This window comes from Poeciliopsis prolifica, unplaced genomic scaffold (assembly GCF_027474105.1).
Source record: "Poeciliopsis prolifica strain line A6 unplaced genomic scaffold, Auburn_PproV2 SCAFFOLD001, whole genome shotgun sequence".
NCBI classification, from domain to species: domain Eukaryota; kingdom Metazoa; phylum Chordata; class Actinopteri; order Cyprinodontiformes; family Poeciliidae; genus Poeciliopsis; species Poeciliopsis prolifica.
The window spans coordinates 12,999,407-13,119,413 of NW_026562376.1; the positions used below are offsets into that span (position 1 = coordinate 12,999,407).

General features: G+C 38.7%; 5 protein-coding genes, 1 long non-coding RNA gene and 3 other non-coding genes across 15 annotated transcripts; 5 read left to right on the forward strand and 4 right to left on the reverse strand.

The window, feature by feature from the left end:
• Positions 1 to 2,922: 2,922 nt before the first annotated feature.
• On the reverse strand, positions 2,923 to 42,042 carry banp (BTG3 associated nuclear protein). The gene is made up of 13 exons (XM_055037994.1): positions 41,952 to 42,042; positions 39,521 to 39,599; positions 39,261 to 39,370; positions 38,952 to 39,151; positions 38,763 to 38,852; positions 37,113 to 37,285; positions 35,195 to 35,434; positions 30,700 to 30,858; positions 29,352 to 29,473; positions 27,848 to 27,919; positions 25,898 to 25,942; positions 10,279 to 10,419; positions 2,923 to 4,355 (listed from the first exon to the last, which is right to left on the reverse strand). The coding sequence occupies exons 2-13, from the start codon at positions 39,588 to 39,590 to the stop codon at positions 4,239 to 4,241; spliced, it is 1,539 nt and encodes a 512-aa protein (XP_054893969.1). The 5' UTR covers positions 39,591 to 39,599; positions 41,952 to 42,042; the 3' UTR covers positions 2,923 to 4,238.
• On the forward strand, positions 42,025 to 56,430 carry fbxo31 (F-box protein 31). Of its 3 annotated transcripts, none has more exons than XM_055037979.1 (11): positions 42,025 to 42,113; positions 47,057 to 47,472; positions 50,331 to 50,402; positions 50,745 to 50,831; positions 52,200 to 52,276; positions 52,440 to 52,607; positions 52,742 to 52,816; positions 53,308 to 53,417; positions 53,504 to 53,657; positions 53,869 to 54,233; positions 54,729 to 56,430. In XM_055037979.1, exons 2-11 carry the CDS (start codon positions 47,136 to 47,138, stop codon positions 54,949 to 54,951), a joined length of 1,668 nt encoding a protein of 555 aa, XP_054893954.1. In that variant the 5' UTR covers positions 42,025 to 42,113; positions 47,057 to 47,135; the 3' UTR covers positions 54,952 to 56,430. The 3 variants fall into 3 exon arrangements, with proteins under 3 accessions (XP_054893954.1, XP_054893942.1, XP_054893945.1); XM_055037967.1 differs by lacking the exon at positions 42,025 to 42,113 and adding an exon at positions 43,045 to 43,110; XM_055037970.1 differs by lacking the exons at positions 42,025 to 42,113; positions 50,745 to 50,831 and having other exon boundaries at positions 46,891 to 47,472.
• On the forward strand, positions 43,059 to 43,131 carry trnar-acg (transfer RNA arginine (anticodon ACG)). Its single transcript has one exon. It is a non-coding gene; the product is annotated as a tRNA-Arg (tRNA).
• A 3,298-nt stretch (positions 56,431 to 59,728) lies between the features above and the next one.
• On the reverse strand, positions 59,729 to 76,205 carry ces2b (carboxylesterase 2b). The gene is made up of 25 exons (XM_055037966.1): positions 76,035 to 76,205; positions 68,157 to 68,349; positions 67,933 to 68,074; positions 67,544 to 67,677; positions 67,292 to 67,445; positions 67,108 to 67,212; positions 66,258 to 66,356; positions 66,009 to 66,152; positions 65,827 to 65,904; positions 65,594 to 65,741; positions 65,324 to 65,473; positions 64,446 to 64,518; positions 64,192 to 64,373; positions 63,885 to 64,077; positions 63,661 to 63,802; positions 62,714 to 62,847; positions 62,490 to 62,643; positions 62,301 to 62,405; positions 62,121 to 62,219; positions 61,883 to 62,026; positions 61,714 to 61,791; positions 61,011 to 61,158; positions 60,767 to 60,916; positions 60,603 to 60,675; positions 59,729 to 60,528 (listed from the first exon to the last, which is right to left on the reverse strand). Exons 1-25 carry the CDS (start codon positions 76,099 to 76,101, stop codon positions 60,342 to 60,344), a joined length of 3,276 nt encoding a protein of 1,091 aa, XP_054893941.1. The 5' UTR covers positions 76,102 to 76,205; the 3' UTR covers positions 59,729 to 60,341.
• A 2,737-nt stretch (positions 76,206 to 78,942) lies between these two features.
• On the reverse strand, positions 78,943 to 79,015 carry trnar-acg (transfer RNA arginine (anticodon ACG)). The gene has a single exon. It is a non-coding gene; the product is annotated as a tRNA-Arg (tRNA).
• A 1,250-nt stretch (positions 79,016 to 80,265) lies between these two features.
• Positions 80,266 to 91,869, forward strand: fanci (FA complementation group I). The gene is made up of 37 exons (XM_055031168.1): positions 80,266 to 80,573; positions 80,675 to 80,747; positions 80,868 to 80,998; positions 81,379 to 81,532; positions 81,609 to 81,666; positions 81,763 to 81,804; positions 81,936 to 82,059; positions 82,151 to 82,236; positions 82,327 to 82,459; positions 82,557 to 82,634; positions 82,725 to 82,861; positions 82,954 to 83,134; positions 83,641 to 83,728; positions 83,951 to 84,081; positions 84,158 to 84,228; positions 84,321 to 84,435; positions 84,517 to 84,639; positions 84,800 to 84,868; positions 85,575 to 85,676; positions 85,757 to 85,951; positions 86,173 to 86,294; positions 86,734 to 86,895; positions 87,100 to 87,279; positions 87,403 to 87,569; positions 87,648 to 87,715; positions 87,809 to 87,925; positions 88,004 to 88,055; positions 88,131 to 88,258; positions 89,413 to 89,478; positions 89,583 to 89,679; positions 89,767 to 89,951; positions 90,043 to 90,099; positions 90,168 to 90,227; positions 90,318 to 90,386; positions 90,763 to 90,858; positions 90,967 to 91,068; positions 91,188 to 91,869. The coding sequence occupies exons 1-37, from the start codon at positions 80,481 to 80,483 to the stop codon at positions 91,248 to 91,250; spliced, it is 3,975 nt and encodes a 1,324-aa protein (XP_054887143.1). The 5' UTR covers positions 80,266 to 80,480; the 3' UTR covers positions 91,251 to 91,869.
• On the reverse strand, positions 90,860 to 101,535 carry polg (polymerase (DNA directed), gamma). 5 transcript variants are annotated; one of them, XM_055031187.1, is made up of 24 exons: positions 101,451 to 101,535; positions 101,186 to 101,294; positions 100,090 to 100,687; positions 99,546 to 99,741; positions 99,287 to 99,454; positions 99,034 to 99,180; positions 98,881 to 98,960; positions 97,985 to 98,167; positions 97,275 to 97,417; positions 97,052 to 97,175; positions 96,735 to 96,956; positions 96,030 to 96,141; positions 95,778 to 95,858; positions 95,555 to 95,671; positions 95,303 to 95,463; positions 95,161 to 95,214; positions 94,972 to 95,089; positions 94,414 to 94,549; positions 94,052 to 94,298; positions 93,850 to 93,972; positions 93,583 to 93,751; positions 92,211 to 92,419; positions 91,969 to 92,129; positions 90,860 to 91,379 (listed from the first exon to the last, which is right to left on the reverse strand). In XM_055031187.1, exons 3-24 carry the CDS (start codon positions 100,659 to 100,661, stop codon positions 91,315 to 91,317), a joined length of 3,588 nt encoding a protein of 1,195 aa, XP_054887162.1. In that variant the 5' UTR covers positions 100,662 to 100,687; positions 101,186 to 101,294; positions 101,451 to 101,535; the 3' UTR covers positions 90,860 to 91,314. The 5 variants fall into 5 exon arrangements, with proteins under 5 accessions (XP_054887162.1, XP_054887188.1, XP_054887180.1 ...); XM_055031213.1 differs by having other exon boundaries at positions 95,805 to 95,858; positions 101,379 to 101,513; XM_055031205.1 differs by having other exon boundaries at positions 95,555 to 95,668; positions 101,379 to 101,513.
• A 222-nt stretch (positions 101,536 to 101,757) lies between these two features.
• Positions 101,758 to 101,830, forward strand: trnar-ucg (transfer RNA arginine (anticodon UCG)). Its single transcript has one exon. It is a non-coding gene; the product is annotated as a tRNA-Arg (tRNA).
• Positions 101,831 to 105,272: 3,442 nt separating this feature from the next.
• Positions 105,273 to 116,278, forward strand: LOC129365829 (uncharacterized). Its single transcript, XR_008606558.1, has 4 exons — positions 105,273 to 105,443; positions 106,646 to 106,914; positions 109,656 to 109,886; positions 115,548 to 116,278. It is a non-coding gene; the product is annotated as an uncharacterized LOC129365829 (long non-coding RNA).
• Positions 116,279 to 120,007: the final 3,729 nt, after the last annotated feature.

The following is a 120,007-nucleotide window of genomic DNA, read 5'->3' on the forward strand; positions in this document are numbered from 1 at the left end:
AGCGTGCCTCACGTGCGCGTCCGCCCAGAAAGCCCCGTGTCCGTCATAATTCACGGTCACTAATGAGTGCAAGAACATCCCCGTGAGTTCGTCTGAATGCGGATCATTCATGGCAGGATGTGGATTACATTTAGATGGGAAAACATCACATAAAGAATAGAAATACACTGACTCAAATAGCGAAGTATCCAATGTGTCCAATTGTAGTGCTCTAGAGCCTGCAGGTTTGGACCTGAATCAAATGAATGTCTCATTGTCTCTTCTGACAGGGGTATAAATAATTTTTTGCTTAAATAGGTGTAGTCACTGGGCCAGTCTGCTCTCAATCTTTCATGCAATGCCATCTTGACACATCCTTCATAATCATCTTGACCCCTCTGACTTGTACTATATTTTTCTGGCTTAGTACAGCTTCGATATTTCAAATCACTGTGTGGAGCCTGACGAAAACAAAAAATATCGGTATCTAACTCAGTTTTGTATGTGCACCTCTTTTTGTCCATTTCTTCACCCAGTAGTGCTGTTATTTCACATAGTTGTTTGTTATCCCAACAGTTATTCCAACTCTCCTTTGCTTCGTTGAAGCCACATTGATTCATCATCTCTTGTTTCCAGAACTCAGCTGCCTGCATTTTTACATCCATCCATAAACAACTGAACTGACTCCCTCTCTCGCACTGAAGTCTCTCAGCGGTTCCAAAGCCCTCTGTGATGTTGTTCCTTCAAATATGCTCCAACTGGGAATGCATTTAGAAACTGGCATTGAGCTATCAGGTGCTGCCTGCTAAAGATGGCTATGTCCCATGCTCACTCAAGATCCAGTTAGACCGATTTTCAATTGTATAGCCAGTTCTATGAACATTGCCAGAGCAGCTGCTGTGAGGTCGAGCTAGTATTATCAGAAGGCAGATAGCGATGTATAAAGGTACTAAAAAGAAAAGAATGTGCAGCTACAACATATGATTGGAAGAAAAACACACATGGGCTTAACCTGTCACCAATGACTACCATAAAACAGAAAGCCCTTTTCTGTTTTATGGTGTGGGGGCCGAGGAGGTGAGAATGATTTAATGAAGCATAAAAATGATAAATGAGAACTGCTTGAATCAGCTTGGAAGATAAAATTATTAGATTGAAACGACATTTGTGCAATTTTTTTTTCTCTGCGTTAAGTATCTTTGAACATATCTTGTTTTGATTTACCAAAGATATGGATATTCAGATTTTTTTAATCATCTTTTAATGTGCTAGATTTTAGAGGGAACTTTTGACCTACTGAGGTGTAAAGAACAAACTATTTGGTTTCTCATGTCCACCACTGTATTTTATGCACAAGATATTATGCAAACAGTGTGACTTGAATAATGTGAACTAGATGAGAGCTATAATTAACCCGTCCTTCTTGATTTTTGGGACATTAGCAGATATATTTTGTGTTGTCAAGTAGTTAGATTCTTCTATATTCTATATGTCTATACCAATGTCTATATGAGTTTGTAGATGAAGAGAAACTAACCTTATTTTTTCTTTTACCCATGTGCCCTTAAGGTCTCTGTAGCCGTTTTTATTGTTTGAGGTGATTTTTCTTCCTTTTAATTATCTAAAAATATAAAAAATGATTTCTATGCATTTTTGTGTCAGACAAACTTAGTTTGTTTATTGTGCATCTGACAGTAGTATCTCCCTTTTCTCTTTTACAGCGAAAATGTTGGCAATTGCCTTGCTGATAACGAGGGTCCTCAGTCTGGACACTTGGAGAATAACGATGCCACAGTTCTTTGTGTTGTGGTTTATTCAGGTGCAGTTTCTCTTGTATTATAGTTCTTATATAGAAATCTGAATTATCGACAGGTCAAAGGTTTATGGAACCCTGGTCTACAAATGGGTCAAAAAACTCTGTTAAGCTCCATCCTTTCTCTCTGCTCACCTATCCTGAATATGTTTAGGATTTTCGGTCGGTCTGTTTTGGGCCCTCAAGACTCAATCCCACAATTTCTTGACTGTTTCTCCAAAGTCAAGTCATGCAGCTGACTTCCATTGATTCACATGTTTCAGCTGAAAGATTGCTTTAAAATTTACTTGAAGGTATCCGTTTTTCTTTTTTGTTTAAATCCAACATTCTGTGTGTTTTGTTTTTGTAACCGGACTGTAATGGATTTAGCAGTGGTCCTGGGGAGGGTGGTCTGCACAAGAAAAAAAAAAAAAAACACTACTTTTTCTGACTTTAACAAAAAATTGCATTTAGATGTATTTTTTCTTAGTCGAGTCAATATGGTCACTCACGTCTGCATGTCCTCTGGTACCTCATCTGATGCCATTAAAAGCTTGAGCAAGACTAGACATGCAGATGAAGTCACGTATAAAGGAGCAGTGTGCATGTTGCATGAGGAAGGAAAGGATAATCTGCCTAGTCTCGCTCCATCACTCTGCTCCCTCTCCTCCAAAATACTTCATCTTTCCATCCATCACTCATTCTTGTTTTCTGCAGGTTCTCTTAGAGGCAGCCAAGCAGAGGGCCTTTTACCATAGTAACCAGTCGTGCTCCTGGACTCGGCCAAGGGTTGTAAAATTGAAGAGTCGTGTCTCTTCCTTTCCAAGAACAAGATTTAATGGAGGGCTTTCTGGCAAGGCTACAACATTTCAACTCAGCTGCGGCAAGGCATAGACCCCATGGACCATCCTATGAAATATTAGCCTGGCTTTGCATACAATTTTAAAAGGGGAGTAAATGGACTTTAACAGCACTTCCAAAGGGGGAAAGAGAAGTGAAAACACGAGTTCAGAGGGAGTGGAAAAAAAACAAAGTAGATGCAGTGAAGAAAGCTTTTAAAGGGAGTGAGAGACAACGACACCAGACTCAAAGGAAACAAAAGAAAGCAGCCAAGACCAAAGATGTTGTTTTATCAAGTTCATTTTGTCGCCTGGTTGACATCCTCAATCCAAAATACACCATGACATCACATCGAGCAGGGGAAACATGCTCACAGCAACACAGTCTTGAAGTGTCTGTCTTATTTCTGCTCTTTCTGACTGTGTGTATATATACATCATTAGGAAAATTTCTCTCAAATACAACACATCCTCTTACATTCATACAAAACTGTAGCAGAAATGCATTCCAAGGAATGTAATCATAGTTCATAAACAATAACAAGAGAAGCATTAATTACACTCTGAACAAAACCTATGCTGAGCTTATTTTGCTGCGTTCCTTTTTGTCAGGACTGTTAAAAGTACAGTCGCCTATTCTTATGGTAACTGAATACAAAATGATTCATATATACTTCAAAAACAGGATAAATTAGCTCAACATGTAACCTCAACAACCTCAAACCGAAATGATCAACTCAGGGAGACTTCAATTGTCTTTCCACAGCGGATGTAATAGAACTTTGAAGGCAAATTGGTGGCAATTCCAATTTGCCTTCAGACCCCCCCCAAAAAAATAAAAGCACTTTTTTTTTGGTGGCCACAAACATGTTTTATTCGCAAAAGTGGATCTGTCATACAGACAAAACTGAGACAAATAAACAACTTTAGGGTTTCCATGGATGTCAACAAGCTTTATGTTCTGTCTATCCCATTACTGTCTCTTCTATTTATGGTTTTCTCTAAAATTAAAGCTTCTCAAATTTCACATGGTGTAACAATTACATAAATAAAAGAAGGAAAACAAAAATCTAAGACTGTGGTGATATGAAAACAAACCAGACAAAGCCAAGAAAGGTTCAGCTCACAGCTGGGAGACATAGCATGGACTGAATTGTTGTCAAGGACAAGCAATTTCACACAAACAAGAGTAGCTGTCCTTACCTACATCCACCTCTGTATTGGCATATTCTGGGGCAAGTAAGGATAAGCAAAGCCAAATATTAATTATATCCGATTTTTCCAAAGCTGATGAAATAACAGCATAATGAACCCCCTCCATGTCCTGACAGTAGTCCAGTCCTTCTGGTTATAAAAGTGCAACAATGAACACAGTTGATCTGGGAGTGTAACGACTTCTTCAAAATATCATCTCATTGTACACCACTTGGTGTAAAAAATAAAACTAAAATAAAAAAATAATAATACAGCAGTTTGCAAAGAAAAAAAGAAGAAATAATTCTCTCTCTGTGTTTTATCAGTGACCTGAAGAAACTTTCTAGCTTGATTGCTTGTCACACTTTTCCACAGAGACACACTGGGCCATGCTGCATGGCAGAGTTCAGGTCTGCGATGTATCAAATGAGATCTCAGGTGGCCACAGAGCTGACGATCTGGACAACCTCGCCATTGTCTCCATGGATGGCACCCTGGATGGCTTCTTTCACCTCCATCTCAGCCTGCAAAGCCGGTGCCAGTTCAGCAGCCTGTGAAACAGAAGGGGAAAAACAGAAAGAGGAAGTGTTGTTGATGAGGAAAACATTGAGATGCTGCAGTTAAAACATTATTTATGTAGCATACTGTTCTGAATCAAAGCTGATTCAAAATAAAGGCCAAGATCACAGTTAATCCAAAAAAAAAAAAAAAGCTCTATTGACCTTGAGGCTCAGGAACACCTTAGAAAACATTTGTCAGCATACAAGGTTTGTTGTGTATGCTGTGTTTCATGTTACACAAAAATGTAACATGAAAATGATTTAAGACAACATCGAAGCAATACATGTATGTTATTATGTGGAGAAACTTGCAGCATTTTCTGGAAATGATCTCATCTCAGATGAACACAAAGAATGTTGGTGTGGTAAACACATGTTCTGTTGTCAAACGAGACCATGTGTCAGATTTTATTTAGTGAAAAAAAAAGTTTTTAAAGAGTTTTTACGTGCCAATGATGGGAAAAAAACTTTTTGTTGGCACAAAAATACAAAACACAGCTCTAGTAAAAAATTAGGGATGGATTTTTATAATAAAGGTTTAAAAGCAAAGCAACACTCTCAGTCAAATGTAAGATGTCCTCCTAAGATCCGAGGCATAATAAAAATGAGAAGATTGGCTCAACACAACTGCAGATGAACAACAACAGAAACACGGCGTTGCCAGAGCTATTCGATCATCTGCCTTCATACACATAACTTGGGTGACATCCTGTTTCTAATCCACAGAGTTCAGTTCAATGTCAGGCCCACCCAATGCAAATATAACAGTTTCAACTCATCTGGAAAGGCAGTTTCAATGTTTATGAGAAGTTGTGGCCATTCTTCTTCAGGGTTGAAGTATTAGCAGTAGCTTCCACTATTTTACATTACCACAAACAGCCAAATGTGAAATATTTAATAGGGAGAAAATGTTTTGACTGACATCCCATCACTGTAACATGGAGAACTGATTAGGCTCCTGAGAGCAACCCATTCCACACTTTCATTTTTCCCATAGGACCCATTTTCAATATCTGCAGTAAAATTAAATCATAGATAGAAATCAAATCAGATGAAGTACAGAAAAGGAAAAAGTTATTTAAAAGGAAAAAGTTTATTTCAAGAATGAACAAGAAGGCTGAACATAATATAGAGACTTTGCTCTGGTTTGATCATTTAAAGCTTTCAGCATCTTGTAGAAAATGCTGGATTTGTTAACTTTTTGTAAATTTTATATTTAAGGTGAACATCAATGTTCTCAGGAATGCACACAAAGGTTAACATTGGAAAACACCGTATATTCATAATCACATGCTGATTATGAACATAAGAAGTTCTTTACAGTTTGAAATGAGAACTATATTCATTCTGTTCTTCCTTAAGATTAACATTGAAGTTGAAAATATTACTCTGAAATATTTATTTTTCAGAGAAATTTCAGAATTTTTTTCATAAATTAATATTGTTTGGTGAAAAAAACAGAGCACTGGAACTCTGATTAGTGCGTCTATTTCGGACGGAGCAATGTCTGGTAATCTTGAACTTATTTTTTAAATCAAGGTTCATGACTCAGTCCTAGATGATGACCATGGAGAGTGACTCACTCCTTCCTTGAACTAATGCCAAACGTTTCCTCAAAGACACCTGCAGCATAAAATCCTTCCTCTAGCCCAGCATGTTGTCGCTACACAACAGCTACAACTCGAATCCAGCTGCACCAAAGCAAAACACAAAGTACTATGACTCAGGACCCCAAAAGTTAATATTTGAACAACATATGTTGTCCTTATAATTGAAATTATGATTATTGTGTCTGTACTACTATGTATGCTTACAACACACTCAACAGGTGTAAAGTGTTTTGTGTGATATGTTTATTACCGAAAGCAATTTAATATAAAGTGCCTTCATATATTTGCATCTACAGTGACTGGTTATAAATTGAGTGATGTGAATGTGCTTGGCTGGTGTCAACCCCAGAAAACAAATAAGTGTTTCTAATTAGAAAGAGGGGTCTATGTTTCAGGGTTTCAAAACCTTCTTAAAGTTCTCATTTTTCCCGCAGTCAAGCTGATAATAAACCATGAGGCAGAAACTAGCCAGACAAAATCCCTAGATTGCAGAAAAGGTCTTTGAACTGCACAAAATATCTCTCCGGTAAGCTCCTTTCTCATCTGTGTAATGGAAACAATTAAATAAAAAGAAAGGAAAATGCAGAGACAAACACATCAGAGTGAGTAATTTTTCAGTGAGTTGTATAAGTGCAACCACATGTCTGGAAACTGATGTGAGCCTGTCTCTTGATTTAACAGTACTCTAAACAGTGTGCTAAGGAACAATGCTAACCTTTCTCTGAACTTTAACCCACAATGAGGATACCGTAAGATCCCAAAACCGAGCTGTGAGAAAAACATGCCTGGTACCAGGTAGGCAGATCCATCTATCGTTAAAATCATTAAAACATTCGGCTGACTCATTTACTATTTGTTTATTAAGTCCGTCCAAAGATTAAATCATCTTACCCAAATGGGTGGATTTTGATAAGAACTGTTATGGCTCTGGCTCTGATTTCAGCGAGGTTACATTTTGTTTGGTCAGTGAACAATTTACAATCAAGTGTTGAACATTAGCAGACACATGGCTTTACTGAGCCCCATTTGTATTGAAACACACTGATGAATGATCAGTCCATTTCAATTCAGATCTGCACCCAGTCCCACATAAGAAAAATTAATTTATTTCGATGCAAACAAGCTGCTTGATTTGAGAATGTGCCAAACTTCATGAAACAGAGATGGTGGAACACAATACATAGTCTGTGATCACTCCACAGAGACTTGCAAAAGCATTCACACCTTTCATCTTAGTACAACCGCAAACATTTGTGAATTTAATTAGGATTTTGTGTGATAGACCAACAAAACATAGTATAGAATTGTGAAGTGGAAGAAAACAGATTTTCTTTTTTCACAAATGGAAATCTGAAAAGCATGCCGTTCTTTTCCTCTCAGCCCCTTTGAGTCATTTCTTTGCAATTACAGCTGTATGTCATTTGGAGTTTTTGCTAGCTTTACCAGCCACAGACTGAAGTCTTTGTCCCCTCTTCTTCACAAAGAAGCTCAAACTCAGTCAAATTTCATGGATAGCATCTGTGGAGATTTTTTTTTCATTTTTTTTTTTTTAGATTTGCCAAAAATTCTTAAGTAGATTTAGCTCTGGACTTTGACTGGGCTGTTCCAACACATGAACTTTCTTTGATCTGAACTATTCTATTGTAGCTCTGGCTGTACTGTTGAGGTTGTTGTCCTGGTCAAAAGTGAGTTTCTGCCCGAATATGCATTATTATATAGCTAAAGCTGCAGGGTTTTTTTGGGGAGTGTCCTGCATTTAGCTCCAACAATCTTTCAAATCTGACCAGTGCCCCTGTCTTTACACAATGTTGCTTCCAACACTATGTTTTATCACAGGAATGGTGTGTTCAGTGAGATTGGGAGTGTCATCCATTTGCAAAATAAAGCCCCTTACCAAAAAAGTTTAATTTTGGTCTCATTTGATCAAACCATCTTCTTCCATGTTTGCTGCCCCCTGTGGGGCTTACAGCACACAGCTAGAAAACCTTTTTAATTTGGCTTTCAATGACAATGACCACCTTCCTAACACACCTATATAGAGGCCAGCTTTGCACAGCTAATAATTATTTCATTCAAAAAGTTTCCAAACTGAGCTGTGGCCTTCTCCACTTCCTCCAGATCTTCCAATGAGCTCTTGGTCATTGTCCGATTGGTTTGCCAAGCCTGTCAGTATAATACTTATCAGTACTTTTGGTACTTATCAGTACCAAAAAGATTAGCCATATTTACCCTAAGAGTAATTTTTACAATTCGTTCTTGATTGCTGAGTGTAATCGAAGAGTCGACCACAACTAATGTGTGTTCACGGTCCCCCCGGATTCCCATATGAATGCCCAAAATAGACAGGAATAGGTCGTAATGAGGCGCTCACAACTGGGGGAGAAACCGAACCGCATATTAACTGGTTAGAGTGCGACTTGCCAGTGGAGAAGTGCCTGACAACAAGGCTCTGAGACATTCATAGAATAACTAAATTTACACTGTGGTTTAAAGTGCATTACACACTGGTGGATTTTATTTCTTAATTAGGTGGCTTCTTAAGGCAATCCTTTCTTCCCACATTTATTATGTGGCAGTCACTTAAAGGCATCTAAATAATAGGTAAATAAAAACAAAAATTAAAATAGTGCTATTTCTTCTAATTCACAGTAGTGCACCATATTGTGTTGGTTAATCATATAAAAATCTAATAAAAGTAAATTGAAGTTTGTGGTTGCAATGTGACAAAATGGGAAAGGGCCAAAGGAACCTAAATATTTTTAATGAGAAGACACTTAAAGCATATCAGCAATCTACTCCGAAAGACACAATCAATTCAGCTGTCTCGCACTCACAAAATCATGGAACCCATTACCTAGCCAACTATGGACAACAGAAGGACAACAAAAGGGGCTCATATGAATTGGGCGAGGTCCGACATGGGAAATTCCTAATTTGCAAGCATGGCTGGACAACACATTTGGAGTCTGTATTTCTTAAAAGAAGGTAAATATTATCTGGGTATGCAGGGAGATTCTTATCAGTACCAAAAAGGCCTTTTCAGACAGTCATAAATCATCTACAGTTTTCCTTTTGCTTATGTATTGACAAAGCAACAAACAGTTCATTCATTGAAGAACTTGAAGGAAACCATCTGAGCTTACATTTAAAGGGAAAGACACCGCAGCAAGAAGAAAAATGAAATGCAATCCATGGTATATTTAGGGGAGAAAAAGAAGAAAGAACAATGGGATTTGTGCTGTTGCTTTAAATCTCTTGCAGAGTTTGGATGACCACTTCAAAGGCTAGCCCCCATGCGCCTGAACACCATCCTGATCCAAAATGTGGTTCTTGCTTAATCATTTCAATCATAGGGGGATTTGGGACATTTTACTAATTACTACCCTTTTCGTTGTATCACACCATGAGACTCAGTACTTCTTTAAATTTAATTACTGGTTGTCCAACAGTCTGGAAAAACTACATCAGATGGTGAAATTGCCAACTCTAAACTCTCATGCATCAACAACCTTCAAGGTGCGATTCCTGTAGCTGCTTATGTAGTAACAATCTAACAGTTGGGAAGAGCTTTAGAGCTTTCTACTCAACTAAAGCTGTGAAGGTTATGCAGAATGCGTGTGCCTAGCGTAGTGACACTTGCAATGACAACTTTTCTGAGTCTTCATTTGTCAGTCGCTTTGTTAACAATTGCTTTGTGTCAGCATTTTATTGCAACAACCAAAACTAGATAAGGTTTTTGTGATCCACTGTGCTATTGTGGTCTTGGTCTGGGTTAGAAAAGCAACCCTGATATGCAAATTATGCATCCATTTGAATTGGGATTTGGTGAAGTCCCCAACAGAGAGCTGTATTTAACCTTTTCTTTTATGTCTCTAGATTACTTACGTGAACATGATATTTAATTTTAATTTAATTTTTTTTAAAATGAGGAACGCACAAAGGTCTTACCAGCTTTGAAAAGTTTTGATATGTTTAAAGGATGCAAGCTGGACTGGTACCATTTTAGTGCTTTAGGTCCAGTGACTTTTCCACACCCATTAGGGGTACAGTGACATATCATACTACAAGAGCTAATGATATTTAAACCCTGCAATATTTCTGCCTGTCATTGTAACTCTGTCTCACAACTGCTATCAACTTACTGGCAGTATGTAACTTTGTCTGGAGAAGTAAGTTTAGGCTATGAATGAGCCTCAGATATTACAGTATGTACCTAAAGGTTTACAAACTGCAATGCTTCCCTACAATAAACAAGTTGTGAACATGAATGTAAGAGTTGAAAAGAGCTTGATTTGTTGTTTTACCTGCACAGCCGCTGCGTGATCTGAAACAGGAGCGAGCTGCACGTATTGCACTTGGATGTCAGCTGGGAGGGCGGACCCCTCTACTGCTGTGGCTCCTCCATCGGCTGAAGCAACGGCTATCAACTGAGCTCCACGCAGTACCTAGAGCGTTTATCAAGAGAGACATAAGGATCAATTACAGTTCACCAGACAGGCCCTTTTGTTTCAGCAACAGAAGTCGGTTTATGCTAATACATAGCAACTGCAAATGTAAGCTGGGTACTAGTGGCATAGTTTCTAGAATCAACTATCAGTGTGACGTGATGAAACCTCCCAGTCAAAGATTGCAATGAAGACACATTAGAGAAAGAAGATTTTAGAAACACTGTGCACAGAGATGCATAAAGAACACTCAATAATTTCATTTGCTGGAATAACAATGCATTTGGGGTGTGGATATGTGTATGGGGGGGAGGGCAAATAACCCAAAATAACCGTGTTAAAAGATGCTGCTGATCAGAGTCAAGACTTGCTGCTTGCTCTTAAAAACAGATTTGCATGGTATGTCTGATTGTCGAAGGATCTACCCGAGGTATGCTGTCACTGTTTTAGTCAGACTTTATTTGTGCACCATACATTTGTTCTGTAATCTGCAGTATTTTACTGCATTTGTAGATTATCGTGTGTGCAGTGAGGAACTTGGAGAAAATGCATTGGTTGCATTTTTCTACAAACATTTCCCTGTAAAGGCATATTTATTTAGATTTAACCATAAAGTAGAAAATACTCTGACTGCCTTCAATTATGCTTTTTAAAGATGAATCTGAATCAGCCTATGCATCACCAGTTTAAAGCTTGAAAATTGCCACAAATGGATCAAATTGCCTTCTAATTCACAGTAGTGAAAATTGCCACAAATGGATCAAATCATAAAAAAAAAAAAAATCATAACCATTATGTTTGCAATATATCCAGCAACAGAAAACACTCCATTTTACCAAATTTGTGATGTAGGACAATCCTTTAAAGAAACCTATCAAACCTTCCATTGGAAATAATATAACTGTAGATTTTTATGCCAGCAAGTAGATCAAATGTGACTGTAATGGTTCATAAAATAGCATTTCCATGACCGCTAAGTTTTTGAGACTGAGATTGTTTCTACATGGCAGAAATCTGCTTTGGTCTGCATCCCATTCTGACTGCTGTCATCTGTAGTGGTCTGAATGTCTTTGTCTTTATCCACACTGAGGTCACTGAAAGAGCTATAAAATGGAAGTGAGAAAATAGCAATTCATAAACACTCTGCAAAATCCTTATTCAAAATATCCTAACCAAGTAAGAGAATATGTAGTTTGTTCCGAAGAAGAATTGCAGCAGCAGACTGATATCATTAAAATGCACTAAAATAAAAGTCACATTATATAACATAAAAATCTAAAACAGCAACACCGTCTACCCATACCTTAAATTAGACTTGGTAGAACAAAACCATCAATGTATGACTTCTAAAATATAAAAATGCATAAAAACAATAAGACTGATGCAATTATATCCATTTTGCCCCATTTTCCTCATTCATAGACACCAGATTTTAAGTTTAACTTTATAATCAAGATTGCAGAGGAGAAATGTATTTAATTTAACTAAGGTTTGTATGCTTTAAAAATGCATGCTATTTTAACTCAAATGTGAACATAATGATTAACATGTATTTAGAAAAGAAGAACTCAAGTGACTGCAAGAAGGTCTTTATCTCCCCTTGTGTAGAAAACCAGATGCCAGCATCAAAGTTGTATAGTTTTGGTGTAATAATTAGAGAACAGTGGTGTGTAGCACCGTCTCTTCAAGGCATTTTAGCATCTCTCTGTGTCCTGCAGCCATTCTTGGCCAGGATTCATTCGCAAGAGATTTTTAATCTCAATGGAATTTTCTTGGTGAAATAAAGATTAAGTAAAAATACAATAAAACATTTCTTTCCAGCTCTTTTCTAAGGCAGAATATAACAGTTTATAAGAGTTGCATCGAGATCAGCATGGTACTGCTATGTTAATTTAAAACAGATAAGTTATACGTGACAACAGACAGACATATTAACATGCAATCATGCTGTCAACGCAACACACAGAAAGACAGATAGAGAGAAAACTCCAGTCAGCTTAGCCCTGGTGCACTTTAATTAGCTCAGGGACTGAGAAAACACTGTTAGGCTCTATTGCGGTCCGGAGCCTCGCAACAATAATAGGGATACTTTCTGTTTGAAGTGAAATCTTCTTGCCTGAGCTAAATAAATCGTCTCATTTGTATTCTTTTAATTTTTAATTTCATGGCCTTAAGTTAAATGCAAGTCATCTTTAAAAAATCCCAAGTCTCAAGTTTTTTTGTGCATTTCGCTATGTGGGGTCTCTTGTTTGCAGGACTAACCTCAGACATGCTCAGCAGACTACAAAAAAGTTAAAGATGAATAAGCAAGCCCACAGAAAAACGGCAAACTTCAATTGCACATTATGTTTGTTGCCCTAATCTCTGAGTCCCACACTGTTTCACTGCCCTCTTGTCCGACTGCTGCTTTGAAGTTCTGAGTTGATGACTGGCCTCAAAGGCTCTGTTCGAGTCCACCAAGTTGACACTTTGCCAGGGTTGCCTCACATTTTGCTGCCTCATCACCAACCCCAGTCAGCCTGATGGAAGCCATTAACGTTAGCAGCCCATCTGACTCACTGGATCACACCACAAGGACACTTAAAAGAACAAACTGGTTTGGATGCGACTGGGTTAGGTTCTGAACGAAGCCAACGGCAATTACATCTGGGTAAAATGAATCGCAGTTTGGTGACCTATAAATCTGAACTATTTGAACCACTACACTGGTGGGTTGGTGTAAACAGTAATCTAACATTTAAGAAATAATTTCACATGTTGAGAAATACTCGCATTTGCTTTCTTTCCAAGAGTTAGAGGAGAGTATCAATCCCTCTTATGTCTGCCAACAGCCGTTTTGCTTTGCATTAGCAGAAACAGCTGCGAGCAGACAGTCTCCATTTGCCTCCATGCTTCGACTGTTTTCAACTCAGAAAATATGTATAACTTGTAAAAAGAGATTAATAGTTTTAACAAATTTTCCGGCAATTAAATAAAATCTACTTCAAAAAAATGTGGCTGCAATTATTAAACAGCATTGTGCAAAACCAGCACAAACAGAGCTCAGTTTGAGTAGTCACTGGAAGGGTGAGAAACCAGCTGCTCAAACGTTTGCCATGGCAGACATCCACAGAGAAGCATCGTTAGCTCCGCTCTGTCACACTGTTACATTAGGCAACAAAAGCAGCTTGTGCCAAGTTCTCATCTCTTTGCAATCCCTCTGTAGGAGTGTTTTTCTGCAGTCCAAATGGTATATCTAAGAGTACAATTACTGGAGTTTGGGGAGGAGGGATGGGTTAAGAGAGGAGGGGATGCGGTTGAGATTCGAGACTGTAAACACTTGTCTCACTCAATTAGAGTCTCATCCTCCTTTTGAGAGCAGTTTGCATTCTCAGCTGTGAGGAGCAACACACAGAGGTTCAATGAAGCATTTACAGAATTGGAACAGCGTGTGAGATCTGCAGAGGGATTGCACGGGAACTTTTCGGCTTCACTTCCTGTCCCAGAAACTTTCTCTAAGAGAACAAGCAGTCTCTACTGTTTGGCATTAAAGTCAGACCAAGATGAAAACAACACAAAGACAGACACAAACTATCTGTGATTAAATACTTTTTGGCCTTTTGAATTAAAAATTTCATTACTTTGACTATATGATTAAATTGAAGCTCATATAAAAAGAGATAATTAGGCGATTCGGTGAGAGCTAATGATAATTGCTTCTTGCTGCTAATAGGATATAATTATCATTTAGCTCGTTAGCACTCATGCGACAACAGAAATAATTACAATGTTGCATCAAAAAGAAAAGGTCTAATGAGGCCACAGTGATCTTGCTTGTAGATGAGGTTTCATTAACAACAAAATGATTAATGGTGAAAGAAATGCACTGAACAACAAGGTAACAAATGATATGAGTAGCCTCTCTTTCAGCATGAAAGTTACTTGAGACTGCAAAAGTAGAGAAGCGACTGAACTTACTCAATTCGGTATCAAGCCTGATAACGTCTTTCCTTGACTTGGTGTCAGGCTGAGGTCAGTGAGATCTGGATGCTGTGGTCTTTTGTTGGTGGAGTTTGGGGTGTGGCAAATTTTATTCTCATCTAAGTTTAAGTTACAGGTCAAGAAATAGTTTAAAGACTTAAATTCTGCATGGTGCCTTGCTCATGTAATTGACTTTAACTGATAGATAACAAAAAGCAAGACATAATTCTGAAGAAACAGGAAAACATTGAATGGTTTTCAAAATGTTTAACAACTGAAAAATTGTGGTGACTTGTGATCAGATCATTTATTTTGACATCTTTGGTGATGAGCTCCAAGTCTATGAGCTTTGAAAGCCTACCTGTCATCACTCTAAGCATTAGCTATTTTATTGGATTCTGTATCAGATTTAAGTTTAAATTCTGACTGGACCACCATCACAGGAAGCATGCTGACATCATTAGAAGATTACTTTAACCTAAATCGGCTCTGCCAGAGCATCTTGGAAATCCTGTCCATTTGCTTAACATTTTATTAAGGCTTTCATTGTGACTTAATACCTTAGACCTCAGGCAGTGGATTCAGTTTGTGAAAATAAATAGATCTGTCAGCAGATTTTAAATGCTTTACTGCTGCCCTTCCCAATTAGAGATCAGTCGATTGGTAATCATTGTTCTGCGAGGCTTACAAGCAGATCACATTAGCTGGAGTAAATGGAAAATAAACCGCAGCAACGGAGAAAAGAGCTCTGAAAAATCAGCATTTAAAATTCTCTGGAGGCATTGTCAGTAGACATAAAGAGGGAGAAAAAGAAACTTTTAGTTATGCTGTAATGCTTTTAATAAGTCCCACAGAAAAGTAGTTAAATACAGCAATACTAATCCCAGGGCAAAAACAAACAAAAATCAAAGGGAGAGATAACCAGCATGACTCAATGTGGCTGTCTTTAAGGCTTAAAGTACAATCGTCTTCTTTCACTTGATGTAACCATCGTAACCATAAATAAGAGCTTTTAGAGGACTAAATCATTAGTAAGACTTAATACTCCTTTAAACTCAGCTGTTCAACAACTAAATCCCCTCCTTTTAATTGAGCACGTGTGAATCTGTGGGGGCTTATCCCTTTGTTTAATGTGTTCTGAAGCCTGACTCCATACAGATAGGGGGGAAAAAAATACTCTCAGAGGTCAAACCACACAAATGTGGTTCCTATCACTTCCAGAAAAATACCAGCTCTTCTTTTAGATCTTTGAAATACTAAACCAAAACAGGGAAGAAAAAAAAACATTTGGCGTTTGTGGTGCTTGAAACTTCCTCCCCATTTAGCAGCAGTCAACAACATCTGCAAAGCCTGGGCAGATGTTAAAGCAGGAACACCAGCTCTGGCTGGGTAGGCTATGTCTAACTGGAAGGGAAAGACAGACTAAGGCTTGGCTGAAACTTGGTTGTGAAAACACACATTTATACCACCAATCGTCCAACAGCTTGTTTTGTGTGGGCTTGGAAAATAAAAGAATGCCTTAAACATATCTCACTGCAATCGTTAAATTTCTTGGTTGATTGTTTTTCTTATTTTGTCTCTTAGGCTGGGGGCTTTATATGACTGTAGCTGGGCCTCAGCAGAATGATTGAATGGAAAACGATAAGCTCGGTGATAGCAACCAAAACCTATATAAATTAAAATGCAAGCAGATCTCAACAAATGAGAATATCATCTAAAATTTAATAATTTAATTCAATTTTAAGTGAACATTTATGTTTTATAGGTGATGCACACTATTTCAGTATTTACAGAATGCTGTATCCATGGACAATAATAAAAAGTTTAGTGGAAAGAAAAATTAACACCGGGTGTGAATTAATTTAAGGCAATGGTTATCCATAATAACAGAGATAGATGCTTGCCATGTAAAACACTGCGGGCATGGGCTTGCTCGACCAGCAAGTGCTTCACTGGTGCAGCAAGAGCACCTCAACACAGCTGTCCCTGGTTTGATTCCGGGCCTTTGGCCATTTGCTGCATGTCCTCTCCTTTTCTTTCTGGCATTCTTCCTGTCAAGATGCTAATTAATAAAGGCCAATGAAACATTAAAAAAAAAAAATTTTAAATCCTGTTGAATTTTACTTTTTGTATTAAATTACTAAAATAAATTACAAAGATGCAACTGTATAAAACCAGTAAAAGTTCTTGAAGCTTTTTTTAGAGGGCGAAAAGACACGAAGAACATGTTTTTTTTACACTTATCTGCAGATAAAACATGGTGGGCACATGGGCCAACACATAAAATGGCCATCACCATGTGATTCTGTAGAATGCTTGTTTTATATGAACTTGTGACCTAAAAACTTCCCAACTTTATCTCAAACAAGACTGTTTCTTCACCACAGCTCAACACCTGCAACCAATCAAACCCTCCCTTGTATCCTTTGGTTTGCAACTCCCACCAACAAACGGGGAGTCACATTAAGGACTGACTCTGGGAGATTTTTTATGACCAAACTAGTTTGAACCAATTCCTGATCCAGAGCAGGAATACCAAAGGAGTCTGATGGCAATAACAAAAGGCCACAGAGAGGGGTCGAGATGACAGAAAAACAAAAAAACACAAAGTGCCATGAAGACTTTCTCTGTTCTCAAGCTCAAATAAAACCCTTTTGTGCCTGATTGGCGAAGGCATTTTTACAATGCCTGTAAATTTTGTGATTTAGGATGTTGACTTTATCATGTTATCATGTTTCCAATTATCCTGTTTTATTTTGTGGAGCCAGAGACGATGATATACACAGGTTGTAAAATTTAACCAACAAAAAAAACACCCCTCGTAACAAGTCACTTTATCTCATGTTGATTCAGAAACTGCAAATGAGTCTTGATGGAGAGAGAAGTTTCTTAAATCAAATATGCCTTTACTGACACCAGTAAACTTGAAACAATTTTCTCATGTTTTTCATTCTTTATCACTTTAAACACCCATAAATACAAGTAAAGTGATATGTAGTCAGAAGACGTTCAATGACCTTTGACCGACCTACATGTAAAGTTAACAGGTTGCTCTCGATAATGACCCCAAACGTACTCAACGCCAAGAATCCAACTGTTCCAGCTCTGATTTCAGATTTGCTGTGGTCTGTCATTATCATTATTAGGTAGCTCATTATTAGGTAGATTTGAATTTATCAGTACACCACATCTCTCAGGAAAATTTAGTTTGACTGCTGGCAAAACACTTTTAAACTTTATCAAAAGAATACTTGGGGTTAACTCCCCATTGACATTTATCTTGCTCTCTGAGAAAGATTTCTTAAACAGCCACAATAATAAAACCCAAAGGTTGTGAATATTATATGCTGCTTAGTTATTCTCTTTATTTGTTTTTGGGAAGATAATTTTTTTCAAAACAAAAGTGTAATTCCAACGCTGGCTTTGGTTCGTTCCCAAGTCTGTTTCGATATTTGCAAAATTCACTGATAAAGATGTTTGTAGTGACTTGATGTGAACCTGGAGGCATAAACTCAGTGACCACATTAGCATAGGGAAAAGCGGAAATGCAATAAACAGACCTGAAGCAACTTTATGTTGCTATTATGTCAATGTTGACAAAAATCTCTGTGGAATCTCTCTGAATCAATGCTAAGTCAATGCAACAGAGAATTGGGGCTCTGTTTGCAAAAGTGGAGCCAAATGAGTAATAGCAAGGTGTACCTAATAAAACTAATTGTGAAAGAACAAGTTAAATTATATGGGCACTAAATGCACTAAAACTAAGAAATCCAACTATTTGATTCAAACCTGTCAGCTCTGGTGTGGATGCTGACTCAAAGTAAAATCCATCTAAAACATCTGCTCCATCTTACTCGGAGCAAAACCTTTCTTTGCTTTGCTCGAAAGACAGACAAAAACACAAGTGGGGGTACCCTCCTCTGCACAACTCTGAAATGCTGACTCAACCATATGCATCAACGTTCACGTTTAGAGCTTAAAGGAATCCCTCCAATCTTTTGCCCTCTATCTCCAGGGCCTAATGCCACCAGGACACAAAGCAGACCACAACTCCTTTGAAACAAAATCCGCCACTTGATCCCTAAATCCTCAAGTGTTTATGTACATCCCACTAATACGACAGATTGGTCATAAAACATCTTGTTTGCATCATCTCGTCTCAGTGTTATTCTCCCAGAGCTCTGTGAATCACAGGCATCATAACAACCACTTCCACACCAGAAACAACACTCTGAAGGGGAAAAAAAAGGGGACAAGTGAGCAACCCAGGCCACATGCCAGCAGTATGACTCCAGCACATATCACACCACACCATGTTTCTGCAAGGTTAAGCCTACACATTTCTCATCTGCTTTTTGTTTGGAAAGAACAAATCAGAACAAAGTGTAACTTCCATGCCAGACCCTTCTCAGTGGAGCTGTCTTTTCTGGCAAACAAGAGCATCCCCATTTGTGTTACAAAATGGTTTGGGAAGAGTTGGGGTCAGACACAATAAAAAGTTATATCTTTTTACAACCATTTTGTCACTTCATTCTCACGCATTTGGTCTTTCATAATAATTTGTTCCTTTAATATCCTCTCATAATCTCTTAACAAAACACTTTTTCTTTTCTTCCGGGTGCTGCTGTGCTTACAAGATCTGGCAGCAAGGCTGGATGGACCAGTGCCGAGCTGGATTCTCTTCTGTGACCCAGTTCCCATACTGACCATGAAGAACATCAATTGGGATGGGGCAACAGATGCGGGGAAACATGTGCTGACCGAAGAAAATGGCAGCAGTTCAACTATGGTGAGGAAGAGAACTGGTGGGACAGTGTCCAGACTTTAGAGAAACATGTCTAAAACCCATAACGGACGGCTGTCAAATCAGTCACTTGTAAATGATGCGAGTTGATGACAAGATCAGTGAAATTAGAAAAGCCTTTTAGGGCTCTCTTGAGATGTGCTGAATTTTCCCAGATAGCCATGGTAAAGGGTAATGATATCTGGTGGTGGAACTTCTCCAACACTGCTGGCTTAATCAACGTGGGATTTGATGCCTTTCTGAAAGTTTGATTAGATATGTTTAGCTATTTCCTGCTCTCATAAATTAGATTCAGAAGGTCTTTAATGTACATATTTTCTCATCAGTTCTTGAAATCCCAAACTATTGCACAACAGTAGCATTGAAAACTAACAACCAGTCCATTAGTGAGGTCATTTCTTCATACATTCAGTAGCTCTGACCTTATCCTGGACACTATTTTTGAAGTACAGTTTTTATTGTAAAATGTTAATTTATAGACTGTTGGGGATTTTATTGCTCTTAATTTAGAAAGTATTTGCTTTAATTATATGATGTGTCCACAAGATCCCTGAACTCCAACAAGGACAAATACAAGAGGTTTATAGATTGACAAAACACACTTAGCAAATAGAATAGACGGCCGTAGCATGAAAAACAAAGAATATAAAATTGAAGCAAGGTGCAGCATCCTCCATCTTTCAAAAAGCCCAAAAAACTTTAATACCCAGAGTTCCTGCCAAAGTTGGTCAACTTGCAAATAAAGTAACTTTGGAACTTTGGGTATTAAGTCTGACAGCTCCAGAGCTCATTCAAAGCACTGAAACCACCTCATCTGGCTTTGTGGCAACATGATTATGCACAAGTAATTCTTGGATTTAAGGCATGAAAGTTCATTTCGAGTTTGCCAGATGACAAAACAAGAAAAACTGCTCTCTGGTTTGACATAGATAAAAAATAAAAAAAATCTACAAGTCTAAAAGATCTTAACCTTGCTCACATCGTCTCCAACACACAGTAGTGCTGTGCCATTTCAACAGCAAGTCAATGAAACCAATATGCTTTAAAGATAAAGCTAGCTTTAAGATAAAAACATCCTTAAGGTCATAGGCATTTTTAGACTCAGTTCACCTTTCATTTAAACAGTTGCCTAAAGTTGCCAAGATAATGCTGACGTAAATGCCAAGAAAATGCTAATTTTGTTGGACAGAGTAATTGAAGAGATTCCATCTGGAACGCCTGTTAACTGAACCCAAACACATGGATTATAGAGCTGTGCTTTTGCCAGTACCACTTTTTTTCCCATTTTCAATACTTTTAACTTGGTATTTGAATTCCAACATAAAAACTAGAATGCTAGTCGACATGCTGTATAAGAACAAAAGAAACTAAGTGAACAGACATTACATTGGGGTCAGTTTGTTTGAGTAAGTGAACCAGCAGAGGGCATAATCTCAATTTCCATATACTAATATTACATCCTGTAACACGACTCGGTATTGCTGCGAGTATTCTCTATCAGCTATTGTCAATTTCTAGCCATTTTTAGGACATGACATGCAAACCAGACGTCTCATCTTTCTTCTCTCTCCCCTAATGTTTTTTTTTTTTTCCATTGTTTCACTTCAGCCACTCCTCCTAATCAGTCTTCTTTCATCTTCCAATCTTCCCATTTGGTCTGAATCAACAGGGTAAGATCACAGCGCAGACAGAAGAGCTCCAGATACTTACGAACGGGGGAGAACAGTAAAAGAGTAGTTATTTTATAGTTTCATGAGTCTGCCTTCTCTTTTCCTCAGACAGATTTTATTATGTAAACTAGGTCATTTGGTTCTTTGTAGACCAGTTTTGCTTTGACCTTCAGCTGGCAGAGTTGCTCTACGTTTGGGTTGTGTCTGTTTTCATCTGTGCAAATCACCTTAAACTAAACTACAAAACTTTAATTTGTACCCAGGCAGAGGGCCAAGAACACACAGCTTATGTTATGCTTATTTAATGTGCTCAGTCAAATGGTTTCATTTTGACTGAGCATAAATGTGTCCACATAATGGACACATTTGTCCACTGTGTGTACCATGGACAAATTGTACAGGCAAAGGTCAGTCTGCAGCCCTTTAAGCGTTTTAGTTTAGCCTCTCTTATCAAGACCAAATAAACTGTTACTCTTTTCACAAAGCTGGACCTTTTACCCTACTCTCTAGGGTCTAAATATATTTATTTATTTTCATAGGGAAAATGTGCTTCAGATTGCCAATTTGAAAGATATTGTGGAAGGCAAATTCCGTGTTTTTCTTATTTTTTTCCTCAATGTGTTGCAAGATTTGTCTAAACATTTTAATAAAAAAGAAAAGGCAGGACAATGAGGACTATATTTTCTTATTTATTTATGGGCTTTGTGATCGTCTACTAGCAAAAAAAAAGTAATGGTACAGGACAATGCAGCGTTAGCCATGCCCAAACGTCTTTAAATTAATGATTATCAAGGATAGAATAACAAAACAACACAAAACTACATTTTTAAAAATAAGAATTAAGTGGACTTGTTGAAATAGCATCATGCCGAGTGTATATTTAGCTGACAAAGCTATGGGTCACTGAATGAAACAGATGGGACATTAAAAGAAGAACTATCTGCAAAATCTTCAACTTCACCTCAAATGAACAGCTAGATTATTTAAACTTGGATAGAATTGGATGTTCCAACAGGACAATGACTCTAACACTCGTCAAAACCAGATTTTGTAAGGTATAAAGTTGGCCAATATTAAACTTTTGAAATGATCCTGACATGAACCAATTTAAAATGTGTGGCTTATGTGAAAAAGCCAAGTCAGTGCCGGGAAAACCTATTTAAATATTTCAGTGAACTGCGCCATTAGTAATAATAACAGCGGTCAAACACTTTGCCAGAATTGAAAACTTGCTGAAGGACATTAATTCAAATATGGTGATCGGGAGTAGATTATAGAAATCTGAATGCAAATCATAAAAGCATTAACGTAAATGCCAATAAACTTGCAAAGTATCTACTACAATTTATTATCAGCATTGTGACATGGCAACAGCTTCGAGGCAAACTAACACAAACTATTAGTAAAACAAACAAATTAGGATATTGTGACTGATTTTGCAAGGACATAAGTATTTAAACAAGCATTTGCCTGCACCTATCCCCAGTGGAGATAAAAGGATTAAACTGACAGGAGTCATTATTAAATTGCTCTCCTCATTCTGAAGCTCCTAAAGCCAGGGTTGGAGCCATCTTTGTCCTTTAAAACATAACACCTAAATTTGACATGATATAATTAGTTTGGAGACTGTGGCCAAATACAAGTCACATAAACTATGCAGAAATTATCTTGATCTGACAGATTAATGTTTGCCAATGTGTATTTTAATACTTGATGCCAGTGGGATAACAACTGAGGATTATCTTTTCAGAGGTCTTTGCAACTTGCAAGACCTCTGAACGAGCCTATTGTTCAAAACCCCATCTGTGGAAAGCTGTTAAAACACCAAGCCTCCAAATACGGCAACAAACAATTTTTTAATAGGTAACAAATCTGAAAGCAGTCAACATCCAACTTGTGGACGAAACTATTTGTTGGTTAATATAACCTGGAGTTATTAGAAGTGTCAGGTGGACTTTAAAAGACAGGTGTAACCACAGCTACACCACAGGAACTGTTTAACAAGAGGAATAGTCTCAGAGGAAGAAAAAAACAAGATTTGGGGTCTGATGAACTGCATAGGCAAAGTTACACTAACACAGACTCAGCAGTATTCGACCTTATTACCAAAACAGGGTTATTACAACAGGGTTAGGGTAGGGTTAGGGTTAGGGTAATTTGTAAACACACAAATTAAAACATTCAAGGAGGAATAAATCAGAATCATGTCCAATGTTTTTGCTTTGTAGAAGATTTTGATGAGCTTTGTTCCAAAACACACAACCGTTATCCTGATCAGGGAAAATATTTTATAATTTTGCAGCTTGCAAAAGATTTGCTCAGTGTCTTATCTGCTTGACTAAACTTTAAAGCTACTATCATGCTTGCTTAGGCCCAGTCTCCTGTGCATGTCATGATGATCTTTCTGTGTGTAATTAGATTTACAGTTTGTCCTTAGATTTGCCTGCCCTCTGGTCCATGAGAATATGAGAGCAGAGAGGCTGCAATTGTTCTACTCGATCGTTGAAAGAATGGAACGCTCTGATTAGGTTTGCAGTCGAATGGGTATGCAGCCAAAACAAACACATATCATGAAAAACAAAAATGAGAGCATTTTATTGAAGAGAGCTCCCAGAAACTGTCTTGGGAGTTTTGTGTTTGTGTCGTGTTAGGTTTTTTGCATGCCTTTAGAGAGCAAAATCCTACTCACTGGGGCCAATTTACATACTAAATGCCTTAACTTGTAAATGCAAGTAGTCATGGCATCATTGCACGGTATATCTGACTGATATGATGCAAATCTTTTAATGGGCAGTTCATGAACTCTTTTGAGAATTTGGAAATGTGCATCAGGATGTTAAATCAAATCTGACTTCAAAACTTGGTCAGGATCCTAAAGAGATGAAGAGAGAGAAAGACAGAGAGACACAGGAATGCTACCATCAGGCTCAGCGAGCGGGTCATTCGAGGACATCAGCATGCATGTGTGATTGAGTGTGTGAGAGAGGGGGAGCTACAGGATGTGCGGTGACTACCTCAATCAATTGAAAACACACGCGGAGCTAAACAGCCAGTAAAGAATACAAACAACACAAAATCCCTCATATAAAGCAGATGCATTCACACATCACAAATGTGTGCAGAGCTTATAGCATCTTGAATCTATAAGGAAAGATAATCACAGAGATCCTAAAAGGCCAATAAAATGTGGGAATTTTTGGGCAAAAGTGTGCGTTTGTGGGTGGTTTGTTGCTCCTCTCATGCAGAAAGCTTTTATATAGGGAAGTGACCACTAACTGAATCCATGAATTGAGAGAATCTAGTAATTAAAACAGGCAATCTTACTTTGATACCTTTATAAAAATACAGTGCTCATGCAGAAGTCATTCGTCATTTAAGAGAGAAAAGATGGTATCCAGCTGTTACATAAAACACCTGCTGTGGCAAAATAACCCAAAGCAGCGCAGCCAGCAGACGACCAGCGTGAGAAAAGACTTCCTCCCCTAAAGCTCTGTCTCTAGACAAACAGGACCAGATCATGAATGAGAAATTATAGCTGTCTTCAAGCATCCATATGTGACCGGCGATGGCTGAGCGCAGGCCAAGTCAGTTCTGAATGACACAAACTTGGACTGTAAAAGGGGGAACAGTGAAACTGCCCTATGTACAAAAAAAAAAAAAAAAACAGAATGGTAAAAACAAAACAAAAGACTGAGGGAGACACAAACACACTGCCAACCGTGTAGGTCATTTGAATCTAACTGGTAAATTTATATTATGTCGGACTGAGTAGTTATGAGTGGTGGGAAACAAATTACAGACTGGTCATGTTAATTGGCACCCCTGGTTAAGTTGTGGAAAAAGCTTTAAAATAAATTAATGTTTACTGCTGCAGCAAAACGCACTGAAAAATGTAGGAAAATCGTCATTTTCTTTGAAGCATGTTTAGTTAACTAGAAAAAAAAAACAACAGAAAAAATGCACTCAGGAAGAACTGTTTTTTACAAAATCACTAGTGGCACAATTGTTGCTGCCAATATTTTGTATAACCCTCTTTTGCCAACAGCACAGGACGTCAATTTCCCCTATAAACATTTCACAAGGTTGGAGCACAAACAGAGAGCGATATATTCTAAGGCTTTTCGGTCTGGCAATTGAGACGTTATAAGAGGGTTGATTTTGTGACGGTGACCCATTTCTGCATTGATGTGGTCATATTCGATTTGGATCAATATCCTGTTATAGACCCAATGACCATGCATTTTTAATTTTCTGAAAGAGACCGCAGGATTTTTACTCAAAATAGAACATCTTAAAACCCTTTAATTACCAATACTTCATGAGGCTAAGCACTCAAACGAGCTTGCATAAGGTTTAATATACTAGCTGTGGGACTAAAGGCCCACAGCATCATAAATATACCACCACTCCTAACAATGGGCTTGAATTGCTTTTTCCCATATTTAACCTTTGCTTCAAATTAAATCCAGTAGTAGTGTTGGTCAGACTCAGAGCTGATGTCTCAACTGTGCTTGGCAAACTACAGAAAACTTTTTTTATGATATTCCACCCTTTTATGGAGAATAGATGAGACAAAAAATAGCCATCTTTGGTGCAGTTCTTTAGCTGTGATCTTTTACTGGATCAATGCCCAGGCCAGCGACCACTGCGTAAAAAAAATTGTCTCTGGGTCACATCATGGACCCAGAGACCCATGACTTTCTGAGAAAGTCATGAATTCATTAAGTAGAAATTCTTGGGAAAATAAATCAACAGCAAATTTTGGAGGCATTGTTCGGTGTGCCGCTACTAAAATTGTTTAGAATGAGTGTTTCTCTGTGGACTGAACTAACTGAATGAATATTCCTTTTGACTTCAACCAGTGTATAAGTTACTATTCCAGCAAATATGCAACTTCTTTAGCATATTCATCATCTTGAGCAGTTTTAAGTTTAACATTTATTGAGCAAGTAAATGGTGGATGAAAGGATTTCTTTAGAGCAAAAGTAAAACAAGAAAGAAATGATGGAATAATTAGTCTTTCATGACTGGTGTTTACTCTTACCTGTCCATCCTGGCCGACGTGCACCTGATGAATCTGGAGGTTTCCCTAAAATGAATAAATGAAGCATCAAATAGTGAGTCAAGTCATTAAACACTGCCAAATCTTTGATGTCCTATGAACTAGATGTAAAAAGCTAATGGTGACGGCTGAAAAGTGTCAAACCAGTTTGTTTTTGCCAACTCCTACATAATAAGACAGCTCTGTCTTGCACACCGAGAAGTTGGCCTTGTTTACACAGATCATAATGAGAAGGGAATGAAATGCCCTTGTATTGATGTCAGCCTCTATATTATTTCTGGCTACATCAAGGCTTCTGTAAACAAAAATAATCTGCCAATGACACTGTAACCATTGTAAAACCTCTGAACGCCCACAATCACATTAACAAAAACATATGAGAGGAAAACATCCAAGGCTCAGCTGTTTTTTTTTTTCGTTTTGCTAATTGTATTCATGTACACATGCAACTCTGTCTGAGCTTCCATATGACCAGAGTTGTACAGTCTCAGAGGCAGTTCATTTCCTTTTCAAGCATGCTCAAACCAATGTCTTTGATGAAAGGGGCCCGTTCCGAATGAAAACATATTCTGTGAGTGGCAGCTGGCAGAAGTGGGATTTTGTTGCTAAGCTTTGAACTCCGAAAAAACAAATAATATCTTGAAATAGGAAGAAGGCAGGACGGAAAAAAAAAGCTGGGCTCAGCCACAAAGCACAGGAAAAGCTTTAGAGGTTTTCTGCCTCCAATTTATTGTCTCCCTCACTCAGTTTTGCATTTCTCACAGAAGGTCCTTTAGCACTATTACTGAGCAGGAAATAAGAAAAACACTTGGTTGAAGTGTCAATTGCTTTTGCACAAATGTCAAGCTGTCACCCATGTACAACATGTATCATGTTGAGTATTTTGATTACATGTATGTGTGTGTATACTGAGTGGCGCCATGAAACAAATCTTTCTCCCACAGCCTTGTAAAAATCATTAAGAATGATGCTGATGCAGGAATTTTTCTCCAGCAGTTTGTGTGGTTTGGGGGTAAAATATGATTTTAACTGGCAAACTATGTGTGCATGCTGTGATGTCTGATGGGGGTACAATGAGTCACAAGAGCACTAGACAGAAACAAAACTCCGCAGAAGCTGCTACAAACTAAAAACAAAAAAAAATCAGACCTCAAGGTAACAACTTGAGCTGTGCACTTCAAACTCATTGAACTTTTCACTTTTTACCACATCACAGACAGGCTTCCATGATCTTACACTGCAAAAATACAATCTTACCAAGTATTTTTTGGTCAAGTTTCTAGTGAAAATATTTTCATGCAGTTGAAATAAGAAAACTAAATTGCAAGTAACTTTTCAGCAGGATATACAAGCTTGTTTTAAGGCAATAATTCCTTGATATTTATTTTAAAAAAAAGTTTTTTTTATCACTTTTTTGATACAATTGACAGTGTAACAATTGACAGTGTATCCAAAAAGTGATGAGTATACCCCTCACAGTTAAGTAAATCTTTTCATAGGACAACACTGACAACACATAGCTCTTTAAATAGCCATTAATGTTTAACCCCACTATATCTATAACTGAAGCACAATATCTGTGGGAAAATAATTTCTCCAAAGTTCTTGAGGGGTTTAATGTTTATCTTCCACAAAAAGAAAAAATTTCTGAAATAAAAGATATGATAGTCAAAAACAGAAAAGTCGGTTGGATATTGTCAGTTCCATGAAAAACTCTCAACAATTTGCCTTCTAAAAAATGGCAGCTGTAGATATCATTAACTTTATTTCCAACCAGCGTCTCAAACAATAATGAGGTGTAACAGATATGAGATGGTTAAAAAAAAAAAAAAAAACAGTGATGAGGTGCTTGTATCATTTAACAGACAAAACGAGTTTGGAAAATTGGACCAATGTTTGACTTCAGTCAGACGAGCACTGATTAAAACTTGCCTCACTGTCCTGTGTGATCTGCACCTCTTCGCCTTGTGGCACCTGGGCGATGTGCAGCTGTCCCTGTGGAATCTGAGACACAAGAGGAAAGGGACACAAGTTTTTGTATAAAATGCATGATTTTGTGACAAAGTGTGGTTTCAAAACCAGTAAACACTGGCTTTTAACTAATTCAATGACTTTGTGATGCAAGTTCAAATAAATGAGAATAATCAGAATGTGTGACGTGTCAAACAAACAACATCTTAAAATTCAGACGTTCATATAAAAATGTCAAATCTGATTCCAGGTATCTGAGCAAGGTCCCGATAAAGAAATTTTTACATGATTGTTACTGGGACATCATTTAAAAAGAACCTGCCTGACATGTAGGCTAAAATATATAAAAAAAGATCACACAATATGCCTATATAAAGAAATTGAAGAAGATCACAATAAAATCACTACACCATTTGTAAGGCTTTAGGACTCTAAAAAACATCAAGCAGTGGTGAACCTTCCCAGGAGTGGCTGGGCACATCAATTAGTCGTCCAGGAGGTGACGAATAACATCTCAAGCTCTGCAGGTCTTACTTAGCTCAGTTAAGGTCAAATTTTAAGATCCACCAATAAAAAAAAGAGAGTGGAAAATTCCAAGGCTTATGTTGTAAAACTAATACTGCATTTGTAAACAAGATCATCAAACAATCGAATCTGGTGGTGGTGGTAGTATGACGGTCTGGGGCTGATTTGATGCTTTATTACCATGACTTGATGGAGATAACCACAAACTCTGCTCTCTACGAGAAAACACTGAGGAAGAATCTACAGCCATCAGTTTATAACCTTAAATATTAATTATATTCCATACTGGCACAAAATGCAGCATTGGTCTAGAATAGTAGCATCTGTTTAATTTCAACATACAACTGTTTTACCAGATTGTCATTTCATTTAATTTACAAATAGTTTCTGAAGCATGATTTTGCTCAGTCATTTGAAGTTTTAGATGTCTTTGATTGCTTCTTTACTTCTTACAGGAAGAAAACAAATCCAGAGTTATGCTTTGTGAGAAAACTGCTCATAAGTTTTCTCATAAGGTGTTTAATCTCACATCTATTGTTGTAGCTCAAGGGATGTTTTAAATCGAAAACTTTAAATGATTTCAGGACACTGGGAATTTTGTTTAACAGCCCACCCATATGTCGCAGTGGGCCTCAATGTGACCTTTGGCCACGACGTGTTAATGGCCGATCCATCACTCAGCATCCGTTAAGTCTTTTATTAATTTATAGGTTGGTCAATATTTCCCCAGTGTCACTGTAGTGGGTGGTATAAACTATCCCAGTCAGGCTCTGTGGGATTCCTAAATGAAAGTGAAACCCAGGATGTGGGAGATAAAAAAGCGAATGGAAAGCCAAATTTTAGAAACTAATATGTAGGGATACAGAAGGAGGTCTTGTAATTAAGAAAATGCTTTCCGAAAGATTTACAGAAACAGAAAAATGGAACATTTGATACGCACCACCTGGACCTGTCCATCTTCACCAATACGATGGAACTGGACCTGCTGATTGGCCAGTGTGTAATGCAGGGTCTGCTGGGTGGCGGTCTCTATTTGAGCAGCTTCATCTGAGATGCCTTCCTCTGCACAAAACAACAAAAAGAAGAATCAGTGTGGAACTTCAGAGCACAAAGTTCAGTAACCCAGGACAATTATATCGACTCAAATATGAAGTATCTGTAGCCGGAAGGCGTCATAAAATTACAAAATTCCAAAGCTCTCTGGTTGCTGACAATTCAAGATTTAAACATAATGTTTGTGGTCTAGCAACAACATTCTCAGGTTAGTGATGCACTGATAAATACGTTGGTTTTCACTTGATCAGCAAGTCAGACACTGAATATGTGGATTTTTTTTTCATACCACCTTTATGAATCAAAACTAAGAACTTTTAAACTTTTCAGTCAACAAACATCAACCTCCTGCATAATCCTTACATTTGAATTTAACAAAAAAATCTGACAAAGGTCACGAACACATTCCTTGGATAACTTTCTGCTAGATTAAAAATTAAAAATCACTACGTCTATCAAAGGACTTCAACATTGGCCAAATAAAGCCTGCAAGTTATCCCGAAAAAAAAATATTTAAGCAATAAAAAGTCTATTTAAAGAAAAAAATAAATGATCACTGCTTCTAAGTGAAGCTGGACTACCTTTCTGTTATAGAGTCATTTGTTTTATTTTCCATACACATCACTACATAATACAGACATTTTGAAGATTAACACTCCCTCTTATCGTTCATTATTACAGATGTGTGGTGAATTACATATCAAAAAATGTTTCTCAGTACTTTAGCTGATAAGGGATGGGAGCCCAGATGGCTAATAAAAAAGCTAAAGAGCTTGTTTCACACAAATGAAAATCCTCTTTTTCAGTTCATTAGGATGGAATTTGAATCCAAACTGAATGATTGATTGGTCCCTGTGTGTGTGCTACATGTTGACGGATGCTTCAACTGAACTAGCATTTGTGTTGAACACACTAGGGTGTGCATGGCTTGAAAAGGCAGGGCCTGACAATCCGCCCCTATGGTAGTATGGGCTCACAGGATATTAGGCTTTCCTCTGCAGGCCTGCTTTTCTCTGGTCAGAGGTGAGAGGTGATAACTCACAAAAAGTGGGAAATACAGAATGCTTTGTGTATGGACTCTAAACAGCTGCAGCGCTACACTAGACAGCTACCCATTGGTTCCGGTTGCATAAATGCGTTGATATATAGTTGATAAAATAAGATGTATACATTATGTATAAAACCAAAAACTATAAAATATACAGTTATACAGCCACTTGAGATCTATATTTTACCTGCCACTGTACTGCGTGGAGTGCGTTTGGAAAAGCTCTTCACTGCCAGGCTCTGGCCCCGCTGTTTGCGTCTCCAGGCGGTACGACACTTGGAATCGATGCTTTGCTTGATCCTGTACCAGTCTGATTCAGAGATGCCAAATTTGTGGAACAAGTGGCCTGAGAAGACATGGAAACATTACATGTTGCAAGTGTATATTGGTCATCTCACTAATGAGTAATTTTTTAATAATAAAGCATGAGGTTTATACCTTTAAATGCCTGCACCAAGTTTACATACACTCACCACATAGCATAATTCTCATTTCAGATTTTGGAATTGAAATTTATTTTATTTTATTGGAACTATTATTTTTACAATGTGGAAAAATTATAAAAATAAATAACTTCACATTGTTTTGAAATGCAAAATGATTGTGGAATTTCATTAATCCACATGGAGGCTCAAATATATTTATATTTCCTGAATACAATTTGTGGAAAGTCCCTGTCCAAGTTCTATGTTAACAGAACCCTTTTGTAGCCATAAACAAGTTTCTAGAATAACCCTAGGAGAATATTTCTTTTTTTGGTGAAATTTGTGGAGTTCATTTGTAATTGGTTCTTTCATTACATGTCATTTTTAATGTACACGTGCAGTTGGGTAAAAAATGCCATGTATGATAGCTGTCATTTAATTCATGTGGATCTGACGTAAAACTCAAAGTAGGATTTGACGTATCGATCCTCGTAGATGAACAATCAATACTTTCTGAGGAAAAAAAATTGATAAATATTGTAGACTTGATAAAATTACACAGCCCTAATGTATATGTATATATACAAAACAGCCAGCAGAAAACTTTTAAATTAAATGTCTTGGTAAAAGAAATGCCGAAATAATCTTAAAATCTGCATTTTTGAATAATGCAGAATGCAAAAAATAAATGTGACTCAACATCAATTTTTAACCACCACAAAATCTACAGGTTAAACATAATTTAGTTTAAGTATATAATCAGCACATTAGCGTTTAAAAAGTGAATGTAATCACTGTCTGAGTCCAGTTTCCGATTCCACACCTTTTGGCAAGTTAACACAAGCCTAACTGTGACTTTTCCATCTCCCTGCATGGAGATATGTACAGGTGTATTCACTAGATGACTGGAGCCACATTATAAACTGTTAAGAGGGCGAGGGCCAACTGACAGCTCATTTCTATTTGGGTTAGCAACACAGTTACAACCTTTGCTACTTGGGGATAGAAAATAAGACAGTGGGGTTATCTGATGCTACTGGTATGACACTATACTGCAGTCCTTCTGCACCTGATGGGTCTTGCACAGGCAAGTCAAGCAGGTGCTCTTTCATTCTTATTTTATCTTTTTTTTCCTCCCCTTCAAGGCATAATGAGTCAATCAAGAGTGAACTAGCCCTGCTCTTGCCTTTGCATACTTCGGTGTCACACCAAATCCGCATGTAACTGCACATATGAAGTGCAAAGGTACAAAGGCAATATAGGGACGAAAGAAGAAAAACGTCTTTGTGAACAACGCAAATGGAAAACGAAGAAACTCTGGAGGATAAAAAGCAACAATTGTGTAAAGCAAGATTTTTTTTTTAACGCCATTTTTAAAATTACACATTTAAATGTTGCACATGGGTCCTCACAAGAAACACAAATGTGTGAAAAAGGAACATTTAGAGCTATAAAGAGAAGTTCAATGCGTATCCCCAACTTGACCTCTGCACAGCTGGTCAGCTGGCCAGAAGTGGGTGTGAAAAACAGATCTTTATCTATAGCAAATGGTGAGTAAAGAGGTGTATGGAGGTCTGGGAGTAGGAGACATGGAACAATGTCCAACTGAAGTGAGATGTACTTTAGATACACGACGTGGAAAATAAGCACTGAACATGTTGATGTTTTTCTCAGTAAATATATCTCTAATGAGGCTATAAACATCAAACATGCATCAGCTGTAAATAAGAACCCAACAATTCCAGACATCCAAAGAAATAAAAACAGATTAAATTACAAGTAATGAAGTAGAATGACAGAGAATAAGCACTGAACACATCCAAAATGTATTCAATACTCAGTGGAAAAGCCTTATTTGGTAGCAAAACCTCAAGACGTCTCTCTTATGGAGAAACTAATGGAATACTCAGCTGGTAATGATCCATTCTTCCTCACAAACTGTTAAATGTTTAAAGGCCCCTGGGCCTCTTCTATGCTCTCTAATCTTCAGTTCTTTTAATAGATTTTCAGTTGTGTTCATGTATGGTAGCTAACTCAATTATTCTAGCAGGTATTCTGAAATCAACTAACATCTTCAGATGTTACCTGAATAGGATGAATTTTCCTATTCATCCCTCTTTCAGTTATACCTCTAAACATGATATGTGGAATGACAAAGAGCTCAGTTTTGTAGAACTGTGGCAGTCAGTTAGCAATGCTGACTGCCTCTATTTTGTTTATATACCAGAGTATCTTCCCCCCGTACTGTGTTGCTTTGTTCAAATGTGCAGCAAACACTGAATAAGCTTCAACATACTTTTTCTTTATAAGTGGGGTCCTCTGCAGTGAATTTTAAAATGAATCTATTGTGATTCAGTGCATTACCAGACTTCATTAGAGAAAAACTCCAGGTCTTCCAAAGCTCTTTCCAAGTGCACTTTTGATATTGAACAAGTTTGTCATTAATGTTTCGATACTTCTGTCAGAAACCATCCCAGGAGCACTGAGTCATAGCTGCATTGAGGTGAAATGATATTCTTCCCACTTCATGATTATTGCTCCAACATTTCTCACTGGAATTTTCAAAAGTGTAGAAATACATCTGAAACCATCAGCATGCTCTTCAACAATCAATATTAAGATTTTGAGAGAGCTCATTGATGCTTCTTGTGTGATGCCTTGGTAATAAGAAGCCTTTAAAAAGGCTTCTTATTAAAGGCTAATGGCCTCAACTACAGCTAGTTGAGGCCATTAGTAAGACCTCAACTAGCTGTACTAACTTCATATGTCAGACAGCAGGATTGTTTTCTAAAAACTTCCCCCGCCTTCATACCTATTTCTCTTCATGCGTTCAATACTTACTTAGTATCATTCTAATTTAATTCATGCAACTTAATTTATTGACCTATTTGTTTGGATTTCTTTGGCTGTGTCGATTACTTGGTTTGGAATCAACATATGGTTTGAGTATTATGTCAATAGCCTCATTAAAAATATATCTACATGATGTGTTCAATACTTACTTTCTGGCTTTATTATGTCATGAAGAAATATTTCATTAAACTATTTAAAAGAGGTATGAACTGTTAGAACATGTTACAGTTGATGACACTGCTGTTATGACGGCTTTATGAGGCTTATAAATACAAAAGTCTATTTCTAAAAGAGTCACTTAAAGATAAATCTGTCAACCACTGAAGGCCCAACTCTTCTCAAAGATCTACTGAATTGAGAGTGACTCCATTAACATCTTTCAACCCGACATGTGCATGTCATTTAGAGTTTGGTATGTACTAAAATGTGGTGCACATTAATGCGTGTATGGGATGATGAATGCATGTTGTTGTAAGCCACCATGGGAATACAGACTGTGGTTTGTTTCAAAGATCCATTCAACTCTACCCTGTAACGGAACAAGGATGAAATGTGGGAAGGTCTCATAGAGTTAATTTATTTCTACAAGGAGCCATGATTTCAAAGTAGATTTTACAACCTTTACTTCTATTTTACAGAACTAATGTAGTAATCATAAAACAGGAGGTAGTCTGGGCCATTTTAGAGGGTTATATTTTCTCTTTAACCACCACAGATACACATCAGAATCACCTACAAATTCAGTGGCCTTTTATATGAAAATTCTCAAAAGGTTTCCTCTACTCAAACTAATTAAGTGTTTTGGACTACTTTTCACAATACACTCTGAAAAGATGGTGAAGAATTAGATGATGCAATGACTCTTAATAAAGGAGGAGGACTCCATTTTTATTATTCACCTTAAACTCACCTCAGCATCCAGATGGTTGGAAACTGCACACTCTGCATTAGGAGGTTTGCAAGTTCCTTTTTTTTCAGTTTTCGTTATTACTGTGTTAGATGGTACATGTTGAATAGGAAGTGTATAAACCAGCCTTACAAATACATATTTAGTTTTTCATTATGTGAGACTAATATGTGAGACTAAACTATAATTGTCTCTAAAGAACATAAAAAATGCTGTGGCACAGACTGCTGTGCTGGAAACCTATTACTACAATCTTAGATGTTCAGATGTTCTGTTTAGCCAACACAAATTGCTAAGATTGTGCAGCTCAGATGCACCTTCCAGACATTTTCCAAGTGGTCCTTTTAGGATGCCTAACACTTCTGGAATCTCATATATGCAAATTAAAGTATTGTGAACTATTTCTCAGAGCCTGCTGTACCTTTTGCTTGACATAAAGTGAAGTTAAGTGATGTAGTTCCTTGTCAATCATAAACCATCAACGTTTCATGACTTACATCGGATGCCATAGATCATGAGAGGATCTAGTTGCTTCTTTCCATGTTTTCCTTGCCCAGAGAGATTTGACATTGCCTGGACCTCCCGGTGGAATAGGTAGTCCAGCAGTGTCAGAGCCATTTTCTCTGCCGTGCGGCAGTTTGTGCTGATATAAAGCATGTCAGAAGGAGAAATTGGACAGCGAACCCGCATCTCTGAGTTGTTTTCATCTCCCAACCAAGTACCTTCTGGATAATCTTCTAAAAAAGTAAGAGAAGAAAAATAAAAAGGAATCAAGAAAAAAGAAAAGGAAAGGGACTTCTTGAAGCACAAGCCTCAATATTCTGCTGCAATAAATCCATGCGAGATGTGAAGCACTTAGGAAAACCTGTCTAAATCTCTATAAAATAAATTTAAAAGCTTAATTTACACTACCGTTCAAAAGTTTGGGGTCACATTGAAATGTCGCTAAAAGCACTGTACTTTTCAATGAAAATAACTCTAAACTTTAAAGAAATACACTCTATACATTGCTAATGTGGTAAATGACTATTCTAGCTAAAAATGTCTGGTTTTTGGTGCAATATCTACATAGGTGTATAGAGGCCCATTTCCAGCAACTATCACTCCAGTGTTCTAATGGTACAATGTGATCGCTCATTGGCTCAGAAGGCTAATTGATGTTTAGAAAACCCTTGTGCAACCATGTGCACACATCTGAAAACAGTTTAGCTCCTCACAAAAGCTATAGTACTGAATGGGGTGACCCCAAACTTTTGAACGGTAGTGTATATGTTCCACTATAGGCTTTAATTCGCATGTTGACAAATATTACAAAAGGTATGCCCTGTCAACATAAGATTATGTAATACAACAGCACCCCCATGTGGTTGTATAAAATAACTGATTCAATTCTGAATTTGTAAGTTATGTGGTGTGATAGTTCTGTACTGCTTACCACTTTTACACCATATCACACAAATGTTACCAATGCCATCTATGTATCAAAGAGCTGAAATAAAATAAACTAAAAAGGTTGATTTCCCTTTCTTCAAAAATTACCCAAAAATCATTAATAAACTAAATATAATCAAGGTTTTATTTTTGCTTTGTTAATGTAAAATGAAGCTGCAATCTCTAAGCTGAAGCCAAGCCACTTAAGCTTAAGCATCAACATGCTAAGACAACAACATGAATATGGAAACCAGTTAAAATAGTCACGTTATCCCTTTCAAAAAAAAACACTGAAAAAAAAGATCTACAGAGGTTGTTTTGGGGAAATTCAGTGATTGTAGTAGTTTTTGCTAATGGGTTTCACTGCTAAAAGAAAATAGATGATGTAAAGATGCAGGCCAACATAAACTACCAAAACCTGGAAGGAACGACAATAATACCATGCAGAAAAATTTAAAACAACATTCTTATGTTTTATTTATATTTCAAGCCTCTATGCATTTTAAGTCTGTCTTAATCATGGAAGTCTAGCAAGGGGCAGAGGTTTCAAATTAGCTATTGCTACAAGCCTGTTTAGTGTTTTTGCCCTTGTTTAAAAAACTAATTTAACAAAAAGTTGAGATCATTTAAAAGAGCTTTTTTTCAGCACAGTAATATTTTAGAGTTAAATGTTGTGATTCTTTGAATGCAAAAAGAAAGAAAGAAAAAAAATCACAGACGTTTGTAATCATACATCTAATTTAAAAATTTTACTGACAATGATAATCATTTGTTTTCTTTGTGTTACTGATTATCCTAATCAAGACTTATCAAACTTTCTGTGCCTAAGCACAATCCCGCCTTCAACATTATCAATCCACTCATTCAAATCCATTTACAATCTTAACTCTGGACTTGAAAAATAAAAGCAGCAAATAAAACAAAACATTAAATATAAAGGGTGAGGGCAGATTGAGATTTATGCTTTAACAGACTAGGTCTTACCTTCTGCATTGAGTGTGATAAGTGTGATATTTTGACCATTTTGTGCACCACCTGACTGACCACTGTTAGAAACAGAGTCACTGGCCTCTGAGCCGCTTTCTTGTTCCTCCTGACTCTCTTCAGCACCCGGCACTTTAACCAGAATGGTATTCTGTCGCCTCCTGGCCACTGTGCTGCAAAACCAAAATAAGGCATTTGACATGCTGATGCATCCCAGTTGTAACAGGCCAAATATACTGGGCAAGAGGATGACTTGTAAAAACTAGGAATGCACCGATTGCAATTTTCTAGCTGATCACTGATTACCAATCCTTACAAAGCCTGATCTACCGATTCAGATTTTGCCCAACACCATTTTTTTTTGTCTGAAATGTTGTTAAATATAGCAAGAAAGTCTATCAGTTGGCAACAGCGGGGTGACTATTGTTAACTGAAAACTTGCAGACATGACCTGGAGGGCCTGTCTGTCAGTCAAACCTCTCTCACTCCACAGCAATAAAGGGCAGTGGTTAATTTTTAGACCTTTACTCAAGTATATAAGATGGGGGGCAAGATCAAAGTCACATGTAAGTATCAGAAAGTCACCAATCTCCCAAGACTAAGGAAATTGCTGCCAATTAATCAGGGCACCTCTAGTGAAAAACATTTTTGAAGTTTTTTTGAAGGTGGAAACAACCAAATTTAACACTTAACTCAAAATTCATTGTGAACTCTCTCTAATCCAGAGTTAAGTCTATACATATTGTCTAAAGTATATACAATCTCACTAATATTTGTAGTGAGGTTGTAGCCAGTCTTACACTTCTAGAATATCCATTGATGGATATTAATCTCCCTTCTTTGCAAAATTGGTAAAGTCTATATAACACATTGGTTTTCTGGGACAGACTTGGCTTTAAGCAAAGTCAGGAAATTTCAACTAGACTTTAAAGGTCAGTCCAAACATATAAAGTTCATTCCTCCAGTTTTTATGTTTGTTTAGAATAATTGTTCTGTAGAAAAACCCAATTGTGTTGCTGTCGATTTGAGGTAACAGTTGGTTAAATGTTCGTGGGTTTGAAAGCTTTAACTTGACCTTTACGAACATGGTTCTCATCACGACAACAAATACCTCAGTTCTTGTCTCATCTGATCATAAACCTTTTCTCCCTTAGACATTTGATTAGTGGATCTGAGCAGTTGGTTAACTCAGTCAAGCCCAAAGGTGTCAAATTTGAAGCAGGGGGCAACCCATGTTGAGTCATTGAATGTGGACAGCACTTCCCAGTTTACAGTCAAATTCAATAAAATAGCAAATTTTAAAAACAACAAATGCTGACTAAAATGTACAATTTTATCAAAGAGAAATAATAAAGCATGCAGAATAAAGCTGTGATAAAAATAATAAATTAACTTTTAGTCCCTGAAGGGAGACAGAGTGAACTATATTTTATCAGCACAGGGATGATCGGCTTCATTCTAATCAATTTTTTTCAACAAAGATTTAACAGTTGGAGAAAATTTCCAAACTGGTACCAGTACAACAAATATCACTGAACAAAGAGGAGGGGAGTAAAAAAACAGAATACTGACAATTCATACTCGATCAGATGATGTTCCCCAAACATCCATCTATATAAATATAGATCAATATAAACGCAAATTGCTTACTTGCTGAGCAGATTTTCAAGCGGAGTGTCTTCCTGGTTTAATCCCTTTGTGTGTTCTCTGCTAACAATCACATTTGTTTGGGGGACAACGCTGAAAAGGAAGATTGAAACAGACATGTAAAAAACAAATTTACAAGATCAAAGCACAAAAATGAAAAAATAAATAAATAAAAAACACTGGGGAGTTTACCATCGAACTTTGTTCCAAGTTTGAGTGGCACCCTGAGGAGAACCAGCAACCATAGGAACTTGTACAGGACTCTTTGCACAGGGAGCCATGCTGTCAAGTTTGCGGACAAGGACTTTGCACGTTGCGTCCAAGGACTGTAGCTTTGATTCAATTCCTTCTAGGCGCTGACTAATCGACTCAGTGAATGAAACCAGAACATTCTGGGGATAGAAATGGTGAAGAAATTCATACATTTAATCAATCCAACAGGAAAATTAATAAAAAGTCTAGATGATTTAACCATGTAAATAATTTATAATTTATTAGTACCTTAATAAAAGATAGTTCTTGATTACTGTTGTTGTTGTCCTGACTGCTGCTTAGTTTCCTCTTTTTCTTCTGTGGCCTTTCTTCACCGTCTTCATTACTATCCAGCAAATCTGCAATAGATCAAATACAGAGAAATTGCCTAAACATTTCAGCGAGTTCCAAAAACCTAGTTTCATCACATTCAAAAGAGAGAAGAAAGCGCTGAGTAAGTCACCGATCAATAATTACAGAAGAGATATGTCTCTACACAGTGTCCTTACCACTACGGCCATCCTGGTTAAACTCCTCCACTGTTATTTGTACTATTTCATCCAGCACTTGTCCAGACATTGTTCACAGCTGAAATAAGACAATGAGAAAATATTTACCATTAGTATGTTGTTGCACACTTTGTAACTTTAAGACAAACGTGGCTTTACGTTTAGGCTTTAACTGGATCTCCATTTCAGAGACCTTCAGCCATTTCCAACCCCATGTTATGTCAGCCATTTTCTCACACTGACAACCATCCTCTGATCACACCTGAACCTCTCTAAAAACACTACCTTACAAAAGTATTAAAATCTTTTAATATTTCATTACTTTATAATGACAAACTTCCATATATTTTGGGGGGATTTGTGTAATGGATAAAGAGGAGCATAACTGTGAATGAATAAAGATCTGAAAAGCGTGCCAAGCACTGGTATTCAGTTTTTTACTTTAATACTCCCAAATACAGTCTAATTGCCTCCAGAAGTAATAATGTTAGTAAATAGATTTTGAGTTTATTCTAGAAATAATAATAAAAATGACAATGAAGCTATTCTCTAAAGAAACAATCACACACCATACTTTTCAGAATTTTATTTACAAACTTTAACAAACTATGAATTATTTCATGCTCTACTTTGTGGAGATTTATCAAAGAAATTCTATAAAAATACACTAAAGTTTTTGACTGCGTCAAGGCAAGACTTAAGTGGTATGAGGAGCAATGAAGTTGTAATTAAGTCTTTTGAAAGCACTTAAAACATATTGACAATGTTTGGGGCAGCGTGTGGAGTAATTGTGGAGTGGACACCACGTGTGACAATTGTTGGTCAGTAATAGACGATTGTTATTTCAAAAAAGTTTTTTAAATAAGAATGCTATATCAGATATAAACTCTGGAATAAATTTAAAAAGTAATTTATATGAATAGTAAAAATTAAACATGAATTTGTTTGATTTACTCATGTGAATGAACCAGATAAAAAGAGAACATATCATGATACACACATTCAACATATCTGCATAACATACATGCGTATATGATGTATTTCAAAGCAGTTTTCAGTTGTTTCAGAAAAATTCTGGCTTTGTTTAACACATGCGCCTGAACAATTCAACACAGATCTTTTGCATTAAACAAAAATCTAAGTCATAATTGATTTAAAAAAAAAATTTAAATCACATAACAAGGCTGTGTTGCCGTGTCTGTGTGCATAGAGTGGTTCAACTATGAACCACGCTATAAAGCAACGATAGATGGTTACAGCTTGTGGTTTGCAGATATTTGGAAATATTTTATAAGCAGTAAAACCATGAGTCAAATGACAAACATTTCTTCAAGGTGTTGAGTCAGAACTTGACAAAATGACAGTGGTCATGATGCTGTGGTTGATGAGTGGCTTGATACCTATGAATGGAATGCAGCACATCCTGCAGTAAAAAAATTATAAAATATTGAGTCCCTGATAAATTATGTTCCTGGATCCATATCTAACTTGCAGTTAGCTATATCAGTCAGTTCTGAAAACTACAGAAAAGGCCCAAGCTGCAGCTTTTTCGTTTTAAAAAATACATATAACGGATGGGGTGGGAAATGTTTATTGAACTAAATAATAAAACGTACATCACATAATATAAACATTGGTCATAAAAAGTCCAAGTATATCAAACTACATATGAAAACTTTACAGAAAACCCCTGCAAGAAAAAAAAATCACCACTAACATTATTTATGCATGAAAAAAAAATTCTTAATTGTGGAGTAATAAAAGGTATTAAGTATATTGTAAAGGTATGATTTTTCTTGCTATCATGTTTAAATGACAACAAAATTAACACATATGAGCACATTGACATCAATAACCGTGCTGGACTTTTCGTGCTAGACTTATTGGGTTATTTTTGCCAACAGTCCGGACTGGATCAGCCTTGCATTGTATAATCAACAAATTCAGCTCTTACTATCAGTAAATAGAATCAGGTCTTTTGACAAACCCTTATTTTAAAATAGATCTCCACAGTTAAGATTTGGGGCTAACAGAGTGTGCGGGTACTCTACAACCAACACGAGTATGGGCGGAAAATAAACATGCACTACTCGTGCATTGCTAATGTTGTAACGATGGTAAATTTGCCAATGTTTCAATAAATGCATTCCCGATCAAAGCCAAAACTAGACCCGGAGCTAGCGGCTAATGTTAGCAAGAGCGCCACAATCCTATTTGTGAGCCGCCTTGCTAACAGCAAAGCTAAGGAATGAAACCAAACGCTATTAAGGCTAGCTTAGTAGTTAGGATGCTATGGGGCCTAAAGGCCGCTGGACTGTAACGCAAGAATCACATAAAGTTAAAAACAGCAAACAAATGACATTTTAACTCTGCATCTTCGACCCTAGCTCTCACACAGCGACATGCACCGTGTAAGATTGGGTTATATTACCGTGTGAATGACGAATTCTCGTGTTGTTTGTAGAGATTCCGATAACGGCGTCGTTCCTCGCGAGAGATGGGAGCCTGCACCTCAACCTGGCTGCTGCTTCACTCTGCTCAGTAATCTGCAGGGGCCGCACTAAACATTCACAGCCGCTCGATCGAGAGGAAGGTTAGCGACCATCTAATTGTGGAGACTATTTAATGCTGTTTAGAATGTTGATCGATTAATAATGTCAACAAATATCAACTGCATGCCTTTGTTTTATTTATGTCACCACATAAGATGTTTGCTTAAAGTGTTCTTCATGCTTTTCAAAAATCGTTCTATAATTCCGGGTGGTTGTGTTTAGTTTTTTTTCACCCTACTGAACGTTCTCCACCCCCTAATGCTAAGGGTTGTAAAAGTTGTACTATTTAGCAATATATGACCTAAATTTTCTTAAATAAGAAAATAAAAGCTTAGATAATTTACTTAGCTATGTGGTGGCAGTCGTTCTGAACGAGGAAAAATATTTAGTATATTTTTCAATACTCTGCTTATAGTACACTGTAACGAAATCTTATTTGATTTTGACCAGCAGGCGGTCATGAAGTTCTGATCAGGGGTCATTTTCTGACCCTTGCCTCATGACATTTATGGGCATGATATAACAGCTCTCAGATACAATAGAACTAAATAAAATTGAGAATGGAGCTTTTTAACGACCACTATCGTCATTAATTAAATTTGTTACCGACAACGCAGTTCGTTAGCACGCGATGACTTAGTTTAGTGGGAATGAAATTTTTTGTTTGATAACTAGAAATTCAAGTAGAAATGAACAAAATGGCAATGCGTGAGTATGAAATGGACGAATTTGCAAATGCACAAATTTACCATGTGCTGCTAGAACAAGCACTGTCTGGGGAAAACGAAATTACAGCTGACTTTAAACGTCGGTGTGTTTGACCCAGAACTTACAATATTAAGATGAATTAAGAATACCCATTGTATTTACAAGTGTCGGTTCGTTGAACTTTCGCCGATAATGTAAGGAAATAATTTCTGATATAGAGAATCTGTGTGGACACGTCATCTTTCGAAGTGAATAGTTGTTGATAATTCGTTCGTTCCGGGCCAGTGGCGCAATGGATAACGCGTCTGACTACGGATCAGAAGATTCTAGGTTCGACTCCTGGCTGGCTCGAGTGTTTTGTTTTTTGTTTTTTTTTCAGTGTTAGGTTTTGTACATTACGTTTGGCAGCCTTCACAGACGAAAATCAGATTCATTTCAAGACAGGAAGAATAAGACCTAGTAGGTCCTACATTCACCATTAACAACTTTTAAACTATTTTTAGAATTAGTTTTATTTATAATGTCCTTTATATATCATATATCAATTGAAATCTCAAAGGGCACATTCACTCACTAATGATGGCAAAATACGGGATTGTATCTTGCTTGTATTTAGCTACAGCAGCCCTCGGGCAGTCTGACTGTCAATTAATAGTAGCAAAAAAAGGTGCTTGCATTTAAATAAGGTGTTTGTTATTGTCCTGAAAAAACAAATCTGTGGATAAAGTATGAATGTTTACTGTTGACAGGGCTGGATTTTATGAAAGGGGTTTTTAAGGCAGTAGCCCAGGGCCGCAAGATTTGGGGGCCTCAACAGTTTAGGATGTTTTTGTAATGAACATATTATTAATACACCTTACATAAAACTCATTAAAACATATTACCCGTTTTATTATAGTTCCTTCCTGTTAAAGAATTAACAATTTCCTATGGCCATAATCAAGTGATATTTGTTATATATATATATATTATTACATTAGCGCAAAACAGATAAACTGAATTAAATTGTTTCCTCCTGTTTCTATTTAAGAAATTTATCTGGAGGTTTTTAATGATAAACTTTGTGGTTGTTGTTTGTTTTTCCAGCTTCAGTTTCTGTCTAAAGCAAACTGGGCAAAGATCAAAGTATCTCCTCATTGTCCCATTCCCCCTTGGTGTTCCCACAAGTAAAAGAGAAAATAAGCTGCAATTTAAAGCCCTGCAAAGTGAAAGGTTGAACTTAGTTTCAGTTTCTCAGACGTTTCCAGATGAGGTAAAGATGTTCAGCTCCTTTTCATCATCTGGCTGAAGATAAAAACTCACTCAGATGTTTCTGCTCTGCTTTAAAGGTGCAGTGCCTGACTCCACAGAGACGTGTCTCTTTCAGTAATAGTGTTTTATTTCTCTCTCAGCAGAGGGAGGTGACCTTTTCTTAACAGGCAGCTTCTTATTCCACATTTCTGCGAATTAAACACTAATTGAGCAGAGTGCCGGCATGGCTCAGATCAGACAGGAGGTTCTGGGAGAGCTGCTCAGTCTTCCGAGGCCGACCAAATCCATTCGGCTGTGACGCAACAGCTGAGGCCTCAGAGCACGACTGCCAATCAGCTGCCAGTATTCAGCGTTTCTCTGGCTCTTAAATTGTGGCCAAACCAAATCTGGGGAAACATTTACATTCTGGACTGCAGGAGAAAACCAGAGTACCAAACCAAGGCATCACCACTCTAAAGGCTTCTAGAGGGATTTGAACCCACAACTTTCTCTGCGTAACCACCTGCTCTATCCTCTAAATCTTCCCAACAGTTTCTATTTTCACTAAGACCAGAGAAAGTCTCTCAGATCGCCGTTTTCTGTCTTGTCTGTCCCCACCTCACCCACTATGATCTACATCCTGTGATTGATGAACAAAGCAGTAGGGACTCTCTTCTGAAACCATAAATTGAACACATTTCATTGTTAAAACCATGAGCTCGTTAGCGGCAATAATTAATAATTGGAGACTGTATGATTTATAGAAGACATTTCTGTCCCAACCTGCTTCTGAAAGCTGAGAGAACAAAATTACAATAGTGTCAAACATTAGTACAGCAAAAGTTTGTTAGTGAATCATTTTAAAGGTATTAACAAAAGTTTCTAGAGGTCCCAGGTCAACCAGCTCCTCCACATTTACAAATATTTATTGAGTAAGCTGAGGAGAACTTCTACTTAGATCCAAAAACACACACTGTTCTGACCTCCTGTCAATACACACAGATACGTTACACATTTACTCATTAGATTTATGCAGACGGGCTCAGTGTGTTTTTAGTCCTGAAGCTGCAGAGGCGAAATCAGAGACGGAAACAAGATGATCCAGGAGGATTCCTGAAGGATAACAAGATGGGAGGGCGATGACAACAGGACGGGTGCAGGTTTCAGGTCTAACCCTTTAATGTCTCAAAATGAGACAACAACTTTTCAAAAACTCACACATGTAAACATCACTCAAATAACAGCAAAATATTTGCAGTATTTCTTGAGTTAGACTGCTAAGAAGGTTCCAAGAGTCATCTGGGAACTCTTCCAGGGTTTTCTCCAAAACACCTGCAGAGCCTGGAGGTAGCACTGCTGGGGTCACCCATCAGAGCCCACTGTGGGTTTGGGTTAAAATATGTCAAGTCAGAGGTGCACCAACATGCATCTTAATTCAAAAATAACAGTGTGTGCAGCTGAGGAACCACAGCCAATCAGAACGCCAGACCAGGAGTAGCTTTTATGAAGAGAAAATAACTGAGAAAACAAAAAGTTTGCAGTTGAAATAAATATTGCAGTAGAAAAAGAAATTGGGAAAAAGTGATCGATTTGTTGTGACCTTAACCTACTGTACAGCAGTATTACTTAAGAGATAGATCAGGATAGCCTGAACTATTTTAAGTCTTTTCTTAATCAACACCATAACCATGATAACACTATAATGCAAGAACAATAAAGATCAATAAATACTAAATTCTAACAAACACTGAAACTGGAAGACATTTTAGATATCTAATATAAACAATGAAATGAAATGAATTACAAAGTCTCCAAACAAAACTGTTCTTCAAAAATGAAAAGGGTTAGTTGAGACCCAAAACCAAATACCATCCAGTTTTTGGCCAAATGAGAAAAAAGATTAACTCAAGGGGGATATAAGGCTTTTTCCGTCAGTGGTTGGGAAGGTGATGCAGGGCTTTTCTGACTGTCGATGAAGGGTGAAATCAGAGGTGAAAACAAGATGATTCAAGAGGATTCTTGAAGGACGACAGGATGGAGGTCATACCCTTTCGAAAATTTATGCTGGTAAATATTGCTTAAATGCCTGCAACATTTCTTGAGGAAGACTGAAAGTTTCAAGTCAAAACAGAGAACTGAATCAGGAAGCGTCTTCCTTATGTGCTCGCCCAGGAACACTTCCAGGGTTTCCCCCAGAAAACCTGCTGAGTTCAATTGTAGGGTCACTGAGGTCATCCAACAGAGGATCCTGACAGACAAGAGGACAGAAAGACAACAGGACGGGTGCAGGTTTAAGGTTAAACCCTTTAAGAACTCAGAATGAAATCATCACTTTTCAAAAATTCATACTTTTAAATATCATTTAAATAACAGCAAAATACCTGCAATACTTCTTGAGGAAGACTGCTGAGCCCCGTGGAAGGTTCATTAAGGTCATCCATCAGTGGGGGGTCGATAAAGGCCTTTTGTGAATACTTTTGACACCTCTGGAAAGAATAATTCAACACGTTTGCACTAGTGTACTGAATCTTTGTGATTTTGTAGTTTGTTTGTTTTTTCCGTGGTTTGTTGAGTTATTGCTCTTTTCTTGTTCTTTGGGGTTATTGTATTTAGGCAGATTTTTTTTAAAAAAATTTTACCTCTAATTCACACTTTTTAACTTCCACAACCGTCATGAAGAAATGAGCTATTCATATACGTGATATGTACGTATTTATCCCTTCTGAAGTTTTTACCGGCTAATGTTTCTAACATGAAATTCTAACAAAATACATTCAAGTTTGTGGTTGGATAGAGGAAATGTCTAAAAAGGTTTTTATGGATATGAATACTTCTGGAAGGCGCTGGGAATAGTTTGTTTTGAAGAGTCAACGTGACTATCATATGACAAAATGCCTTGCCATAGCTCGATCCTCAAGCGAGCAGTGTGACGTCAGCTCATGTCTCTCCCTATGCTCGCGAGGACTAAAGAACATGACTGCAGTTTGATGTGTTGTAGTGATGTAATTTTAGCCGTTTGTTGACTACGGATGGCTGTTTGTGCCAGGCTTTGCGGAGTCGGACAGTCCCGAAGGTGCCGGAGACGACAGAGGAACGACCAGCAGGACCAAGGGAGCGATTCTGACATGGACGAGGAAGAAGAGGAGAGGATCGTAGGCCAGCGGAGAAGCGACGCAGGTAGCCGTGGAGGCCCCGGGCGCGTCGCCGCCGCCGCCGCCTCGGCCGCAGCCATTGCAGAGCCAAGTGACGCTTGTGAATATGGAAGCGGTCATAACACCAACAGAGGAGCCTCAAACACTGGACCTCCACACCCAGAGTCATTAATGGAATTACCTCCGGAGCTCTTAGTGGAAATATTCTCTCTGCTTCCTGGAACAGTGTTACCAAATGTCGCACTCGTATGCAAAAAATTCAGACAAATTCTCAACACGGAAACCATATGGAGAAGACGGTGCGCGGAAGGTAATGACGATGATGATGATCAGACCTGAAAACTACCAACACAGTCCACTGAAACATTCACTGACTGAATAATTTCTTTATGAATCCTGTCAGCTACAGCTTGCCACAAAAATATGCTGCCATGGGAAAAAAACCCCCAGAGAATATCAAGTAGAGTACAGTGACAACATTATTATCTAACTGCCATAATAGCCTGCTGCTTTACTGGCACCTGCCAGCTATTCTCTGCAGTTGATAAGACTTAGCTGATGCGGGCCTGATCCTTTTTAGCATACACGTAATAACTTAAGACTGTTTGCTTAGGAACCACATGCCACAGACACCAACAATAAACACGTTGGGAAGCTGTTGATGTAATGTTAATCGGTGGTGCGTGAACAATTTGTGGGAAAGATACTGACTTTAAAATCTATATGTGTATTTTAAGTAATACAGATTAAGAGTTAAGTGCTTTTCTTATCAAATTAAACTCAGTAAAGTCACCCAAATTAAATGTGCTGATTTCCAGTTTGCTGAATCTCAGTGTTGTGAAAAACAAGTGGCGCTCAAACTTAACTGATCAACTTTTCAGTAATTTTTCATTTTCATAATAAAATGACACAAAACTGAAATCACCGGGTTAGAGCAACACCGCTCTTTCGATGCAATTTCAATATGTTTCACACCCTAATTTTTACAAAAAGAAAAACAATCACCATAATCTTATTTTATATTTGCTTTTTGCATAAGTAAACATGTTGCACAACACATTTTATGTGCACAGTAGAAGCAGTGCCTTCTACAGCTACAGTCCCAGTTTGTTCATTCACTTTCCCTTCTAAAAGCACTTTCTTCCACCAACATTTCACTCTGTTAGTTTGACTCCATTCTTGTGTAAGCCTTGAGTGTGTTGCACAAACACAGATGAGCAAGAACATCTAAAAGGAACATGCATTTACATTGTTATGAGCTCTGACAAGGATAATTTTTGGAAAACATACTTTGCTTTGATAATCTTCATCCTACCACTTATGGAGAGAGACATTACGAAATGACTGCAGAATTGGTTTTTGCAAGACAGTGGTATGTTTTAAATATTTTAAATAAAATATTAAGTAAAGAAAGAAATGTCCATATTTAACTTTTTGCTAATCTGTTTTAACCACAAAAATGACCTGTATTTAATTTAACATTTTAGATTCTAAAAGGAAAATCTAATTATTTCAGATTTTCCTGTGGTAGGTTCTGATGAGAGCATCCAATTATCAAAACATGCACAGACCCATCCCTCATGTTGTTATGAAAGTCTTTATCAAAAGACTTTCTATTCATTCTTCAGCCTTGTTTAACTTTAGAGATGCATGATTAGTCTTTTTGCCAGGGGACTATGCCAGGAAATTACTAAAAATAAAATCAAACTTTACTTGCAATGCAGTGGGGGGTATTAAAGCACCAGCACTTAGAGGCAAGCTGCCCAAAGCATAGCAGAAATATTATTCCACAACAAGCAGGATTAATCTTCTCTCAGGATTGGAGAGTAGCAATCAAGTTAAAAGAAACCTAGTGGTGCACCGATTGCAGTTTTCTAGCTGATTGCTGATTACAAGTCTTTAAAAAGCCTGACTTGTTGATTCCTATGTGGTTGTTGCTGTTTTGTTTTGTCTGAAATGTTGCCAAGAATAGCAAGAAAGTCACTGAGTTGGCAACAGCGAAGAGACTATTGTTGACTGCAAATTGGCATACGTGACATCAAAACTCTCTCACAGCAGAAAGAAAGAGGACAGTGGTTGATTTTTAGACATTTTCCTAGGTAGATGAGATCACTGAGTAAGATTGGCTTCACAGGTAAGTATTGACGGATCACTAATCTCCCAAAATTAAGGACAGTGAGGCCAATTTATCGGTGCACCACTAGTGAAATCAATTTAAAAAGTTACACTGTTTTTTATGTTTGTTTTGTCATGTCTAAAATGTTGAAGTATGCAGTTACATTTTTGAACACTGGCAGCTTTTTGTCTGGTAATGGTAATAGTCCATTTTAGCCTACTTTAGTCTGCAGGAACTTTACCTTTAGTTGCATCTCTTAAAAATTCCAAAGTTTGACATGCCTCAATGGAGTACCTTTTGAGTTTTAAACACTTTTTAGGGTCAAACAAATTGGTCAAAACTGGAATTTGCACATCAAACTTTAAAGAAAACCAGAAAGCAGTATGATGAGAGGTAGATTAATATTATGTAAATAGCTATGTCTTGGTTGGCTTCCTTAATTTTTTTTCTTCTTCAGGTGAAGGATAAAATCCTGAAGATTATATGGCACCTGTAGTGGCAAAAGAGAAAAATACCCCCACTTTTGCCTTTTTACTATCATGGAAAAACTAAACAATAATATGTAAAGCAATTGAAGCTGAACTTCCTATGATAATAGTTCATTTGTTGTTTACTGAACTGCCTGTTTGCTGCTTTATTATTAAAGCTGCAGAATATAACTTTTACAAAGAAATGTCTTCCATATTTGTTTAAACTGTCACCATGTCAGCTACGAAAAAATCAAGCAAATTTACCTCCTTCCACTGCTACTGTTGTGGTCTGCAAAAATGCACCACTGCTGGTCAAAAACAACCATTTAGAGCCAGGAAGAATCATGCTGTACACGCCACTCAGTGAGCTTATGGCAAAGAAATGACTCATTTTATAGTTGGGACATAATTTGGACTTTATTTAGACTTCTTAGGAAAACTATTCAAAACACAAATTATATGCAGATCTGTAAACGCAGCTCTTGAAATTCAGACTGTGTGTTAATGTCCATGTTTTATGTTAATTTTGACAAAAAGTTTACTTTGTGTAGCACTAAATGTAATACACTGTTTTTGTTTCAGAGTTTGGCATGAGGGAAGACCTGCGAAAGATGGAAGTGACTGGAGTATCTAGCCAAGATCTCTACGTTAAACGTCAGTTTCACAGTTTTCTCATTGAAACTTACTGAAGTACTAAATCCATCACTATTTTATGTCTTCTCGGGCATCTCTTTCCTTCTCCTTATGTACAGTAACTGTTCAGACAGAATCAAAGGAGGAAGCCTTACTTTTTCATAAACTCCTGTTTTTCTCCATCAGTCTGTTCCTCATTTGTGCACTGGTAGAAATTCTAAGTATATTTGCCTTTTTTTTTTTTCCTTTAACGTCAACTGTTTGCTCCTAAAATGAGCTGTTTTCCCTCAGTAGTCTAATTCTGGACTGAACCCGCTTTGGTTCTGTTGCTGTTCTACACATACCTGTGTTGTGCCTGTGCAGGTGTCATCCCACGGGTGAAGTCTGGGCGCTTTATGAAGCTCCTACCTGACTACGAGCACATGGACTATAAAGACGTGTACACACACTGTATGTGGGCTGTTGCATCATGACGGATTGTGTGTTTGGGTCTTCGTAATGACACGACTTTGAAGCAAAGCAATTGAAGCTGTACTTCCTATGATAATAGTTCATTTGTTGTTTACTGAACTGCCTGTTTGCTGCAAAAAGAGAAGGCAGCTAAGTTGGTGTGCCACATGTGCTGTTTTGAAACTCAACTGTCTGGAACATAGAGTTCTGCTCTGAAGCTTGCTCATTGATTTGGGGCTCTTAATGATTTATTTCCAAAAAAATTTCTATGTTGCAATGCAACACACAAAAAAAATTCAATTAAAACTAAAGCGTGCATGAAGTGGGATTTATTTAGGTTTTTCTCTAATCCACACATGGCCAAATTTATGTATGCATGCAGGCTCCAATATATGTACACCCTCAATTATCTGGTTTAAAAATCCCTTAACAAGTTGCAGATGGACTTCACACCTTTTGCAGCCATCAACAAGCTTCTGGCATAATTGCTTAATGTTTAACCGTTCTTTTTGCCAGCCTTAGTGGAACTGGCACACACCTGGCTTTCCAGTCTCCTTCTGTTTATTCCAAATCCAGTTTCGATATGTTTTTGGAATATTTCTCCTGTTGGTACACCTAATTGTGTCCAAGTTCCAACCACCTGATTTGAACTGACTAACAGAAAATGGATTATAATGACTTGGTCTCGGTTCCTTTTCTTGACTTGGTTCATTTAGTCCAGGAAAAGAGCCTGCCAGTATCTTGAAACTGCTGAAACATTAGTTTCACTGACCAGGGTGAAGCAATGTTCACATCAACTCGGAGTAAATGGGTGATTATAAAAAAAACAGAAAGTTGTAATTATGAGTTTTAAAATCATAATTACATGTTTTAAAGTAATAAGTATGAGAATAAAAACTGTAATTGTGAGTTTAAATGTCATGATTTCAAATTTTACGGTCAAAATTTGAGAATAAAAAAGTCAGTCGTGGATTTTAAAGTTACAGTTTGGAGATCAAAAGTGGGTATTGAAAGTTTTAAAGGTTGTTTTTCAAACTGTCCACTCAGTACACTTAGAACTAGTAATTATGACTTTTATTCTTGTAAGTATGACATTTTCATGTGAAAATGGGCTTCCATAACAGTCTATGCAAATGCATCTTCAAAATCCCAAAGTGAATGTGATTTTGACCATGAAAAGTGAACATAAATGTCTCTGGCAATAAATTGACCATAACTTGTTTTAATTCTTATTGAGCAACATGATGCAGTGAGTGGTTTTAACTTCACTTTTATCACCTTTAACCATACAACATTAACTCTCAGGTGATTATGAGTGCAGCCCTGCTGAAACTGATTGCAGTGCTCTGTTGTTCTTTTCTTTTCCAGTGCTTCACCCATATAGGCACATTCTAGGGATTTGGCAGCCTGACATCGGACCTTATGGTGGATTACTCAATGTCGTCGTAAGTATTTCTGTTACTGTTTGACTCTGATTACAGTTGTTTTTTTTTTAAAGATATGTTTGCATGAAGATAAATTGACAATTTGAGACTTTATTAGCTTTCAGTGTTCTGGCAAAACTATTTGTTTGATTAGGGTGATTAAATAAAGTCATATTTCACCTAGGTGGATGGGTTATTCATTATTGGCTGGATGTATCTGCCTCCTCATGATCCCCGGGTGGAAGATCCAATGAGAAGGCGCCCGCTTTTCCGCATTCACTTGCTGGAAAGCAAAAAAGCCACCGTGGAGTGTATGTATGGACATAAAGGTCCCCACAAGGGAGACATACAGGTGAAAAAGCCCTTGAAATAAGCTCTATTGAATATGCAGGATATTGTACTTATAAGCAAAATTCTCCTTATTTGAAGATAGATGCTTAAACAAGTCGATCATTTATTAATAGATTCCATATTCTGTTATTTTAGACAGTAAAGAAAGATGAATTTTCCACAAAATGTAACCAGACCGATCATCACCGCATGCCAGGAGGCAGACAGGAGGTACGACTCTAACTGGTTCTACGACATCCTTTTAATGATTTGTTTTATATTCTGAGCTACTGTGCCCTGAGAAACATATTTCCACATTTATTAAGCTTTTTCACATATCACACATATTGTGAATTACGATCCACAAACTTTAATGCATTTTGATTTTATGTGACATACCTCGAAGGACAGCTTTAAGAGATTTTGCTGCTCTGGATTTTATGCAGGGATTTTCCAATAAAGACAATTGGATAGAAATGCATGCCACTCTGCAGATTTTTCCTGAAAGGATTTTTAATACTTTGAACCATTATTCTTTCAAATTCCACTTATGTGCTCAATTCTGTTAATCTATCACTTAAAAATCCCAACAAAAACATGGTAGTGTGACTGCACTCTGACAAAATGTGGTAACTTTCACATGTTATTAAAAGTTCTTTTTCTGTACTCTGTTGAATCTTATGAAAGTCAGAGTTCTCTATGTTCTTTATGTGTTCATGCAGGAATTTAGGACTTGGTTGGAGGAAGAATGGGGTCGCACACTGGAAGAGATCTTCCATGAACACATGCAGGAGCTCATTCTGATGAAGTTCATTTACACAAGTCAATATGAGTATGGTGATTTTTCTTGCACACATTTATTCTGTCTCTATGAGGCTTCAGTAGCAACTTGGTGGCTTTTGTCTTTTTTTTTTCCAGCAACTGCTTGACATACAGGCGGATCTACCTGCCTCCTTTGATGCCTTCAGATCTGCTGCGGCCAGGCTTATTCAAAGGCACATATGGAAGTCATGGCTTGGAGATTGTCATGCTAAGTTTTCATGGGATGTCTGCAAGAGCCACTAAACTCACTGTAGGTTTGTCCATAATCACTGTCAGAGGAATAGAAAAAGCAAATCTTTGGAAATAAATAAAAAAGTTCTTGTAAATATACCTCAGCTATGCTTTCTTATGAATATGCTTTAAAAATCAGGATTTTTTAAATCATTGTGTATCTGGAAATTGCCTTTTAGTGGAACCAATGCTCTTAATTACAAATAAAATTGTTCTCTTTCTTCTTTCAGGGAGACCCAAACGTTCCTGCAGGGCAACTCACACTGGATGTTGACCTGAGTCAGCCTGTGGACCTCCCAGAATTGGATCAACAGCGCAACATAGATGTGCTGTCACGGATTATATTGGGAATACATGAGAAAGTGCAAAGGGAGGTGGAAAAGCCAGCCAGCGACACCTCTGCTTGTGTCGGACATGCAGAGGAGGAAGCAGATGATGCTGCTACTGAAGCAACGGAGGTCAACCATGGTGCCTGTGCAGATGCATGCCAGACTGGCCCCAGCGCTAGTAGCTCTTCTCCTGAGCCTCAGCCCTTTGTTTTGCCTTTAGGGGTCATGGCTCGCAATGAGGTGTACCCTCGCACCTGCAGGAAATGGTGAGAACTCAAATAATAAACCCAAAATCCGCATTCTTAGTCCTCATCCTTACTTCTCTAATGGATAGGATATTCCAGAAAGTTTTATGGAATAGTGGGAGGAGTAAGGAATATTTTACAGCTGCACATTTGGATGTGAATAGTGGAATGGGAGGGTGGGAGCTGCATGAGGATGATTGACAGCGCTAAGACCCTCCTCCTTGCTCTGATTGGTTGTTTCTGACGAAACCAGACAGCAGGATCATAGAAGGCAGAAGAGCATGATTTTTTTTTTCTTTTTCACAAATTAGCTGTCCAGTACTATACGGTCACGACATAATGATAATACGTAAATATAGATAAATAACTAAACATTTTCTTATAAAAATTGCATACTGGTCCTTTAGTTATTTTGATTAGTTTCTTTGTTTGGCTAAAATGCACAGCTTATTATAACTGTAAACCAGCGACAATCTCTATCCATCAGAATGTTGATGAGTTCTGTTTGTGTTTCAGCTTCTATGGAACAGGTCTGATTGCTGGACACGGCTTCACGAGTCCAGAGCGCACGCCGGGGCTCTTCGTGCTCTTTGACGAAGACCGTTTTGGTTTCATCTGGCTGGAGTTGAAATCTTTCAGCCTGTACAGTCGGCTGACGGACCACCTGCCCCACGCCCACGCACCGAGCATGGAGCGCTTTGAGGCTATGCTGCGCAACATGCAGTCTTGGACATCCTGATGAATCGAGCTTTTAGCAAAATAACCCTTACACATGAATCACCTCCGTTGAGAACGTTAACGTCCCAATATCATTTACCCTAACTCTTAATGGTTGAAATTGGGCTTTACTGTGCTACTCTACCTGCTTGTGTCTGACCCTGACCTAACCCACTTATATTTCCCATATGCACTCTGAAGGGCCTCTCATGTCACTGTTTATCACCTCAGCCTGGTATGACCTTAATCTAATTCTAGTGCAGCATGATAACGGGTCACATAAAATGTTATTTATTCCCTGCAGACAAAGGAGAGCAATGATGCCACTTATATCACCCGTTGAGGATCAAACTGTATGTGCCTGTGATTCAAGAACCATGTCTGTACCCGATAGTGCTTGAAGCAGATAAAGGTGTTCAGTGTATTCCGTTATATCACAGTATTATACCAGCTTCAGTGCCGAACATGTTCCACGTGCATGCTGCGTTTATTTAGATCTAAACAGCACTGCATCCATAACCACTATCTAAACATGTTTGGTTTGTGTAAAGCAGCATGTTTTTGTTTTTGTTTTTTTTCCAGTAGGTAAATTAAGAAATTACATCTCAGGTGCTTCTCTTGATTTCAAGTACAAAAACAGAACATACAGTTACATTAAGTTTGTTCAGGAGAAAAATGCAAGGAATTATTTGAAAATTGGCAAACGTTCTCTATCTTCCATTTGATCAAACCTACATTAGCTAACTTTTATTGATTAATTGGTGACTGAATCATTTTCATAGGCGACACAACACTTAATGTGACCCCACCAAACATATTAGTCTATTATAAAAGCTGGAAAAAATATATTGTGATGCAATAGGTAATCTATACAGTAGTTTAAATTGAAGTATCCAAATGTTGTTTTTGCTTCTGTAAAAATGTCTCCATCTTTAAAATGTGTGTTTTCATGGCTGACAGTGTTTTGCCTGGCTTTATTAGCTGCAAACCTTTTACCGCCAATTCCCTCTATAATGATTTCTAACTCGCTGATCAGACCAACGGCTCAAAGTGCAACTCGAAGCTCAAAGTAACTCTCTGTGTCTCATTACGGCCATGTGATGGTGATGCCCAGTAGCTTTCCTACTCCAAGTGCACTTTTCTGGGCAGGTCAGTAAATCATGAAGACCAGCGGCCAGCACTTTTTTTTCCTTTTTTTTTTTTTTTTTTTTTTAAACCAGACTGCAGTTTTGCTAACATCTGCAAAACAGGTGTCTGCTGAAGCATACTTGATATGTCACATTTTTTTCACTTCATGTCAACTTTTTATTGAAATTCTTTGATCTGTAAACCCAGCTATATGAGTGATTTGCCTTTGGAAAGTGTTGCTTTGTAATAATACCATATGCTTGGTTTCATTGGAAGTTTTAGGTTTGACCTTTTGAACTGCTCACAGACTTCAGGGAGCTTTTCAGCTTAAGCACTCAGTAATAAAAATAAAAATGTAAATCTGTTTCTCATATCTTTTGTCTGTGTAAGTGTCCTTCGCGTTTCCATAGTGGTGTTTGCTAAAAAGTTGTAGTGCTGCGAAAAATATTTGCCTCCCTACAGATTTTTTTTCACACCTGGATATTTCAGATCAACCAAAATGTTCATAAGACAACCCGAATACATCCAAAATTCTGTTTCCAAATGATGATTTCCCTCAGGGCAACAAGCAGTCTGGACCAAACTGGCCCTGTGAGAATAGAAATCCCTGCAGCCCCTTAAGCAAAATATAAATTAACTTAGACTATTCAAAAAGGTTTGTAAGTTACAAATTACTTGGAACAGAACCCGACAACATAAAGAATGCAAAAAGTAAAAATAATTGCAAAATCAGAGTATGCCAAGCTGTAAGGAAATTCAAGAGAATTCCCAGGAGGGAATTGTCTACCAGAATTACTCGAAAAATATCATGGCCAAGATAAGGACATTGTAAAAACATTTTAAGAAGTACATACAAACTCCAGTTTTAAATGACGACTTAATTTATGAAGTGAAAACCTACTCAAGCCAACCACTCATCCTTAAATCTCAGTTTCACCAGCCCCACCCAAATCCAGATTGTGAAATAGTTCTTCTGAAAAACAGATAGCTAGAAGTTCAGAGGGCTACAAAACCTAGGTAATATTTTAACTAAAAAAAAAAAAAAAAAAAGCCAGATTAAGGTCTGGTGAGAGATAATGTAAACAAAGGTGAAGACATTCTTGGGATAATGGTCTGTAAATTCAATTATTTGGACACACCAGAACAGAGAATATGGTTAGCATAAACCAAACCCAAAGTAATCTTAGTGAATGATGGAGGTGGAAGTGTCATGGTCGGTGAATGCTGTGCTGCAGGATGGCCTGTCCAGCTCACATTCACAGAATCCACTCTGACGTGTATCAGAGAGTCATTGAGTACGACCTGTCCATACGACAGATAAAATAAGTATTGAATACATAAAGGAAATTATGTACTTCAACTTTGAGCAAATCAATCTCAGCTGGTTCGATATTACTGATGGCCATTATGGCGTACGCTGCTTGACAGAATATGGGACTAGAAAACTTATGCAGCTGAGTATTTTGACTGAAAAACCAGCTGATGAAATGAGTGTGGATTGAAAAGATACATAAACACACATTTTTAAGACAACATTTCTTACAGGGAGCTTGGCATCAGGAGCTTTATTTGCAGAGCTGTAAATGTTGAGGTACAGACAGTCTTCTGAAAGCTCTGAGACTTCTCATATCAGCAAACCGAGTTTATTGGCAACATCCATACTTTGAACGCACCTGCAAAACAGATATTTTTTGTGAGCAAATGCTAAAAAGAACCTCCAGGTATAAACTTCCTCAAGCCGGAGCTAATGTGTCCTGCATGTTGGGTTGTTTGGTGGCGTCCCCCAGTCCTTGCCATCCCTCTGCAGGCTGAGGTGCGGCCAGTCTCAGGGTGGGGCCGAGGGGAGGCTTGGCAAAGGGGACGCCCAGGAAAGCATGGACGCCTGTCTCCTTCCCCTTCACGCTCACATACTGACCTTTCAGTCTGCCAAGCCTGGTTTGGACCTCTGGTCCTGTCAGGATTTTATGAACCAATCAGGACATTACAGCATTTCATTCCAAAGTTAAATAGCAAAATAAAAAAATCAATTGTTCTCACTGCTAATGTTGCTTTGTCATATTCAGACAATAACAACAAACAGTTCATTAAATTTCACTTCAGTTTATTTACACAACACCAAATCACAACAAATATCTCAAGACAATTTACTCAATCTTTTCAATTAAATCATAAATTACATTTTCAAAAGTTTCTATCTAAGGGAATCCAGTAAATTACATTCTATCCTTGACTTTTCAGCAATTACTAACTAGTATCAATATGGAGACTGAGGAGAGGAAAAACTCCTGTTTGACAGAACGAGACGTCCAGGAAACCCTGGCTGAGTACATATCATCCACCATGATTGTTTGGGGGTTATTGGAAATTAAATCAGCATTCTTAATATGTGAAATGAGGGAATATCTATGAGGTTTAACACCTCATCAACAGAATTACTCAGAAAACTGAAACAAATAGAGGAACAATTTCAGGCAATTGTTGTTAGTATGGGGCTCTTCTTGATCTGACAGCGTTCCATCTCCTGAACCTTTTACATGTCTTAAGCTCCTAAATGGTCAAACAAGAAATTATTCCTTGTGGTTTCCAGATCCAAATGAAAAAGCAGCAACAATCATGTATTTGGACAATAACCCAAACCTCTAGAGCCTAGGACAACCCATGAGGGCTGTTCACAAAATCAGTAATTTCATGGAGCTCTTAAATCCCCATTTCTCTTCAGTTTGCATTTGACTGTAGTGAAAATTTATAACTTTATTCTGTTACTGGGCTGCCGTTGTCTTTAAAGTATTTTATAGTTTCATCACTGTTTTTTTTTTTTGCTCTTTCTCGTCTATTTTGTTTGCCCTAAAAGGACTTCGGTGCAAGTATTGTTATCAAGTATGAAAATAAAAGTATAGAAATGAGAACACAATATTTACTTTTGAATTTCTGGGTGGCTTATTTCCTCAGAAGAACAGACTAAAGATATTCAGGATAGGCCATAGTTTCAAAGCTCTGAAATAAAACTTTTACAAACTGCAGCAGGATATATTTTTTTCTAACTCTATTTTCTATTGATTCTGTTCATTGGCTCCGTTATACTTTGAACTTTGGCTGCTGCACAGACAGAAAGAGCAAAACAAGGTATTACAACATTACAGTGTGTATTATAGGTTTAAATCTCAATGAAATTATTGAGACAAACCAATCAATTCAAGTGTGTATCTTGGAAATCTGCTCTGTGCAGCTCAGGTTAAACAATCTTTGTATTGAATATCTGCTCAACTGCAGATATTCAGTTGAGCAGTGCATGAAGTGTCCATGTAGGACATATCTCTGAACTTATACTTTTTAAAAACTAGAACTGAAATTATATACTGAAGCAACATAAGAATGGTCTGACTATGCCTCACTGTTATCCACCAACTCTTACGACACAAAGGTTGTAAATAAAGAGCGAGAATGGACAATGTCCAAAAACTCTATTTTCAGACATTTACTACTTGCCAATGTCCAAAAATAGATCAAGTAAAATCGATAGAGCATTCTTTCCTACTTCCACTTGAAGAGTGAAACATTTCATTAAAAGTAAGTTTAACATATTTGACACAAGCAGATCAACAGCTTGTGCATGACTTACCTTGCAAATCTGCAGTAATGCCAAGAAAAACAACAAACAGAAGACAGCCAACTTGTTTTATGTAGGTCCAGACGTAAAATCTGACAGTAGTGAAGGCAGTAGCAAAGTAACAAGAACTGCTGCTGCCTCCTACTGTCCTGGAGAGCTGTTTCTGGAGTACTTTATTACTGCTAGTTTATGCAAAAATTAACCATCTTTATTCAAAATTTCTGTACCACACTGGACTCTTCTATTTATTTATTTTTTCTATTATTGTAATTTTTGCATACTCATTTCTAACATTTGTATTTGTCATATATATCACAAAAGAAATCTCACATTTTTTTTTTTTTTAATTTCAGATTTAAGAAGAACAGAAATGCATTTTTCCCCACTTATTCACTCTCCTTGGAAGAGACTCTTTATTATGTCATTTACTCCCTCTTTCAACAAAGAAATGCTTTGATATAGATTTTGAATATTGTTTCCTAACTATCTTGCAGATCCTCTGAAGTAATGTATGTAAAAAGAAAATTTCTTACTCAAACATTGGCAAGGCTAACAGGTGTTCAAAGATGTCAACAATGTCTTCCAACATAAGACTACTTTCTTTCTTCATATCAAAAATAAGCTATTTAAATTTAACAACAGGAGGGGGTTAGAGGCAACTTCCATATCATGATGTACTACAGCTCGCTGTGCTGCACGTTCTCCTGAAACTTCTTGATCTTCTCTGGCAGAGTTTGGGTCACAAAGATGAACCGGTCCTTCTTGAGGGACTGACCAGACACCTGCTCTTTCAAATCGAGAGACATGTACCTTTCCTCCGCTCCATACTTGGGCCACTTGACAAGGCCATCGCCATTAGGTAACCTACAAGCAAACAAGGTTTTACACATTGTATTATCTGTGTGTACTTTGTATTTTGAATAATCAGTCATTCTTACCCTGTGCGAGCGAAGTTGCCCCAGTAGTTCATCATGATTCTGCTAAACTTTTCCTCCTCTTTGGGACATGCATCTAAATTAATTAGTAAACGTTGGTAATTAGAGTCATTAGGTAAAAATGCACAAATATATTAAATATCTGGGGGTAAGTTTGATGCACTTACCAGCTAATTTTACATGGGTAGTTGTGAAACAAAATCCCAGCACCGTTAAGATTTCATCCGAATGGTCACATTTAACAAAGCTCGGCCTTATTTTCTGCAGAATTGTGGAAGCGTGGTGATACTCATACAAGAACACATCGGCGCCTGCATCTGGTAGTGGTACATGCAAGTGTCAATGTTTGGGAAATACAACAATAGAAGATAATCTGTGAACAGATTCTAACAGCCTCGCATGAATAAATACCTCTGTGAGCATTTGCCGTTTTAATGGCTGGAATAGTAAAAAAGAAATCTCCGAGCAGCTCCGTATATCCGTCTCTGTTTCGGATGCGGTCTTCACCAGATCCGGTGTATTCCTTAACAATCAAGTCTCTGATGACGGCCTGCTCAGGCTGAAAGGAAAACAATTTATTAAAAAAAGCTGATTGTGCGAAGAAAAAAAAATGCCAAAGTATTCACATCCCTAATATTTCTTTATGTTATAAAACAACAAATTGTATGCATGTTTCATTGTCATTTACATGATCACCTCCCACAAAGCAGTACATAATTGGAGAAGGAAAACAGTGCATGGAATGTGTACCAATCTAGAGTCTAAATTACCAGCTTTGCTAATTTAAAACCCAAATTCCAACATGGCAATTTGTTTTGATCTAAACCTGGTCATTGTTCTCCTTGCACCTCTGCCACAATTTCAAGTCATCGGCGGCTTCTAACAAGATATCTTCTAGAAATATCATGAATTTAGCTCAATCGATCTGAACAGCTTCTCTGAACAGCTTCCTCACAATATGATTCTGCTACTACCAGAATCATATTGTGTCTGGCTATGTCTCAGCTATGTCAGGTCACTGAAGAGCATTAAAACTCATTAAAATAGATTTTTTTTTTAATGAAGGGGCTTAAGTATATTTGCAAGTTACCACAACAGACAACAAGAATCTTACAAGGGGGTAAAAGACAAACAGGGTGTTTCGGACCAGCTCTTGATCCATTCCTTCTGTCCAGTTTGGTGGAGCGTAGTGCTACAGAAAACAAGACTTAGAATTAGCATAATTTAAAAAAAAATAAAATAAAATTAGTGGTCTGAAATGCCCATAAACATTGAAAACTTACATCAGAAAGAACAAAACCTCCTTCATGATTATTAATGCCAGTCATAAATGGCACAGTGAGGAGTTTGTGCTTCTGGAACAGTTCAGGCACGGGCTCAGTCAGGAAGTGGCCATCAACATTTACAGGATATCTTAAACTTTGGTCCTTGAGAGCACAAAATGTGTTAAAAAAAAAAAGTGTGGAGGTTATGAAAAAACCTGTAGAAACTGAAGATTTTCTTTTTCTCCTAGCATCTCACCTTCCCTAATGCCAGAATAGTGTCACTGTCCAGGTTCCTCATGCATTCAGCAATCTTCTCTGTGCTCTCGAGGCTACATCCTGATGCGTTTGCAACTGCCTGAAGAAAGATACACTCATTTCTTTGGAATCAAGAAATTAAATCATAATACACAACTAAAGCAACAACACAAAATCTAACCTGCATAGCTGGGACAGGATCATCAGTAACAAGGACATCCATTGCAGCTGTACCACTCTCTGCAATGGCTCGGTGGATCAGACCATCAGACAGTGGAGACAGAAGCTGAAGATTTAAATGGTAGAGCAAATTAGAAAGTGTGTTGATGTTGGCAATGACAAAAAGAAATGTTTTCAGATGACTTCATACCAGGAGTGAAACACTAACACCACCAGCAGACTCTCCAAATACGGTGACCAAATCTGGGTTTCCTCCAAAGCTGTGAATGTTCTCCTTAACCCACTTCAGGGCTTGGATCTGGTCCAAAAGGCCAAAGTTTCCTGGCAAATGTTCATCTCCAGTGCTGTATAAAATAAAGTGTTTCTTAAATGCAATCCTGGTGTGTTCCAATCATGCTTCAGTAACGCATTTACCTGAGAAAGCCCAGAGCTCCCAATCGATACTGGATCAGAACCACAACAACATCCTGGTATGCAGCCAGAGCAGAACCATCATACCCTGATGCGGATCCAAGAATAAAGCCTCCACCGTGGATCCACACCATGACCTGAGAAAGAAGTCAAACTCATTTGTTGGGCAATTTGCCAATTTTTAATATTCCAGAGCATAAGCAGATATATCTCAAAGCAGAAAACAATTAAAACGGTGACATATTTCAGCAATTCAAACAGTGTTTTGCTCTATACAGATTTATTCTGTTTTTCCTTCTGCTTAAATGTTACAAAACATAAAACAACAAACTTTTCTAAATACAAAGAGTAGTTAATAAAGAAGCTATTGTAGCCTTGGTAAGAAGGGAACTTCCTCAGTCAACCTAAAATCTGGTGTTGCCACCTTTAGCCTTTCTCATGACTAGAAACATGACATGGTCATTTCATGGAAAATCTATTACGGAAGTCTGTGCTTTGACTATGCCACTCCCAAACCTTCTTACTTTTGGGTCATTCATAGGTGGGATTGCTGATGTGCTCTGGATAATTTTTCCTGCTCCATAACCTATGAGTGTTTGACCTTAAGGTCACCAACATATGGCCATATAAAGGCCATTTGCCTGAAAATATTAGAGTGCTTCAAGTCTCTTTCTACTGACAGGTTTTATAAGAATGTCTTCAATATGAAAATATTATTTTCATTGTACTTATTAAGATCTTTACAAAGTCTACAACTGAGGAGGTTGGAACCACCAATATGCATGTTGTTTAGATAAATGGGGTGAAGCCACATCACAGTTTAGAGCAGAACAAAAATTCCTTTTCTTTAACCCAAACCAACTTTAAAACATGCTCCATTCATGTTCCTCAGAATCTGAAACTTGAGACTTTTGAATTAAATGTTTGAAGTTTAAGCAAAGGTTTCTTACAGGGAGCCTGGCATCAGGAGCTCTGTTTGCAGGGGTGTAAATGTTGAGGTACAGACAGTCTTCAGAAATATCTGGGATTTCTACTATTAAGCCTTTCAGTTTTTCAAGCAGCTCGTTAAGGAAGTCCATATTTTGAATGCACCTATGAAAAAAAAGGAAATTCTGGTAAATAAGAACTGCACAGAACATCCAGGTCTAGTGGATCCTAAAAGAAAAGTACATACATGTTGGGTTGCTTTGTGGCGTCCCTCAGTCCCTGCCATCCCTCTGCAGGCTGAGGTGCGGCCAGTCTCAGGGTGGAGCCAAGCGGAGGCTTAGCAAAGGGGACGCCCAAGAAGACGTGGACACCGTTCTCCTTCCCCTTCACACTCACATACTGACCTTTCAGTCTGCCAAGCTTTGTTTGGACCTCAGGTGCTGTTAGGATTTAGGAAATTAATCAGAATTATGATTTAACACTTTTGCTTTAATTATTGTTTGATCATAAAATCTCAGATTATACACAAAGAAGAATAAAAGATAAAGGTATACATTTATTGTTCTCCACATCCTTTCTATGCTGCTGTATCTTTTTTTGCAGAGTCTGAGTCATAAAGATGAACCGGTCCTTCCGAAGTGACTGCACTGGTACCTGCTCCTTTAAATCAATAGACAGATACTTTTCTTCTGCTCCATATTTAGGCCAGTTGACAAGGCCATTTCCATTGGGGGACCTACAAACAAATAACATCTTAAACTTTCCATGATCTGTGCATTCTACCCTTTTAGTAAACAGTCACTCTTACCCTGTGCGAGCAAAGTTGCCCCAGTAGCTCATCATGATCTTGCTCAACACGTTTTCCTCTTCAGGGCATGGATCTAAATTGACAATGAACCAGTGAAACCGTTTGGCGCTTCAAATATTTTGTTGTTCTTATAAATGGCAAACTCCACAAATTTCTGTAATAGATTGTAAATATAAATATACAGACTGTTCACCAGAGGTCAGTCAAAAGCAATATTTTGGACCAGTTTTCAGTTCCTTAGGTTCTCTCTGCCTTCTGGCCCTCAGCCATTGACTTCACAGATGCTGTCTAGTGAGGAAGTCTGATGCTGGAAAGCTGTTGGACATTTGGCTTTTCCTTTCTTGGAACTTAAAACTAAACTATAAGCAATTTTTAAAAAATGTCTTTACTTCATGTCAAAGTGCATGTTTTTTCTTCTCTTTGCAGCTCTTCCGTGAAAACCAGGGTTTATCAGAATACGTTATGCCACACAAAGACTGAAAAGATTACTGTTATTCTTTTAAGCCCTTTCATTTCTACTTTTGATGGAAGAAACCCTTTCAAAATTAAATATCACTCGAATGTCTCTGTCTGGTGTAATGTATTCATTTAAGGTCTTACATAGTAAAAAAACAAATAAATGGCATCCCCATGCATTTAAATGCACATGAACATCTTTTCTGAAATTCATATTCATTACATTTAAACAATCTTAAAAATTAAATCTGTAGAACAGAAACATGAGGATTTTTCAACACCATTTGTTAGAATAGTAAAATACTTTATGTCTTTCTATGCATGGATATGTTCAAGATAAGTTTGTGTGCATTTTATATTAGACGACCACACCAGTCTTTCTGAGGCTGACACATTCTCTACGGAGGCTCAGTTGAACTTACCAGTTAGCTTCACATGGGTCGTTGTGAAGCAGAATCCAAGCACAGAGAAGATCTCATCTGCATGGTCACTTTTAACAAAGCTGGGCCTTTTTTTCTGAAGGAACTTGGGAGCGTGCTGATACTCATACAAGTACACAGCGGCGCCCGCATCTGGTGGGGCATAATTTGGTGTGATATTTGTTTTGAAAGAAAACAAAAACAAACAAAACAACTTCAACTATATTAAGTGTCCCATACTGGGTTCATTTGTATTTGCCTTAAAGAAAATACCTCTATGCGCATTTGCTGTCTTAATGACTGGAATGTTAAAAAATAAATCTCCAATCAGCTCAGTCATTCCGTCTCTGTTTCTGATGCGGTCTTCACCACCTCCAATATATTTGTTCAAAATGAACTCTCTGACAGGTTCATCTTCAGGCTGAAAAGAGCAGGAAAGTGTGTCAGAAACCTTTGATAATGTAAACTAAATATGCCATTGAAATATAAGACAATGAGAGTCTCACCAGTGGGTAGAAGAAAAGCATCATGTTTGCCACCTGCTCTCGGTCCATTCCTTCTGTCCAGTTTGCAGGAGAAAGTTCCTAAAGAAATAAAACAAAACTTAAGCACTTGAGGCCTTTGTGATTCCAACACTAAAGAAATCCTTGTTAGTGATCTAAAATATGACCAACATCTTATAACTTACATTAGGAATGATAAATCCCCCTTCATGATTATTAACACCAGTCATGAAAGGTAGAGTGAGGAGTTCATCCTTCTGGAGCAGCTCATGCGCAGGTTTGGTCAGGAAGTGCCCATCAATATTTACAGAAAATCTCAAATTTGGATCCTTGAGAGAATAAAATGTGTAGAAAAGATTATCTGAAGAAAAAAAAAAACAAAACAAAGATTCTATAACCATAGAAAGGTTTTACTGTTTTCACCAACATCTCACCTTCCCCAATGTCAATATGGTATCAATACCAAGGTTCCTCATGCATTTAGCAATCTTCTCTGAGCTTTCGAGGCTACAGCCCGATGCATTGGCAGCAGCCTGAGGAAAGATGCACTTTAGTTTGTCATCAACAACACATCATGTGATCAACTGATATTTCTGTTAAAAACCCAATATTCACATACAAAAAACAATAAAAACACACTGCCTCTCCACTGAATGAACAAAATGTCATTTGTTAATTTTTTTCTCAACTTCTTCAAAGTCTGAAGTTGTTATGCATTTCCTGAACATTTGGCACAGCTGTTTAATATGCAATATCGCTGGTCAATCACTACACGTTTCTATGACGGTGAGATCAGTGCTTTGCGAGATCAGCGTCAAAACATTTACTCAGATGACCCTAAGCTGCTTTTGAACTAACCTGGCGGTATGTTCAGGGTCAGAATCCATTTGGAAGAACTGTTTGATTGAAGTAAATTTAGTTTCTTTGGTATTTACAGAAAGATTATGCACATTTCTACAGTTCTGTTATTTGTGAAATGTTCTTCCATTATCTGTTGGGGTAGCATTATCAGAGCCAGTGCTTTTAAAAAAAAGTTCAACTAATAAAGAAGGCTGATTTTGTTCTGGGAACTGATCTGAAACCTATGGAGATGATTGTAGAAGGATTCTACATTCTTATTATTATTTAGCAAACAAAAGCTATTTTGGTCATTTCAATTGAGCTAAAACCAAAAAAAAAAAAGGTTTCATTTAGTATCAGACAGTGAAGGGGAGAAAAAGAGATATTATCCTTTTATACAATGCATATTGACACTTGGTTTTCCTGTAAAAACTAACAACTAACCTGCATTGCTGGAACAGGATAATACGTAAAAACTGCATCCATTGAAGCTGTGCCACTCTCAGCAATGGCATGTTGAAACAGACCATGAGACAACGGAGACAGGAGCTGAGGATGTAAATTGCTCTACCATTAAAACAAGGATTTGTTTGCAAAAACAACATTTTCTCTCCAGATGATTTCGTACCAGAAGGGACACGCTAACTCCACCTGCAGACTCCCCAAATATGGTGACCAAATCCTGTTTTCCGCCAAAGTTGTGAATGTGCTCCTTGACCCACTTCAGGGCTTGAATCTGGTCCAAAAGACCAAAGTTCCCAGACACATGCTCATCTCCAGTGCTGCATTAAACACAATGTGGCAGAATGTGCTTTGATCAAAGCAAAAGTAGCAAGGAATAATAATTTCATGCGGTCTCATGTTTTAAATATGCATTTACCTGAAAAAGCCCAGAAGGCCCAGTCGATACTGGATCAGAACCACAACCACATCTTGGTAGGCAGCCAGAGCAGAACCATCAAACATTGAAGCAGACCCAATGGCAAAGCCTCCACCATGGATCCACACCATGACCTGGATATATACAATATATGGAAATATTTAAATCCAGTTTTGTGATTCAAGGCAGTTGGAAAAGTTATCTAGTTTTTAAATTTTTATACTATCTAGGTGGAATGTCTTTAACAATATTAAAACTCTGGAGTAGAAAAGTAAAACTTAATCCAGTCACTTGTTTGCCCACCTCTTCACGTTTATCTCAACCAATTTGAAGCCGATTCTTAATGACCTAACCACAGACACATGCACGCCAGACCAAAGGTTTCTTACAGGGAGCCTGGCATCAGGAGCTCTGTTTGCAGGGGTGTAAATGTTGAGGTACAGACAGTCTTCAGAAATATCTGGGATTTCTATTTTCATTCCATCGAGTTTTTCAAGCAAACGGCTGACAAAGTCCATATCTTGAATGCACCTGCAAAATATACATTTTCTCAATAATCACTATGACAGACCTTGCAAGTCTAGAGGTTCCTAAATAGAAACATGTGTCCTACATGTTGGGTTGCTTTGTGGCGTCTCTCAGTCCTTGCCATCCCTCTGCAGGCTGAGGTGCGGCCAGTCTCAGGGTGGGCCCGACAGGAGGCTTGGCAAAGGGGACGCCCAGAAAGGCGTGGACACCGGTCTCCTTCCCCTTTACGCTCACATACTGACCTTTCAGTCTGCCAAGCCTGGTTTGGACCTCGGGTGCTGTTAGGATTTAAAAAAAATAATAATCAAAAATCCGAGTCATTATTTAATAGTTTATTACAATTTTGCTTTTCAAATTAATCCTTAGATTTCTGGTTGTTTCCTTTTATCATATTTAAAGAACAGACATCATCATTTTTTACAGGAGATCCCCATGTTTCTGTTGAAACTGACAGTTATTCCATGTCTGGAATAGTGAAATATGCAAAACACTGTTCAGGAAAATAGAAAAAAGGGGTGATAACAAGGCAGTTTGGGAATGCATCCAAATGTGATAGCAAGTGTAGAAAAATAGAAGTTTCCACCTTAAATATAAGTTCACATCTTAATTTATTTAGGAGGAGGTCAGGTAAACTGCTTGTTGGATTCACTCCTTCTCCGTTCCGTTAGAGGGCGCTGTAGTGGCTTCGCGTCAGTTAAGGGAGAGAAGAAACTTACGGCAGAAAAAGTAACGGCACAGAGATCGATCGCCGTTAGCTAACGGTATTATTGACTACAAACGGATATTTAATCGACGTTTTTGAGTGTTGCCCAACGTGGTGAGTTACATCAATGTTGTAAGCTGTCGGAGATTAGTTCTCGTTGTTACTAAATATTGATATTGTTTTATTTTTTATTTACAGTTTAACCGGCATGTCCGTGTAAAGCACGAGGCAATAAAACAAATAACAACAACAAAAACAACGACTACCTTATGTTCTTTGTAACATTAAGTTAAACACGGCGGCATCATGTCTGAAACTAAAGAATCCGCGGGAGAAATAGACATTGCTGCGCTAAAGAGGAAGAGAGGACAAGCTAAAGCAGCCGTAACTAAGATGATGACGTCAGCGAACAAAAAATTAGAGAAAACAAGCCAGAAGAATTGAAGTCAGTGCTAGAGAGCCTCGACTTAGCCCTTGCACATCTTCAGGAGGTACATAAATGTTATCATTCTCGGCTCACTGATGACATCGACAGAGAAGAGTCTGATGCTTATGAGAGACTTATTATAATGAACGTTCACGATGTGCGTCATGAAGCTCTAGCCTGGCTGCAAGAAAAAGAAGAAGATGGAGCTAGTGTGCATTCATATGTTGATGATGAGCTAGATGTTACTACACAAGCCATGTTCAGCGAGCCTCCAGCTGATATAAATGATGAAGATTCCGCAGCAGCAGAACTAGAGAAAATCCAAGCCCTAAGAAAAGAAAGAGAAGGAACTTTGAGCTGTTGCTTAGACGTAACAAAGAGGAATTTGAGTTGGAACTTCAGCGACTACATCACAAAGCTGAGCTGGATGCACAGATGCAACACAATCAGCAAAAGATGCAAGCCTTCACAGCAGATCTCCATTCTACGCCGAAAATTGGCAAAATTCCTACGACACAACAACCCTCGCCATTCCAGATGGCAGATGATTCGATTTCACAACTGCTAGAGTTCTCAAGGCAGCATTATCAAGCACAAGTTGACACTCTCAGGCTCCCCACCAACTCTAATCAAGTTTGACGGTGAACCCCTTCAGTATTGGAAGTTCATGAGGCTTTTCACCACTATGGTGGACAAAGAGTCTATTTCTGCTGAAGAAAAGTTAACTCGTCTGCACCAGTACACAGAAGGGAAGGCTCGAGATGCTATTAGTCACTGTCTGTACAATTCTGATCCCAACGCAGGTTTCAAAGAAGCACTAGACCGACTAAAATCAAGATTTGGAAATCCTCATTCCATTTCTCAAGCTTAGGTTGAAAAGGCTTTGAACTTTAAAAAGATAAGAGACAATCTGCAACTCAGAGACTTCGCAGACCTGCTGAGAGGCTGTAAAGACACGCTTGCTGCCATGAAATGTGAGGAAGAGCTCAGCGGCCGCCGCACATTATTTGAGATAATTAGCAAGCTACCATCAGATCTCAGGGCCAAGTGGCTAAATAAAAACTACGACATCACAAAGGAAGGACGTCTACCGAAACTTAATGACATCGTGAACTTTGTGGAGACAGAAGCTGAAAAGAGATCTGATCCAGTCTTTGGTGGGCTAATTGGCTTCAAGAAATATGAGAAACCAAACAACTTTACATCACCTACCAAAGTCTCAAAGAAACATCGTCAAAGCTACCCCACCACTGTCAAAGCTGCTGCAGTCTGTGAAAGTAAGTCTGTACGCACCAAACAGCCAGCTTATTTAAAATGTCTTAAATGCTCAGAACAGCATTTCTTAAACCAGTGCCCAGGCTTCCGATCACTAACGGTGCCAGAGCGCCTGGTGTTTGTTCAAGAAAAAAACCTGTGTCAAAACTGTTTCATGATTGGACACAGTGCTGAGATTTGCACGCGCAACTGGGTGTGCAACGTGCCTGGCTGTGGACAGAAACACAACAAATGGCTGCATCCTAACCACACTAACAGACAGGAGACAGCAGCAGGCCAGGACAGCACTGATGACACTAAAACTACCCAAAGAACGCAACCTAGCAGATCACCTAATGTCACATGTGGATTCGCTGGAGCTGCAAATGGTAAAGTTTGTTTACCTATAGTTCCTGTGGTCGTTAGGGGTAAAGCTACAAACATCAGTTCTGTTACATATGCATTACTCGATCCTAGCGCCAATACCAGTTTAGTGTCAGAAGAGCTGACCAAGAAGCTAAAGGTCAAAGGCAAGCCTGCAAGATTAGACCTTGACACGGTAGGAGGAAGCCAAGAAGGCTTATTCACTCAAAGTGTGGATCTTGAGATTGACTCTGCATGATGGCAGCACCTACACACTTAATGGTGTGAGAACACTTAAGAAATTAAACATTGGACTTAGCTGTCTTGCGACACCAGACGAGGCAGCCAGGTGGGATCACCTAGCAGATATCCCTATTCCCAGCATCAAGTCCAACGATGTGCACCTTGTCATTGGACAAGATGCTCCTCGTCTCCTTAGAGCTGAAGAGTACCGCGTAGGAGGTGATAATGACCCTTACGCTAGCAGAACAGTACTCGGCTGGGCCATCAATGGTCCCATTGATCACAAAGAAGTTAGGAAGGTTAAGACTTACTTCCTCAAGTCAGATCAAAATCTACAAAACAGGTGGAAAGGTTTTGGAAAATTGACGACCCTGCTCCAGAGAACAATCTGTCAATAAATGACCACAAGGTGATTAAACTGTGGAAAACTCAGTTACCAAAGATGGCTCACATTATAACTTAGACATACCTTTTAAGAACAAAGCAGTGACACTGCCTAACAATATCAACTTAGCGACACGGAGACTACAACTACTGGAACGCAGATTAACAAAGGACCCAAACCTGAAAGACAAGTATGTTAAAGCAATGAAGTCAACTATTGATAAAGATATGCAGAAGAAGTCCCAGCTTTGTCGCCTGATCACAATGAGGGCAAAGTTTGGTACCTCCCACATCACGCAGTAACTCATCCTCGCAAGCCTGAAAAGGTGCGAGTCGTTTTTGACTGCGCAGCAAAGTATGACGGAGTATCTCTCAATGATGTCGTCCATCAGGGCCCAGATCTAACAAACAAATTAATAAACGTGTTGATCCGTTTCCGACAAGGTCCAGTTGCTGTAATGGTAGACATTGAGGGCATGTTCAATCAGATACATGTAACTCCAGAACACAGAAATGTGCTAAGATTCCTCTGGTGGAAGGACCACAATCCTAATAATGAGGTAGTTACTTACCGGATGACATCCCACCTTTTTGGTGGAGTGTGGTCTCCAAGTGCAGCAAGTTTTGCATTAAAGAAGTGTGCATCAGATCACGCACATCTGTACGATGCAGATACCATCTCCACTGTAGAAAGAAACTTCTACGTAGATGATTGCCTGAAATCCTCAGACTCACCTCAACAGGCCATCCGTCTAGCGGCACAGCTGATCGACCTACTCATGCATGGTGGGTTTCGCCTGACAAAATGGACTAGCAATTCAACTGAGGTTCTACAGTCTATCCCGCCTGAGGAGCATGCAAATCAACTACCATTGTTGGACCTGGATGGAGATTCGTCTTTGGAGAGAGCTCTGGGAGTGTTTTGGGACATAGCAGATGACTGCATCACCTTCATCATCAAGGTCAGGAACAAACCCAACACAAAAAGAGGCATGCTAAGCACAATAAGCTCAGTTTATGATCCCCTGGGGTTAGTTGGCCCATTGATTTTACGGGGAAAGGCACTGTTCCAGGCGCTATGTCGCTTGAAGCTAAGTTGGGATGAAGCTATCCCAAATGACATTGCTGAGCAATGGGGCCGGTGGTTAGATGACCTACCAAAACTCTGCAGACTGCGGGTGCCCCGATGTCTCAGACCTGAAGGTTTCACTGCAGCTTCAGTCACCATGCAACTTCATCACTTCTGTGATGCTTCAGAGTTAGGTTATGGTGCTGTTAGCTACCTTAGGGTTGTAAGCAACGATAACATCTACTGTAATATCGTTCTCTCTAGGAATAGGTTGGCTCCTGTTAAACCAAGCACTATTCCAAGATTAGAACTGGCAGCCGCTGTAGTAGCAGTACAGCTTGATCAACAAATCCATCAAAGCTTTGAGCTACCCCTTCTAGATTCTGTCTTCTGGACAGACAGCACTATTGTCCTACATTACATCAGAAACGAAGAGAAACGGTACCAAACCTTTGTTGCAAATAGAGTTTCACAAATCCGTGAAGTCTCACAAGCCTCACAATGGAACATGTTTGCACAGAACTAAACCCTGCAGATGATGTTTCAAGGGGACTATCTGCTGAGGAACTTACAAACAGTGAGCGTTGGCTCAAAGGCCCTGCCTTCCTGTGGCAAGAAGAAGAATTATGGCCTTGCCAGCCTGATCTAGGAAGCTTACCTCCGGAAGCAGAGGTAAAGTCAAGTCAGACATATGCAATGTCTTCTAAGCTCACCATTCAATCAGCAATTGACTGTTTCATTCAGAGGTATTCCTCCTGGTACAAACTCAAACGAGCTATTGTACTGATCCTACGAGCTAAGAATATCCTTCTGAAGAAGTATGAACTCAAGCTAAGTGATCCAATAACACCAAATGAAATGAAACTGGCAGAGATTTCCATCATTGAATACGCTCAGTGCATCCACTTGACTGGTCCAATGAAAGGAGAAAGCATCAAGAAGTTAGCTCCAGTACGACTCAGTGATGGATTACTCCGTGTCGGAGGAAGACTCACCAATGCTCCAATAACTGAAGCGGAAAAACACCCTGCAATTTTGCCTCAAAACCACCATATTACCAAACTTATCATTTGGCATTTCACAAGCTCACAGGTCATTCGGAGTTGAAAGGGTGCTTGCTGATATCAGACAATTCTTTTGGATTGTCAGAGGCCGCGCATCTGTGAAGCAAGTCCTAGCACAGTGTGTACCTTGCAAAAGACAAAAGGCTCCAATCAGTACTCAGTACATGGCTGATTTGCCCCTTGATCGTGTGACTCCATGTAAGCCGCCTTTCGCTCACGTCGGAATTGATTACTTTGGACCCATTACCATCAAAAGAGTACGGAGTGAGGTGAAGAGATATGGATGTCTATTCACTTGCCTAACTACCAGAGCTGTCCACTTGGAGGTGGCACACAGCTTGGACACAGAATCATTTATCAACGCTCTTCAGCGATTCATGGCTCGTCGTGGGACACCCCAACTGATACGTTCGGACAATGGGACGAACTTTGTTGGTGCTCGTCATGAACTGCGGAAGGCTCTGGAAGGATGGAACCAGCAGAGGATCGAGGATCATCTACTCCAGCGAGAAACTCAATGGAAGTTTAATCCTCCCGCCGCCTCGCATATGGGGGGTGTATGGGAGAGACAAATTCGTTCTGTGCGCTCAATTCTCATGAGCATTGCAGGACAACAGACTCTGGATGATGAAGGACTAATGACACTATTCTGTATCATTGAAAACATCGTCAATGGGAGACCACTAACAAACCTTTGACCCCCAATGACTTGCTTCTGCTGAGATCAGAGTGTGCTCTGCCTCCTGGTCATTTTGTAAAGCAAGATCTGTATCGTCGACGCTGGCGCCAAATCCAGTACTTGGCATACATTTTCTGGGTTCGGTGGGTAAAGGAGTACCTACCCAGCCTGCAACAACGGCAGAAGTGGAACCACCATTCCAGAAACTATCAAATCGGAGATCTTGTGCTGATTCTGCACGAATGCGCTCCTCGCAATCAGTGGCCTCTTGGTTTGGTTACTGATGTCAACATCGGAGCTGATGGTTTGGTGAGATCAGTGCAAGTGAAGACTCAGAGAGGCATTTATACCCGTCCAATACACAAGTTGTGTTTGTTAGAAGGAAATATGGACAAGTAGATTTACTTACCTTCAGAGTGTTTGAGTTTTCTATATGTTAAAGATAATTTTCACTCTATCTTATGTTTATGATTACTGTAACAAGTAGTCTTTAAAAAAAAAAAAACTTCCTTTCAGAAAAGTTTGTTATTGCGAAGTGGATATTACATAGTCATATACAGTTGTTAAGTTTAACTTGTCGTTCACCAATTTTCTGAGATGAACATCTGTAGAGTTCATCGGGGCCGGGATGTTGGATTCACTCCTTCTCCGTTCCGTTAGAGGGCGCTGTAGTGGCTTCGCGTCAGTTAAGGGAGAGAAGAAACTTACGGCAGAAAAAGTAACGGCACAGAGATCGCCGTTAGCCGCAGCTAACGGTATTATTGACTACAAACGGATATTTAATCGACGTTTTTGAGTGTTGCCCAACGTGGTGAGTTACATCAATGTTGTAAGCTGTCGGAGATTAGTTCTCGTTGTTACTAAATATTGATGTATTGTTTTATTTTTTATTTACAGTTTAACCGGCATGTCCGTGTAAAGCACGAGGCAATAAAACAAATAACAACAACAAAAACAACGACTACCTTATGTTCTTTGTAACACTGCTATCTGAGTGGAGTAACTAACCAGCACTCAGAAGAGGGATTTTGAAAAATGCTCTGTGGTGAGCAACCTCTCTGTAACAATCCATCCAGTTGGGAGGATCATCTGTGACAAATGTAAATAGAAGCATGAAATTTGAGGTCCCTTTCGGACTAAAAGTTGTTTATGCTCAGGACAGACGTTACTAGTTCTACTGTCACAACTTCATCCCCAAAATTAAATAAATAAATAAAAACAAAGGACTTCAAATCAGTCAAATCAAATGGTAAAATGTCTGGTTTATGGTGTGTGGTTAATTTGCATGATTTTTCTGCAGACCTTCTGATTTTTTAAATTTCAAATCTACACCTGTGGCGCTTTTTTTTTTTTTTACCTTTTTTTTGTTTGTTTTAGACCAGATAGCTTTTGCTGATCTAAATATATGCAGGATTATATAAACTTAACACTGACAAATATGAATGAAGTCTATGTAATCAGGTTTGTTGCGCAATGAGAGGGGCTCCCCCAAGCCGCTAATCATGCAACTGTGTCTGTCATAAAGTAATCTGTCACCCTTGGACACACCGCGGCAGTAGGCAAAAGGTAAAAACGGACAACAATCAGAACAGAGGTTAAATCAAATCAAATCAGTATTAAGTTCACTGCTGCCGTGAAATGACACTGTGCGTGCAAAATCACTTCTTTCACAACTTTTGACTTGCTACAGCTCGACAGGGAGGCAACCTTTAATCGTACCCTCGGTACAGGCTTGAAGAGAGGAGCAAAGAAGAGAGGAAAACAGTCTGCGTCTTACCTTGTAGATCCGCGGCGGCGCTTAAAAACAGAACGGACAAAACGAACAGGAAAATACGGAACTTCATGATCTGGAAGTTCACTGCGAGGCCACAGACTGCAGAGTGGAGCAAAGAAAAGCCACCGCCTCCTGCGGACCTTGACGGGAGGCTCTGAGAGGTTCAGAGCTGAATATGTGCAATTTACCTGCACAAATTGTCACGTGACTGACATCACACAACCAACAGATCAAAGTCGATCAGGTCAATAGTCAATAAGGTCATATTTGCTTCCTCTGAAGCAAATATGGAAGCGGAAGAAAGACAATAAAAGCCTGACATTAATACCAAGAACTAACAGTAAGTTTAAATATGTGAATGGTGTCGTTTGACTAATTGCAATTTTTGTCCAACAACCAATGGGAAGATAAATATGAATCGACTTAAGTATTATAATCGAGGTGTCTTCTTTGAAAACTTAAATACTGATTTTTTTTTCTTTTTTTGTACACCAAACAGAAAAAAAAATCACATTAACATCATTTTTGCACTATAACTAATTAAATTGAAAACATTATTTTTAGTCATAATATTTCTATATTTCCTGCTTATATATTTAAATGTATAAAATGTATTAAAGTATCAGGAAACACATAAGGATTGATTATAGCGAAGCTTATATTTGCAAAAGAATAATGAAACATAAAAAAAATGTACAAAACTTCACAAACATCTGATAACATTGGCAATAATGATAAACATCAAGGATAACGTCAAGCATTATCCTTGCTTAAATAAAAAATCGGGGACAACTTTAAATATCTTAGGTATTAAACGCTAAACAAATGAGATAAACTTAAACATTCAGTGAATAATTTAAACATCCTGTTTTCAAATGGTAATTAATGTGCAAATATACTTAAAGTTTAGCAGTAAATGCTAGTCAAAGAGATTTTAATAAAGTGCAAAGGTGCTCATAAAGTGTCTGTACAAGTTAGCTCAATAAAACATGGTGGCAGTGATGACGACCTCTGTCCCATATGGGACAGTTGCTGCCATCTGACTCAAATGATGGGTGGGACTCTGTTCATTTACAAACCAGTGACAAATCTATCCATCTGTTCTGTAGAGGATTACGCTTTAATCAACTGCCCAACCTTTTAAAAACAAAATATGTCTTCAGATATTTTTTTTTTCTCCTAATCATGACTTTTAAACCTGTTTGTCCTGTTCTGTGTTGGTCTTGTTTCAACATTTATTGCCTTTTCTTAGCCATGTTATTGAGCAATATAACGTTCTCATGAAATGCATTTTAGAATATTTGCTTCATTTTTTTTTGGTGCTGTATGGTGTTTATTTTTACCATTTTGCCTGGGAGAAAGAAATATGCTCACCTTGATATAACTGTAGGTCACACCTATCCACATTAGACAAATAGCTGCCTGAGAGTGCTAAAGTCCAAAAGGAATTGAGTGATAAAACAGTAATAATTATGTCAACAGTGTATGGGGCAAAATTTTACCCATGACAGTATAGTACCTGCTGTTTGGCAAATAGTTTTTGAAACACAGAGCCAATATAGCTAGTATAAAATATCATTGTGACTTAAAATACAAAACTTGCAAAGATGAACCTCCTTAGTATCGCAATGCATTTGGGTTGCATGTGTTGCAAAGTCAATGACAAAAGGTTCTGAACTCCTATAAAACAGCTTGTAGAAGAGTGACTTGGGGACATTGTATCTCTGTCAGGATCTGTTTTTCTATGTATTTATTTTGAGTTTTCTGTGCCTCTGTGTCTATTCTGTACTGTCGCATCTGTCCATTCGTTGTTGCTACCAGTGATGAGCCCTAGTCTTCCGCTCTGCTGTGCTGCCTGTTTTTTTTTTTTGACTTTTCTGGATTACTTTCATTATTAAACCATCATCATCTCACTTAAACCTGAATCTGCTGCGTTTTCCTCACCGCCACACACCACATTTCATGACAAAAGGACCCAACCAAACCGTTGGGTGAGGAAAGCTTAAAAAGAAGAAAAGAAAAAAAAACACATCAACATGAACGAGGAATAAAGGACACAGGTGGGATTATATACACAGAGGGTAATCAAGGAGATGAGACACACCTGGGAGTAATCCAGGGGAGACAGAACAGGGCCATGCAGAGACCTTTGGAGGGGCAGGGGCACAAAGTTAAAAAAAGGACACATTGAACAAGATGTTAAAACACTGTACAACAACTTGCCATAACCCATAATCAAGAATTTAATTGGATCCTATATCATTGCCATCATGTGGGGACGATGCAAAGCAAATGTAGTCTATGTTCCCCAACAGGTATAAAGTCACTGTTTCTGCTTACAGTCCTGGAGGACTGAGTTTATCAGAGACTGTAGTTGTTAAACAGACCAGAGAAAAGGTCACTGGTTATGAAGTTATGAAATAAGCAAACTTGCAGCCATTTTACTAATTAAGCCCTTATAATAACCTCTTGAATAAATTGGCCGCAGACTAATTTATAAAAAGCTCAAAGGGGTTCACTCTATATAATTTTTTGATGCTACCGTCTCTGAGATCTAGAATTGTAAGGCTGGGATATCGAGGCAAAGAAAACTCAGTAGCTGCAGGTAGGGCCCCCTAGAAATGGTTTAATTGTAACACAAACCATAGATCTAAACCTGTAGCATCATTTATTGAGAATGAGAATGTCATAAAATTGTATTTAATGCGTTCAGCTGAGGAAAAAAAAACATTTAGGATTTAATTAGGAAGTTTACTTTGTAAAAGTTTAAAGAATCATCTTGATAGTTTGATTGTTGAATTACCGTGGCTACAATATGGTGTAATCTTTGTGTTTGAATTGGGTTCACAAATACATCGCAGCAAGTAACCAATGATCAGTGATTGATTTCAAAATAGGAAAAATGTAACTTCGAGCCAGCCAGGAGTCGAACCTAGAATCTTCTGATCCGTAGTCAGACGCGTTATCCATTGCGCCACTGGCCCGAGATACGGCGTTTGTTTCTGAAACAGTTCTCCATAATTGAACCAATGAGAGACTGTTTTATTAGTTTGTCCTGGCTGACGTTTACATTTGCGTTTACATTTGTGGCTGACATTTTACTTTAATTCATTTATTTCATACATTTTAGAACAATGGGAAAGACTTAAATAATCCTTCGTCGTGTTCCAATGCGTAACGTAAATAAACAACCACAACAAAAGTTTATATACAGAATTGAGTTTTTAATGAAATACTTAGAAGATGAATTTTTCGGTATACCTTTGACAAATCTGGCATCCCGCTGTTACACCACGTGGCGTTATCATAATGTGTTTTATGATAACAGCGCTTGTTGTTTTAACATAAGATAACACAACAAAAGCACAGATGCTATCTGTAGTTTTGTTAAACAGTAAAACTACAGATAGCATCAGGATAGTGAATCCTTGAGAAAATGTTTGGGATTCAAATCAAGCTATTACAGACGAGCTTCATGTCTCTCTGTATTGTTTTCGAAACATTTCTATTTTATTCCAACATTAGCTATTAAATCCTATAGTCGTGTGTTGTTTGTTTCGTCTGTCAGTATATGACATAATTATATAGTGTATATTTCAATATAAAACATGAATTTTTGATATATCTGAATTCTACAATACGTTTGGCAATTGTTGATAGTTAATGGAGCAGGAAGTGTTTGAGAAGAGCATAAAGGTGTTTTGGCATTAAAAACCTACATCTTGTTTTGAACCGCCAAATTGTTACAGGTATTAAAATGCTTTTTCATTATAATGAGATGGAAAAATTATATAAAATTTTCAGTAGGTGGTTAGAGTACCCAACATGGACTATGTTGTAATGAGCCCAAACCAGAAAGACTTAAACCCAAATTAGTTAAGCACTTGTTTATGCGTTTTAAGTCATGTGGTAAATGCGACAGCATATTGCACGTTTTTCTAATATTATGCAGCCATATTACACAACCCTCTCCGGGTTTTGACTACACCTTTTAACTTCGCACTTTTTTTCTCCAACCTTCTAGTAATGATCACTGAACATGAGCCAAGAAAATTGTGTACGCACACGAAACCATCATATGATTTGTTATTTTGTGTTTTAGCGTTATTTTTGTCCAACGGATGTGACTAAATAAACTCCTGCTTGTTCAGTGACATGGTTTCTCGAAGAAGGCATGGTAAAGTGTACAAACAGGAAATAAAAAATCAGACATGGCAACCTCGGACTAAAGCAGGAAGTGTTCGGTGGCGGGAAATTTGTTATTATTATGAAAGCATTGCCACAGTCAGCTCGCTTTCAGACCGACGGAGAGATTCATTCCGTCAGTTTCCGCAGCATTTCAACTTTTGACAGCAAATAAATGATTGAGAAGCTTCCTGAGATCGATAACGAACCGGGTTTCCAGCCTACTTTTAGTTTCCTTGTGAGGTTTGTCACTTCGGACGGATCATGAAGGCTGAAATGGATAAAATCGTCTCTTTATCCGATGGAGAGAGCAGCGCTGAGCTGCAGAAGTACCTGTCGTCCCTGACAAGTGACCAGGTAGCTGAATTACAAGGTGGACTTGATTATTTTTTTCTTTTTATTATTGGTTATAATGTCACGTTGTTTCCGCTTTATTTCCCCCTTGAATGCCTTCCTAGCTCATTACAGCAATAACCAACAGTGCACTAAAGGGCAAGAAGGTCGGAGCCATGCTCAAAGGGATACTTAAAGGTAGCCAGTCTGATTATAATGACACGTATCTTCATTTAAATCGATTTTAAAGCTGTATTGAAGTGGTTAATTGTGCAGCATTATATGCAGTACGACAAGTCTGTGCTTTCTTGCCTGTAGGATCTCCACCTGGTTCCAGTGAAGGGGCGAATCGCAGACTTTTGGTGTATGAGCATCTCATTCCTCTGTGTGAGTCTGGGGATCTTCAGGCTGAGGTGGCAGCTGATGTCATTGGTTTGCTGATGCTGGAGGTAAAAAAAAAAAAGAAAACAAATATTGGCAGTATCTTAGTTGAAAAGTCTCCTATTTGGTATCTCTACCTCTATGCCTTGTAAAATTGATCCCTTTGAACTTATTCTGTGAAGGCCTCAGAGGTTCATTAGAGAACTTTGGTGAATAAATAGCTTCACGAAGGACAGGGAGCACATCAGACAGGTCAGGGAGAAAGTTGTGGAGAAGTTGAGCACAGAGATAAGTTACTATCTAGACATCAAGAGATGTGTTTAGATTAAATTAGAAAATTCCTTCCACGTCAAAATTATACATTACTTTTTGTCTGTGTAGTTCATAATAAAATGATAAAATCCTTTGAAGTTTGTGGTTGTAACGTCTTTCTGTGGTTGTAACACAGACTCACACACTGTCAGGATCATCTCTCGCCAAACTGGCTGCTCTGTTCGTCGACGCCATCAAAGTGGGGAAGATGGGCAGCGGGAAGTCGCTGGAGCTGTTTCCTACAATCCTCACTGCACTCGCAGCATGTGCAGCCTTGTCTTATGGCAAAGGTAAATGCTAGTCAGTTTTGTGAAAGAACACATATGTGGGGTATACATTTCAAAACATGATTTGTTGTAATTACAGGGGAACTCAGTGGTGAAGAATACAAAAAGCAGCTGATTAACAGCCTCTGCTCCAGCAGGTAAAGACGTGTCGGCTCTTATCTAACGCCAACCATGTTTCACTAGTTATGAGTCATCTAAAGAGCTCATAGGTTGCCTTCCTACTTTTCGTGCAGATGGGATCCACAGTGTGTGATCCACCTGACAACTATGTTCAGGTAAGCAACCTTTCAGTGGCATTTCTTAAGCGGATGAAAATCATATCAAACCAATGTGACAGATCTTTTGTTGCACATGGAGTATCTTTTTCTCCTCTGATATTGCAGTTTTTCATATTACCTATTCTTAGGGACGTACCGCTGTCAGCAGAGGAGCTGCAGTTTTTGGTCGACAAAGTCCTCCGAATGTTTTTAAAAATGGATCTGCAGGAGATCCCGCCACTGGTTTATCAGCTGCTGCTGTTATCGGTCAAAGTGGGTTTGTTATAAGTTTTGCTTTTGAAAGAAATGTCTACATGAGTTGCCCACTTCTAAATAAATGTAATTTTTTAAACTCCTTATTTAGGGCTGTAAGAAACAGATCCTGGACGGAGTCATCGGTTACTTTAGGGACCAGGACGATCGGCAGGAAGAAGAGCAGAAGGACGGAGAGTGAGCGAGGTTTTTCCTTCCTGGATTCACTCTCTACTCTCTGTAAATGCAGTATTCACTCACTGTAACTATTTTAATCTTTGTTCTTAGGAACTTGCACCTGGAGGTTCAGACTATCCCACAGGATCAGTTGAGGCACGTGGAGGGAACCGTTATTCTGCACATAGTCTTTTCTATCAGACTGGATCATGAGCTCGGGAGGGAGCTCCTCAAAAGCTTTAAGGTTATATTCTTTGCTATTTGCTTTTCATGATTATTTTCAACATTTTGATCGAAAGTGTTGTGCCAGCTGTGCTATAGATTTGTTTGTGTTTCTACAGACATCATACGGGGACTTGTGTCCTTTTAGTGTCGCCCTGTTGCTCTCAGTAGCACGCATCCAGCGATATGAAGAGCAGGTGGGAACAGCTCCCTCGTATTTTCCTTTTTCAGATTAAAATCTGTGTTAAATGTATTTTGTTTTATTTATGTATCTATTTTTCCGATAGGTGTTTGACCTTTTGAAAGGGGCGGTGATTAAGAGCTATAGGGATGAGCAGCTTCAACAAGGTTCGAAGTTTCTCCAGGACCTCCTGCCGGTTCACTGCAGTGTGGCGAAGATGATCCTGGACACAGTGAAGAACAGGTGAGGAAGCATCTGTTCTTCCACCTGAAGTCTTCAGATTTGCTTTCATTAATGTCTGAACTTAATTGAACTCTCCTTCTGCTTTTGTGCAGTGTATTTGGATGGGATCATGTCACTCAGGGATTGGTGCAGCTCGGGTTCTTTCTTATGGACACATTCGGACCCAAACCTGGACCGTTCGGCAAGTCCACAGAGGGGCCCGTTACTGCAGCCCGGACCCCGTCTCAGCAGGCCTGCAAGCTGGGAGGACAGATGCTCCTTCAGGGCTTTAAGGTACAGTAAGGTTTATTTTTAGACATCAGCTGTGTCAAACAAAAAATAAGTTTAAATATCTTTTGAATTTGTTCACATTCTGTTAGCAAACTTTAATGTTCCCTATTGGGATTTTGTGTGATACACCAACAAAAAGCAGGACATACTGAGGAGGAAAAGGATTTAGTTCAATTGGACGGACATGTCTTTGTAGCTTTACTCTTTCCATTTTTAGATAATTGATTGAAAAGTGGTTCAGGAGATGTTTAAAGCCCAATCTACATCGAGATTAGGTGAACTCTGAGGAAAACTGTTTGTGCTCCATTTTATTTATGGGAACCAGAGTAAGTGGGGCAGCATATAGTCAATACACTCCATCTTTTCTCTTCTGCTCTGTGTTGGTCTGTCACATAGAATATGTTGAAGTTTGCATCAACTGTGACAAAACTTTTGCTGTAATTGTGTCATAATTGATCTGACTAAAGTGTTTCTTTACTTTCTCACTGACCTGTGTCCGTCCACAACAGATGCATGAGCCAATCAGAGGAGAGATACTAGAGCAGGTCCTGAATCGTCTGGTCACAAAGACTGCCTCACCTGTCAGTCATTACTTGGGTAATAAGCGTTTCCAATAGTTATGTTGGCGTTTAGATTTAGTGATGACTCCAGTTTCACCCGAAGACGGAGAAACTGCTTTACTAACTAAACATATCAGCAGAAAATTAAATTAGCAGAATTTTTTCACTCTCTGTGTGCCTTAGATGTAGTTGGAAGTTGTTCCTCAAACTTGTTTGGATGCCTGTAACTAACACCGTTTTGAATGTTTTGACTTTTCAGACCTTTTCTCTGACATTGTGATCTCTGCTCCCATGATCCTCCTGGAGTCCTCCTCCAAGGTGACAGAGACATTTGACCACCTGACCTATCTGCCTCTGGGGACCGTTCAAGGTTTTCTGAAAGCTGTCCAGGTACCTAAACCCAGGTCCACGTCGAAGACGTAAAGGTTTACGCAGTTAAACCATTTATTTCTGCTTTCTTTTCCAGCCTCTGCTCAAAGTCAGCATGTCTCTGAAAGATTCTTTAATTTTGGTGCTTCGCAAGGCCATGTTTTCCAGGTATGAGCAGCTTTGCTGTTGATCAGTTATGTCTGATAGAGAAATTAATTCCCTCCTTAGACTGTTTTTCCCTTTCTATCACCCTCCACCAGCCAGCTGGACGGCAGGAAGTCTGCAGTGACTGGCTTTTTGCTGTTGCTGAAAAACTTCAAGGTGTTGGGCAGCTTGGCTTCCAGTCAGAGTAGCCAGGCTGTCTCCTCCAGCCAGGTATTGACCCAACAACTTTACTCACAGACACAGACCGCTTGTTTGTGGGGTATTTACAGTCCTTTTAAAACTATTATGTAGGTCCAAGTGGACGTTCACTCTCGCTATAATTCTGCTGCCAATGAAGCTTTCTGCCTGGAGATTCTCAGCAGCCTGCGGCGCTGCCTGGGCCAGCAGGCCGATGTGCGTCTCATGCTCTATGAGGTAAACATCTTTTGATGGCGTTTTTTTTAATTTTTTTATTTTTTAGATTATTATCTTCCAAAACATGTGAAAAATTTTCAAATGTTTCAGTTTAACTTTTACTCTTTGAAAGGCTTGTTGAAGAATTGAGGGATCCAGTTTTTTTTTTTCTTATTTTCAGGGTTTCTATGACGTTCTCCGTCGCAACTCTCAACTTGCGAGCTCCATCATGCAGACCCTCCTCTCACAGGTTTGTACCGCGCTCTCTTTTATAAAATGAAGCCGAGCAGCCCCTAAACAAAGATATAATATTTTATTAACATAAAGAAGTAAACATTTAGGAAAAAAAAACTTGGTAGCACTTTATTTGAAGAGGTGTGCATAAGACTGGCATGATACCGTCATAAACATGACATAACACCCGTTATGAACATGAAGGCGTCTTCATGGACTTGTCATGAAGTGTCACTCAGTAAATGATGCAAAGTTGCGTTAAAATGTCAGCTTAGTGTTATGCGGTAAATAATTACATCTTTATGCAATGTTGCATTGAAATTGACATTAAAAGTCCATTATTAAGAGAAAACTTGGCATTAAAAGTGTCATTACTTACCGATTGACACTTCATGACAACAGTCATAATCATCCATAAAGACTCCTTCATGTTCATGGCAGCGGTTATGTGATGTTTATGACCGTATCATGTCAGTCTTCCATGCAAATAAAGTGTAACCAATTACATGTTTTTTTTTTATGACACAGGAAAAAAATTATTAGGAAGAGCAAATATTTAACATGTTTCTACCTTTGCAAAGTAAATTTACTCGAAGTAAAAGTTGACGTTTTCTTAAGTGTGAGATATTAAGGTTACGCTACCAGCATATTTGGATGACTCTTTGTGTGTATGTGGTTTTTTTTTCAATTAAAATCTGAATATTAAATATTTGCGTCCTCAGTTGAGGCGATACTACGAGCCGGAACAGGACCTGCTTCCTCCTGTCAAACTGGAGCCGTGCATCACTGCTCACGGTGACCAAGTCTACCTGCAGGAGCCGCTGGTAGCCGACTGTATTTGCTACGCTTTGCCATCACGTCTTGCTTGTGTTGCTGAGTCCTCTGAAGTTCCGTTGCTTTTCAGGCACATCTAGTAAGCTGTACTGTTCACTGCCTGACGTGGCTGCGGAACACACACCAAGCTACAAACCTCAACATGGATGACAGCGATGATGAGAAAGAGGAGGAAGAAGATGAAGGATACAAATCTGAATTACAGACAATCTTGGAGAGCATGACAAGGCGCATGATCAAATGTGAACTGGAGGATTTCGAACTGGTAGGAAATGGATAACCCCCCCTCTAACTACGACATATCCTTTCAATTAATAAGCATTTATTTAGTAATTTTACTAGAAAGCGCAGCTTTGGGATGGACCCATTTATACAAAAGCAAGCCTTTGCTTTCGTCGTTGTGTGTCTCCATCCATTTTAGTCTTTTATGATTAACTTGTGAAGTCAAAGCGCTTTTTGAATCTGTGCGTTGTCTACATCGATCAGGACAAATCGGCAGAGTTTTCTCTGGGCTCCAACGTCGGAGTGAAGAATAACATCTACGCTGTGCTGGTGATGGGACTGTATGAGGTCCTGATGGAGTACAACTTCAGCAGAGCAAACTACAAGTAACTATCAACTATCTGTCAACGTCTAATCCCACTTTTCTCTACTTGGGGTTAAATTTAATTCAGTAAAGTCTTACATGTTTATTTTACAAGCTTTCTTGCTGTATGTTTAAGCAGTTCTGTTCAAAATATTTTTGTTTCACTGTCCACTGCTTGTTAAAGCAAAGGGTGTAGCCAGTGATTCTTTATTTGAAAAGAAGTAGTCAAAATGAAGCTGACTGTATGTGGTGTTAAACTCTGGCAATCAATATCATCACTTGCATAACAAACTGGGATCAAAAAATTCTCAAAAACTCAAGTCAACAGTTTTATTTGAGTTTTAGATCAAATGTAAACAGTTTTATTTAAATTTCTCAATATAAAGAATCCACTTGCCATGCAGTGATGTCGTTAGAATAAAACGAAGTGCAGATGCTAGACTGTTGTCGCTGTCCTGCAGTAAAACGCGCTTTGAGGAGCTTCTCGAACTCTTCCACCGCCACCACAAACTGTCTGAGATCCTGAAGGAGAAATCTGGGAAAGGTCGAGGGCCGTCACACAAAACGCCTCGCAGTTTGCTCTCCATGGGCTTTGTGTCAACTCTCATCACCGTCCTCTTCAGGTAAAACCTCTCAGGTTTCCACACACAGAGTGTAACTCACAATCTTCTAGTGTTCCTGTTTCATAAATTGCTTTTCAGCACTCTGTTATTAGTGGAGCCGTTAGTAAAGCTGTATGAAAAGCTTTCAAACTAAAGTATCCAATCTTAAATTGATCATTGCACTGACTTACAACGTTCAACCGAGCGAATGTTCTTCTTTTCCAGAGACAACAGTCAAAGCAGAGAGGAGGCTCTGTCCGTGTTGCGTTCAAGCGGGGAGTTTCTGCGTTACGCTTTGAACGTCGCGGTTCAGAAGATCCAGCAGCTGGAGGACACCGGACACACGGACGGTCCAGATGGACAGCATTCAGATAGGACTTTCCGCTTCCTTTGTGACATGACAAGGTTCAACATCCCTGCATCTTTAAGAGCCTTTTGATTTTTGTTGTTGGTTTCTTTTGCTGTGTGTAGTTTTACTTCTCCCTGCTGGAACAGCTGCGGATGATGAGTGATCTCTGTGTCCCGCAGCGTCCTGATGTGGCGCTACACCAACATCCCGCGTGCGGTGGAGGAGGCGGGGAAGAAGGAGAAGCGCTGCAGCTTGTCTCAGCTTTGTCTGGACGGTCTGCTCAGGATCTTCACAACCTGTCAGCAGCGCTACCCGGACAAGATGGCCCAGCTGCTTTCTGCCATGGGTTAGAGATGCACTGTAAACGTCCAGAAGGTCACAACTGGGAAAAGGTAGCATTTGTTCATATTTAAATCTCTTCTAGATGTTGAAGATGAAGCTGAGCAGGACGACGTTGCGGAGATGAACTACTTTTACATCAGACAGTTTCAGGTAGAGGCCTGAAAATTCCTCTCTCTTTACTATTATTTGTGTCACTGAAATGTTTATGTGCAAATTTTTATTATTTCTGTTGCTTATTGACAGAGGGCGCTGTTCACGCAGTTGAGTGGAGGTGAGGAGGACTTCAACAGCCGAGAAGCTCAGGCGCTGGTCAGCATTTTGACTGTGCTCTCACGTCAGCTAAAGCCCTCTTCTAAACAGGCAAGGTGCATCGTTACATGGACACCGTCTCACTAAGTGGGGAATATTTGATCAAAATGATCTACTTTAAATTTACAGTTTGTTCAGATGATCACCTGGACTGTGAAGATCTGCAAAGAAACTAGTTTTGGTTGGTGGCTTTTATCTGGGAGCTTGTTGAGTGCACAGAAACTGATCTGGAAGTTAACTCTCTTTTTTGTTTTAGAGGACGCTGCGTTCTGTAAGGGGCTTCTGTCACTGCTCTTCGGCCTGCAGGTGCTCTACAAAACTCCAGCGAGTCTGTTGCTGGAGCTTTGTCAAGACATTCACAGCCAGTTGGGAGACATTGATCAGGTGATGGATGCTGCTACACTGTTCCAGGGTGTGGATGTTCTTTAGAGCAGTTTTAAGTGTAAAACTGGGTGATGTATTATAAAATACAAGGCTTTTGAACTGTCACTCAGTGGGTGTAAATTGTGTTGTAAGATGTGATGGGAAATGTTCTAAAACGCTTGAGTTTACTTCTTGAGCAAGATGGTCTTTTTTCTGTTCATATCAAAAAATACATCCAGGATTGTTAACCTATTTTTTTCTTTTTCTATACATTTTATTTCTATTATGATTTTCGTTCCCATCTTATAGCACCATCCCCTCTAATTTTCATCCCTTGTTGAATGTTGTCCCTTTAAAAAATGAATCTTTTAATGGCTTTTTAAAAAAAAAAAAATTTTTTTTTCTAACATTTACTCACTACATGAAAAACTGGTTCAGTGTTATATTTTTATAAATACTTTATTTAAAAAGAAGCTATAGAATACTATATATTTCATTGTTAAAGTAAATCGGCAATGCATGTCTCTGGGGAACAAAAACCTGAATAAGACGACGTTGGAGCAACGACCAAGTTTAGAGCTCCAGGCACAGTGAGTAGGATGTGATGAAGGAATCAGATGGATGCTCCTGGGTCACCAACACCTCATAAAAACAGTTTGTTTTTTAGGGGTGATGCCAGGAAAGAAGTTTAATGCTTAATAAGACTCTTCTGGGACTTTAACTGGAACATTTTGTTTGGTTGGATACGACTGAAGCCACAAGAGCAGAGAAATTCATCTTGGAATTTGAACTAGGGGAGATTTCTTCTGAAGATTTAATGGTTTGTTTCTTTTCCACCTGCCACAATGATACAGAAACCTCATGAGGTGTGGATCGTCTACAGATCTATAACTGTCTCCAAAGAGTTCCTGGAGATGTAGCCAAAGGTCCCTCTTGCTCCAACCCTAAATCATGCCATAGAAGTCAAGGAACAGTCAAAATGAAGAGCAAAACAGCAATAGTGCCCAGAATTGTGGGAAAGATAATTTTTTTCAAAGCCAAAGATTTTGCTACTCATTTTCCATAGGAAGGTGCCAATAAATGCAGAGGGCGCTCCACCAGTCAAACAATACAGCGAACAGTTATAACTGTATTTGTTTTTTAATCAACCCTGCTTTTTTTTTCTCTCCAATCAGGACGTAGAAGTGGAGAAGCAGTGTCATTTTGCCATTGTTAACATGAAAACAGCAACAACAGCAGCAGTAAGTATCCATTTTCCAGCTGCAGGTTTTGGATTTGTTGCGAAATTCCTCCTCCAGTATCTCTAAACCGTCTCTCTCTTTTTGACTTTTAAATCTCTCCCCAGCTGCTCGTCCTGACTCAAGTTGACCGAGTGCTGGATGAAGTGGACTGGCTGATTGCCAGGAAGAAAAGTCAAACAACTTCTGAGAAATCTGGCTCTGGTATGATCCCCTTTTCCAAAGACGCTTAGTTGGATTATTAATCCGCGTTGCAGACAGTAAATGGAGCCTGAACTTCTCTGGTTGTAGCCAACGCCTCCCAGACTGCAGGCCAGCAGGACCCCGTTGAGAAGGCGGTGACCCTGCAGCTGGGAACTCTACTGACCGCTTTAAACGAGCTGGTCCAGACAGCTCTTCTTCCTGGGAACAGCACCATAACACTGCTGAGAGAGCTGAGTCGTACTTACGCCACCCTCACCACCCTGGTCAAATACGTATGTATCTGTCCGGTTGATCATTTCAGTGATTGTCACTAAAACGACAACCTGGTGTGACTTTTCCTTGTCTGTTAAATCTACACTGTAGTACATTCAGGTGTGTGCCAGCCAGCTCGGGTCACTGCCAAACAGATTTGAGAAACTGGTAGGTCTGAAGTTTTACTGCTTGGTTTTAATTTGCTCAGTTTTTAATTTAATGCTTCCTTTATGCAGGTGAAACTATCTGGTTCCCACCTGACCCCGCAGTGCTACTCCTTCATCACTTACGCCCAGGTACAGTCACAATCAGTTTGGTGTTATTGGCCTCATCCGTCACAGGAAGCATTAAGCTTTTTCTGTTATGTTTTTTTTTCCTTGGTTAAGAGTGGAGAGTCCAACCCTGGCGATGACAAGAAGAAGAAGAAAAGGAATGAGGTGAACGCCGCTGCGTCGGTAAGGACTTTAACCGTGTAGAAATGAATCGCCAAACCAGACGAGGCTGAGGATATGAATGGAAAGTTGATTTTAAAAAATGGTGGGAAAGGAATGTGAAGCAAATTCAAGTTTTGTAAACATAAACAGAACTATGGTTGAAACTAACTCTCAAGGACCCGAGTTAGCCAGATAATGTGCCTGATCAAAACTCAAAGAAAGTCTTTGAAGGACTTTAACAGGAAGTTTAGAGACGGCAGACACAGCAGTGTTGATGAGCTGAAGGCCTCCAGAAGATATGGGTTTTGAATTAATGAGATCAACTTTGCAATGATTCGTTCACAGGCTTTCTTATACCTGTACTTGTTGATTTTGAATATGGACTTTTTCTTGACAGGCGAAGCTTCTCCGTGAGACAACGGCCATCCCCAACCTGATCTTCAGCATTGAACAGTACGAGAAGTACCTCATCACTCTCTCAAAGAAATCAAAGGTCTGTTTAAACTAGTTTAATAAAAAATATACATAAATATTTAACAAGAAACAGGTGTGTAAATTGGGGCTCAAACCATTGTTTTATGATTTGTGCACATTTTTCCAGGTCAACCTGATGCAGTACATGAAGCTGAGCACTTCGAGAGATTTCCGCATCAACCCTGCCACCTTGGATGCAGCCCTGCAGGAGCAGGAGGAAACCGGGGAGGTTGGTAAAAACCTCACAAGATGTCTCAAATAAATGTCTTCCTGATGTAACAAAAACCTAAAATTTTACATTTCAAGAAACCAGTCCATCAAATGTGGTTCATCTTTCTTGTATCTCAGACACAGGAGTCACAGGACGGGGAGGAGACCCAGGAGCCCAAACGGAAGAAGAGAAAACAGTGAGCTGGAAACGACTCCTTTCCTCGACATCATAAACCTGCTGGTCTCACTGGTCAGCAGGAAACGGCTACATGCCTTTGCTCAGAGAGCCTTTGGTGATGCTGAGGATTTGGCTCATGTCCAGGGCCTCACCTGTGGAAAGTTTTGCACACTTTGTTTAATAATCTGTTATATTTATGTCAATTTATTAAAAGAAGCATATTTGAAATATGAGGCGAACAGTTTTATTGAATTAAAATAGGAATTAGTTTCTTCCTATTTTTCATAATTGAAGCATTTTTCAACAATTTAGCTTCCTTTGTTGAATAAACTGCTTGTTTGTGACAGAAGATGGTGTAGGTGTAGTAGAGAACAGTTTTCAGTTTAGACACTCATTTCAGGGAAAGATTAGGATGCAGACACTTTTTTCTCAAGTTTTCTTTTAATATTGCATATTTTATTTACCATTACCAGTAAAACTTGTTTTACGAAACCAATTTAATCAAAATTAATTCTGTTCTGTTCTAGATTAATCTTTCAGTGCAAATAAGCTCAGTAAGAGTTGCGAATACAACTCCAAACCGCTAAGCGGCTCGGAGTTTTATTCTGGATCCTTTTGGCAAAATAAAAAGTTCTTGTTACATTTCAGGCTTCCTCTTGTCTTTTCTGTACTGTGGATGTATTAAAAACATTCTTTACCGAACAAAATGTTGGCATTCAAACAAAAAGGACCAGAGCTCACCAGGTGGAATACCGTATCGCCTCTCCATGCCGGTGGGGTTGGAAGGAGTCACACAGTCCATCGTGACTTCCTTCCTCAGACATTTGTCAATGTCAACTGCACTGAAGAACGCCACCGATTGTGGAAGGTCCTGCATGCCTAACGCATGGGCAAACATACACCTGCAATTTAAAAAAAGCAACGATTAATAAATAAACTGTGAAGTGATAATAAAGACAATCAGAAGTGTTCTGCACAATGACCTTGTCAGCAGGTTCGTGATCTGCAACGCCAGCGCTGCTCTGTAACGATCTTCGCTGCGGACGAGGTAACGCACTTCGTCGTGGATGCTGATGCAGAAACGGCCGTCGATGTTGTACTCCTCGAAGAGCCACTTCATGGCCACCAGCATCAGATGCAGATAGTCCACCGCGGAGCTCTGGACCGCCCAGTTCACTCTGCTAGTGATAAACTGGAAAATCAAATTAGGCTTTAGATGAGAATGAGGGGTACAATGAGAAATCAGCCTCAGACAAAGTTGATTTAATGCTGGATCAGTCAATGCAGCATCTATAGGCTATATAAGAGTCATCTATATTCTCCATCAGTGAGATGAAGCTTTAAGGATCTTAAAAAAAAAGCATTTTTAACAGTAGCATGTCTGCTGTTAATTCAGACGACCACAAGAGGGCGATAGATTTTATTTCAGAAGGCTCCTTATGAAATGCCATGCTTTGATTGTAAAAGATGCTTTAAGAAATACTGGCAGCTTCAGAGTCAGAGGTAAGGATTCACATATTGTACAGAGAATACACAGACTAAACATTATTGTCGGCCATGCTAGTGGCTAATATAAAAGACTAAAATATTATCTTTGTGATTCTTCTGTCACAGTTGAACAAGGTTCCACTAGTATCCAAAAACACAGTGCGACTTCACCTGTGGTCCGAAAAACATAATCTATTGCAAGAAGAAGCTTTTTGTACAGTCATACTACATAATGAAGGATTTAGCAATCTTAACACATAAGTGGCTGGCCAATGTTATCTTTTTTAAAACAAACTATTTTATGAGAATGTTGTGGCAAGCTTTACATTTTCAGGGAAGAAAAAAATTTACGTGAGGTTGAATCTGTCCAGGTTGGAGACACAACGGGAGTTTGTGATTCAGAATAAGTCAACCCTGTAGCTGTATGTTTTTACTTAGCAGATAGATTTTATTAATAAAATTTCAAATGTCAAGAAAAGTAAAATATGAGCACATTTGTAAAGAGAAATTAGATGAAACTGGTTTAACAAGTCAAAACTTCGATTTTTTGAGAAACCTTTGATTAATCGGTAACTTCCTGTTTCTCTGATGTTTAAATACAATACGACGCAGAGACTTATTGTTATATACTCTCTTAAGCAGGAAAAACATGAGATTGTTCCATTCCATTAAAGTGTGTTCATCTTCAAATCAGGAAACTATAAAAACAGCATCAAATTCATAATACAGAAACAAAAACACATTTACTGCTGATCAAATCTTTCTGGTTTTAAGTACCTAAAAGATTCTGTATGACATATTTGAGAGCCCATTTATATTAACAATGAACATAAAGTTAGTTGTTTGCTTTTTTTAAAACTGCCTCACCTCATCTTTTACCGCCTTGGGCTCCAGAGCTCTGCTGATCCTGCAGCCAAGAACAGGAGTGGCCGGCTGTGCTGAATGAGCTATGCTCTCCAACTTATTGAACATGTCCGACTCCGTGCCTCCGGCCCAGACGCGTTTGGCCACGACATCCCACTTCTTTCTCCGGGAGCTGAAACGTTATGACAAGCACACAAATGGAAGATAAGAGGCGATGGTATGCAGAGATGGAATATGGAAAGCTGAGCTTGGTTGGACTCGCTCTGTTACCTCTGCGATGCAAGTCTACTGATCCTCCGCAGCTCCTCCAATGAGACGCTTCCGTTCTCCTCCCTTTGCACATCTATACCCAGCTCATTGACGAGCCACTCGCCCTCCTCCGATAGATGGTATCTGACGAAAAATATATCAACAGCAATCGCCTCCAACTAACTCCAGCTGAAACCTTCTCCATTCACGTTGCTGAGCTCACCTGCGTACGCCCTTGGTTAAAGCATACATCTGCCTGGCCTTACTGGCAGCTTCTGTCTGATTGAGGCGGTGGTTGAACTGCATCAGCAGCCTCTCTGCAAATGGCTGTCCTGCCCCGTATATCCGCCCGTAGTTGAACACCTTAGCGTGTTCTCTGCTGATGCCCACAGCGTCTGCGGTCCTGCTGTGCAGGTCAGTCCCCTGACTTTTCTTTCCTTGAAGGGTCATCCAGCCAAATGCTGTGCAACCTGGACCACATATATTCAGGCAAGATTGCAGGTGAAAAATAAACAAAACAAAGCAAAGAAACATACAGCATTTGTTTATAGTAACGCAGCCCAAATTTACAGGGGTTCAGTTTACCATGCATGCCAGCAAAGTGAGCCTCTCCGAGTACAGCAGCAATCCAAAGCTCCTGAGAGTCTACGTCTGCTCCGACCAGGTGATATCCAGGCGGTACCTGAACCATGGCTTTCATTTCACTGCCTACCCGGTCCCTCTGAGGAGGAAACAAAAGCAAATTTTAAATATAATGTCATTTAGTCTAAAACTGACTAGTAAATTGATCATTTTACACTCTTCAAACAGAGATATAATATAACCTAAAACATAATATGGCCACCACCGTGCTCAACAGCTGGTAATATTGCTTAGAAGTCTATTTTTTTAATTTATTTTTCTTTCCAAATCAGATGGAAGTGAGACACACAATGTACCATTCCTACAGGAAAATGATCCCAAACAAATCCAATACAATTAAGTAACAGGATAACATTAAGCTTCCACATCTCAGCCCTAGAAAACCCAACAATTTGAATGTTGTGAAATTATCTGAGAAAAAGCATCATTCAAACTGATATTTAAAATTTTTGTAAGCTTCTTGCAGACATTGCCCAATTTTCTATCAGCTCATCTTCTCACCCGAGCGTTGCTGGCGGTCAGCCATGTTGGCTCCACAGCCCTGCGGGTCACAGTCCCAGCTGTGACGACCTGAGGCAGGATGGCCCCATACTGGCCCTCTTCATCATAGTCTTTATGCCTTTTGGAACACCCAAAATTAGATGCATAATATTTAGTTTTTGTTTCTGAAATGCAAAGCGCCATACATACCTGCTGACATTACGAGGAAGTTCTCCTTTCCTTAGCCACAGCACCATCTGAGAACTTTGGGGAGACAAAAGGACCAAGTTAAACCCACGTTCAGTTCTGAGTCAGTCAGAACTGAAGGTACCCATCCGAACAAGATGGGTACCTTATCCGTTTGTGAGCGTTCCTCCAGAAAGACATCATCTTGTTGATCTCCAGAGCTCGTGTTGCATTGGTTTCACCTCTTCCAGCTCTTAACGTACCATCCTCCATTTTAGCCAAGAAGTCCTTTGAAAAAGGACTGCCTACATTGTTGTGATTACCATCCTGTTGGAGCGATTAGTCAAGAATGAAAAAACAAAAACAACAACAACCATGGAGCAATTAAGGGCACCAAAGTGAAATTCAAGTTGCCCACCTTGTGAGGCAATTTAAAAAACCAGCAACCTGGAATATCTACGTCATTGTAGGGGCCGTTTCCATGGTGGTAGTGGCAGTGACTCTCCTCACTGAGACAAAAGGCATCGTGGGACTGCTGATAAAGGATACAATGAGTGAAATAGAATAACTCCCAGCTAAAAACACAATAGGCCAAAAAGCCTAATTCCATAACAAGAAAGAACTGGTCGGTCCAAACTGACCGTCTTCAACTTTTTCTCATTTTTTACCACTCTGGCTCCGTTTTCTTCTGGGAAATGTTCCAAGGAGCCTAACTCCTCCACCTTCAAGTGCAGGAAAACACAAACATAACACAAATCATCACAGAAAATGATTAATTACTCATAACACTACTGACTGAAGAACCAGCAGTCAAAATGGGAAAAACAATCGTTTTAGTGCTTCATTGGAGGACAAATATTGAAATGATCACTGTTTCTTTATTTGTTAAGCACCTTTGTCCACACTGTGCTGTCGGTCCACACAAGCTCATCTGAAGGGTTTAGATACTCAGGCTGCTCCTTGCTGTTCTGCTCACAATATTCTTTATATATCCTTTCAATGGCTCTGTGAAAACACACGTTTAAAACTGAGGTTAAATGATCAACACAATAATAGATAATGAGTCTCATTGCAGAATATCCTTAGAGGGAGATGAATATTTATGACCGAGAACAAAATTTCACAAAAAAAATGAACATTTTCCTGTACAGTCGTTTCTATTCTTCATGCATTTTTCCTAAATGTTTTTTTTCCATTAAAAAACATAAAGCAACATGTTAAGAACACAGTTCAAAAATGAAGGTCGATATACTGTAAATATTTCTTCTTTTTTTTTTGTATTTTTCTGTTGAACTATTTTAGTTATAAATTGTTTTCCTCTGAGCTTCAACACACCTTAGTCAACAACAGTTAGGCCATGACTGCAGGTCGACCCAGTGAAATGACTGCTCTGCTCTTTTATAGGCTACACTAGAGTTCCCTTACTTATCATTGTTCATTGCACTCTGTCCACTTTGAAGATAATCTGGTACAGACAATTCAGACTTTTGCATTTACCATACACTGATCGTCTTACATATCCTCAAACTTTAAAAAAAGGCCTTCTCTTCTAGAATGTGTGTCGAGTCTTTTTACTTGTAGAGCACCAAGTCATGCACCTGTGTGGGCACAGAGACTCATGATTTTCCTCCAGAGAATTCAGATTATCCCTCCGTCCGGGAACCAGATATCCCCAGCCGTGTTTCTCTGTGTAATGCAGGGGGAAGCCGTCCCACGTCAGACCCATCAGCTTCGGCGTCAGTCTCATCTGCAGGCTGATGAGGCTGGCTCCCGGCGACCAGCTGTCTTCTGACATCTTCTCACACAGCTTACGATACCACCTAGAGAACATCAAGTCGAAGAAGGAGAGGTTTTCAGAAAGAAAAGAGTGAAATGTCCAGCAATAGATGACTGTGGTGCTCTGGAATAAGCTTACGCTGGATGTCCAGGAAGATGTTGCCTTCTCTTAGGAAGACGAGCCACAGTTTCCTTGAGTTTCTCAACGGCCAGCCTACTAGAGCAAGGACCTGCCAGCTCCTCCTCCGATGGCGGGCCTGAGTCTGAGCAAAAAAAACCCAGCTGCTTTAGATTTTTGCATCGTCATTAACTTAAAAAATTTGCAGTAGAAAAATAAAAATTGAAAAGAAGAAATGATATACCATCTTCCCAGTCTGGAAGGGGAGTGGAAATCTTTGCTTCAGCTGCTTTTTTGGAGTTTTTCTTCTTGCTAGCAGCGACTTTTTTCTGCTTGAACTCCTGAACGTCCCACTCAAGATCCCAAAGCCAGGGGTCTTCTTTGTACCTTAAAATATAAGACAGGGGATGTTTTTTAATTTTTTAATCCATAACAGTAGTGCATCCAGAGTTATCAACCTAACCACCCAGAAAGCCAAGCCAAATAAAACTGGTCTAATGCCGTCAGGGCTAAACGCTTGAAAATATTAAATGAAACCATTTGAAACTTGGCTTAATTTAAAAATAAGGAACCACCATGAACGTACAAAAATAACATCAAAAACCTAATAACAAAAGTTTCGATCAAAACAAAACTACTAGTTTTATTTTGGAATTTCAATTTAAATATTGCATAAAATTGCATAGAAAAATCCCCAAAACAAACATTTTATAGAAATTATTTTCATATTTGGAAACATTGCTTGGTTATTTATTATTTCTGATAAATAACCATCAGAAATAATACATTTCTGATCCCGAGCTATTAAGAGTGGAGGGCATGAAGGAAACCAATGAGTAGATAAAATGTAAACATGTGGCTTATCCACAAGTATTACCTTAAGACACAATCTGAAATAGAATAAAATAATATAAGACAGCCAGCAGCATGGGACCTCATCAGTTACTCTCTGACCTGTCATCCTGCAGGAGTTGACAGGCGTCGTCAGCGAGAATCATCAGAGACTTCTTCATCTCCCGCTCAAGCTCTTCGTAAACATCTTGGGAATCCTCCAGGTAGCGGTCCCAGTTCTGATTGACAGGAAGGTAGCTAACACCCATCTCCAGCATCCCAGCAAACGTCACTGGATGTGGACACCTTATCAAATGCAGAGGAGGCCATTAAGTTTTTAACAGCAGCGTAAGATGACTCTTCAAACTAAATACATCACCACGCACTCCAAAACATCTAGAAGGACACCAAATAAAAACAATCAAAAACAAATTTACTGGCTTACCAACTTAAACTTTTCAACAATTTGATGCACTGCACCCCCCAAACTTTAATATATTTTATTTGAACTATAATTTACGGGACAAAAATGCACAATTTTCAACATTTGGTTTAGTTGAACCAGACCAAAACTGAGCTTTACAACCAACACACAAACCAAAAAACTAACTCTGCACATCATACTGAACACACAATACTAACAGTGAAACATGGCAGTGGTAGCATTCCAAGCAGTTGGAAAGCTTTACTTCAACAAAGAGAGTAATCCGAGCACAGATCCTCTCCATTCAGTCTGACTGAACCTGAGTGATTTTGCAAAAATGAATGTTCAAAAATGTCCAATTCTAGATATGCACTTTCAGCTGGAAGTGCAATGAAATATAGTTCTGCAAAGTATTGACTTGCAGAACGTTAATATTCAGCGTTTCAGATTTTTATCTTTCCACCACTGTGCAAAGTGCATTGCTCCTCATTAGCCAATCACACAAATGTGAGCCAAAGAAATGTGACAAAATGTGTACAACTTGAAAGGGCATAGATACTTTTGCACAACTTCTGATGTTTATGGGTCTACCAACCTCTCCATGAAGAGGGGCAACTGCTCTGTAAAGACCTGATGCGTGGCCTCTACATCCAAAGCACAGTACTGCATTAGCTCCTGTAGATGGCAGCAAAATCACATCAATACTCCATAACTCCAGTTAATGTTAAACTTTTTATTTCTTTCTAACCTGAAAGTTGTTCCTGACATCAAGCATAGTTCCTTTCACAAAAATGTCTCTGGCCTCTTTCTGTAGTGGCGGCCCTCCCACATATAGAGCATGGACGTCGGCTAGATTGTTAATGCTGCTAATGTCCACCCAGGCCCAGGAGCCAATCTATCAACAAAACATGGAATTTTTGAATGCGAAAAACAACTATACAAAATCAAAATTCAATTTATAAGTATTACAAGTAAATTAGAGTGAAACAAAGAACACAGACCATTGGGCCTTCCCTCTTCTGTCCAGTTTTCTTAACGTGCTCCTTGACCTCCTGAAGGCCCCTCTTCTTACCCAGCTTGTTGGCCATCCACAGCGTGCGCTGGAATGCCGTCAACCCAGAGATGGCCATATGAAGGCTCATGGTGTCCATGAAGCGCGTACTTGGACCCTGAGTGCAATAAAAGTGATGCCTTAATTGATAATAAAGTCACAGATTAAAGAAAAATACAAAAAAAAAAAAAAAAAACAGCAAACCCAACCTTCAGAAGGTATTGCTCCTTGATGAAAGATCTATCAAAGCTAACGTTGTGACCCACTATGAGCCTCTCCTTCCACTGACCGCCTGGAGGGCGGGAACAGTTAAACGGTGTCTCCAGGGGAATGAGGTCTGCGAGAGTGAGCTGCTTTGACCAAGAGTACCGCTCCTCAATTAGACGTTTACTGCACCAGGAGTACCTGACAAGACAAAGCATCATAGCAGCACATACAGTGCCTTGCAAAAGTATCCACACTGCTTTAAGTTGTTCACAATTTATCATGCTATGACTAAAATCTTCAATATATCTTATGTTAATTTAGATAAAGTAGTGAATAATTCTGAAGTGGGAGGAAAATAGTTTTCAAATATATTTGAAAATAAATAAAAATGATTGAAAACCATGATTTCTTTTCTGTCAGCTTCATAGTTACAGGTTTGGTCTATCACACAAAATCTCAGTTCAATACATGAACTTGTTTACAAGGCAAAATAACCACAATGGTTTTCCTATTTTTACATGTTATATATTGATATTTGTTTCTCACCAGTTGGTAGGAGAAAGAGCGACAGCCAGCGTTGGGCACTGGCCCTCCGTTGTGCACACCTCCACATCAAACACTAGTGCAGACTCATCTGGGAAATCCACTTTCTGACTTTCCCCACCAGGCCCATAGCGGGTCCAGCCGACCTCCCAGCTCCATTCCTGAGGCATGGGTGGGAGGTCGGCCTGCTGCAGCTTTGAGGCGGCCTCAAGGTAGGGAATGCTCTGCTTCTCAGCCAAGATGCGAAAGTGATCGTCTATGTTTTTCCCATACATCCGCGGAAGCTTGAGGTCGACATCAGGCAGCAGTGAGGTTTCCTTCCCCCACAGATTGTGATTCTGCAAGTGCCTTATGCTGCGCTCCACAGCTTCCTCCCTGTACTCTGGCTCAATGCCACGAAAGATTTGCTCATGGAGGTTTCTGGAAAGCATCTGAATGTTAAGGGGGTTCAGACGGGTCTCTGTCGAGTCCTCGCCCTGCAGCGAGCAAGGTTTGGTGGAGTAGAAGGACCTTAGACACCTCCATCGCAGAGGGAAAAACGTCCTCTTGAGAGGGCAGCGTGACAAATGCAACATCACCTCATGCAGATGTATCACCAGAGCTGTAGGACAATCAGATAACAACAAATTAACCTCACGTGACTTCTTTGAGAATGAAAACATATCCAGAAGTATGGATATCCACACTCAGGTTTCACAACAAAAAAAACAAAAACAAAAAGCTTTTAAAAGCCTACTGAAGAAACACAGCAAATTCTTCCTTGGGTGTATTTTAGCAAACATCAGATCCATGCAGACTTTTGACATATTTCAAGATAGACTCTGAAGCATCTGAGCTGTGTTTAGGTAGAATGGGCTCTACTCTACATGTCAGAGCCACTGTTTGAATCTGATTAACCCTAATGAAAAGCCAACGCAGAAGCAAACCTAGACGATGACAGCAATCACCACTTGTACAAATCTGTTGATATACTTGGTCGAATTTTTCAATATAATTCGCATTATTATTTGTCAGCCATAAGGTCTATGACAGCTATTAAATTGAAATTGCTGCACAACCCTCTAACCCTCTTAAGGTTGGAGTTATCGCTGTTGCTTACCAGCTTTTTTTCCACCTCACTTTTTCCTTCCATTCAATTTTCTATTAATATAACTGGATGCAGCTGGAGACTACTGGAAATAGGAGCAAGCTTCACAATTCTAGGACATCTGCAAATACAAATGAGTGTTAATTATTTTTCACCACAGTGTTTTCAAACACTGCTTCCACGTGTTCATCTGTAAGTAACTTACTATATAATCATTAAACGTAGCTCTTTTAACTCGGTGACAGAGGACACGAGAGAAACACACGCTTTAGCTTACTTGTTTTAGGCGGTGGGATTTATTGCCTTTAACCGAACGAAGGCATCTTTGCGTCCCATCCCGTTTGAGCTTCAACACCAAATCCAAAAGGTTAAACTATAGCGACACCACGCGGTCTGGATGATTCATAAACCTTTAAATGCGTGAAATAAATGACTTGTACGGATATGATGGTTCTTTTTTCTTTTGCAAACCACTTCATACGCACGTCACCCTTTGTATAAACAAAACAGAACAAATGAAAACCGACCAAACGCTTGGATGATTGACATTGATGTCTGTCAACGTTCCAAATTGGGAACGTCGAGGCCGCGTGGCCTAATGGATAAGGCGTCTGACTTCGGATCAGAAGATTGCAGGTTCGAGTCCTGCCGCGGTCGCATTTTTGTTAATTTAGCGTTTCAAGTCTTATTATTGATTTAAATAATCATAGAGCTACATATTCAAACCGCCAAGCATTTGACATTAGAGACAGTTGAAACTGCAACAGCTCTTAGATTTATTTTGACTTCTCATGTGGACTCAAAGGCGAAGGATGCCTGATTGTCGGTCTTGTTTTAGTGCTGCACTTGGCCCTCTCAGCCCACCAGATTACTCTGCACATCATATTAGAAATTCAGGAGCGAAATGCATTTTCTGAACTATAAATGCTATTTTAAATCATTTGTAGTCAATTTTTGTGAGGTTGCTTCTTTGAAGACCATACTGCTGGTGGGCAGCAGGGGGAGTAGAGAGCCGCGGGGATAAGCGGCACTGCAGTATATAGACTGCTAAAAAAAAAAAACATGTCCGAGTCATTTACGTCTTCATTTTCCTTTATCAATCACTGGTGGTTTTACTCTTTAACAATTGCTAGGTTTTTTTTATTATTTATGTTCTTTTGGTGGACCATACATAAATGAATGGTTTTCATTGTCCATTTTACCACCTTTGTAGAAGGAGAAATGAAGAGTTACTAACATGATATGCTTATGTGAGCTTCTCCAATCATTATGTTCAGTCATATTCTGTTTTCAGAAGTACAGATATTTGATTAAATGCTGTCATTTAAATCAGGTGTGCTGGAGCAGAGTCATGTAACACATGAACAGGACTGAGAGTCAACAATTTAGATCTCTAACTTTAATGGCCATTGTCCTGCTGGGTGGTGTTTACATATTTACATATTATTATATAGCTTCCAGGATTGCCTTGTATTAGCTCCAGCCATTTTCTTTAACTCTACCCATATTTACTGTCCCAGCAACAAACCATCTCTGTTCCTGGTGGTGGAAGCATCATGTTGCTGGGACAGTAAATATGGGTAGAGTTAGAAATGGTTTGTTCAGACTCGTGCAGAGTGAGTTTGCCACCACAAACAGTGTTTCGTTTTTAGGCGTGAGCATTTAGTCACAATCTCATCTGATCAGAGTTGCACACTGACCATATTTTTAGACTGGTTGTCCAGTTTCTCCACACTTAACTCTTAGTCGTACAGGATACAAGACAGATCTATTCGTATTTTTCCGTTTGTCGCTCAAACAAGTATTTCCCCAAAGTGGCAAAACTCTTCTGTTTCCTTTTCTCTAAAAGGCTGTGACTTTTGATTTCTGACCTCCAGGCAAGCTTTCCTTTAGACAGAGCCTCCTCCAGCGTGTGAGTAGCTGCATAATTCACTGCCTCCCATTGTCCTGTTAGTATGCCAGAGAACATTGAAATAATATATTTTCTCTTTCATCCAGACAATATCTTTGGAATGATATGAAGAGTGCCGCTCTGCAGTCACTCTGTTGTGTCTGTGCGTGAGAAACAGTATAGGAATTGGTTTACCTTGCAACTCGAATGCTTTGAGTCTCATGGATGCTTCTATTTCGTGCTTTCCAAATGTTAATCATGGATTAAGTCAGTAAATGGATAGTTGCATTGATTGTTGCTAGCTTAAAACAGAGCTTCATTTTTATTCATTTGCCCTGTGTCATGCAGGTCTGTGTGTCTGAGATCACAGTAGAGAGATAAATAATTAAGAACATAAGCAAGCTAACAAGTGTACTGAGATCTTAATTACTGGACCTAAAATTATTTTAATGACCAAATTATGCCAGACACATTTCAGCTGAAATAAAGGTTACAGTTTTACCTATCATCTGGCAGGTAAGTACATAGCCTGACATAGACATTTAAAATAATTACCAAAGATGATTTAGGAGGCATTTGAAATTCAGAATACAATAATAGCTCAAAGTGTATCAAGATGTTCAAAATATAAGAATCCCAGTCCCAGTCACATAAGTGAAACAGTATGGCCTATACTTTAAATCTGACTGTTCATGTTGGAAACTTAATGCGTCATCATTAAAACTACTCAGAAAAATTCTCTTTTTCTCCTCACACAAATTTGGAGGGAACTTTTCAGTCCAATCTTGGCATTGGATCTTGATGTTAATTTGCCTAAAGAATAAAAAAAAAAAAAAAAAAAAGATCGTGTATTTTTCAAGAGAGCTCACGCTTAGTTGCAGCCATTTACAGTCCTCTACTGGTAAGCTTTTTACACTTATTGAAGATTCTAATGTAACTGTTCATACTTTTATTTTAATTCTATAACTGTGCTTTAAACTTCTTACAGAACAAAAGCAAACATTGTCTTTAAATAAGTTAAATAATGACAATCATGAGAAATGTTTGAAAACTAAAATTGGGGCCTGCTGTTTTGTGACCTGTAGCTCCACAAAGTATAACAACTGAATGGTGTGTTAAAAGTCCTCTTTTTATTATTATTATTATTTTGGGTTTTAAGTTATAGACCAAAGCAAAGTAGTGGATAATTTGAAGAAGAAAAAAATTGGTTTTCAGATTTTTTCAAAAAATGAAAATTTTACAGCAAGGTAAGTTTATGTATTTAGCACCCCTAAATCTGATGTTTCTACACAAGCACAACTGTTTGTCTTCAGGCTGCCTCACTAGTAAATATGATCCACCTCTGTATTTATCATTCTCACATCTGTTTTATGAAGGGCGCAGCACCTGTTAGAGAACATTGGGAACAAGCAGCACCAAAAGGAGCACAGCAGGGTCGGGATAAGCCGATGGAAAAGTTTAAAGTAAAGGTTAGGCCACGAAGCTGTGTCACAAGATATTGCTTTATAACTGTTTTCAAAGAAGAAAATCTTCTATGAACAGGAACATTTTGTGTCATATAAAACTGCCCAAAAAAAACCCGTAAGAAGTCCCATTTCCAGATTGTCACAAGCCACATAGGGAGCACAGCAAACATGTGGTAGATGATGCTGTGCTCCAATGACATCTAAGTAAAACTTAAAAGCAAAATGTTGCGTGTTCCAGAAAACCGTCACATCACCCTGTCCAGACCATTCCCATTGTAAAACATTGTGGTGACATAGTTAGAGGAAATCTATTTTTTCTCAGGGAGATGGACAGAGTTCAGGGGAAGACTTGGAGTTCAATTCAGGGTAGATGATCAATTAGCAAAGCATCTCATAAGCATGTAAAACTCATGCATTAATTTGCAAAAGCTCTGCTGGAAAAAGTATCGAAAAAAACATTGAAGTCAGTGGTTGTATCGTGTCAAAAAACAGAAAAAGTTCAAAAGGCTTAAATTGTTCAGCAAAAACTAAAACAGAACTTGGACTCACTTACACGCTTGGTGCTTAATGAGTAACACAAAAATAAATAAATAAATCACGTGAAAACAGCTCGTAGTGGGACATCAATCTGCAATTTGAAGATCTTTGCAGAGTTCTTCGTCTGTGATTGGTCAATTCGCGGCCCTGGTCCTGGCATGATGTCAGTGCGGGAGCTGGTTGTCAGACAGTGGAGGAAGAGCGCAGGCTGGAGGAGAGACACAAGCTGGAGGACTGAGGATGGAGCAGGATCTATTGACTCTGGCTGCATGGAAACCAGATGTAAACGAGGGGAAAATCCACCTGGGAGATTCGGCACGACCTCAAACTGAAGACATTTTGGCTCCAGAGTTTTGCTCTTGCTTGCGACGCACAGGTCAGAAACGCCTCTGGAAATCGGCAAAATCTGCTCGCTGTATCCGTGCATCGTAAATGTATTTAATCTTTCCAGGTTTAACATTTTTCAACGATGACAATGGATGCTTATTACAAATTATTTAATTTAATTTATTTTTTTTTACAAGAGCAGACATCGTATTTAAAGGGTGGAAACACCCTTGTGTCTCGTTTACAATAAGAGCGCACACAGCGCTGAATGGTCTTTAAACAACCCCTAAAACCCCTGTTGGACAAATCCCCCAGAATGTTAAAGGCTTCTAGGACCCCGGGCCTTCTGTTATGTTCAGGAACAATTTGGGATACAATTTTAGGATATTTTTAAATTTATTTTTTGGTAACATATGTGCGGATTAGTCCTTGTGACGAGAAATAATCTAGTTTCAGAAGTAGGCCAATCACAACTCTCATTAAAAGTAGGGAATCTTGGCCCTCGGGAGCTCTGAAGAGCCAACAGATAATTAGAGCATCTTAAAGCCCAGTTCAATTTAGATTTGAAATATTTTTTGTTATTATTATGGGGGGGAAATGCAGTTTTTTTTTCTTTTTCTTTTTTTTAATTATTATTATTCGAACATCATTTCGCCTGTGATGATGTCAGGTTCGTGTTAATGCTTTTCAGATCACGTTATACAGTGAGGTGAAATAGCCTTTCAATGCAAACTTAAGTTAAATCTGAAGCACCATGATGTCGGTCCAAAATAGTAACCTAATAAATAATAACAAACCATTACAGAAAGTAGAATTAAATGAACTCGTCTACTCAAAGTGGTGGGGTGTCACAACGCACTAAGTTACCTGGTGAAAACATTTTAAAATAAAAAAGGAAACGATGACGAAAGAGAAGCGTTAACACGTCACAACCCTCCTGGAATGTTTATTTGTTTTTGTTTTGTTTGTTTGTTTGTTTGTTTTTATTATTGTTAATGATAATTATGTAAAAGAAGATAAGATGCTATTTTGCATTAATACGTTGCAGACATTACATTTTCTTTACACTTCGCGATTAGTATGAAAAACGTCAGCGGGCCTCATGGGGCACGTTCTGACCTATCGCGAGAGAACGGTATAATCGCCTCAAATACTTGTTCAGGCAGAATGTTTTTGTTGTTGTTTATGGTGATGATGCAGATCTTTCATCGACTGTCGGTTGAATTAACTGGGGTTGTATGAATATTGCAGGCCTTGTGAAGACGCCTCATCCTCATCATCATGTCAGAAGATTGCTCAGCATGCCTGAAGTGCACAGGGGGGGGGGTCTGTTTCTGTCTTTGGTTATCTAGCTGTATGAGTTTTAAATACCTGTCATAAAGCTAGATAACCGAAAGTAGAAATGACTTCCATCAGCTGTGTGTTTGCCCCTGAGGAAGGTGTGTGTGCGTGTGTGTGCGTGTGTGTGCGAGTGTGGGGGAGGTTATGTTGCTCCAGAGGAAGATTATCATCTGGGAAAGGTAAGAAACATTTGTTGCTGCAAGGATTGTTGTTGATGGATGATAAAATTAAACATAACAAATAGCATTTTTTTAAATAATACATTTTAACAGGCTTCTATTTTGTGTTATTTTTTGTTCTACAAATGACAAGTAACTGTTTCCCATAGCAAGAATGCACATCAAATCATGGAGTGTAATGCTATTATTAGCGTCACACTCCGCCATTATTATATCAGGTAATCTTTCTCTTGTGTATGGATTTCACTCAAATATCTCGTATTTCTATGAATTTCCTAGAATTATTTTTAATTGACTGAGGCCTCGACGCTGACAATTTGACCCTATGTTGTTATAACCTGTTATCTTATTCCTGAGGAGCCCAAAAATAATCCCAAATTTCAAGAACCATGTTAACATTTTGACATTTCAAAAGAATTTCAGTTTCACGTAACATTTATTATAGAGGGTGATTATTAGTAAATGCACAAATTAACATTGCATTGATTCAAGCCGGTTTCCAAGTTTATTTCTGATATGATCTGCTAATTAATATTTTATTTATTCATTCTCTTTTTATATTGTCCTGTTCTTCCTTTTAGTTCATCTCACAGTGTAAAGACTAGTGATTTTACTGATTAGTTTGGAGTTGTTTGTTGAATCAGCTTGAAAAATTAGCAAGAAAACAAACACTGACCATGATGAAGACCAAGCTTGGTCACAATACGTCAATCAGTGCTGATTTGACTCCTATTAGCTTGTAAAACATAGTCATAAAAAAAATAAAAATCACTTTTTTCACCTAATTTTTCCACAGTGGAATCCTTTTTTATTTTCATTTTTAGATTTTTAAGAAACCCTATTCTTAGAAAGTTTGGATTTTTCCTACAGTTCCTAATTTTTCCCCCCAAACTCCTTCAATCAGACAAACTTTTTATGCAGACCTTTTTTTAAAACAACACAACTAAACATGACTTACACAGACTATGATGCTAAACCACTAATACTATCCTTTTGAGGATTATTCTTTGTCTTCTTCTTACTAAGCTCCAAACAAACTGCATCAGATAATTTACCATTGATTTATTTACCAGTGGTGGACTGGTAAAAAAAGTTTTTTTTTACATTTTTGATCTTGATGCATGAAAACCAAAGATCCCCTCCTCAAAACGAGAAGGGAAAAAAACCCAATCCTTTGGTATGTAACCTTGTGATCACCAGTCAGACGTGGTGATGGCCAATCAAGTGAAAACTAGACCAATTGATTGGTGCTGAAAGGGCAGAGAAGAGATCTCTACTTAGTCATTTTTTTTAAATCGCCCCGAAATCTGCCTTTGGCTAGTATGAGATTATAAATGACGTTATCTATAAAATATTATTATTATTTGTATTTTTGACTCTTTCCAAACACATCCAGTTTTTCTACTCTTCCTTTCAAGCTTGTGTTTAGGAGTTATTTATCATTTTACATTTGAATATAAATTAGTTACTTCTGTTTTCTATCTGCTCAGATAGCTACTCTGCAATCAGCTGCTCTGCAGATATTGATAGCTTTTTTAGTAACGATAGATTGGTCTCCATGAGTTTTCACACCACACTTGTCCATATTTCCAGAATTTGGAAACTGAAAAACTAGTTTTTCTTGTCAGCCCGATGTAGGACCCGTCTTTCAGCCAGCTGACCAGCAGTGTCTAACAACAGATGAGCCTTTGGTAATCACTGTGTTAACAAAGGCTATGTAGTAAATATATATATATATTAAAAAAACTCTGGTCATGACAGAACTTTCTCTTGTATTTTATGAAAAGAACTTTAAACTGAAACAATATCACAAAAACCATTAGTAGTGCTAAAGCGTGTTTTTTTAAAAAAAATCTTTGGTATTTATTAATTCTGTAAACCCATGTCTACTCAGAAGACGTTGCCCTTGTCGGGGCTCATATTGATTTGTTCTTTTTGATACTATTCACATAGCAAAGAAAACACAGCCTCAATTATAACTTTGTTTAGATAAAAGAAAAGAAAAGCTAATGCTTTGTCCAAACCTTGCAGAGCCTCTAATAAAGCAGCTGACGAGTGAAGCACAGGGTTAAAAAAAACACTTAGCGTCTGTGTTTAAAATCTCGAGTTCTTTGGTGCACATTGTGCGTTGGCTCAATGAGAAGGCCAAGGCCGTCCTGCAGGCAGGAGCTGAACTTCTCAACTTGGTACTTCAGCTCTATACGTGTTGCATGCACTCAGTTCAGAGAATGCCACTAAAGCCTAAAGAGCCCCAAAGTGAGATGAGTTTTCATTCATTCTGTTGACTAGCTGTTGCTCACTGTCAACCCGGACTAATTGCTTCGCTTCTTAGTCAGGTATTGGATATATGAAAAGGCTGTGGCCTGAGTCCTTTCCGGAGCATTCCTCTGTTATAGGTAGCGTGTGAACCTGGTGTGCCTCTTTAAGAAGGGCAATAAAAAACACTTGAGGCTTATGTGTGGAATCAGGTCGTCCTTGATTTTTACCTTTGTACCCATATAATGTGGGAGATTTTAAAAAAATTTCCGGGGCTTTTATTGCAGAAGAATACACACTCATGTCCTGAAAACAAACTGGTCTTTGTAGTTGCTCAGAGCTTTAATAGTATGCACTGCTGGGGAAAATATCAATGTTTTTAGTAATGGCCCTTCATTTAAATGCTGTCCACAATTACAATGATTCCCCTGAATGAATAGCACTCTCATGTTCCCTTGTCTGTGGACATCAAAATTCCTTAACAGAGACAGCATCAAGCAAAAACAAGAAGGGGAAAATGGCTGGTCTGAATTTTCCACGTCCTCCGACACCCTCGCCTGTTTTTACCCAGAAGCCCCCATGCCATCTGTATCGCCAGCGGAGACACTCGGCTGTGCCAGGAGATAGACAAAGACCTGGAGCATGGGCATGCTCAGAGGAGCCATCTTGGGAGATCGTTCATCGAGACATCTAAAATGGCTGGGCTGGCACTTGAGGTGAGCTGCATCATGGTTTGCTGTTGGGTACCAGTGATGGTCAGTGGGGTTGGGGAGGATACGACTTACGAGGGGAAAGGAGAGAAGAAGAGTTTCCCCCCATTTCCTCCACAGTCAGACATGGCCTCTCTCTTGTCTGCTGCAGTCTGCTCCTGCTAATTAGCAGTTAAGGGGGTGATGTGGGGAAGGGGGGTGAGGATTGGTGGTGGTGGTTGGTGTCGGTTGTGGGGGGTGCTGGGCAACAAAATTAATGAGCTGGCACAGGTTGAAGGAAACCTGCCATCCTCTCTTGTCATGGTGCTTCTTTATTCCCCGGAGCAGACCAGGCAGTTCGGCACGGCATGTTTCCACCTGATAAATATCGCAGATTAATGCATGCAACACTGAGGCTTTCCTAAAAAAAAATTGTAATGTTTCAAAAAGTGTCTTTATGTATGTTATTGTGCTGGAAAATTTCTGATGCTAATAAAGCAAATAGGACATACTGGAATTTTTTAAGGTAAAAAAAACAACAACAAAAACATCTGTGCTCAATTATGCTCACTCGTTTTCTTAGATATTTGTTTGCTACACATTTTCTTGTGTGTTAAATTATAAATTTTTGAGCATGAAGCTGCATGCTGATATTCAGTAAAAATTCTCTTCTGTTGCAATGGTTGCAGTGTAAATCAAAATGTTTGCACCTGTATCTAAAAGATACTCCCAAATATTTCCCAGTGGATCTTGCACAATGATTCTTTGCCCTTAGATTTAATTTTCAGCTCCTTGCTTTGTAATTGTAACTAAGCGATACAAATATGATTAGAAACCTTTTTCAGGATGCAGAAAGCAGACTGTTCTCTCAAATCTAGCCTCATGCCCACATACACTTGCAAAGCTCTTGTTATCATGCCGCTTAGCTGGCCTGTAGTGGCTCTGGCAGCAACCCCAGGCGGAAAAGTGAGACACATGAGCGTGTGTGTTCGGGGCCAACATGTGCAGCTGCAAAGCTTGTGTGTTAATGAACAGCGCCATGCATTTTCACATTATCATTCAGCCTCGTACTCTCTCTCACTCTCTCCCTCCCTCAATAGCTGCTCGCCCGACAACACCCCCCATCGCCACCCATTCCCTTCGAAAAGCCTGCTTTCTCACCATTGTGGGAACTGGTGGTGCGGCGGGCCCGGGCTGGGGGGCAGGGTGGGAAAGGCCCTCCAGACTAGACATGAGCAGATGCCTGAGACATTAGACCGTCGTGCGGATCACCAGGGTCGGACGAGGCGCTGAGTTTTAATGTGTGGGCAAGTGTATGTGTGTTTGATATGTGTGTGACGGTGATGGGGAAGGGGACGAGGAAAAGAAAGGGGGGTTAGTCCAGGCCCTGGAGTGCCACCTGACTGTTCATTAGTCTATTCAGCCTACTCTGCATGTCTGAAAAACATGGAGATACAACATTTTCAGCTACATGAGAGGAATTTCCCAGGCACTAAACAAGCATTCAGAGATAATACTCATATGAAGTCCTGCTTCTTGATAAAACGTCTTTGGGTTGCAACAGTACCACAAGGGAACAATATTTGTACAATTTCCTATAAGAACTTGATTGTAATCTTTGCCATGTTTCCCACACTTATATTTCTTTATGTTATATTAACATAATATGGGTTCTTGTGTCAGGTTCTTAAAAGATACCATCCAATGTTAAAACTAACAAAAGTTTAACCCATAAAATTAATGTAACAATTTGGCAACATTTTATTTTTGCATTTAATAAATATTTCAGAAAAGAAATTATGGTTTACCATAAGAAAAATAACACTTTAACTAGATTTAAATTGATATTCTTAAAGCATACACCCAGCAATTCTTTTGCAATTATTCAAATATTTTTTCTCAAAATTCATTCAATTAATTGCCTAACGCAAATGCATTTAATTACTCAAATAAAATACATTATTAATCAAATAGTTGATAAATTACAGAATAACACAAATTGAAAAATGTTAACTTGTTTTAAAAATGCATAGAAAATATGCAAGTTAAGATCAATTGATAGTGAATATATCTGTATTTATACAATTTTTGTCACACACTTTCTCTGGGTCTTAGCTCTTGCTAAGCTAATTAAAGCTGAGATCATTTTTGCTCCAACAAAAATATTCTCAACCACTTGTCATAATTAAAAATTTTCTCTCCTCTAAAGCTCCTGTGTAAGGTACAATTTGCACTCAATGTTTTAAAAAAGCATTACTGCTGTTGCTTTAGTACTTAAAGCGCGACACAAAAAAAATCCTCCAAAACATAAACTTGTCAACCACAAGTTTATGTTTTGCAAAAGTTAGGATTGTTTAGAAATAAAAGTAGCAACTTTTGTTAAAATGTAATAACACTTTTGTATTTTTGAGGACTTTTACATATTGTCCGCCAGGTTTCTCTTTTGTGCTCTGTCTTAAAAGAGGTCCAAATAAAATTGTTTGTTTGGGATGAAGGCATAACATGTCAAATAGTAACAAACTCTTTAAATGCTCTCCAAGGAAAAGACAAATTCTTATAAAGTCTTATATTTTATACCCCAAAGAATCCTTTCTTTAGTGTAAAAATCCCACAAGACAGTTGATGGTACCCTGTACCACTGACTGACTCAGCTGAAGTCGGGGCTGCGACCAGAGGAGCTGAGTGATGTAACCAGCAGATAAAAGTCATTAATGATACCTAACGCTGTTTGTGTGGCTCTGCAATATAAAACATGTGTATAGGTCACATGGCAACATATTATTACCTCTTGGGACTAAACTATCTTTATAGCTGCATTAGAAAAGATCAGCTATGATGTACAGTATTACTGCTTCATGCCATTTTAGGAGAGAAGAGGAAGGTAGCTAAGAGCACAGCTTTCTCTTTCCTGCTACGTCTGGAAATGCAGAGAAGGTTGAGTTTAAAATGGAAAAGGTAAAAAGAAGGAAGGCCTAAACAGAAAAGAGATGGCAGCCATGTTGGAGAGCCATGCCATTACATTCAGCTGCTGAGGAGCAGACGTGTGTGTGTGTTTGTTGGGAGGTTTGCAACACAGTTTGTTTTAATCATTGCTGAAGAGGTATTTAGTCCCTGTTTCTGAGTTGAAAAAAATGAAACCAAATTACAGCGATAGCATAAACTCCTCTGTGATATCCTCTTTTTACACTGGCTAAAGCTGCTCTGTTTTTAATCTGCTCTGCAACAAAGAGTCTTTAAACCAAGACAGTCTGAGATCAGAGCGACTGGGGGAGCGAGGTCAGCAGGTCTGGCAGAGTCGGAAGGATTTAGGGCGTTAACACCTCTGAATCAATCTCTGCTTGTACGTATCTTTAAATTTGACTTAAAAATGCATATCCCCCTAAAGAAAGTGGGACAATGGGACAGATGATTACCTGGCCTTTCTTCTTCCCTGCCTGTGTTATCCATTATTAACTATGTATTACCTCTTCTTCACTGGATTTTCAAAGCTGTGGAAATTATAATGTATGACATGATGAAGTGACAACAGCCACCGCTCACTATCCGTTCTGTGTGGGTGCAGCTGTGTCGCTATAGTAGCGATAAATTGTTAATACCACACTATTCCTGGGTTACCTTCTCACTATGTGTGGATAGACAAGGCACAGCTCACAGGCCGCACATCGTCTTGGATGAGGCTCCAATGTGGGTCAATCGAGGCTCACTGGGTGTCTTTACTGCAGCTTCGGCTAAGACTAATGTAGGACGAAGCTGAACGTTAAGTATATCAGAGGAAGATGGAGAGAAGCTCCCACATCGCAGGCTTTTCAGGGGGTCCTCTGTGCTCCAATGAAAGGAGAGAAGAATTAGGTGACTGAGCCTTTAATGCGGCAGCCCTTCATAATCATAGCACGTGCAGTGAGGTTGTGGGGTGAAAAGATGGTTAGGAAATCCTTGCTGTGACCTAATTTTACTTTCCTCATGTTAACTTGTTTTTGTAGCAATGAAGTTTGAGATTAGTCTTTAAAATATGCCATAGGTTACAAATTTCTAACTTAAAAGCTGTGCTGAGAATCAAGTCAAGTTCAAGTTCATTGGTGCTGTTGTTCCGTCTGGGGAGAGTCGAGAATGTCTGTGGCCACCCTGGAGTCAAAGAATACAACCAAGACGGGAACGAGGAGGTGGTGTGTGAGGAGTACATAGCCTTTGACCTCTTTTAGGGTTGCTATGGGATAGAGGCCGCTCGGTTCAGCAATGTAAGTTTGAAAAGGCCAAATTGTCAGAGCTGTCCAGCAGACGTCAACTAACCCACCACTCCTACCTCCCCTGCAAAACACACACAAACTCAAACCCATTCACACCTACTCACAGATGGCACGGGCCAGCTTGGGAATGTTAGCTGCAAGAGAAGGAGAGAGAAAACACTTTATGTTCATCAGAGACTGCGATAATTCATCTAGTTGAAAGTCTGCAGCCCTTTTTCGGCACATTCTGCTGGATCATTCTGCACCTCATCCTACACAAATTTACACCTACTTGGGGATTGAGTTACCGTGATAAAACATTTGTTGGACCTTATCAAACAAAATCTTCATAAATGGCATTATTTTCTTGTTTATTTCTTCTGCCAAAAGATACCATGCATGCAATTTAAAGTTCTACTTAACATCATCACCCCATTTGTCACCGTTTGAGAAAAATACCCATTCTATCCACGGCTTCTTCTAAATCGATCCAAAATGAGGTGTTACATTAGTGGATCGCCCATTTCTGTTCCTGCACACAGTAGCTGCTCAGCATTTCGTATCTGATTCATTGCATGTCAGAGTGGGCATGCAAATCCACGGATCGTAATGCGTGCACGTTCCACAGCCCCTCTGCAAACGTGTGCGAGTGTGGCCTCATTTAAGGTTGCATTCATTCGAAGGAGGCGTCCGGCGAATAAAAGAAGCTGTATTTGCATACGCTGCATGCCGTCTGCAGAGAGGGAGCAGCTATCCCCCCCCTGACTACCAAAAAAAAGATATCAGAGGTGGACAAAGAGAACGAGGACAAATCCTTCATTGTGGGCACGGTGGGAGAAAGGGCTCATCTGAATTGGGGAGTGGGTGAAAATTGGCAGAGAAAGAGTTTGCGCTGGTTCCCTGCAGGGATAAAAGCATTAAGCGTTACTGCCTGAAAATGGAAGAGAAGAACAACACGCAGAGCTAAGGAGGCTTTCATTTTACAGTGCATGAAAAGGAAGTTTTTTTTTTCCTGAAACACTTCCTCCACTGTTTAATGTGCAAAATAAAAAAATCATGCACAACATGTAAATGTGCTATTGTCAAAACAGTCTCATTACAATTTTGTAAAACCAAACAACTTCAGTTTTAATGACTTCATATTGTTTCCCAACAAATCAGCGTTTCTATAACTTCTCTGGTTCATTGTTTGCTTTTTATGTGCTGTTTGTGTTTAACTGTGAATTCTTGACGTATAAAAAAACTCTTTCAATGAATGCTCTCGCAACTCCACTTAACCTGCCGCAGTTTAATTTTTATTTTGTATTATCTTCTATGTTGTGATGTTAAGAAACATCTTTCCTATTCTGTTTTTTCTTCATTCTTATAATAATGCAAGGCATGATTTCTTTCATGGGTAGTTAAAGAAATTGACAAACTAAGTTAGATTCACGTGTTAATGATTCCCTCCATCTTTCTTGTTCAGGACAGGACCAGAACTCTGAAGATCTCTGCGTCTGGCTTTGGGGACCAAACTCAACATAAAAAATTAAAAAAAATAAAATATCACCATACTTACAGGACTCTGGGCACCGAATCTGAATCTCACTTTGTGAATGGATTGTACTTGTATGAACTGTACTGAGTTGAATTTGCAATACAGACAATTAAAGTTAATGCTATACTGTTGTAATAAAGTGTGTAATTGAACATTTTCAGAAACAGAGTAAAATTAATAGATTTTTTTACCCAACATAATGTGTATCACTGTAAAACAAATGTATTGTTGAATTCTCTTTTCTATCTAGTGTAACGAATTAAATGATAATTTATATAATATAAATGTGAAATATGAAAAATTAAATGTATTCCTGCCAAGAATACAAAATGATAGATGTCGTATTTGTGCTTTACTGATTTCTAATATACTTATTTTTGATCCATTAGTTATATTTTGGAATGTTCTTTAAGTATGCAAAATGTAATTTGATTAGATGTTATGCTATCTTATGTTGTATTGCTTTGCAGTATGTTTGTGTATTTAATGGTTAATAAATTTGTCTAAATTATTTAATTCATTCATTACATTATAGCACTAAATACATGCATGTGCACATGCATGTATTTAATGTTAGCCTTTCATTAATGTTTCTGAGTATAAATTGTAGAAAATAAACTCAGAAAATGTGAAACCAAGCATTTATGAAAATGTCCTCATCCAGACAGCTTCATTTGTTTTATTTGAACAAAATTCATTCTTTCAGAAATGACAGAAGTTAGTTATTGTTATAACATGTCCATTATTAGGTTATTTGGTCTCTGAATTGTAAAAGCCTTTGTGTTGTCCTGTGATAATCAACTGAACAGAAAAAAAAACATCTATGCAACCCACAATTAATAAGCAATTACATTTTACAGCAGTCACAAGGTTCACAGGCACAGGGGATGTTCTTTCTCAAAAAACACCACCTGGATTGTCTTTTATTTAAAAAAATAAAAAAAAGTAGAAATTAGAGTTGACTTGTGATGAAAGCATAAAACAGTGACATATTTTATAAGCATCATCTGGAAAGTTGAGCTGTCCAGTTTGGTTGTAGCATTACAGAAATGATGCTTCACAAGGTTTGAACAAGTCTTGCAATTCTTTGGCTCCTACATTCATAAACACACAAACCTCAGCAGCTGTGAACAGCATGCTTAAGAATCATCTTTAGGGTATATTTTGTTTCAGAGTTAAAATTTCATGCTGCTAGAATTTGAACATTTGACTAAAATTTATTTTAATTTTGTTATTTTAACACACATGCTCCAAAACTAGTTTCATTGCGTTAGTGACTTTTTTTTCCACGCTGTATTATAATCCAAGATTATATCCACATGGCGGAGCGTGGCGGTGGGCTGAGACGCGTTGGAGTCACTGACCCCTCATCAAGTTTTCATTAGGAGAATCAGACCAAGGGACGTGCGCTGAATCGCCCAGTGAAAAGTTCAGCAGCCTCAAAAACTCAGCGGGAGGGGAAATGACGTCATGCGTTGTTAAACGAGCTGCTGCAGCGGTACCTGTGGTCGTTAAACAATTTTTCACTAGATCCGCACGTTGAGCCCGTTTTGCGGCTGCAGTCCGACGAGAAGCGCTTGTTCACTCAAACGTGTCACTGCCCAGCGGGGGGCCCCGGACCTTCTCCAGATTAAATTTGGATTACGGGCCGTCCTGAGGTCAGCGACCGACTCCTGCGTCCGGAGTCAAGCAACAGATGGACACGCGTGTAAGGTCACCGGGGGATTATTTCCCTCGTATTGTGTGAAAACAAGCAAAGAGCCCAAAAGGGACAATGGAAAGTGCAGTCATGGTTTGTGTGTCCATGAAGATGTGTAAATTGTTTCATTTTGAAAAAGATTGATGTCTTTTTTGTTGTTGTTTTGTATGGTTGTGTATTTTTTCCCATTCTGTTCAGTTCTGAGAAATAAATGCAATCTATGTATATTTTTTGAAATGATTAATAATAAAAGTTAATATTTAAACAGCAGTATACCTACCATATTTTTTTATGAACATAAGCACTATAGTATAACAAAAAATATGCAAAATATCAACATAGTAGAGCTAAAAATATTTAAAGCTACATTGCTTGGACTATGCCTGGTGTGATAATTGTGAGTAAAAATATAATAAAAATTATTGCACAAAGACTATAAACATAATTTTCAGGCTTTTATTTTAATCTAAAAGGCAGCAAAAATATTCATATTGCTATGAAAATAATGGAAAAAGTATCATTAATACAGTTTCAGCAATGCACAATAATAAAAATTGTTTTGTTTTTGAAACACAACATTGATTAGTCTTACACATTTTTGCTTATGTTGACTGTTTAGTCAGAGTAGTCAAAAATAAAAAAAATATAAAGCTGCCCAATTGTCCATACCTGAAGAAAAAAAAATCAAAAAAAGTTCAATACCCGATTTCAAAGGCATTGCTTAGCTACAGGTGGGGGAGGGGCAGTGATGTTCTCCTCTGTGCTCCATACAGCAGGAGAAAACTCTGGTTACTACAGCACCTTTGTATCTCCTGTGAAAGTGGTAACCAAAGTACGGTTATTGTAAAGAAACCATCATATTGTAATTGCATGAAACACTATCATATGAAAACTAAACACTAAACAAATTAGTTCAAATGTGGAGGCTGAACAGTGCCTGAACAACGTGTGTGTTTTGCAGCTGCATCCTGAATAGCTTGTTCAAGCCCTGTTTGTTCCACGTCTTTTAAATTTTAATTCACACATTTTTACACCGGTGCAGTTCTCACTCACACAGGCCTAAGATGGAGTCAGCATGTTTTCAATCCATCTAAACACCACAACAGTGGCTGATCTCTGTGATTAGTTCCCCCTCTCTGGATGAAAGGAAAGCAATTAGTGAAATCAGCCTCTGTAAAGGCTGGACTTACATGTTCAGATGATTTTGTGAAATCCAGTCACGCTATTGTGAATTTCATCATTAACGGAGAGCAGTTCGTGTTGGTTTTACCCAGCAACCTCAGCAAATGTGTACTTTACATCAGTTCCCAGTCTAACAAACAGAGAAATCCATGTCTCCTAATTAAAACTTCTTCAACATCCTTTCCTCGTTTTGGTGGAGGTAATTGCTGGGATCTCCCAGATGAGGTAAACATTACTCTTTGATGAGCATCTTCAGCTGAAGATGGTCCCCGGCCGGCTGGTGAAGTTCCCCGGCCGGCCGGGGGTCAGAAGGGTCAGTATGCGGACAGTTCCCCAGAGGACAATAAATGGGCCAAAGGGATACAGAGGTCAGGAGCTCTCTGAGGCGGGCTCAAAAGGTCAAGGGCAGCTAATTAAGTGGCCATTTCCGCCTTTTCCCAAGTGACCACTGGACTTTAAGTGAGACAAATAAATGGGCAGAAAAGTTCAAATAACCAAGTTAATACAACCACATTTTCTACATGTTTCAGAAAGCTGTTGAGCAGAATATAATGAGACAAATACAAAACATGCACCAAATCAAACTTTCCCTAAAAGATGACAGTATATAATCTTAGTGCCGAAACATTTTTCAGGGAAAGGAAGCATCGTCTAAAAGCTCTCTGTGTCTTGCTTGTCTGTGAATATTCAGCCATGTGCACAAATCTTTTTGCATAAGAATGGAGACGAGGGCCTGTGAACTCCTCTGACACTGACCTCTCTCCCGGGAAGTGAATAGTTTCACTCCCGGCGGCATTTCAGTCAGACCTGAGAGCCTTGCTGCAGCTTGCCTATAATCAGGCCGATTTAATGCATCCTACAAGTCCCGTCTTCCTCATCATGCAGCTCACAAATGTTGCCTCAGAGGAGCCACTGTGTGGCTTTTCACTGCATCCAGGCAGCTACACACACACACACACACACACACACACACCCGAACGCACGCAGCCCTGCCTCTGGGCCTGCTGCCAGAGGAGCCAGTTTGAAACAACAGAGGGGGTTTCTCTTCTGAGGTCTCATTAAAATCAGCAAGGTCCTCTTCAGAGGAGATGCTGCTCTATCAAGAACGTTTATAGGAGTTATCATCTCCAATTCATCTAAATTAATTTATTACACAAAGACCAACTGTGTAAATATTGCACAGTTGACACTGAAATTGTCATAATTTTCTTTTGTAAATCTGCAGTGTGCATGCATTAAGATAAATACACTCGCACTGCATTACTGAAACTTTACAACAAGTAATCCAGAAGCTGAGCTGAACTAAAGAGAAACGACAATTGGTGCTACAATAATTGTTACTTTGGTCTCTTGAATGAAGTCAATATTTACGTTCAAATCAATTGTTAGTAAAGAGCGACCTTTTTCTATTTCATTGTATTTATCGTCGGGGAAAAAAGTGAATTCTTATTATCTAAGTTTATTTTATTGAAGAAATGAATTTAGTCATGAGAAATAGAAAAACAAA

What these genes read in the sequence shown, in the direction of transcription:
- ces2b (XM_055037966.1), bottom strand. Translation starts at nt 76,101, where the DNA reads ATGAAGTTCCGTATTTTCCTGTTCGTTTTGTCCGTTCTGTTTTTAAGC. An exon ending in CTCCTGATGCCAGGCTCCCT is followed by an intron (nt 67,678 to 67,932) that starts GTAAGAAACCTT and finishes GTATATATCCAG; the next exon opens with GTCATGGTGTGGATCCATGG. An exon ending in GGCCTTCTGGGCTTTTTCAG is followed by an intron (nt 67,446 to 67,543) that starts GTAAATGCATAT and finishes TGTTTAATGCAG; the next exon opens with CACTGGAGATGAGCATGTGT.
- banp (XM_055037994.1), bottom strand. Translation starts at nt 39,590, where the DNA reads ATGTCTGGACAAGTGCTGGATGAAATAGTACAAATAACAGTGGAGGAG. An exon ending in TATCACACTCAATGCAGAAG is followed by an intron (nt 35,435 to 37,112) that starts GTAAGACCTAGT and finishes TTACTTTTTTAG; the next exon opens with AAGATTATCCAGAAGGTACT. An exon ending in TCCACGCAGTACAGTGGCAG is followed by an intron (nt 29,474 to 30,699) that starts GTAAAATATAGA and finishes TGTTTTGTGCAG; the next exon opens with AGGAAGGCATCTCAGATGAA.
- fanci (XM_055031168.1), top strand. Translation starts at nt 80,481, where the DNA reads ATGAAGGCTGAAATGGATAAAATCGTCTCTTTATCCGATGGAGAGAGC. An exon ending in CTCATCACCGTCCTCTTCAG is followed by an intron (nt 86,896 to 87,099) that starts GTAAAACCTCTC and finishes CTTCTTTTCCAG; the next exon opens with AGACAACAGTCAAAGCAGAG. An exon ending in TTTACATCAGACAGTTTCAG is followed by an intron (nt 87,716 to 87,808) that starts GTAGAGGCCTGA and finishes GCTTATTGACAG; the next exon opens with AGGGCGCTGTTCACGCAGTT.
- fbxo31 (XM_055037967.1), top strand. Translation starts at nt 43,073, where the DNA reads ATGGATAACGCGTCTGACTACGGATCAGAAGATTCTAG. An exon ending in TACGGATCAGAAGATTCTAG is followed by an intron (nt 43,111 to 47,056) that starts GTTCGACTCCTG and finishes TGTTTGTGCCAG; the next exon opens with GCTTTGCGGAGTCGGACAGT. An exon ending in CCTCGCACCTGCAGGAAATG is followed by an intron (nt 54,234 to 54,728) that starts GTGAGAACTCAA and finishes TTTGTGTTTCAG; the next exon opens with CTTCTATGGAACAGGTCTGA.
- polg (XM_055031187.1), bottom strand. Translation starts at nt 100,661, where the DNA reads ATGTTGCATTTGTCACGCTGCCCTCTCAAGAGGACGTTTTTCCCTCTG. An exon ending in AGGAGCAATACCTTCTGAAG is followed by an intron (nt 99,455 to 99,545) that starts GTTGGGTTTGCT and finishes TATTGCACTCAG; the next exon opens with GGTCCAAGTACGCGCTTCAT. An exon ending in ACAGCACAGTGTGGACAAAG is followed by an intron (nt 95,859 to 96,029) that starts GTGCTTAACAAA and finishes CTGCACTTGAAG; the next exon opens with GTGGAGGAGTTAGGCTCCTT.